The 141,203-nt window shown below is 43.8% G+C and overlaps 2 protein-coding genes and 1 long non-coding RNA gene across 6 annotated transcripts; 2 read left to right on the forward strand and 1 right to left on the reverse strand.

Moving 5' to 3' along the window:
• Positions 1 to 26,470: 26,470 nt before the first annotated feature.
• On the forward strand, positions 26,471 to 100,775 carry LOC140208022 (uncharacterized). The gene is made up of 6 exons (XM_072276552.1): positions 26,471 to 26,636; positions 28,330 to 28,410; positions 45,211 to 45,357; positions 45,955 to 46,110; positions 67,592 to 68,190; positions 97,505 to 100,775. Exons 1-6 carry the CDS (start codon positions 26,471 to 26,473, stop codon positions 98,534 to 98,536), a joined length of 2,181 nt encoding a protein of 726 aa, XP_072132653.1. The 3' UTR covers positions 98,537 to 100,775.
• LOC140207057 (uncharacterized) lies at positions 68,536 to 80,995 on the reverse strand. Of its 3 annotated transcripts, none has more exons than XR_011888478.1 (4): positions 80,869 to 80,995; positions 77,693 to 77,860; positions 71,968 to 72,095; positions 68,536 to 69,301 (listed from the first exon to the last, which is right to left on the reverse strand). It is a non-coding gene; the product is annotated as an uncharacterized lncRNA (long non-coding RNA). The 3 variants fall into 3 exon arrangements; XR_011888477.1 differs by having other exon boundaries at positions 68,536 to 69,304; XR_011888476.1 differs by lacking the exon at positions 68,536 to 69,301 and having other exon boundaries at positions 69,326 to 72,095.
• A 6,324-nt stretch (positions 100,776 to 107,099) lies between the features above and the next one.
• LOC140207714 (uncharacterized) lies at positions 107,100 to 115,056 on the forward strand. Of its 2 annotated transcripts, none has more exons than XM_072276269.1 (2): positions 107,100 to 107,201; positions 110,532 to 115,056. In XM_072276269.1, the coding sequence occupies exon 2, from the start codon at positions 110,916 to 110,918 to the stop codon at positions 112,194 to 112,196; it is 1,281 nt and encodes a 426-aa protein (XP_072132370.1). In that variant the 5' UTR covers positions 107,100 to 107,201; positions 110,532 to 110,915; the 3' UTR covers positions 112,197 to 115,056. The 2 variants fall into 2 exon arrangements, with proteins under 2 accessions (XP_072132370.1, XP_072132369.1); XM_072276268.1 differs by having other exon boundaries at positions 107,107 to 107,201; positions 110,079 to 115,056.
• Positions 115,057 to 141,203: the final 26,147 nt, after the last annotated feature.

Below are 141,203 nucleotides of genomic sequence, written 5' to 3' on the forward strand. Positions count from 1 at the left end.
TGAGATACATGCATGTCATTATGTCCCATTAAAAACACACTCTGATGAGGGCACAGAAACAGCAAAAACTTTAAAAAACGAGAATAGCAAGTGCCTTAGCCAGAGAAAATAGAAACTAAACTGGTAGACAGTAGGAACAGATTCTTGCGCCAATGGTATCTGTACTAAAATCCGCACAAAATTGCACACACCATATCTACCAGCATGTTTACAGTCAAACCAGCCGCATCATGTTCCTGATCCCATCTGAAAGTCTACGGAACGCAGCTATCGTATCTGCTTCTAGCGGTAGCTTTAGCAACTTGTTAGACGTACCTCTCTTTGTTAATTAAACAGCTTCCCCTGCACATTCACTGTAAACGTGTCTTCCTTTCAGCCTAAAGTTTAGCTGCTGTGGTTTTGTTCTTTTTAATATGGGCGTTCGTGATGGTGGTCTTGTCATGGCTTTGTACAAGGCGGAGAGGGAGAGGGAGACACTGTGACTGTGTGGCGCGCCACTCCTCACACAGACATCTTCGCAGTATTTTCCCTTTATTTTAAGAGGTTAACCTTGCATGTACGCGGGAGCGGAGCCGACTGGTTTCTAACCCGGGAAGCTCCGCTCCCGGGTCCGGCGCCGATGTCATTGCGCCACCAGCCGACCCGAGATGCCCTTTTCCACAAAGAAACCATACCGGTTTGCCACTCCCATCCTATGTGTACTGCAGACTGTAATTAATCCTAGCCCTTACAATCCACTCACAAAGTTCAGATCATTGATCAGAGTCTCATTTGTCTCTTCGATTTCTCAGTCAAGGGATAAACATTGTGCTCCAGTTCACTGGCAGCTTAGCTGTCTGGACAGTAAGTACAGCAATCTTCGTCTATTCCCCAGCAATCTGCCCACGTTTATCTCCTAAAGGTAGGATAAATCCTATCAGGTCATGGGAATTCAGCCATCTCACCACCATCTCTCCTTTCAGCCTAAAGTTAAGCTGCCTTGTCTCTCATCTTTCTAACAAGCAACACATTTCTGTTTCGGGATACTAGTGTCTTCCCTCGGTACACTACCTCAGATTTTTCCTGGTTGAACCATATTTAAAATCCCTTCAGCCATCACTCTTAATGATATTCTATTGAATGTTTTGACGATCTTTCTCATTTTTCAGACATTCGCCATTTTGTATCATCTACAAATTTAACCACAATCTTTATGTTATTTCAAAGGAACGAACAGCCTAACATAACCCCTTGCAGAACACCTCTAGGCACGGTCTTCAAGCCAGAATTTCACGCTGCAACCTCCATAGTCTGTTGAGTTCTATACCCAAACTTCCAAGTGGCTCGGCATCCTGTGTATCTAAATCTTCATCTTCAACCCACCATAGAAAGCATTAACAGATGGAACGCCAATCACCATGCCGAAGTCCTCCAAGACGAATCCATTAAATCACTGAACTCGCTTTCTACAGTTCTAAATTCACTTTTTTTTTCTGCGATGACATCTTCCACACAAAACAAACATGCTGGTTTCCACTCCTACCCTATGTTGTTTTTTTTTTCTGTAATCAATCTTATCCTTGGCAATCTACTCCACTAATTTCACAACACTCATTGGGGACTCAATTGTCTGTTCGCATTTGTAGTCATGGGAGCAACATTGAGATCCAATCCACTGGTAGCTTGGCTGAATGGACAGTAAGTACAGAAATCTTCATCGATTCCACAACATTCTTCCCACGTGTATCTCCATAAGGTAGGATAAGTCCTATCAGACCATGGGAATGTATCCATCTTAATGTCCTTCAAAGCATTTAATAACATCGACCTCTTTGCTTCACAATTCAGCAGCTTATTCTGTTAGCACACTCTGATCTCACTTTCCCTGTATCCTTCTCCTTCGTGAATATAAATGCAGAAAACTGATTTAGTACTGTGCCGACATCCTCTGACTTCTGATACAAATTAGCTCCATGCTCCTTCAGCAGTAATACCCCCTCCATAGTCTGTCTCTTGTTCTGAAACTGCAACATATGTAGTTAGGATTCTTCTTGAGCAAGTTGTTAAGATCGTTCTGAAACCTTTGGAGTTTCTCTTCCTTGATAAAGTTCTCTATATTTCTCGAAATACCTTGTCCGATTTCATGAGCTATGTTTTTCTTTTTCTCCCTTTAGTGACTAGAACTATAACTTCTTCTGTCGCTTAAGACCCCTTACTTTACCATCTTTATCTTTCAATCTCACTAAACGTATCTTATCTGACCTCTGGACTAAGTCAGTGAACTGGGGCATATGAGAAACTTGAATCGGGTGAGTGACTGATTGAGCGAGACCATATCCGCGAAATAAACTACCGGGAAATAAAACACTTTGCAAAAAAAGAGGGAATGTCAGGGGACTGACAATCATTTTAAGACGTGAAAAAAAAACATAAGTTCTGGAGTGCGTTCTAATATTCCTGGAGATTTATGAATTCCTGGAGAGATATCTTTCAGATAATTCCATGTATCATCAGAGAATGGTATACAGCACTCTTTTGTTATTTCTCTGCTGATTTTGCGCGGAAATAACATAAAATATTCTGCCTGAAATCGAGAGACATAGATGGACAAATTGACGACAGCATGAAGTATTTTTGTATTGCAACCTCCTACCCCCATTTCCGCACCGAAAGCTGATCAGCAAGGAACATGAATTAAAGGAGCATTCAACAGGCGCGATGCTGTCATGCTACTAATGATAGTGTGAGTCGGGACAGGATCGCTGAGCAAATTATCAATGAGCCGAACAGCATGGTGTTGGGAAAATGGGAGTTGAGTAATCTGGTCTCAGAGAAAGCTCACCAGATCTTAAACAAAGTTACAGGATAGGATATGTTTCGATGCACACATCGGGTCGGTGATTCATGGCCTTTCCAGTTTCTCACCGCTCATTGGTTTCTCACAGCCAATGAGAGAAGATGGCCCCATCATGACCATTAAAGGACAAAATGTATCTCATTGGTGCGTTTCAGTGTATTGCGGTTCACAACTCAATATGTGAAATTTGACAGTTCAGAGAGAAATATTGAGCACTCGGGGGAAAAAAATGTTCAGATCAAGTGGAGCGTGAGAAGGTTTTGGAGAGATTCTTGGCTATCTGCAGTACTGGCTCCTTTAACATTCCTGAGAAACCTTCCTAAATGAACAGCGCTATAATGCTGCACACTGTCGTGGCACTGACGATGATGCATATCTGGACCAGTGAGTATATTAAGAATATGGAAATTATTGGGCAGCGAAAAGAAATTATTAATAACCTGTTCGCTTCCGCACGTTTATTGCAATCTCGCTGAATATTACGATCTTACTGGAAAGAAGTACACAGAAATTACATTATGATTACGCAATATTGAAACATATATTTCCCCTACGAATTTCCCGTGTAAAGGAAAGCTTAATTTGTTTGTATGATTAGAGTATACTGGCTGAATGGATCAGGAATCAGGCAGATTTGTTCGCAATTCATGACGATGAAAATAGAACACTGAGATTTGTTTACTTTGCAGTTTCATTGAAAATGGTTTTTTTTATTGCATTGTTTAAGCAAGTTCTCGTTTGAATCGCTGACGTTAGAGAACTGTCTCCATTAATTACATGGACTTACACGTTTGAACCTCCTATTGAGGTCTTTGTGAAACGGTTCACTCTGAAATTGCACCTACACTAAGGGAGATGAGACTCAGAAATTATCCCTCCGCAAACCAGCGGCTGTTGTCAAATGATATTCCAAACAGATTATAAATTGGAATTGACTAGAACTGGAGATAAATTGATGTTAGGAATCTACGCATCGGCGTCCAGAATGAATAACTCAGTGAATGTTCGTAGCTCCCAAAGCTGCAGTTGCTCCTGGCTGATGGCTTGTGCACAACTTTCTTGCTGTTATTTATTAGTTACAGCTCTGTCTGCCACCATGTGGCATATTCAACTGAAGGAATTTGAAAAATGTACTTAGACTTAGATTTTGGAAACGTTTTACATCTTTGAAATCACTCTGCAATACTGTGAATATTTACTAATAATTTTGGTTTTATTCTTCAATCATCCGAAGATTTTTAGTTTTAATCCACCATACAGTGATGGAATGAGATTCGTTATCTATGATCTTATATTACATTATATATCTAATTTTACATTTAACTTTCCCTTTTATTGCACGTCAGGAGAAATGCAACTAAACATTTTGTTTTGCAGTCCATATTCCTGTGTTCCAGTGCATGGATGCGACGAATCACAGTTAGTTACATGTTGAAATTTATATTCTTATTCCCTGTCTTGTTTTAAATTATGATTTAGATTCTAATGGAAAATGGGACGATTTTTTTTTATCTCCTTTCAAGTATCTGGATAAAATGTTTAATACTTGACTGCCGTATGAAATGGAAACATCCAGGGAATCAGGGACACCAAAGAAATGGGAAATTCACTTAACATTTAGGCAGAATGCGCAATATCTATGAAAATAAATAAAAACAAGAAATACAAATAGCTCTCGTCCGCAGATACAGCTTAATCCGTCTTGCGTTTTTGACTTTATTTCTCTTCTGTTGAATATCCCGCCTAACATCCTATGACCACACAGCCTAATACCACTACTTCACAAACAAATCTAATTCTGCATTTCTCATTTCAGGTCGCTTCGGGGATTGTCAGCCAGAACCGTCAGGTAACTTTGTTAACTTTTCACTGCGCGGTGGACTGGGCAATTACAACTAATTGCTATTGAAACTCCAGCTGATAGGTGACTGCACCATTAGACTTAAGAGCAGAATTAGTTAATTTAACCTATCGAGCCTGCTCTGCCGTTCCATCATACCTGATTCTAGATGACACTCGACACCATACACCTGCCTTCTCGCTGTAACCTTTGATGCCCTGACCATTCAGGAAACTATCGGCTTCCGCTTCAAATATACCCATGAATATCCTCTGCCAAAGTCTGTGGCAGAGCATCGCAGAGATCTACTACTGTCTGACTAAAAAGATCCCCCTTACCTCTCTTTTAAAACGTCACCTTTCAATTTTGAGGCTGTGCGCTCTAGTTCCGGAAAGCCCACTCCAGCAACCAACCACTCCTCGTCCACCTCAGTCCATTCAACGTTCGATAGGAGTCAAAGAGATTCTGCCCCTCCGCATTCCTCTCAATTCCAGTCAGCACAGACAGAAACCTACCAAACGCTCCTCATATGTTAACCCCATCATTCGTGGGGAATCACTCTCGTGAACCTCATCTGAACTCTCCCTAATGACAACACGTATTTTCCGAGATATGCGGCCCAAACTGTTGACAATACCACAAGCGCAGTATGATTAATGTCTTGTAAAAACTTAGTATTATCTCATTGTTTTTTTTTATTCTAATCCCCGTGAAATAAAGGCCTATTTGCATTCTATACCGCAGACTGGATGTGTAAATTAACCTTCTGGGAATCTTGCACAAGTCTTGAAAAAAACACTGAGTTTTGAGTTATCTCACCATTTTGATAATAATTTGCACCATTGTTCATTTTACAAAAATGCATTTTCATACAATTCCGAACATAATGTCCCATCAGCCATTTTTTTTTTTTTTTTGCCCGATTTTCCAATTTGTCTGCGTTCTTCTGCAATCGCATTGCTTTCTCGGCACTAACTGCTCCTCATACTATTTTCGTATCATCGGCAGACTTTGCCGCAAAGTCATAAGTTCTATTATCTAATTATTTGCCAAACAATGTGAAAGGTAGCGGCCCCAATACCGACCGATGAGGATCACCAATGGTCACTGGCAGCCAAAAGGAAAGGCATCTTTTATTCCAAGACACTGCCTCCTGCCTGTCAGCCATTCTTCTGCCCATGCCAGTATCTTTTCTGTAAGAAAATAGGATTTTATTTCAACTTGGAACGATAATCAGTCATCTTCAGGAAGGACGGATAGCAGAGAAAGTACATTCCCTGACCTTAGTTTACTCCAAGCTTAAGTAAGCTTTCATTGTTAAACTCATCCTCTTACTGCTGATGCTGACGACACGTGAAGGCTCAGTTCGACTCTTTCCAACAAATTTTGGTTTCGATATCCCAATGAATGAGGACTGTTTGCAGTAGGACAATGACAGAATGGCAGATCTGCCGCTCTCCGAAGAATGCATATGACCTTATCTTCTGGGGAGCTACCCAATTCTTCTCCTGGGTCGACAGGCTTCCTCCAGCTCTCAGTCGTCAACTAGTTTCTTGTCTTTTTGTCACGTTAAGCAGCTCAAAAGGTGTTTCACTATCCTGACCTCCCGCTTGATCAAACGTTTTGCGTGAAGAATTTTGAACTTTCAGGCGTCGTTCAGTAGCGTACGCGATGCGCCGAGCACTAATGGCCTCCAGCTTAAACCGCTGTTTACCGTGGATCGTTATTTTCTGTTATTTTCCAGAAAGCGTGAAGTTGAGGTTGGTGAATGGCGGCAGTCGATGCGACGGGAGATTGGAGATTCAGTACAAAGGAAACTGGGGGACTGTGAATGGTCGTTCTTGGGATAGGCCGGACGCGAATGTGGTGTGTCGGCAGCTGGGCTGCGGCGCTGCACTGAGAGCCTATGCTGGTAGCTATGGGGAAGGATCCGGACCTGTTTTCACGACGAATGTTCAGTGCGGTGGGAGCGAGGCCTCTCTTCAGGAGTGTAAATCAGAGCCATGGGGTGGCACTGACTATTCACACAGTCAGGATGCTGGCGTTGTTTGTAAAGGTAAAAGTTAGGTTTTTATATCTGCGGTGCCGCGAGTTTGATGTCCTCCTGCATATCACTAATGCCAATACTCGAATAGAACGCCCCCAGTGTCAAACTAAATCCAATTTGTGTCGGGATTATTTTCGTCATGTTGGAATTACTATTCATGTTATTGTATCTTGTACTGATGATAACCAGCGTAAAAATACTTGTCAGTCCGCACAAATACGATCATATGACCAGGTCGAACAGCATCTGTGGTGGGAGAGAGATTCTCCGTAAGACCATGAGACATGGGAGCAGAATTAGACTATTTGATCCAATAAGTCTGCTACGCTTTCAGTCACGCCTGATCATTTCCCCCTTCCTCAACTCCACCCCCCGGACTTCCCTCTGTAAATTTTCTTGCCGTGCCCATCAAGAGCTTATCAAGGTCTTTGTTAAATATCCCCAACGACCTGGCTTTCAGCGGAGTCTTTCGTAATAAATTCACAAATTTAACTCACTCTGGCAAAAGAAATTTCTCAGCATCACTTTTCTATATGCACGTCCCTCTTTCGTGAGGCTGTTCCCTCCTGTCCAAGAATCCTCCTACACGGGAACATCCTTTTCACATGTTTTCTGACTAGGCTTTCAACATTCGAAATTTTCACTGAGATCCCCTCCCCATCCTTCTAAATAACAGAGCGAACAGATCCGTGGTATTAAACTTTCTTCTGTGACAATCCTTTCATTCGTGGACTCATCGTTGTAACTTCCTCTGAACCTTTCTTAATACCAGCGAATGTTTTTTTTTCTTAGAATGGGAGCACAAAACTTTTAACAATGCTCAAGGTGAAACCTCGCTAGTGGCGTATAAATCCTCAACATCATTTTTTTTTCTAGTCGTCTGAAAATGAAAATGCTAGAGCATAATAATGCGTTTGCCTTACTCACCACCGACTCAGTCTGCAAGTTAACCATTTCGGGTGTTTTGCACCAGGACTCCCAGGTCCCTTTGCAGCTCAGATTTTGTTTTGAATGTCTCCCCGTTTAGAAAATAGTCCGTACCTTTATTTCTATTACCAAAGTTTATGATCATAAATTTTCCATCATTATATTTCATTTGCCACTTTGTTCCCTATTCTCCCAACATGTCTACGTCCTTTTACAGCCTGCCAGTTTCCTCAACACTGCCTGTCCTTACTCCAATCTTCATATCATCTGCACACCTGACAACAAAGCCGTCTATTTTATCATCTAAACCATTGACATACGGCATAAAAAGAAGCAATCCCGAAACCGAACCCTCCGAAACACCACTAGACTCTGGGAGCCAACTGAAATGACTTTTCCCACTCGCTGCTTCCTAGCAATCAGCCAATGATCTCACCGTTTTTCTGTAAGACCATGGCTTCTACCTTGTTAAGCAGCATTATATGTGGCACCTTGTGAAAGCTCTTCTGAGAGAACAAATATGCGACATCCTCAGCATCCCCTTTATCAATCCTACTTGTAATCTCAAAAAGGAATATCTGCAGATTCGCTAGGCAAGATTTTCCGTTATGGAGTCCAAGCTGAGTTTGGCCTGCCGTGTCCAGTGTCACCAAGTATTCCATTACTTCATCGTTAGCGATTGCATCAAACATGTTTCTAACCACTGAAGTCACGCTGGCTGGTTCATAATTTCCTTTCTGCTGCCTTCCTTCTTCCTTAAAGAGTGGAGTGAGTTCTGAAATTTACCATTCATCTGGCACCATGCCAGAATCCAATGTATTATGGAAGATTATTAATAATGCCTGTGCAATATCTACCGCTACCTCTTTCAGAACCCTAGGATGCTGTTCGTTTGGACCGGATGACTGATGTACCCTTCGCTGTTTCAGATTTTTGAACACCATACTCCCTTGTAATAGTAACTGCACTCACTTTTCTCCCTCACTCCCTTTAATACCTGGCACACTTCTATTGCCTTCAACATTGAAGACTGATGCAAGGAACTCATTTAGCTCGTCTGTCATCTCCTTGTGCCCCGTTATTATTTCTCCGCCTCATTTTATATCGATCCTATATCCACTTCCATCCTGATTTTATTGTTTACGTACTTGAAAAAGATTTTACTATTGACTTTGAACTTGTTGGCTAGCTTGCTTTCATCTTTTCACCTTTTTCCTCCAAATGATCTTTGAGTTCCTCTCTGTAGATTTCGAAACGCTTCCCAATCCTCCAGCCTCCAGATAATTTCTGCGGTGTTGTCTGCCGTTCCTTTTCCTTTAACTTTCACTTGCCTTGTCAGACACGGCTGTACTGTTTTGCCTGTTGAGTATTTCTTCGTTTTTTTCAAATACATCTCGTCTTCACTTTCCTCATTTTTTTGCCCCCAGAAACGCACGCTCTTGCGGCCCTGCTCTCAACCCTGCCAGCAGCTCGTTCCAATTTACTTTGGTCAACTCCTTTCTCACGCTGGTGCAATACATTTACTCCACTAAAATATTTCTGCGTCAGATTTTACTTTTTTTCCTGTAGAATTTTACGTTGAACTCAATCATATTGTGATTACTGCATGCAGTCCATTTACCTCATGCTCCCTGATCACCTCCGTTTCATTATGAAACACCCAATCCAGTATAGTTGGTCCCCTAGTAGACTCAACGACAAATTGCTCGAGAAAGCCATCTCGCACCATTCAATAAACTCACTGCCTTGAGACTAATAACTAATCCGATTTCCCAGTCACACTGCATGTTGAAGTATTCCATGATTATAATACATTTGCCCTTTGGTCACGCCTTTTCTATGTCCCGCTGGTTCACATCTGAACTCCTGTTGGGAGGCCTGTATATAACTGCAACTAGGGTCTTTTCCCTTGCAGTTCCTGAAATCAACCAACATGGATTCAACAACTTCCGTTTCTATGTCACATATTTCTGAAGATTTGATGTCATTCTTTACTAGCCTACCCTGCCACCCTCTCTGCAGCCATTCTTATCGCTCCAATGTAACGTGTACCCTCAGACATTCAGCTGCCAACTACAGCTATCCTGCAGCCATGATTCGCTGATGGCCACAACATCATACCTGATAATCTCCAATGGTGTAGCAAGAACATCCACCATATTTCCTGTACCCCGTGCACTGTTAAAACACTTTGAGTACTGTATTAGCTCCCCTTTATTGATTCTGCATCCCTAATTTTATCCTGTCATCTACCTTACCTTCGTGACAGTCTTACTGTACGCTATATTTGGTTTAATACCATCCGTCTTATTCTGAGCCCCTTCACTCTGGTTTTCACCCGCTGCCAACAGTTTAAACACTGCACAGCCGCTCTAACAAACCCAACCGCGAGGATATGGGCACCCTTCGGGTTCAGGTGCAACCCGTCGCTCTGGTACATGTCATATTTCTCCCAGTAGTGATCCCAATGACCCAAGAACCTGAAGCCCGATCCCCTGCACTAGCGGCTCAGCCGTGCATTAACTTGTCGACGTCCGGACTGTACAGACTCGAACCAGAAATGTCTGGAATTTGATGATCAAAGTCAAAATCAATGTGAAGCAGATGATGATTGCTTTCTTATTTCGTCCACATTTCTTTTTCAGTGCTCCAAATTCCACAATTTGCAGCCATTGATTGTAGTGTCATTCAGCACCGCAACGGTTCTTTTCCCCTAACCTATACAAGAGACCAACATGATAATCTGATCCGATTTGACACACGGTGTCCCATATCTCTGCGAACATGTTCCATCTTTATATCTGTCGAAGTGGATTTAAAGTTACGTTTCTTTAACTGTTTCAACTACTTTCACTCTTAGTTCCCTGGTACACCTGCCACCATGTGGTTTAAGAGGTTGGCCCTCAGCTGCTTTTGAGTATTTTTTCTCTCTCATGATACACCTGTGCTTTCAATTATTGATCCATTTTCCTTACAAAAGCATTGTGTGCAACAAATAAACAAATAAATGATAATAAATAATGGTGACAGCATGAAACAAGGGAATAAGCAAGTAAATAAACAAGTAATCATAGAGCTGCCGCGAAATGGGCAGATAGATAGACAGAGAGAAACATAGAAACGTAGAAAGCTTTCAGCACAATACAGGCGCTTCGGCCCACAAAGTTGTGCCGAACATGTCCCAACCTTAGAAATTACTAGGCTTACCTATAGCCCTCATTTTTTCTAAACTCCATGTACCTGTCCAAAAGTCTCTTAAAAAACTCGTATCCGCCTCCGCCACCGCTGTTTCCGGCAGCCCATTGGACGCACTCACCACTCCCTGCGTAAAAAACGTGTCTCTGAAATCTCCTCTGTACTTACTCCCCAGCACCTTAAAACTGTGTCCTGTTGTGGCAACCATTTCCGTCCTGGAAAATAGCTTCTGACTGCCCACACGATCAATGCCTCTCATCATGTTATACATCTCTATCAGGTCACCTCTCAGACTCGGTCGCTCCAAGGAGAAAAAGGCCGAGTTCACTCAAACTGTTTTCAGATATACTAACATACCAATGAATATGCATATAAAATACTAATTTATCAATTTAACTGCTTATTTGTTTGTTTGTTTATTTAATTAATAAATATATATATAGTATCTGAATAAAACATATATGGAAATCAACAAACAATCGATGCTTCGGGCTGAGGCTATTCCTCACCGTGAATAATCAATGTTCGTATTTTGGGTGCTTTGCTCCTCTCGATGGATGCTGACTGATGTGTAAAGATCCGTCAACATTTTGTGTCTGTTGCTCAAAATTCCTAGCCTGCGCAACAACTGTTGTGTTAACGTTCAATCCTTTTTTATTCCAGAAAGTTTGAAGGTAAGACTGGAAAAAGGAGGCACTCCATGCGCCGGGAGAGTGGAAGCGAACCTCATGGGATACTGGAGACCTGTCTATGCTTCCAGCTGGGATTTGCAGGATGCAACTGTGGTGTGCAGAGAGCTGAGCTGCGGCTCCGCGCTGAAAGCCCCACACGAATATCACTTTGGAAAGGTTTTTGACTACGTTATAACGCGTAATGTTAAATGCATCGGGACCGAGGCTGCTCTGCGAGAATGTCAATCAGACGACTGGAATTTCTACACACACTCTGAACCCAACTATGCCGGCGTTATCTGCGCAGGTAAACTGAGCCCCATTTCTCTGAGTACACCCTGTCTTTATTGATCTGGGCTGTCCTCGAATTAGAATAACACAAACTTACCGCTCGCTGCGAGAGATCTGGTACTAAATCTACCTGTTTAGGGATTACTACTGCCATGTTGAGATAGCATCCTGATTTCAAACACCTACATAAAAACGTAAATATGTGACAGCCGGCACAGCCACCAGAACGATTGAACGGATCAAACGACATCTGTGGGTAAGAAAATGCAGAATGTTGTCGTCAGGACTAGTATAGACCAAACTCGATATTTTAGCAACTTCTCTTGCACCACAGCTGTTGCTGGTTCCCCTGGGTTCCGCCTTATTTCGAAGTTGTCAGTAAACGTCAGCTAATTGCGAAGTATGAATAAAATGTGATGAGTCCTGTCGGAAGTAAGGGATTAGGAAACTGACCTTACATCTCTCAAGGATATACGGTGTACCGGAAAGATGGGATAGTAGGCAGAGCAGGTGGTGTCCTCCTGTGTATATGAAATAATATTAAATCATTAGAAATGGGTGATATAGGATCGGAAGGTGTAGAGTCTCTCTGAGGTGAGTTAAGAAATGGTAAGTTTAAAATGAACTTACTGGCAGTTTCATAAAGACTTCCAAACAGTATCCAGAATGTGGATTACAAATTGCAGCAGGAGATAGAAAAGGCGGTGTCTGAAGGGTAATGACATGAAATTGGTTGGGGACTTTAACGTGAAAGTGGATTGGGAAAACCAGGTCAGTACCGGACCTCAAGAGAGAGAGAATTTGTGGAATGTCTAAAGGATAGCTTTTCAGAACAGCTTGTTGACGAGCGCACTGTGGGATCGGCTGTGCTGAATTGGGTGTTGCACAATGATCTGGAGGTGATAAGAGAGCTCATGGTTAAGGGATCCTTTGGGAAAAGTGATCAGAATATGATGGAGTTCACTTTGCAACTTGATAAAGAGGAACTAAATCCCAATGTGTTGGTATTTGAGTGGAGTAAATGAAATTACAATGGCATGAGAAAGGAACAGAACAAGGTGGTTGGAAGGGGACACTAGCAGGAAGGACAGCAGAACGGAAATGGCTGGAGTTACTGCGAAAAATGAGAGAAGTGCAATGCAGATCTATTGCCAAAAAAGAAGAAATGTCCGAATGGAAGAAGGACACCACCGTGGCTGACAAGTGAAGTAGGAGCCAAAGTAAAAACAAAAGAGAGGGCGTACAAAGAGATCAAAGCTACACGAAGATCAAGATCGCAGAAAGAAACAAAAAAGGTCATTAGGAACGAAAAGATGTATTATGGAAGGTCGCTGGCGACCAATATCAAAAATAAAACTAAAAGCGTTATTAAGTATAGAAAAGTATGGAGAGTTGATGGTAGATATTGAACCAATAGAAACTGACGCTAGAAGTGTTCTGAAAAAAAAAATAGTTGACGAGATCGTGAAGCCTTTAACGATGATCTTTCAAGAGTCGAAAGATTCAGGCACTGTACGGCATGTCTGGAAAATTACAAATGTTACGTTACAATTTAAGAAGGGTGAGTGGCAGCAGAAAGAAAATCAGAGACTAGTTAGCTGATATCAGTAGTTGGGAAATTTTTGGAATCGATTGATAGGGATGAGAATACGGAATACCTGGAGGCACGTGACAATATAGGCCAAAGCCAGCATGGTTTCCTGAAAGACAAAAAATCCTGCATGGCTAAACTATTGCAATTATTTGAGGAACTTACAAGCAGCGTAGACAAAGGAGATCTAGTAAAAATGGTGTACTTGGATTATCAGAGGCCTTTGACAAGGTGCCACACATGAGGTTGCTTCGGTAGATAAGAGCCATCGAATTACATGGGAATTACTAGCATGGGTGGAGCATTGGCTGTTCGGCAGAAAACAGATCTTATTCTGGCTGTCTGCCGATTACCAGCGGAGTTCCATGGGAGTCGGTGTTGGGACCGCCGCATTTTACGATGTATATCAATGATATGGACTGTGGAATTAATGGACTTGTGGCTAAATTTGCCGATGATACAAAGATAGGTGGAAGAGCGTGTAGTGTTTAGAGACTTAGATAGATTAGGAGAATGGGCAAATACGTGACAAATGAAATTCAATGTTGGAAAGTGCATGGGAAAGAAATAAACGGGCAGACTATTATTTAGATGTGGAGGGAATTCAAAATGCATAGATGCGAAGGGACTTGAGAGTCCTTGAACTGGATACCATGAGGTTACCCTTCAAGCGGAGATGGTGCTGAAGACGGCAAATGCATTGTTGGCATTCGTTTCTAGAGGTAAAGAATGTAAGAGCTTGGATGTGATGTTGAGGCTCTGTAAGGTAGTTGCAGACCGCACGGTGTCTTGTGTGCCGTCTTAGCCTCCTTATTTTAGAAGCGATATACTGACATTGGAGAGGGTTCGGAGAAGATTCACGAGAATGATTCCAGGAATGGAGGGGCAGCCCCTGGACTGTGCTCCCTGCAGTTCCAGAGAATGAGGGAGGTTCTTATAGAAACATTCGAAATATTAAAAATACTGAACATATTAGATACGGCAAAGATGTTTCCCATGGATGGGAAGTCTTTGACAAGAGGGCATGACTTCAGAATTGAAGGGCGACCTTTTCGAGCAGAGATACGGATACACTATTTTCGTCAGAGGGTGGAAAATCTGTGGAATTTGTTGCCCCGAGCGGCTGTGGAAACCAAGTCATTGAATGCATTTAAGGCAGAGGTAAATAGGTTCTTGATTAGTCAGGACATCATAGGGTTTGGGGGGAAGGCAGGGGAGTGGGGATGACTGGAAAAATTGGATCAGCCATGACTGAATGGCGGAGCAGACTGGATGGACCGAATGGCCTACTTCTGCTCTCATAACTTATGTTCTTATGGTCACACTCATGGCATTGTGAATGCCAATATCCCTCCGGATTAGATTCCATATTCATTCCGTGAGGAAATATGAACATGATTTCAGACCATCGCTAATGCTTGGTACCATTACATAGAATCGATTGCATTTTTAGTGATAACGGACTAACTTCGACCTCAGAACGTGCATGTACTACCCTTTGCATTGATAATGCGGTCTATGTGCCTCTGTGTTCTTTTCTATTTGATTCAGATTTTTGTTAACTGCAGCGTTGCATTTTAAGTATCAAATCCAAGCAAATGTTGCCGTTGTATAGCTGCCATTGTCTCGCAGAACCAGTAATTGAACCTACGGTGTATGAAAACAATCTGGAAAAAAAATAAGGTTAATGCAATTCCGAAATTACTGTTCCATATAAAATTATTTCAAGACATTGTCACACTTTAGAGGATCAAATGCTATCGGGACTGCAGGAAACTTGAATAAAATTAAACCGCTGGATGAACTGAAATAATCACCAGTCCTGTATAGAGAAAATATGAACAACACCGTTCCATTCCGGGACAATGTTGTAGATTGCCTGAACAGGAAACAGAGAGCAAGGGATTCAGAGTGAGTTCTCTACCCCATAAAACTGGAGACACGGCCGAAAGGGGTTTCTACTAACAGTGGAAAAGAGAAGTGCACCGTAGTACATGCTGCCGTTTCTAGAGAGGCTACTGCTTCGGCCATCGGGTTTCCGGACTCAGAATCGGAATTAATATTACCGACATTTGGCGTGAAGTGTGTTAACATTGTAGCAGCCGTATAATGCAATACGGGAAAATATAGAAAAATTGTGAAGTGCATTAGGTATCTATATATATATATATATGTACACACACGCATACAGACACACACACACACACACACACACACACACACACACACACACACACACAGATGCATATATATATGACATGACATGTGTGTGTGTGTGTGAAATAGCTAATTTAAATAAAGGCTGCAAAAACAGAAAAAAAAAGAATAGTGGGGCCCTGATCATGGGCTCAATGACCATTCAGAAATCGGATGGCAGATGGAAAGAAACTGTTCTTGAATCGATGAGTGAGTGCTTTCAGGCTTCTGTGCCCCCTTCTTGATGTTACCGATGAGAATTGGCATGTCCTTGTTGGAGGGAGTCTCTTTAATGATTGAGACCGCCTCTTTGAGGCGCCGCTCCTTGACGGTGTCCTGGATATTACAGAGACCAGTTCTCATAACGGGACCGACAACATTTACAACTTTTTTCAGCTTACGAGATCCTTGCAGTTGTCTCGCTGTAGCAAAAGCGAAAGTTACTCAAATCAAGTCTTCATGACTGCGGTCAAGCAATTCTCTCTCCGTCAAATCTCATGAAGCAAATTCGGTTTACACAGTAGCAATTTATACAACTGAGCCGTACTATGGTTTACATATTCGGGTTTAGCTGTGATTTCTCTGCGTTTGACGCGGAGAATCTGTTCTCATAAAATACAGACAGCATACCTAGTATATATTAATATACCGCCCAGCGATAACATTTTTAATCTGATTCTTCGATTTTACTAACCTCTATTTAGTTAAATTTAACAGTCCTTAACAATTAAATAACTTTTACTAAAACAGGTTATTGTATTGGCTTGCTGGGATTCTATCGTCTGGAACCATTTCTGACTTTTCTTAACGTCATCAACTGACAGGAACTCCACAGGACGAGATCTGTATTCACTAGGAGGAAAAAAAAAGAATGCTGGAAAGGCAGGGTCTGATTCTGCACAGTCTGCATAACGTTGTGATGGGGTAACCTCGTGTTTCTAATAAACTTGATTAATTGTTCCAGTAATTGCAAATATTCTTCATGGCACAGCAGTGCACATTAAAAACATTTTGCACAAGATTTCGCAAAGATGAGGCACACGGGTTGCAAGGCAGGCTGAATAATTTTGAAATTACGCTGCACTGCAGGAGATAGAATCCAAAGATAGAACAATGCTTGTCTTATTGTTAATCTGTGACCAATTTTGCATCCAAAGGGCGATGCTTGAACTTCTGTTGTGTACGATGTGTATCAATAACAAGGAAATAAATGCTTGTCGTATCATTATCAATTATATAGATGAAACGAAATTGATAGATACCTAATATATCTCCAGCCTCCCGCCTCGCCTCACCTTAAGTCTCCAGCCTCCAGCCTCGCCTCGCCTCAAGTCTCCTATCTCCTGTCTCCAGCCTTACCTCGCCTCAAGTCTCCTGTCTCCAGCCTCGCCTCGTTTCGTCTCCAGTCTTCAGCCTCGCCTCAAGCCTGAAGACTCCGGCCTCTAGCCTCTAGCCTCTTGCCAAGCCAAGCCATGTCTCTAGTCTCTAGCCTCTTGCCAAGTCAAGCCAAGTCTCTAGCCTCTAGCCTCGAGCTTCAAGCCTGTAGATTTCCGCCTCGTCCTGCCTGCCAGCCAAGCCTTGTCCTTTTCTAGTTCTGGGGTCCGAGGCAGAGGCAAGACCCAGGTACTGGGTTCTTGTCCAGTCTCTGGCTCGGAGTCCAAGCCCGGGCTCCTAGCTCTTTTGTCCAGTCCTGTTCCAGGTTCCTGGTTTTCCTGTCCATGTCCTTGTCCTGTCCCTAGTACTTCAGTGTCTGTGTCTTGCACTTGGGTCCGTTCACAGCCACAGCCCTTATGACAGTTTTTGCCTCAATCCATTTAACATGTGTATCGACGACTACCAATGGTTCGTGTCCGCCCAATGGACTGGCGAGTCAAAGTTAAACGTCTCCAAGTTTTGGTCGTCCACTGCCATGGGACGGGAGCGTTTACAGTTCAAGACTGTTGGCAGGGGTCGCGTGCACCAACTATGTGCTCGATGTCTGCATCAAGTCTCGGATACCAAACGGAATTCCGCCATTTCATCGTGTTGGATCCATTTTTCTTCGCCCCAATCTTCTCCCTTCTCCAGTTCAGCCCTGATTAATCAATAATTCATTGACATCTACCTTAAATATACATAGAAACGGCCTCCGCAACAGCCTGCGCAAAGAATTCCACAGATACACCACTCTCTGATTAATGAGATTCCGGCTCATCTCCGTTGGTTATTCCCCGTTATCTGTAGTTATAAGCCAAACATCGCAGCTACAGAAAAGAACCATTACCTCAGCAGTTAGTATTACAGAGAAGCCATTTTATCGGCATGAGAAGTTAGCATAGTTAACATTACAGAGAACCCACTTACACTCTCTCCCCACCAAATTTATTATTGCCCTCATGACATTAAGATAATTCTCCAACCCTTCCTGCAAAACCCAGAGGCCAATCCAAATACAGAAAGCAATGACAAAACTCCCCAGAACAGTAGAGATCACATCCTGTTGCCCGGGCGCTACATAGGCCAACCTATCCGGGGTGTTCCTAATTCTCTGAGTCCTTCGTACCTCCTCTAGTGCCTTTTCCGGCTCAGACGCTACTGGAGACTCTCAGGGCCACATGACGAAACCTCCCGCGATCTATCACTCAAGCCCCTCGGAAACCCGGAACCCCAGTTTCGTGTTCAAGCCCCACCTCCTCTCCTTCACAGTCCTGCTGTACCCCAGGCTGCCCACCAATAGCACCCCCTCCGCCTCGCCTGACTCAGTGGGAGAAGCACCAGGAGTCTCTTCCTCCTTCACGTGTCATGGTCCGGATCGGGGTTCCTTTAAATTTAGCTTATTTATGTTACGATCCGGACCGTTGATTCCCTGTTTTCCCGTGTCCCTCGACTTTGGTGATTAGAGACAATTAACACTCGGCTTAACTGGTAGTTTATAGTCTCTGGCTTTCAGCCCTTCGGGTCGGGAGCGGCTACAAAGTCTCCAAAGTCACGGCGTGCCAATGTCATCTGGCCGGAGCAAGCCTGGCCTCCGCCCGAAGCGAGTGCCGGTAATTCGCCCTTCCTCACCGGAGCAACCCTGCCCAGTTACCTCGCCGAAGCGAGCCTGCAAAGTTTCCTCAGCGAGCTGGGTCCGTCAGTGAACCCGCCGGAGAGAATCAAGAGGTGCTGTCTACTGTTCCCGAGCCGAGTCTAGAGCTTGGCACTACCCGGAGGTTCCAAGCACAACGTCCTGACTCTGGCGGCATACAAGCACCAAGTCCACGTCCTGGCTCCGGCCTCATCCAAGTACCACATCAACGTCCTGGCTCCGGCAGCATCGAGCTACCACGTCCACGTCCTGGCCCTGGCGGCGATCAAGTACCATGTCAAGTCCTGTCCCTGGCGGCTTCCGAGTTCTGAGTCTATTCCTGGCCCTGGGGAGTCATGGCTTGTCTTGTCTTGTCCTCGCCTCCGTGGGTAAGTCTGGCCGTCTTGCCGTTGCCTCGCGGGGAGTCACGTCTTGTCTTGTCTTGTCTTGCCCTCGCCTCCACGCGGTAAGTCAGGCCGTCTTGCCGTTACCCCGCGGAGGGTCATGAGTCCCGGCCCTATGTCCTGTACCCAAGGAGGGGTCCCGACTCTGTGTTCTGTGTATGTGTCCATAGTTACGTGTATCTGCTCTCCCGAGGCCAAGACTCTGTTTTCCATGTTACTCCCCTCCCTAGCCCATGTCATGTCCGTGCCTGGTTCTGGGGTCCGAGCCCGAGGCAAGACCCAGGTACTGGGTTCTTCCCCAGTCTCGGACTCGGAGTCCATACCCGAGCCTCTTCATGTCTCCTCTAGTTCTGGGACCCGATTCCGAGTCCAAGCCCAGACCCTTGGTCCCAGCCTACTGGTAGTCCTGAGTCCTTATCCTGTTCGCAATTCCTGCTTCTGTCTTGCTCTCCTGGTATCGGAAAATAAACTAAATCTAAGTAACCTCACAAGATGTGTCTGGCATTTGGGTCCACCCTACCTCCCAAAGTCCCCGCCATTGTGACATCACGGGGGAGTTAGTGAACGGCAGCATTTACCACAAATCGGAATTATCATCCTCCGAATCAGTATGCCTCTTTTTAAACCGCGTAGCAAATAGTGCCAACGCCCGGGTCATCTCGCTGAGCAATTGTCACTTCCTCAGAGCTCAATTCGGGCAACTGTTTGGTCTCCAGAGCAGTCAGATTGTAATAAACAGTGGGCAGAGCGTCATCAGAAACACCCCATTGATCCACTGCTCGATCCGGTCTCACCTTGTCCTCGGCCTTCGCGGCGATCGCAAACTGACATATGGCCTTCACCCCAGGGGCAGGAACGCTCTCCAACTCCCCGTCCTTGTCCAGTCCCTCATGCATCCGTCGGGACAAAGCATCCACATCGATGTTGCGACTCCCCAACCGGTACTTCAGGCTGAAATCATGTGCAGACAACGCATATGAGTGGTGGGAGAGCGTATGGACATCTGATTGTCGGCTGGGGTAATATACTGCGTCCGATGCTCCCGATGCGGCCTATCTATATATTGGCGAGACCAGACGCAGGCTGGGAGACCGTTTCGCTGAACGCCTACACTCTGTTTGCCAGAGAAAGCAGGATCTCCCAGTGGCCACACATTTTAATTCCACGTCCCATTCCCATTCTGACATGTCTATCCACGGCCTCCTCTACTGTAAATATGAAGCCACACTCAGGTTGGAGGAACAAGATCTTATATTCCATCTGGGTCGCCTGCAACATGATGGCATGGCATGAACATTGATTTCTCGAACTTCCGTTAATGCCCCTCCTCCCCTTCTTACCCCATCCCTTATTTATTTATTTATTATCCCCCTTCTTTCCTCTCTCTTTTCTCTCTCTATCCTTCTCACAATCACTTCTTGCCTGCCCTCCAGCTTCCTCTGGGTCCCCCTCCCCCTTTCTTTCTCACTGGACCTCCCGTTCCATGATCCTCCTCTTTCTCCAGCTCTGTATCCCTTTTGTCAATCAACTTTCATGCTCTTAGCCTTATCCATCCCCATCCTGTCTTCTCCTATCATTTGGGATATCCCTCTCCCCCTCCAACTTTCAAATCTCTCACTGTTTCTTCTTCTTCTTCTTCTTCTTCTTCTTCTTCTTCTTCTTCTTCTTCTTCTTCTTCTTCTTCTTCTTCTTCTTCTTCTTCTTCTTCTTCTTCTTCTTCTTCTTCTTCTTCTTCTTCTTCTTCTTCTTCTTCTTCTTCTTCTTCTTCTTCTTCTTCTTCTTCTTCTTCTTCTTCTTCTTCTTCTTCTTCTTCTTCTTCTTCTTCTTCTTCTTCTTCTTCTTCTCCTTCTCCTTCTCCTTCTCCTTCTCCTTCTCCTTCTCCTTCTCCTTCTCCTTCTCCTTCTCCTTCTCCTTCTCCCTTCCCCCTTCTCCCTTCCCCCTTCTCCCTTCTCCCTTCTCCCTTCTCCCTTCTCCCTTCTCCCTTCTCCCTTCTCCCTTCTCCCTTCTCCCTTCTCCCTTCTCCCTTCTCCCTTCTCCCTTCTCCCTTCTCCCTTCTCCCTTCTCCCTTCTCCCTTCTCCTTCTTCTTCTTTTTTCTTCTTCTTCTATCGTAATGAGACCCGGTGCATGAGCGTGAAGGGAGATTCAGACACAACATAACGTTTACGGTTCGCAGCTCGCGGTTGTCCAAACACATCTATCAGGGCAATGCTCAAAGCTGTCAAAATACAAATATCAACAAGGCTCATTGTTTAAAACACAGAATAATGCAGAAAGATGGCTGCAAAGTTAGTCATCTGAGCAGTCTCGCTAAAATTCACCAGGGGGTCAAGTTTTTTTTGGTGGGGTGTCGTGGGGCGAAGGGGGTATCGTGTGGGCAGAAAGGCTCCAGGTATATCAGGTTATTTTTGCTCGCACTTTACCAGTGCCGAGGGTGAACCTCCTTACGCGACAGAGGAAACAAGACAAGATACGCTGCTGGCATGTTACCTTTATCTTCTGTCACCAGTTAGAGTAGCTTCCAAAATAAAGCTTCGGATACAAAGGAGCTGAAGTAAAAAAAAAAAAAAACAGTTAGGACACGTGGAGATGAGATCTGGACAAGGAAGAGCACCTGGCCAGCGTAGGCTGCTTCCCAGGTTTTACATTCTTTGGCTGTTCATTGGTGAGGTGGGGGTGGTGTCTGGGAAATTACTACGTGTTCACTCAGGTTTTCCGTTGTGTAAATTCACTTGTGCTTCAGTAAATACAATAAGTACAGAATTTGCCTGTGCCTAACTGATCATTTTCACTAAGGGGGCAATCCTTCACTCAGCATAAAGTGGTGTTAACTTCGGCAAAACATCGTGCACCAAATTCCATTCAAAACGATGTGTATAATGGCCTCCGTTCAATTAAACCGTCACAACATCCGCAACTTTAAAAAAAAACACGGTGCACTAGCTAGTGTGTTACAATGATCAACAGACTACTGGACGATTGTTGCCATGACGATTCAGGTTGCATTGAAAGATTTGTACTGTGACAGGAAATTTCTTCGTAGGTATGAAGAACATTATCTACTTAGCAACTTCAATTTTGGAATTATTGTGTAGACTGTTGGTTTCATTTCATGACCCCTGACAACTGGAACTTCCACCATACTGGCAGTGTCACAGTGAAAATTGACGAAGAATACTTTTTTAGTACGTCCGCCATTCAATTCTATCCTATGCTACCTCTTGATCATCGCTTTCCAGCAGTCCAATATCCACTCTTGCCTCTCTTATACACTCTGTGTATCTGAATAAACATTTGTTAGCTTCTATAATTTTATCGGCTTCCAAAATTTCGTTAACTTCGTAATGACTTATTTGTCGCCTTCCCTTGGCATTGGAAAATCATCTAGCTTCCCAGTAATTCTTGCTGTATTGCAAACCTACTCTAAGGCTATTATGTTGGCTTTGAGTTCTCTTGTTCTCCACAGTTGTACCATCTTTCCTTTAGAAGACATCTCCTCTTTCGGAAGCATATATCCTGTGTCTTCCAGATTCCTTCCGGAAATTACAGCCATTGATGCCGTGCTGTTCATTGCTACCAGTATCCTTTTCCAGAACAATTCTGGCCAGCTGCTCTCTCATGCGTCTTTAATTCCATTTACTCCACTGTAATTCTGATGCGTCCCACTTCAGCTCTTTTTTTCTCAAATTTCAGGGTGGATTAGATCATATTGTCATCACTTTCTCCAAAGCGTTCTTTGATGAATCTCTCCAATTAATTCCGGCTCATGACAGAGTACCCAATCCAGAATAGCTGATACCGTAGTGGGCTTAACTTCGAGCTGCTCTGAAAAAACATCACGTCGACATTGTTGAAATTCTCACTGTTGGAATCCAGCACCAACATGATTTTCCCAGTCTTGCTGAATATTTAAATCCCTCATGACGGTTGTTATATTACCCTTAAGGCATGGAGTTCTATCTCCCGTTGGAATTCGTATACCACATACCTACTCTTGTCTGTGAGGTCTCTCTAAAAATCACAAAAATATCTTTACAGTTCATTAGCTCTATCGACAATGATACAACGCCTTACGACCCTGTAACACCTCTTTCCAATGACTTGATTTCATTTTTAACCAACACAGCAACACCAACCCTTCCACGGTCTTTCCTGCTCTTTTGCTACAATGTGCATCACTCACATTAAGCTCCCATCTATAATCTTCTTTCTATGATTCAGTTGTTCTTTCCACAGCTTACACACGTATTCCAATATGTAGCTCTGCTATTAGTATTTCTACAATATCCAATAAACAACGCGCATTCAAATATAACACCTTTAGTCCAGTATTCACCCATTTCAATTTCGCCCGCCTTTTTAACTTGCAAATAATCTTCTTCACAGCAATTGTGATCCATCATCAGCCTTTCCTTTCTAACGGTCTCGTTACACATTGCCTCTGTTTCTCAAACAACTGCCGCATCTTCAGGACTACCACGCCGGTTCCCTGCCCCATGCCAAATTAAGACAAACTGACCAGACAAACTCGAGCCAACTTGCCCGCTAGGACATTAGACCCCATGGGTTCAGGTGTAACTTGTCCCTTTGGTACAGATCGTACCTCTCCCAGAATAAAAAACGGCAACATAAAAAAAAATCGCCCCCGTGTTCGAGGACTCCAGGGGTAATCAGCACTCTTCAAAGATTGCCTGTCTGGGGTCAATGGTCGCGTAACCAGGACCTGTGATATACGGCATCTGTTCGTAGGACCATCCTCCGCCTACTCCCACATCTACACTGATCCTGATCGGTGGGGGAGGGGGAGTAGTGGGCTAAGCAATTTGACTAACCATACTCAAGAGTGACCTGCAGGCTGGCGGAGGAAAGGGGCGACTTACATATCTTTTATTTGATCTATCTGCACAAAAAATAATTCCTGACATTGTTCAGTGAAGAAGTGGATAAAGAACCGAAAGTATGAGAGGAGCTGCAGCTTGTATTCAGAGGTGCAGATAATGGAACACACGAGGAAATATGATAATATCGAGTCTACGTCAGTTACAGCTTTATACAGCAGCTTCTTGTTCTGATCTCGCATATTGGTAATGACATAGCAAATACAATTGTTGAAATATCATGCATGCATATAAACACACATTTAACATATTTAAACAGTTAGAAGTATTGTGAAGAATGTTCCTAATAAATGATCAAGTTTGTTTTGCTTCAACGTTGCTGTGTACAATAACAAAGAGAATTAATGCACATCACAAATCAGGTTAATTGCAGTCAGAAGTAGCTGTAGTTAACCCGTTGCAGTTCGGCACATCCAGAATTATGGAATACGCCATATGTTTGTATTAAAAAAAAAACACGCTATTCTTCAAGATCTTGTAATGATTTGTAAATATTGCTCTAAAAGAAGAAAAGTAAAAGTTCTTGGTAAATGGGGACGGATGAGAAGCACAGCCTTGATGAATCTGTCCAAAGTCTCAGCCGCTGACACTCAAACTCATCTCTCCGACCTCATGGACAGCCACTCCCTGGATTGGAAATGCAGAACAGCGGATACGAAACAGACACATTGAGTGTAAAGCTGGAAATTTAGAAAGACTACGGGCTGTTGCCTGTAATAAACAGAGTGCTCTACACTTTCAAAGTTGGTCAATGCTCACGCTGATGTTGTCATTGCTTCTCCGGATCTCAGCTCACTGAGCTGAGATGATGATCTCACTGCAGACCAAGCTGCTGACGTCATTATTATTCAACGCCCGCAGTTGACCATGATGATAATGTTGTCTCTTGAGCCATAACAGTGACCACAGTGATAATGTTACAGCGTGTCCTGGTCATTCACTGAAATGTATTCCTAAGACACCCATATTTTAAATTCTTCTTCTCTGCATAGAATTCAACTGGAAATGTATCCATCTCCCCGGGAGTTCCCTTCTGTCAGCTGATCGCGATTACCTAGATCAAAGGCACCATAAATGCAGCATTATATTTTGTACGTTACTGCCCCATATGACAGCGTAACGAGCAAAACAGGTGGGCAATTTTTCCAGGTGCTACTGTCCTGCTGCTTCACCGCTAACCTCAAATACAGGATCACCGCCAAACCTATATATCGGCTTTTACCTTAAAAGTGTGTCGGTATTCTAATGCAATACAGTAGATTGCAATTTGTCAACATGCATCTGGTATGGTTTCCATATAGTTAATCCTATGCACAGCAGATTGGAAATTATATGAAATGATCACCAACAGAAATAACTCGTTTTATAGTTCGGATGTCGGAGTGAAGGGATTGAACAACGCAATAATCTAATGCGTTGGAGCTCACGCCTCCGAATCCATCCATAACGTCCTTCCGAGACTCCGGCCACCATCCGAACCGCCGAGGCCCGGTATCTGCTGCACTGGAACCGCTGTCCGTTCCCCACACGTCCGTCCTCTCCGCTCGACTCCCGAAAAAGCCCGCGAGCCTCAGCTCAGAACACACATACAAGATAGCATAACATAGCTTCCATTGGTTAGTTCCTCCGTTATCTATAACTATAACCTAAACGTTTCAGCTACAGAGACAATTACCTCATAGTGAGCATTACAAAGAAGACATTTCATTATAACACTTCAGGGAAGCCATTTTATAATAAGCAGTTAACAGTTAACAGTCCAGTTAATATTACTGAAAACCCTGCATTCTCTCCCCTCCTCCAACGATTTAAGTCATGCCCTCATGACGTTCAGATAATTCGTCATCACTTCCTGCAAAACACACAGCCCAATCCACGTGCAGAAAGCAGTGTCATAACTCCCCAAAACAGTAGAGATCATACCCTGTTCCCCGGGTGCTGCATAGACCAACCTCTCTGGAGGGTTCCGATTTCAATGAGCCCTACGTACCCCATCTTCTAACTCTTCCGCTTCGGAAAAGTTCCGCTCATCTGGATCTGGTAATATCCACTCCTCAAATCCAACACTTCGCCCCAGTCAGACAGGCCAGCGCGCCTTCTACCCGGGGGACCGTGTACTGATCAGAGACCGTGCGCCTGTTCATTGTTCTATAGTCCACACACATACGAACCTTCCCATTCTTCTTCCGGGCCACTACGATAGGACACGCGTAAGGGCTTTGGGACTCCGTGATGATGCCAGACTCCTTCAACTTACACAAATGATGTCGCATGTCTTGCACATCTGCAGGGTCCAGGCGCCGTGACCGTTCTCTGAACGATCACCTATACAGTGTGGCGAGTGCTCCTGGAACAACCCACATCAAACTCGTCAAGGGGGAAAAGAAACATCTGTCATTGTCGACATCTTCTCCACCAGCTTTTGCTTCCAACCCTCCGGCACAGATCATGCCCCAAAGTTAAAAGCTTCAGCGGTGAACTTAGTCCCTTTTCCCAACAGCTCTCCCTGAACTGGCCGCACGGGGGCGCTATGCATCACCGTCACCGGGAACAAATGCGCCGGAGGCATCCCTCGTTTAAAGGTGACCTCCCGCGTCGTAGTGTTTCTGATGATTACCACCAGCCTGCGTGCCTGTACCACCGAGGACTTCCTCACCAGCACGAGACTCCCCCTCGAAATCTTCCGGGGTGTCCACGTAAAGGGCTCCACCCTCAGGCACTCCCAAGTATCTGGGGATCCCCATCACTCCTGCTACTTCTCCGGGCCTTTACAACCCTGGGCTTCGACTAGGCACACCACACAATGCCTCGTTCACCTGTGGCGCCCAGCCAAGTCGACCCAACCCTTCCTTAGAAGCAGCTCGGAACACTGAGTGCACTGACAAGGTCTCCAGAAATTCTTCACCCCCCTTCTCCTTACAGGCTACCAGGAGTCTCCGCACAATAGGAGTGCTGGTCCCCACCAGAATTGACACACCCCCCGCCTCACCGGTGTCGGGGCAAACCAGTACCAGGGTCTCATGAGCCTCAGAGACCCTCACCTCAGCTTCCAGGAACTCCAGTTTCACAGACAAATAGCCATCGTACGGGTAATCACCAGCACTGATACCCCACATTTCCAGTGCACTGAAAGGAGTCAAGGGTAAATGAGCCAGATACTGATCGTATTGTGACCTGAGACCCGGTGTCGAGTATGGTTTTTACATCTATCACCTCTATCTGTATCGACACGCCGGATCGGGGTCCCACCAATCCTTCTGGGATAGGGACTTTTCCTCTCCAGGGTCCCGCCACACATTGTTGGGAACGTATTTTCCCAGAGGCTCCAGTCCGTTCCCTCACTGAGTCTCTTCTAAGTTTCCCGACCCCCCTTCCTGCTGGGGCACCTGTGGGCTCTCCCTCCGAGGGTCTTCCTGCCGTTCACATTCTCGCCTGAAGTGCTCCTGTTCCCTGCGGTTATAGCACACGCCTCGCCTCCCAGGACGCCGGCCTCCGCCTGACCTCAGTGCAGTCCGCCCTTTCAGGGAGGGACCTTCTCCGCTAGGACCCTCCCGCGGAAGGACCCAGCTGCCCTGACACCTTTTACTATCTCCCGCGTGGAATTGGCCCCGGTCATTTCACCACCAGGAGCTACTACCGAGAACTGCACCGTATTATCGGAGCCCTCTTCCGCTTCTAATGCATCCTCCTCCTCCCTTACCTCTCTGAGCATCTGAACAAAAGACGGAGGTGGGGGGTGGGGGTGGGGGTGGAACACGCTCTACGGGACTGCTGGAGGCTCTCAGCGATCATATCATGTCTCTGAGCGCCCCTGGCTACCTGGCCGATCCTTATCCGATCTACCTCTTTCCCTGAAATGATCCCCCGGCGTCTCAAGCAATTTAGCCTTCGCTATAACCGGAAACGATACATGAAAGTCTTTCCCCTTTTTCCTGACTCAGATTCCGAATCCCCCCAAGAAGTTCCACCCTGCCCCAGTCAGCTCAAATGGCTTCCCTGATGCTTCTAGACACTCCAGCCAAGAAACCAAGTGTTGGTTAACTTTCACGGCTTTTACCACCTCAACTGCCGCCCCTCTCAAACTTTCTCCCAATCTTTGCCGCTTCTCCTCCTCAGGAGACTGCCGCTCACCGAGCAGCTGAGAGGTATGTTCCATCCAGGTCTCATCATCACCTTTCCCTTCGGGAATGGGAGTGCTCCCTGAGAAATTTCTTAACTTCTGATATGGACCCATTGCCCTGTTCACCAGGGAGTTAATGGCTGAGGCCAACTCAGAGCCTTCCCCCTTCCGTGGGGAATGAGAACAAGTTACATTCCCGAAATCTGTCCACTCCCTTCCTTCATCCTTCAAAAACGATTGGACCCACTCTCTAATATCTCCGCCCCCAGCTTCGGGCAACTCCTCTGGTGTCCCTTCAGATCCTTCCTCCGTGACAGCGTGCTCGCCCCAACTGAGTCCCGATGCCGAGGGTGATTAGCCGTTGACCCCGCCAAAAAGTGCAAATACTTTGCTGCGGATACGGTGTGAGGCCCCGAAATATCAGCCACGACACAAGTATCAAACAATATACAAAGTGCTAGTAAAGAAATATACTTTACAGTAATTCTTCGTGATGGGTTACTAGAAACAACTAATCGAAAAGGCGCCACACAGGTAAACCTATCTGTCTTCTGCACATAATATTTTAATAAGTTGGAGTTCCACAACGTCCTTCGGAGACTTCGGTCACCATGCGGACAGTCGAGGCCCGGTATCTGCCGCCTTGGAACCGCTGTCCCCGCACGTCCGTCCTCTCCGCTCGCCTCCTGAAAAAGCCCGCGAACTCCAGCTCAGCACACACATACAAGATAGCATAACGTAGAGCACTTTCCTTGCTTAGCTCCAGTTAGCAGTCCAGTTAATATTATTGAGAACCCTACGCTCATCTATGAATTCAGTTAAATTCGTGAAGCACATTGAAAACTACCAGGCTTGTCCAGAAGAGATAATAAGACGTAGGCTTCTGGATTATGCTTTCAGTGCTTATGAGGATTGTTTATTGTCTATTCTGTCTATAACTAATGAGTTCTTCTTACGATGTCCTCTGGTAGAATAGGCATAACATAGCCACAGCAAAAATAAGTTATACCAACAGGTGGAAAGAGCGTCCTTTGGAAAGTTACAATATTGTAATTAGGTGCGTGACTTCAAAATTGCAGATAGGAGGACGAGACTTGCCTCATCCAGCAGGAAACAGAGTAATGAAGGGGAGCTTCAAGTTCCAACGCACTTACACACTAATACAGCCGATATTTCTGGGACAAGATTCTACCAGAGTTGCCACCGATTACTTTTTTGATTGCAGGCTGGACACGAGTTGTGGAGGAGGCAAAGGAGATAATCCATCAGTGGACTAAGCACATTAAAATAATTAATTTTAATTAATTATTAATACGTACATATCAAGAACATGAGTTTTGGGGTCTTCTCATGTGAGTTCATTGTTAATATAGGGGATATTATCGTTACAGATGAAAATATACTCCAAGATCAGGCCTTCTTGTCAGAACCGGGAAGCAGGGGTAACAGATTCACCACAAGCTTCAATTTAATCGTGTTGTGTTTACAGTGTTTGCAATGTTTCTTTTTACAGTGTATACATAAAATGCTTCTGGATTCCCGTAATACTCTTCACTCTAGTAATTTCCTCGTCAATATTCACTCTCCCGATTCACAGTTTGACTTGCTTGTTGACTTCTCACATTACTCCGAGACCCAGTACAATTTTAGCATCCCAAACTTCACATTGTCCTCTCTCTCTCTCTCTGAAGTAAAGACAATGGCATTTTGTTGTCATATGTAAAACAGTTACAATTGTGCTACTGGAAGATAGTTCATGACGTCAGAGATAAAGAGAACCCATAGGTTCAGAAAGAAGAGAAAACGAGGGTGAATGAAAGGCCGGGTTATCACGGGATCAGGAGTGGTTGTTACTGACTAAAGTATACCCCATGATCAGGCAGTTCTGTTAGAACCGGGAAACAGGGACAACAGATTCGCCACAAAGTTCAATGTAATCGGGGCGTGAGGTAAGGTCAAAGTGGATTTCTCTGAGACGCTGAGGTCAGTGATGCCGTCGGAAAAAGCTGTAAACAACTGGTTTATTACCCTGAGGCAACACACACAAAATGTTAAAGAAACTCAGTAGACCGGACAGAAAATATATAAAAGAGTAAATTCTGATAGTGTGTGTTGTTTTCTATTTCGAGCATCAGCAGATGTTCTCCCGTTTTAGTTCTATAACTCTGTTCATCATATTGTTTCCATTTATACACAAGTGGGTTTACAGAGTAGGGATCATGAAGGCAGCTTGATTGTAATAATTTACAGTATTTATTTCTAACGTTTAGTGAGGTTCAAAATCCTATTCATTGGGTATTTCAGCATATTCTTGATTTCTTCTCGGAATTTGTTCTGGGTCAGGGCGTAAATAAAAGTGTTGGTGCAGGAACTGAGAATCTGCAGCATTCCCGATATTTCCCCGGTGAGGTAGTGGGGATCTGTTACAGAATAATAAACAAAACTCATTGAAATCCGTTGATAGATATAAAATGCCTGCCGTGTTACCGAGCACAGTATGAAACTACCGGTTATGCTGAAGAGCAAAACGATGGATTTGCGTCGGTTCTCCATCTCCCGGTCCTTGTCATTCTCTCCATTCCTTCGTCCCCGGAGCCCCCGGCGGGAACGGCTGGCTGCTAGAATCTTCCTAACTGTTCGAATATTGAGCAGCAAAATCAGAAAGAATGGGACACAAGGGGTTAAAATGCGGTGAAACATTGCAAATGCCGCCCATGAGGGAGAACTTTTGTAGCTCGATGTATGAACACAATACCAGGGAACACCATCCATTATTACCAGAGGCTCGTATACAAAGCCCCAGGGGACACTCTCCAAACAGGCCAGCACACTCACTGTCCCGATAACCACAGCGGCCGTCCTCTCGGTGCAATATTTTGCTTTCAGCTTCTCGCAGCAAATAGCCACAAATCGATCGAAGGTGAAAGCGACAGTCAACCAGACTGAGGTCGCAGCGCTCGCAAAAATTAACCATCCACAAAATCTGCACCCAGGAGTGATGAACAGAAATGATCGGGGAAAATAAATCCAAGCAGTCCACATCAGCAGCGGATAGGAGATAACCAGCAAGAGATCGGCGGCGGCCATTCCCACCATGTAACGATTGACGCATTTGGACAGACCGCACTTTCCCCGGGACAAAATCACAATGGCCAGCAGGTTCGCTGAAAGAGAGACAGGGAACAGCAAGTTGAAAAAAAAAGATACTGAGCAGAGGCTAGTGCAGCAATGTGAGCAGATACCGTAATACTTCCATGTCATTGACGCGTTTAGTGAAGGAAGATTCCAAAGAGGGCGCAGCTGGACAAAGAAGGACGTTACACAGTAAAATAAAAGCAATATAATTTGTGTACGGATTCCTTACTGGTGACCGAAATGTGAAGTGGCAGCGGAAAGTGAAAACTGGGGAATTACCTCCTCAGAGTCCTACTGGATGGAACAGTTTCTACTGGCGCCTCTGCATTTCGTGTCATGAAATGAATACATCCGCACCTTAATTGCGGTATAGTTTCAATAGACAATCATCAGCTTCTATGGTGCTCCCTGTCAGGACAACCGAAGGACGGTACAAAAGAACGGAATATTCTGGAAACACGCATCCAGACAAAAGAGAATTTGTGGAAAAAAAAACAGTTAAAGTGTCTCTTCTCATAATGTACTCAGGGAAGTCCCTGACAAACCTGTTAAGATTTCTTTTTTTCCATTCAAACCGATTGGAATTTAGTGTTTAAAGTATTTCCCATGTTTGCTTCCTAATCCAGCTTCTGCCATCAGTGACTTTACAACAGAGCATTGACTGTTACCACCATTAAAACGCAATCTGACACAACGTGAGAGAGAGATATGGATATAACACGTCCCAATGAAACCATCACAGGGAAGCAGGGAAGAGGAATTCATCGTCCAGTAGCCAACTCAGTGTCTCTTTTAGATAACTGAATCAGTGTCAGATGTAGATATAATATATAATACATTTTATAGTGTTGATAACACATCTGTTGTGATAATTGGCTCAACAACGACTTCATTGAATTGTCCATCAGCTGCTTCACATTCAGTCACAGCGCACATATTTATTAAAAATCCTCGAGTTTCCTCACATTTACGAAAGAGTTAATACCAGTCAATGGTTTGATTATTGCACCTCACACGACGGCTCACATACAAATGCAGACAATCCATCGGTATAAACATGGGGAGCAGCACGGACTATTTGCGATTTCAGTACAGCCACTACCGGACCAAAAGCAGGTAATCCCGAACATCACATTATTCAGCAGAAGCAGCTGGGAGAACTCTGCCTGACCCGTTGAATTCCAGAATCGCTGAAGTCCAGCATCGGTTTGTTTTTAGATTCAGATCCTGAAATCCACATTCCCGATGTTTCCATTCCATTTCTGAAATGCGGCAGACTGGGACTGGACATGTGGCAGTGGAATCCAGCGACAGAAACAATTACAACAATGGATTTCAACTTCAGTTCCCACCTACAGCAGCCGATACGGAGGCTTACCAGGAATTCCAAAGGCTGAAATAAAAGGATAGTACACTCTCCCTATTCTCAGGATGACTGGATAACCCATTTCAGTGACAATTTGATTTCTGTTGCTTTTCAATTCACAGCGCCGGCAGAAACTCTGAGCTGGTGCTTTCAAAACGTCCCTGATTTATACAAAAGGAGTATTCTCGAGAGATACAGTTATACCCCGACTAACATCATTAGTTACAATTACTTGAGCAAAAAAACATATTCAACACCATTGTCTCTGATGTAAATATTGAGCATATTGAAGAGAAATATATCAAATTTATTTGGCATTACGTCAGCAGGCAAAAATATGACAAAATCTGAGCTTTCTGTTGGAGCAACCATATTTACGGGGTTCATGTTTTTGTTGACTAATTATTAATATAACCATATAACCATATAAAATTACAGCACGGAAACAGGCCATCTCAGCCATTCTAGTCCATGCCAAACTCTTACTCTCGCCTAGTCCCGCCGACTTGCACTCAGCCCATAACCGTCCATTCTTTTCCTGTCCATATAGCTGTCCAGTTAAACTTTAAACGACAACATCGAACCTGCCTCAACCACTTCTGCTGGAAGTTCGTATCACACAGCCACCACTGTCTGAGTAAAGAAGTTCCCCCTCATGTTACCCCCAAAACTTTTTCCCTTTAACTCTCAACTCATGTCCTCTTTTTTGAATCTCCCCCACTCTCAATGACAAAAGCCGCTCCACGTCAACTCTGTTTATCCCCCTCATAACTTTAAATACATCTATCAAGTTCCCCCTCAATCTTATACGTTCCAAAGAATAAAGACCCAACTTGTTCAACCTTTCTCTGTAACTTAGGTGATGAAACCCTGGCAACATTCTAGTAAACCTTCTCTGTGCTATCTCTATTTTGTTGACATCTGTCCTGTAACTTGTAAGCAGATTTCACCGACACCGTACGACCCCTAATTTCTGTCCCTGCGGTTTCCGATTTTCAGTGTTTCAACTCCCTCCTGGCCCCCCACACACACGACAAACAAACACACACACACACGCACACACACAGAAACGCAGATACGAATAGATCCCGGGAATGATAGTGAACACACACTAAGTGTTGGAAGAACTTCGCTGAGTTCCTCAAGCATTTTGATATGTTGCTGGAGAGGTAGGCTTTCATAAGCCGTCCACTTCATAAAACCGTCTAAGTTTTGCCTGTCTCAGACTGACCAATTTCCTTCTTCTTCCCTCAGGGAAAGACTACAATATTACTGTCGATACACAAAGTAAAGAGAATCTCTCACATCAAAGGTGTGTTTCAGAGAACAGGGATACTGACAGCTCATCAGTTCCACAGTCTCAGACGGAAGCCATTCAGTCCCACACTGAGCCCAAGCCGGATACACATTCCACTGTTACACTGAAACATACATGTTCATTGTTTTCATTGTATTCTGTACCACAGTGTCCTACAGGTAGAGAGACATACCCAGATCCAAAATGCCCACACACGGTGCTGGGAGGGCTGCAGCAGTAGGGTTGGCAGAGTCAGTGTGGGTTCAGGACATTACAAACAGTTGAAACATTACGAACTGATGAATGTGGTGTTGGTGGAATTTTACAAAGTTTCTGATCAGCAAATAAGGTTCTGGTGTGCTTGTGTAGACTTAGAATTCGTCAGCAGTTCAAAGACAGAGAGAGAGGGAATAAATGGGCCATTTTCGATTTGGGAAGCTGTGACGAGTAGGGGGAATCAGGGATTGGAGCTGAGACTCCAGCTGTTCACAGTCTCCATGACTGATTTGGATGTGCGATGATATCATTGTCTGCTGGAGTTACAGAGCTTGGCGGCAGGATCGGTATTGAGAAGGATACAGAGTGGGTCCGGGGACGCAGGTAGAAGTGAATGAGTGAGGACCTGGCAGATGTACAAAGTGCGGGGTGACTTGAGGCCAACCATTCCGAGAGAACAAGGTAGGAAAACCCATTTTTACATGGGGACGGAGGATTTTGAACAATTCACTGAGAGTTAACACTCAGGCACAACAGATATTAAGTGAAACAAGCTTCTTTATGTCCTATGAAGCAGAATGACTGGGGAAGAGGAGGTGTCTAATTGGGCTCTGGTGAGAATGCATCTTGAATATTATTTACTTGTCCCGTCGCATTTCCTCAGTAAACTCATCCCTGTAGCACTGAGAGTGCAGGGATTATTCCTCACACTGTCTGCACTGGCTCCAGGGATGGCAGGGTGTCGTGTGAGGAGAAATTGAGTGAGCCGGGCCTGTATTCTCTGGAATTTATGAGGAGAATTTATCGATTCTTTGAATTATTCAGACCGATTGGAGTGATGATTCCCCAGAAATAGGATTCTGTTACCATGGGTCATAGCTTCATCAAGAAACAATAAAAATTCAGGAATGAGAGGGAAAGAAAATGTCCTTATTCGGTGATTGTTCATCTAGTTGGGATCCATAACATTGCCAGACAGGAAGGCACCCTTTGGTCTGTGATGTTCGGCTGACGTAATTGAGCCAGTGATGCCTAATTAAATTAATCCATCTCCCTGCATGTTGTCTATATTGCTTCGTTCTCTGTGTGTTTCTTTGCCTAAGAGCCTCATAAATGCCACTGTTTCACCTACTTCCAGCTCCGCCCAGAACTCCATTCCAGAACCCCACAACTCTTTGTTTTCTTTTCTTCTAATTGCTTCCTGCACATGTCCTTTGAATATTTTCCCCTCTCACCTTAACTGGATGCCCTCTGGTATTCGGCATTTGATGCTCTGAGAAAGATACCCGGTATCTACTTTATTTACGACTCGGATAAACATTTCAGTCTCCGTTTCGCTTCTGGCACTCTGCGAAGAACAATTCAAAATTGTGCAACTCCTGCTTTTAGACCTCCTCCTAAACTCCTCCTGTTGAAAGTCTTCTATGCCTTTTCCAAAGGCTCGGCATCCTTCCTACAATTGGGCGACTGAAACGAGATGCAATATCCCAGGTGCAACCAGACCAAACTTTTATAAAGCTGAAACATTACCTCCTGGCTCATGAACTGAAACGTTTATTAATAAAGGCAAATATGTCACGGACCAGGAGCAGTGGAGGAAAGTGACTCATCAGTATGATGCTGCAGACCTGGAAATGAGGCCAAAGAAAAGATAACGAGGGGAAAGGAGATGGCAGATGCACTAAATGACTATTTTGCACAAGGCTTCACTGCGGAAAGTACAAGCATTGCGCCGGATGTTAGAGGCTGTGAGTGGGGGACATGATTGCAGTTACTATAACAAGGGAGAGTGCTCACAAAAAGCTGGAAGATCTCATAGTGTATAATCCCCCGGACCATGTGAACTGCGCTCTCGGGTTATAAAACAAGTAGCGCTCAAGACTGTGTAGGCATTAGTAAAGATCTTTCCAAAATTAAGTGGACTCTGGCAGAGGACTGGAAAATTGCAATTGTCACTCTGCTCTATAAGAAAGCAGGACGGCAGCAGTAAGAAAATTGTAGATCAGTTAGCTGGACAGCAGTGGCTGCTAAAATTTTGGAGTCATTTGTTAAGGATGAGGTTATGAAGTCCTAGGACACACAAAACAAGATAGGGAAAATGAGGCTGCTTACCAGGTTAAGGGCCGATTATATTATAGGAAAGTTTCTGGCATGTTTGAACAATAAGTGATTTGTAGGAGGCAGCGAGTGGGAATGAAAGGATGATTTTCCGTTTGCCTGCAAGTGTGTGTTCCACAGGAGCTTGGGTTGGGACCGTTGCTTTTTTATGTTGTATCTCAATGACTGAGACGGTAGATGATGCAGAGATTGGTGGAGGGAAGGGTGGTGTTCAGGAAACAAGTAGGCTGCAGAGGGACTCAGACAGATTAGGAGGATGGGCACTCGCTGTCTTCTACAAATTCATTGTGTCACCTTTAGGTACCGAATGTTTAATATCCTCAACAAAATCCAACAGGTTCGACAGGCATGATTTTCCCTTTAGGAAACGATGCCGACTTTGTCCTACCTTGTACTGTGTGTCTAAGTACTCCATAATCTCATTTTAACAATTGACACCGAGATCTTCCCAACCACCAATGAAGGCTAACTGATCTATAAGATACTTTCTGCTGATCATTACTAATGCCTGCACAGTCTCCAGCGCTTCCTCTTTCTGAACCCTGGGGCGGAGTTCATCTGGTCCAGCAGAGTTGTGTGTCCTTACGTCTTTCAGCTTGTTGTGCGCACTGTCCCACGTCATAGTGACTGTACTCTCTTCCGTCACTTCCCTCCTTTAACATCCGGCGCACTGCTAGTGTTTTTAACAGTGAAGGATAGTGCAAAATGCTCATTTAGTTCATCTGCCATCTCCTCGCCCGTCGTCATTTTATCTACGGCCTCATTTTCCTGCGTTCCTACATCCAAAATCATCTCTATTTTATTTTCTTACATACTTGAAAAAAAAACATTTACTATCCACATTGATACAGTTTGCAGCCTGCATCTTTTCCCACCTTTTTATTTATTTATTTATTTATTAACTTTCTCTCTCTAGGGTTTTAAAAGCTTCCCACTCATCATTCCTCGTAATAACTGGAGCTTTGTTTTGTCCCTCGCTTTTACATTTGCTTAATTTGATTTCTTGACTCTTACCACTCTGAGTCCCGAACAATGAAGGAAAACTTCCCACAGATGCGCTTTAATATTGTGTCTAATTGTCTTACAACTTTGGTCCGTTGATCACTCTGTACATCAATGCTGAAGGACAAAGAAGGACGTTACAGAGTAAAATAAAATCAATATAATTTGTGTACGGATTCCTTACTGGTGACCGAAATGTGCAATGGCAGCGGGAAGTGAAAACTGGGTAATTACCTCCTCAGGACCCATACTGGAATCAACATTTTCCACTGGCGCCTCCGCATTTCGTGTCATAAAATGAATACATCCGCACCCTGATTGCGGTATAGTTCCAATAGACAATCATCAGCTTCTATGGCGCTCCCTGTCAGGACAACCGAAGGACGGTACAAAAGAACGGAATATGCTGGAAACACGCATCCAGACAAGAGTTTTTGTGGAAAAAAGCTGTTAAAGTGTCTCTTCTCATAAATGGTCTCAGAGAGGTCCGTGACAAACCTGTTAACATTTCTCTTTCCATTCAAACCGATTGGGGTTTAGTGTTTAAAGCACTTCCCATGTTTGCTTCCTAATCCATCATCTGCCATCAGTAACTTTACAACAGAACATTGACTGATACCACAACTAAAACGCAATCTGACACAACGTGAGATAGCGATATGACACCTCCTATTGAAACCATCACAGGGAAGCAGGGAGAGAAATTCATCGTCCAGTAGCCAACTCGGTGTCTCTTTTAGATAACTGGATCGGTGTCAGATGTAGATATAATATAATACGTTTCATAGTGTTGATAACTCTGAAGCCACACGTCTGTTGTGATAATTGGCTCAACAACGACTTCATTGAATTGTCCATCAACTGCTTCACAGTCAGTCACAGCGCACACATTTACTAAAAATCCTCGAGTTTAATGCTGCAACATGGAATTCCTCATATTTGCTAAGGAGTTACTACCAGTCGACGGTTTGATTATTGCACCTCACACGACCGCTCACATACAAATGCAGACAGTCCATATAAGCACGGTGAGCTGCAGAGACAAAATGTGTGTGATTTCAGTATAGCCACTCCACGACCAAAAGCAGATAATCACGAACATCACATTATTCAACAGAAGCCACTGGGAGAACTCTGCCTGACCCGTTGAACTCCAGAATCGCTGAATTCCATCATCGGTTTGTTTTTAGATCCAGATCCCCAAATCCACATTCCTGAGCTTTCCATTCCCTTCATGAAATGCGGCAGACTGGGACTGGACATAAGGCAGTGGAATCCAGCGACAGAAACAATTACAACAAGGGATTCCAACTGCACTTCCCACCTACAGCAGCTGATACGGCGGCTTACCAGGAATTCCTAAGGCTGAAATAAAAGGATAGTAAACTTCCCCTATTCTCAGGATGACTGGATAACCCATTTCAGTGAGAATTTCATTCCTGTTGCTTTTGAATTCACAGCGCTGGCAGAAACTCTGATCTGGTGCTTCCAAAACGTCCCTGATTTATACAAAGGAGCAGTCTCGAGAGATACGGTTATACCCCTGTCTAACATCATTAGTTACAATTACTTCAGCAGACACATTTATTCAACACCATTGACTCTGATGTAAATATTGGGCAGATTAAATAGAAATATATCAACATTATTGGGTGTTACGGCAGCAGTGGAAATTATGACAAAATCTGAGGTTTCTGTCGCAGCAGCCATATTTACAGGGTTCATCTTTTTGTAGGCTAATTATTAATCTGTAAACAGATTTCACCGACGCCGTACTAATTTCTGACACTGCGTTTTCCCATTTTCAGTGTTTCACCTCCCTCCTGGCCACACACACAGGAAACAAACACACACACACACACACACACACAGACACACACACACACACACACACACACACAGGAAACACACACACACACACATACACACACACATAACACACACACACAGAACTACATGCACACACACACACACACACACACACACACACACACACAGGCACACGCACACAGACACACAGATAAAACACACACACACACACACACACACACAGACACACACACAGACACACACACACACACACACACACACACACACACACACACACAGATAAAACACACACATACACACACACACACACACACACACACACACACAAACACAGATCCTGGAAATGAAAGTGAGTACACACTAAGTGCTAGAGAAACTTCGCTGAGTCCGTCAAACATTTTGATATGTTGCTGGAAAGGTTGGCTTTCATAAGCCGCCCACTTCATAGAACCGTCTATGTCTTGACTCTGTCCCACTGACCCAGTTTCCTTCTTCTTCCCGCAGGGAAAGACTACAATGTTCCTTCCTGTCGATACCCAAGTTAACTCAGACCGAAGGCGTTCAGTCCCACACTGAGTCCAAACCGGATACGCATTCTACTATTACACTGAACCACACATGTTCATTGTTTTGATTGCATTCTGTACCACAGTGTCCGAGAGGTAGAGAGACTGACCCTGATCATTAATGTCCACACACGGTGCTGGGAGGGCTGCAGCAGTAGGGTTGGCAGAGTCAATGTGGGTTCAGGATACGACAAACAGCTGGAACATTACTAACTGATAAATGTGGTGTTGTTGGAATTTTAGAAAGTTTCTAATCAGCAAATAAGGTTCTGGTGTTCTTGTGTAGACTTAGAATTAGTCAGCAGCTCAAAGACAGAGAGATGGAATAAATTGGCCACTTTCGATCTGGGAAGCTGTGACGAGTAGGGTGAATCAGGAATTGGAGCTGAGACCCCAGCTGTTCACAATGTGCATCACTGATTTGGATGTGCTATGTTATCAATGTCTGCTGGTGTTACAGAGCTGGGTGACAGGATCAGTAGTGAGAAGGATACAGAGTGGGTCCGGGGACGCAGGCAGAAGTGAATGAGTGAGGACCTGGCAGATGTACAAAGTGCGGGGTGACTTGAGGCCAACCATTCCGAGAGAACAAGGTAGGAAAAGCCACTTTTACATGGGGACGGAGGTCATCTTTCAGCGGGACGTGAGGAGCATTTTGAACAATTCACTGAGAGTTAACATTCAGGTACAACAAATATTAAGGGAAACAAACTTCACTTTGTCCTATGAAGCAGAATGACTGGGGAAGAGGAGGTGTCTAATTGGGTTCTGGTGAGAATGCATCTTGAATATTGTAACCATATAACCATATATAAGCATATAACAATTACAGCACGGAAACAGGCCATCTCGGCCCTTCTAGTCCGTGCAGAACTCTTACTCTCATATAGTCCCACCGATCTGCGCTCGGTGAATTTCTAACAAAAGAGTCACTGCTGACGTAATGCCCAAGGAATTTGAAACATTGCTCTTCAATCAGTCCCATATTTACACCAGAGTCAATGGTGTTGAATAAAAGTGTTTGTTCAAGTAATTGTAACTTATGAAGTTGGTCAGGGATATGACGTTATCTCTGGAGACTGATCATTTGTATATATCAGAGATGTTTTGCATACATCAGCTCAGAGTGTTCTGCTGCGGCTGTGAATTCAGAAGCAATAGAACATTTTACTGAAATGGGGTATCCAGTCATCTTGAGAATAGGGGAAGTTTACTATCCTTTAATTTCAGCCTTTGGAATTCCCGGTAAGCCGCCGTATCAGCTGCTGTAGATAGGAACTGAAGTTGAGTTCCAATGTTGTAATTGTTTTTGTCGCTGGATAGCACTGCCACGTCCAGTCCCAGTCTGCCGCATTTCAGCAATGGAATGGAAACACTGGAAGTGTGTTTTTTGAGATTTGAGTCAAAAACAATCCAATGTTGGAATTCAGCGATTCTGGAGTTCGACGCTTCTCTAAGCTGCTTGCGTTCGATGGTTTGATGTTCGGGTTTCTCTGCTTTTGGACCAGTCGCGGCTGCACTAATATTGCATATATTTTCTTTAAGCTTCTCCCGGTGTTTATACCGATTGATTGTTTGCATTGGCATGTGAGCGGACGTGTTATGTACAATAATCAAACTATCGACTCATGGAGGAGTTCCATGTTGCAGCATGAAACTTGTGGATTTTTAATAAACGGGGAAGTTTGCTAGTACTGCTTCGGGAGGCTCAAACTAGCTTAGCAGTGGGAGTGGAATCAGAGTGTTAGAGCAGATAGTCAGGTAGAGGAGGATAAAGGTCATGCGAGAACTGCAAGTATAGACATAAATCGCAGGTTTGTATGAGATAGAAATGTTCTCAGGTGCACCTGTTTCAATAGAAGAGAATTTTAGGTAAGGCAGGTGAGCTCAGGTCATGGATTAGCACGTGGGATTACGACAGTATTGCTATTACTCAGACTTGGTTGCAGGAGAGGCAGGACTGGCATCTTAATGTTCCGGGGTTCCGTTGTTTCAGATGTGACAGAGTGAGAGGGATGAAAGGGGGAGGAGTGGCATTACAAGTCAGGGAGAATATCTCAGCTGTGCGTAGACAGGACAGCCCGGAGGGCTGGTCTACAGAGGTCATATGGGTGGAGCTGAGGAACGGGAATGTTGCGACCACACTAATAGGGTTGTATTATAGACCGCCCAATGGTCCGAAAGAATTGGAGGAGCAAATCTGTAGAGAGATAGCAGACCGATGTAAGAAACAGAAAACTGTAATAGTAGGGGATTTTAACTTTCCACATATTGACGGGGACTCCCACATTGTGAAAGGGCTGGATGGCTTGGAATTTGTCAAATGTGTTCAGGAAAGTTTTCCAAATCAATATATAGAGGCACCAACGAGAGAGGATGCAACACTTGATCTCCTATTATGAACCAGACAGGTTAGGTGTCAGAAGTATGTGTAGGCAAAAATGTCGGGTCCAGTGACCATATTGTCATTAGTTTCAAGTTAATTATGGATAAAGAGAGGTCTGGTCCTCGAGTTGAAGTTCTAAATTGGAGAAGAGCCAATTTTGTGGAGATGCGAAAGGACCAAGGAAGAGTGGATTGGGATAAATTGTTTTCTGGCTAGGATGTGTTCAGTAAGGGGAAGGACTTCAAAGGAGATTTTTGAAGTGCAGAGTTTGCATATTCCTACCAGGATTAAAGGCAAAGTTAACAGGCATAGGGAACATTGGTTTTCAAGGGATATTGGTGATCTGTTTAAGAAAAAGAGAGATGTGTATGGCAGGTATAGGCAACTAGGAACAAATGAGGTACTTGAAGAGTGTAGAAAATGTAAGAAAATACTGAAGAAAGAAAACGGGAAGGGAAAATGAAGACATGAGGTTGATTTGGCAGGTAATGCGAAGGTAAACCCGAAGGGTTTCTACAAGTATATTAAGAGTAAAAGGATAGAAAGGAACTAAATTAGTCGCCTAGAATATCAGAGTGGCCGTCCATGTGTGGATCCTCAGGAGATGGCGGAGACCTTAAACAGTTATTTTTATTTCATCAGTATTTATTCAGGAAACTGGCAGAGTGTATATGGAAGGAAGGGAAACAAGCAGTAGTGTCATGGAACATATAGAAATTAAAGAGGAGGAGCTGCTTGCTGCCTTACAGCGAATGAAGGTAGATAAATCCGCCGGGCCTGACAGGATATTTCCTCGGCATCGAGAGAGTCCAGCGTAGAAATTGCAGGGACCCTAGCTGAAATATTTAAAATGTCCTTAGCCACCGGTGCGGTGCCAGAGGACTGGAGGGAGGCTCATGTTTTTCCGTTGTTTGAAAAGGGCTCTAAAAGTAAACCAGGCAACTACAGACCGGTGATCCTGACATCAGTGGTAGATAAATTATTGGAAGGTGCTCTGAGAGATCGGATATGCAAGTACTTGGACAGCCAAGGGTTGATTAAGGATAGTCAGTAAGGCTTTGTGCGTTGTAGATCGTGTTTAACAAATATTCAGGAGCTCTTTGAGGAGATTACCAAGAAGGTAGATGAGGGAAAGGCCGTGGATGTTGTCTACATGGACTTTAGTAAGGCCTTTGACAAGGTCCCATATGGGAGGTTAGTTCAGAAGGTTGAGACACTAGGTATCCATGGAGAGGTTGTAAACCGGATTCGAAATCGGCTGTGGGGGAGAAGACAGAGAGTGGTAGTGGATAATTGCTTCTCAGACTGGAGGCCTGTGACTAGTGGAGTGCCTCAGGGATCTGCGCTGGGACCATTATTGTTTGTTGTCTATATCAATGATCTAGATGATAATGTTGAAAATTGGATTAGCAAAATTGCTGATGACACTAAGATTGGAGGCGTTGTGGATGGCAAGGAAGGCTTTCAAAGCTTGCAGAGGGATCTGGACCGAGTGGAAAAAATGAGCTAGAAACTGGCAGATGGAAGTTAATGCAGACTAGTGTGAGGTGTTGCATTTTGGAAGGACAAATCAAGGTAAGACGTACATAGTAAATGGTAGGGTACTGAGGGGTGCGGAGGAACGAAGGATTCTATGAGTTCAGATACATAATTCCTTGAAAGTGGCGTCACATGAGGACAGGGTGGTAAAGAAGGCTTTTGGCATCCAGGCATTCATAAATCAAAGCACTAAGTATTGCAGTTGGGATGTTTTGGAGAGGTATAAGACGTTTGGAAATTGGAATATTGTGTGCAGTTCTGGTCACCCAACGAAAAGAAGGATATCAGTGAGATTGAAAGTGTGCACAGAAGATTTTCTAGGATGTTGCTGGGTCTTCAGGAGTTGAGTTGCAGGAAAAGATTGAACAGTTTACCACTGTATTCCTTGGAGCGTAGAAGGAAGAGGGGAGACTTGATAAAGGTTTACAAAATTGTGAGGAGTATAGACAGAATAAATGCGAGTAGGCTCCTTCCACTTAGATTAGGAGGGATAAATACGAGAGGACATGACTTTGGGGTGAAAGGGGAAAAAAAAAATAAGGGTAACATTAGGGGGAACTTCTTCGCTCAGAGAGTAATGAGAGTGAGGAACAAGCTGCCATCTGACGTGGTAAATGTGGCTCACTCTTACGTTTGTAGAATAAATTGGATAGATACATGGATGGAAGAGGTCTGGAAGGTTATTGACTGGGTGCGGGTCAATGGGACTGGTGGAATAAAGTTTCGGCACAGACTAGACGGGCCGAATGGCTTGTTTTCTGTGCTGTAGTGTTCTATGGTCTATGCTGTGTGCTGTGACTGACTATAAAACAGTTGATGGACAACACAACTCAATTGTTGCTGAGCCAATTACCACAACCGAAGTGTTACTTCATAGTTATCAATACTGTGAAATATATTATGTTATATTTACATCCGACACCTTTACAGATATCTGAATGCGACACCGTGTTTGCTGCCAGGCAATGAATTTCTCCTCTCTGCTTCCCTCTGCTGGTTTCAATGGCAGACTTCATACCTGTCTTTCACGTTGTGTCATACTGCGCTGTAACTGCGGTATTAGTCAATCTTCTTTTCTAAAGTCAGTGAAGTGGTAGATTCTGGAACAGGAGACACACATGTGGAATACTGGAAACACTAAACCCCAATCAGCTAGAATGGAAAGAGAAATTTTAAAAGGGATGTCAGCGGCCTGTCTGAGAACATTTATGAGAAGAGAAAATTTAAAAGTTTTTCCACATATTTTGTTTCGTCTGGATGCGTGTTTCCAGCATTTCCCCTCTCTTTTTTTTAAACGTCCTTCGGCTTTCGTGGCAGGGAGTGCTATAGAAGCTGCTGAATTTCCAATGGAAGTATCCTGCAATCAGGGTGCGGATTTATTCACTTTACGAACACGAAACGCGGGGGCGCCGTTAGAAAATGTTCCATCCAGTATGGACTCTGAGGAGGTAGTTACCCAGTTTTAGCTTTCACCTGCCACTCTACATTTCGGTCATCAGTAAGAATCCGTATGCAAATCGTACTGATTTTATTGCACTGTGTCTTTCTTTGTCTCCTCCAGATCTGCCCACTCTTTGCACACTTGCACCACTAAACGCAACAATATCATGGAGTGTTAGAGTATCCCCTCCAACTACTCCATTAGCCTCCGCTCAGAATTTTTTTTCAACTTGCTGTTCCCGGTCTCTCTTTCAGCAAACCTGCTCGCGATTGTGATCCTCTCCTGGAGAAAGTGCGGTCTATCCAAATGCATTAATCGCTACCTGGTTGGAATGGCCGCGGCCGATCTCCTGATCGTTATCTCCTATCCGCTGCTGACGTGGACTGCTTGGATTTACTTCCGTCGGTCTTTCCTTTTCATCACTCCCGCGTGCAGACTCGGTGCATGGTTAATTTCTGCGAGCACGGTGACCTCTGTCTGGCTGACTGTCGCTTTCACCGTCGATAGGTTTGTGGCTATTTGCTGTGAGAAGCTGAAAACAAAATATTGCACCGAGAGAACGGCGGCTGTGGTTATCGGGACAGTGAGTGTGCTGGCCTGTCTGGAATGTGTCCCCTGGGGCTTTGTATACGAGCTTTTGGTAATGATTGATGGAGTTCCCTGGTATTGCATTTACACACGAAACTACAAAAGATCTCCCTCATGGGCGGCATTTGCAATGTTTCACCGCATTTTAACCCCTTGTGTTCCATTCTTGCTGATATTGCTGTTCAATATTCGAACCGTTAGGAAGATTCTTGCAGCCAGCCGAGCCCGCCGGGGGCTCCGGGGACGAAGGAATGGAGAGAATGACAAGGACCGGGAGATGGAGAACCGACGCAAATCCATCGTTTTGCTCTTCAGCATAACTGGTAGTTTCATACTGTGCTGGATAACACGGCAGGTATCTTATATCTATCAACGGATTTCAATGACTTTTGTTTACTATTCTGTGACAGATACCCGTTACATCACCGAAGAGTTATCGGGAATGCTGCAGATTCTCAATTCCTGCACCAACACTTTTATATACGCCCTGACCCAGAGGAAATTCCGAGAGGAGCTCAGGAATATGCTGAAATACCCATTGAATGGGATTTTGAAACTCGTTAAACGTTAGAAATAAATGTTGCTAAGTATTATAATCAAGCTTTCTTCATAATCCCTATTCTGTACAGCAACCTTCTGGCAAATTACAACAACGTGATGCACAGAGAGATGAAACTACAACACAAGAAAATCCGCAGATGCTCTCCACCTGCAGGTTCTCCTCTACCATCAAGAACTATCTTCAAATGGCATATTTTAATCCTTTTAAAGTGAAGACAAAGTACCTTTATTTTACTTGTAGCTGTTGCGAGAGAGAAGGAGATGGGGTGGGAGGGGGAGAGATGTTGTGTACAGCAGAGATAGATGGAGTCATTGGAGTCAATATCGGTTTTGGAAGCTGAAATTGGACTGGGTCTTGGAGGAACATCAGGGGCCAGCAAGCAATCACACAGTGAATCAAGAGAATGAATAGTGACCAGGAAATATATTCACTGAGGAGAATTAATGGGACTGAAAACAACAGAATACTGGCAAGAGCACAGGACCACTCAGTGACAAAGAAGGGAGATTGTGTCTGGAGCTGGAGTTAGCATGTGAGGGACAAGATCATTACGTTGCATTCACTGGTGTTCATTAAGGGGAAGGGCATGGAGTAAAGCGAGATCAAGAAGTGTGTAAAGTAATATTCTCAGTGTTGCTATCAAGGGGGAAGTTGCTTTGGGCCAAAGAACATAAGGTGTAAATTGTCATCATGATCAACACACACACACACACACACACACACACACACACACACGCGGTGAGGAGAGGTAACTGTTCCTGTGCTGTACCCTGCTGTTTACTCATCAATGATTTGATGCCCAGTGGGCCAAGATCCAAGGAGCAAGTGATGAAACTCGTATTTCTATGCTGACTCTGATATCATCCGGGACTCACTGCATTTAGGGGTGATACGAAAGAGAAAATGGAGAGATCCCACATTGGAATTAATCTGCTGAGCTACGGGGAACGGGACAATGAGAATGTTGTAAAAGGACAGTTTGCGTAATAAGGACACACTTGTGTAAAACACTGGCATTGTTTCCAAGCGCACTGAACAGCCATTGCAAAGCATCGACCGGTAAGGACACAGACCAGTGTAAGACTCTAATACAAGGACAGAGAATGATCAACACATAACTCTGATGAACCAGAGTCGGATAATCCCTGTCTTTTTTTTACTGTAATAAACATCGTCTGCACTATACTGTAAGGGCACAGCCCTTTATAACATCAAGCGCATACTGAAAGGACACAGATCTTTATAACGGCTGACCAGACGAAGGACAGAGATCATTGCAATAGTCGGCAGCATACTCTAAGGACAATCGATGTTTACAACAGCTGAGTTCGTTCTGCAAGGCCACTGATCCTTCGAACAGCCGGCACCGTACTGTAGGGATACAGACCAGTACTGCAGAGCGTACCACAACAGCAAGTGCAATCAGCTTCACAGCAGTTATCACTGTGGTTTCAGGACGCAGGTTCTTACAACTGTTGGCAGTATGATGTAATGAGACACGTCTTTACAAGCGTTGGGCATACAAATACCTGAGATAAAACTGCGTACGAGCATACGAGCCTGTAGAACAACAGTCAGCAGTTGACTAGAGGGACAATGACCTTTACAATATCTATACCTTCACTACCAGGACACAGACTTATAAAACTTCAAACACTGTGCAGTGAGCACACAGCCCTGTACACACCCAGTACTGAACTCCACCGGGAAACACTAGTACAATCGCAGAACGGTAGGGACAGAGACCTGGGCACTGCCAACACTGGACTGCAATTCATCGGCACTGTCAATCACCTCCCTCCCAATGGGCACCTTTCAACGTGTAACGGAGAGTTGATAAAGGGGAGCATTGAGATGTTGCGTGCTTCAATCACTAACGTTTTTTGAAGCTGCAACTGGAGGGACATGCACAGAAATGTAGGCAGGTTATTAAAGTCGTAAGATCAACAGAGTAGTGTGTGAATGATATCCCCGATATTGACTGGGATTCTTAGCGTAGAGGCTCAGAGGAGAACCCTAACCTGGAAAGACTTAGCAATATTTACAGTCTGTACAAGTCATAATCAGAGTCATACTTTATTGATCCCGGGGGAAATTGGTTTTCGTTACAATTGCACCATAAATAATAAATAGTAATAAAACCATAAATAGTTAAATAGTAATATGTAAATTATGATAGGAAATAAGTCCAGGACCAGCCTATTGGCTCAGGGTGTCTGACCCTCCAGGAGAGGAGTTGTAAAGTTTGATGGCCACAGGCAGGAATGACTTCCTATGACACTCTGTGCTGCATCTCGGTGGAATGAGTCTCTAGCTGAATGTACTCCTGTGCCCAACCAGTACATTATATAGTGGATGGGAGACATTGTCCAAGATAGCATGCAACTTGGACAGCATCCTCTTTTCAGACACCACCGTCAGAGAGTCCAGTTCCATTCCCACAACATCACTGGCCTTAGGAATGAGTTTGTTTATTCTGTTGGTGTCAGTTTGTGCAGATTTAGAATGTCGTCTGAACCAGACAGATTTTTAGAGTGGTATAGTGGAGAGTACCCTGATTGGTTGCATCATTGTCTGGTTTTAGAAACACAAAGTTCCTTAAGCAGAATAAACAATGAAAAGTTGTGGATGCAAACAGCCCATCAGATGTGTATCTCTACCCACCGCTGAAAACATCGACAAGGAGTGAAATCACCGGAAAGCAGCATTCATCATCAGGGACGCCTGTCACCCAGGTGATGCTCACTTCTCCATGCTGCTGTCCGGAAGGAGTGACTGGAGCGTCAGGTCCCATAGCAACAGGTTCAGCAATACTTCTACTCGTAAATGATCAGGATCCTCCAGTACAGGGGATAACTTAACTTACCCCAACAATCAACTCACATGAGAGGACTCCACAACTCATGTTCATGATAGTTACTCAATTAATAATTAATTAAAATCAATAATTTTAGTGTGCTTAGTCCATTGATAGATTATCTCCTCCACCTCCTACACAACTCGAGTCGAGTCTGCAATCAAAAGCTTAATCGTTGGCAACTCAGCAAGAAGCTGGTCCCATAAATATCGACCGTCGGAACTTAAAGCTACCCCTTCATTACTCTGTTTCCTGCTGGATGAGGCAATTCTCGCCCTCCTATCTCAAAAATGTTCTCAATTACAATATTGTAACTTTCTGAAGGACACTCTTTACTGTTTTTACTGTGGCTATAATATGCCTGTCCCACGAAAGCACATTGTAAGAAGTACTCATTAGTTATCGGCAGAGTAGACAATGAAAAACTCTCATAAGCACTGAAAGCGCAATCCATGTATCTATGTTTTCTTATCTCTTCCGGACAAGCTAATCGTTTTACCCATTTTATGACATCTGGATGAATCTATTCCGTACACATTTGTTAAAAATCCACAAGTTTCACGCTACAACGTGGAACTCCTCACATTTACGAAAGTGTTACTACCAGTCGAAGCTTTGATTATTGCACCTCACACGACCGCTCACGTACACTGCAGACAATCAATTGGCATAAACACTGGATGCAGTGTAAACACAATATTTGCGATTTCAGTGCAGCTACTACCGGACTAAAAGCAGAGAAGCTCGAACATCACACTGTTGAACAGAAGCAGCTGGGAGAACTCTGTCTGATCCGTTGAATTCCAGTATCGCTGAATTCCAGCATCGGTTGTTTTTTAGATCCAGATCCCCAAATCCACATTCCCGGTGTTCATTACATTCCTAAAATGTGGAAGACTGGGAAAAGACATGTAGCAGTGGAATCCAGCGACAGAAACAATCACAACATTGGAATTCAACTTCAGTTCCCACCTACAGAGGCTGAAACGGCGGCTTACCGGGAATTCCAACGGCTGAAATAAAAGGATAGTAAACTTCCCCTATTCTCAAGATGACTGGATACCCCATTTCAGTGAGAACCTGACCTGTCGCTCCTGAATTCACAGCTCCAGCAGAAACTCTGCGCTGATGTATTCAAGACGTTCCTGATTTATACAAAGGATCAGTCTCCAGAGATACCTCTGACTAACTTCATTAGTTAAAATTACTTGAACAAACACTTTAAATCAACACCATTGACTCTGATGTAAATATTGGGCAGTTTGAAGAGAAATATATCAAAATTCTTGGGTGTTACGTCAGCTGTGACTCATTCGGTGGAAATAATGTCGATGTCTGAGTTTTCTCTCAGAGCAGCCAATTTACAGCGCTCATGCTTTTGTTCATCAGCAAACAGATTTCTCCGACACTGTGCTTCTGTCCCTTCGATTTCCCATTTTCAACTGTCCTATTGTGCTTCAATTCCCTCCTGCTCCTACCCCACCCCACACACACACACAGACACACACACACACAGACACAGACACACACACACACACACACACACACACACACACACACACACACACACACACACCCATACACACACAGACACACACACACACACACACACACACACACACACAGACACACACACACACAGGGATACCGACAGCTCATCAGTTCCACTGTCTCGGACAGAAGTCATTCAGTTTCACACTGAGCAAAAGCCAATTACATATTCCACTGTTACACTGAACCACACACGTTCATTATTTTCATTGCATTCTGTACCACTGTGTCGTTCAGGTAGAGAGACTGAACCAGATCCCACATCCCCACAAACTAATCCATCCACCTGCATGTTGTCTATATCCCTTCGTTCCCTGTGTGTTTCTTTGCCGGTCTAAGAGCCTCATGAACGCCACTGTTTCACCCACCTCCAGCACCACCCCAGAAATGCATTTCAGACACACATAACTCTTTGTTTGCTTTCTTTTAACGACGTGTGCTTTGAACGTTTTCCCCTCTCACCGAACTGCATGCCTCCTGGTATTCGGTATTTTGATGCTGTGAGAATGATACCTGCTTCCTACTCTATTTACGAATGGTATAAACATTTCTGTCTCCGTTTCTCTTCTGGCACTCTGCGAAGAACAATACAAAATTCTCCTTCCTATAATGGGGCGACCGAAACTAAATGCAATATTACAGATGTAACCTGACCAATGTTTTATAATGCTGCAGCATTGCTTCCTGACTCTTGAACTGAAACCCTTTATTAAAAAGGCAAAAATGTCACACACCTGGGGAATGAAGGAGAGTGACATATCGGTGTTATGCTGCAGAACTGGAAATGAGGAAAGAGAAAAAATAACGAGGGGCATGGAGATGGCAGATGAACCAAGTGAATATTTTGCACAAGACTTCACTGTGGAAAGCCGGATGTTAAAGGCTGTGAGGGAACAGACGTGAGTGCAGTGACTATAACAAGGAGAGTGTGCAGTAAAAGCTGAAAGACCTGAGGGTGCATATGTCAGCCGGACCAGATACTTTATACTTTATACTTCATTGTCGCCAAACTAATGATACCGGAACATACAATCATCACAGCGACATCTGATTCTGCGCTTCCCGCTCCCTGGAGTACAAATCGATAGTAAATATTAAAAATTTAAATTATAAACCATAAATAGAAAATAGAAAATGGAAAGTAAGGTAGTGCAAAAAAAAAGAAAAAAAAAACAAGAGGCAGGTCCGGATATTTGGAGGGTACGGCCCAGATCCGGGTCAGGATCCGTTCAGCAGTCTTATCACAGTTGAAAAGAAGCTGTTCCCAAATCGGGCCGGACGAGTCTTCAAGCTCCTGAGCCTTCTCCCGGACGGAAGAGCGACGAAAAGTGTGTTGGCTGGGTGGATCGTGTCCTTGATTATCCTGACAGCACTGCTCTAACAACGCACAGTGTAAAGTGAGTACAAGGACGGAAGATTGGTTTGTGTGATGTACTGCGCTGTGTTCACGATCTTCTGCAGCTTCTTTCGCTCTTGGACAAGACAACTTCCATACCAGGTTGTGATGCACCCTAGAAGAATACTTTCTGCGATCATCAAAAAAATTAGTGAAGATTTTAGGGGACAGGCCAAATTTCTTTATTTTTTTTCAGGAAGTAATGGCGCTGGTGGGGCTCCTTGCCAGTGGACTCTGCTTGTTTGGACCAAGTCAGGTCACTTGTGATATTGACCCCGAGGAACTTAAAGCTTTTGACCTGTTCCACTTGCGCACCACCAATGTAAATGGGGTCGTGCGGTCCACTGCTCTTTCTGAAGTCAACAACCAATTCCTTCGTCTTTCTGACGTTGTGGGATAGGTTATTGTCTCCACACCATGCCACCAGATTCTTCATTTCCTCTCTGTACTCAAACTCATCATTACCCGAGATACGGCCTATAATTGTTCTCTGATCAGCAAACTTATATATTGAGTTCGATGGAAACCTGGCGACACAATCATGGGTGTACAGTGAGTACAGCAGGGGTCTGAGTACACAGCCTTGTGGGGCACCGGTGCTCGGAATGATTGTAGAGGAGAGCTTGTGCCCTAGTTTTACCGCCTGGGTTCTGTCTGTGAGGAAGTTGAACATCCAGCTGCAGATCTGAGTGCTAAGGCCCTGGTTCCGGAGCTTAGGAATCAGATAATTTGGAATGATTGGATTAAAGGCAGAGCTGTAGTCAATGATAAGGCGCCTTACATATGCGTCTTTATTCTAGGGAGGAATGTAGAGCCAGAGAGATGGCATCTGCCGTTGACCTGTTGCTCCGGTAGGCGAATTGCAAAGCGTCGTGGTTGACTGGTAGGCTGTGGTTGATCTGTGCCAAAACCAATCGCTCGATGCACTTCATAGCAATTGATGTCAGAGCCACACTAAGGTTCTGAAGCAAGTAGCGCTCAAGATTGTGTAGGCATTCGTAATGATCTTTCAAACATTAATCAGGCAGAGGACTGAAAATTGCAAATGTCTCTCTACTCTTTAAGAAAGCAGGAAGACAGCAGAAAATAAATTATAGATCAATTAGCCTGACAACAGTGATTGCCAAGGTTTTGGAGTCAATTGTCAACGAAGAGGTTGTGAAGCACCTGGACACACAGTACAAGACAGGACAAAGTCGGCATGGTTTCCTAAAGGGAAAATCCTATCTGACGAACCTGTTGGGACTTCTTGAGGAAATTAAACATTCGATACTAAAGGGGACATGGACGTGGATACTTAGACATTCAGAGGGCCTTTGACAAGGTGCCACACATGAGGCTGCTTACCAAGTTAAGGCGCCATGGTATTACAGGAAAGGACAAGGTGGGTGATCTTAAAGGGAGACTCACCTACTGCAAGGAGATGCAGAACTGCTGTGTATTCTGTTTCACCGACACCTGGCTCTCCCCTGCCACCCCCGACTGTGCCATCCGACCGGAAGGATTTTCGATCCATCGGATGGACCACGCGGCGTCTTCGGGCAAGACGAGGGGAGGTGGTGTCTGCCTACTGATCAACACTGCGTGGTGCTCGGACACAGTGGCACTGACAAGCTCCTGAAGCCCGGACCTGGAACACCTGTCGGTGAAGTGTCGTCCCTACTATCTGCCACGGGAATTCACCTCTGTCATACTGACAACGGTCTACGTTTCCCCCAGGCGGACGTGAAGTGTGCTCTGAACATACTGTATGCCAACATCAGTGAACTTGAGTCCAGGTATCCGGAAGCCTTGCTCATTACAGCCGGCGACTTTAACCAGGCCAACCTCAGAAAGGCGCTGCCAAAGTTACACCAACATGTCTCCTGCCCCACTAGAGGCCCGAATATACTTGACCACTGCTACACAGCAGTCAAGGATGCCTACCGTTCCGTCCCACGACCTCACTTCGGAAAATCGGACCATCAGGCCGTACTCCTCCTCCTGGCTTACAAACAGAAACTGAAGCGGGAGGAAACGGTGTCAAAAGTAGTGTCGCGTTGGACGGAGGAAACAGATGAGGTCCTCCGTGACTGCTTTGAATCGGTGGACTGGTTATTATTCAAGGACTCGGCAGCTAACCTCGATGAGTATACCTCAGCTGTCACGGACTTTATTTGGAAATGCACGGAGGACTGTGTGTCTCGCAAGACGATCCGGGTATTCCCTAACCGGAACCCTTGGATGAATTATGAGCTCAAGTCCCTTTTAAAGGCCAGAGCTGCTGCTTTTAGGTCCGGGGATACCAGTCACTACACGGAATCCAGGCGTAAACTCCGGAAAGCCATTAAGGGCGCCAAGAGGCAATATCGAGCCAAGTTGGAAGCCCAGGATAACCAAAGGGATGCAGGGTCTAAATGAGATCACTGGGCGCAAAGAAAAGGTTGGGAATATCAATAACTGTGGCGCTTCTCTTCCTGACGAACTTAACGTATTCTACGCAAGATTCGAACAGAAGAGGAGCGTCCCGCTCCCTCCGGATGATCCGGACTTGGTGGCATCGAGATTCATCGTCGCCGAGGAGGACGATAAAAGGGCCTTCATGAAGATAAATCCAAGGAAGGCGACGAGCCCAGATGGCGTCCCAGGACGGGTTCTCCGGGGCTGTGCAAGCGAGCTAGCTGGAGTGTTTGCTGACATCTTCAACTGCTCCTTGCTTCAGTCTAAGATCCCCTCGTGTTTTAAGAAGGTAACGATAATCCCAGTGCCGAAGAAGAGCAAGGTGGCATGCCTGAATGACTATCGACCTGTGGCTCTGACATCAGTTGCTATGAAGTGCTTAGAGAGATTGGTTATGGCACACGTCAACCACAGCCTACCAGCCAACCTCGACGCTTTGCAATTCGCCTACCGGAGCAACAGGTCTACGTCAGATGCCATCTCTCTGGCCCTACATTCCTCCTTAGGACACCTGAAGAATAAAGACGCATACATAAGGCTCCTTTTCATTGACTACAGCTCTGCCTTTAATACCATCATTCCAAATAAACTGATTCCTACGCTCCGGAACCTGGGCCTTAGCGCTCAGATCTGCAGCTGGATCTTCAACTTCCTCACAGACAGGACCCAGGCTGTAAAAATAGGGGACAAGCTCTCCTCTACAATCACTCTGAGCACCGGTGCCCCACAAGGCTGTGTACTCAGCCCCCTGCTGTACTCATTGTACACCCATGATTGCGTAGCCAAGTTTCCATCAAACTCAATATATAAGTTTGCTGATGATACAACAATTGTAGGCCGTATCTCGGGTAATGATGAGTTTGAGTACAGAGAGGAAATTAAGAACCTGGTGGCATGGTGCGAAGACAATAATCTATCCCTCAACGTCAGCAAGACGAAGGAATTGGTTGTTGACTTTAGAAGGAGTAGCGGACCGCACAACCCAATTTATATCGGTGGTGCGCAAGTGGAACAGTCAAAAGCTTTAAGTTCCTCGGGGTCAATATCACAAATGACCTGACTTGATCCAGCCAAGCAAAGTTCACTGCCAAAAAGACCGACCAGCGCCTTTAATTCCTGAGAAAACTAAAGAAATTTGGCCTGTCCCCTAAAACCCTCAGTAATTTTTATCGATTCACTGTAGAAAGCATTCTTCTACGGTGCATCACAACCTAGTATGGAAGTTGTCCTGTCCAAGACCGAAAGAAGCTGCAGAAGATCATGAGCACGGCTCAGCACATCACACAAACCAATCTTCCGTCCGTGGACTCACCTTACACCTGATGCTGTCGGAGCAGTGCTGCCAGGATAACCAAGGACACGACCCACCCAGCCAATACACTTTTCGTCCCTCTTCCTGCGGGAGAAGGCTCAGGAGCTTGAAGACTCGTCCGGCCCGATTTGGGAACAGCTTCTTTCCAACTGTGTTAAGACTGCTGAACGGATCCTGACCTGGATCTGGGCCGTACCCTCCAAATATCCGGACACACCTCTCGTTTTCTTAGCACTACTTTACTTTCCATTTTTCTAATTTATATTTATGATTTATAATTTAAATTTTTAATGTTTACTAATTTTACTATTTTTAATATTCAATATTTGTAATCCAGGGAATGGGAAGCGCAGAATCAGATATCGCTGTGATGATTATACATTCTGTTATCAATTGTTTGGCGACAATAAAGTATAAACTATAAGTACTATTCATACAGTATCTGTGTATTGCTGGAGGACCATCAGTGATTGTCCGTGATCCCTTCTCCCACCTGGTTCCATATGCTCATTTCTGCCCATCTTGTTCAAACTCTGTCCAGTCTGCTCATCCCACCTTCCTCCACCCCCCCCCCCACCCCGCTTCAGTGATATACATCAACCTCGGTCCACCCTGCATCCCACCTCCTCAGCAGTCTTTCTTCTAACCTTTGTCTTCATTGTGAACTGTTCTTTTGCACCTTTTGCCTCGCTGATTTATTTCCAAAATCGTTTTTTGGAATGCCTGAGGGTCATCAGGTACCAGTTCTGTTGTACATTGGTGTGGAGGAGCTAGTTTTTAACTGTGACTGGCTGACACACTGTAGAATTTTACTGGCAGCAAAGAGTACTGGGGGAGTTGGTGCTTGGGCTATAATCGTGTGATCTACATTCCAGGCATAATGGACTGTCGGTGTTTTGGCTTTGACTTTGGTTAGTGCTTCTACAGATGGGGCTGGATGGTTGTCCTTCTGCAGTGAAGCAGAAATTTCGAGCAGCTGGACATTGGTTGTGGGGAAATCCCGGATTGCACTACCCAGTGTGAGACGTGGGGACAATGTGTGAGACTCTCAAGGTCGGTGAGTGGCAGATTCAGCTGTGTGACTCTGTGAGGTTGGGTCCTGGGATATCACTGTTTTTGATCCAGGTAAAATGGACCCAGGGATCGAGCTGTTTGGGCTCATGAGGTGTTGAGCGAGTATTTCTGGTCTGGGATCAGATGTTTGTTTCTGGAGTTCCTTTGGAAGCAATGACTGCTAATCTGAGGAGAGGATGAGCTGCTACTCCATTCTCACAGGGAGAGGCTATGAGTAAATAGGCTGTTCTATAGACCCTTGAGTTTGGCGTTCAAACTATGTTTGGAAATCCACCACGTTCACTGTCACTTGTCTGTCACTCCGTGGAAATCAAGCAGAATCTCAAGCTGATGGAGATCTGCACGAAAAAGTGAACATGTTTGAGTCTGTTATGTACTCCTAGGAGGTGGACTGTCACTTTAAGATGCCGAGAGAAATGGTCTGACTTTTGGGACACTTTTGGATTTCTACTGTCTGCAGAATTGCTCGGTTGCTATGGAGAGCAGCTCATGTTATGGTTTCTCTGCAGCGTGTTTGCTTTTTTCAAGGGCACTTACAGACACGGAGAAACAGATGCTCAGAGTCAAGTTGGATTCGGTCAATGAAGGACACCAGTGAGTGAGGTCCTGGTTTAAACTTTCAGTAACCCAAAGGGGTGAGTTGAGATCGATCCGGAGTATTGATAATTGACTCCCACAAGTGCTGCAAATGGAAGTTTGCAGAATAGAGAGGAGAGGAACGTTTGAAACAGAAGAAACCGAGTGACAAAGACGTTACTGTTTGGACTCTCTCTCCAAGTAGCTCGTAAGGGGTGAGTTTGAGTTCAATTCGAATGTGAAGGTGTGACTGTCACGTATTTAATCCACAGGAGTGGGTTCTCTGGTGAGGGGAAACCTGCGACGTGTGTGTTACCCTTGTCTGGGTGTGGTAGTTCACTGAAGAAAGGCACCCCTGTGGAAAATCACTGTTGGAGGTATTTCGTAATTCACGGAAATGGATAAGTGGCTATCACGTTGTGGGTAACCTTGTGGAATCCACCGGTGTGTCGACCCTTGCCTGGGTGGTGGTTCCCTAGAACAGAGTTCCCTTTGTGATAAGCTACTGTTGGTGATAATCCATACGTGGATTCTGTTTGAGTATCCTGTGACCACCACTTTGGGATGACCCGTAGCTGAATTCTGGTGTGGTACCACTTGTGTTGAAAGGATATTCGTTGAAGATCACTGTCGGTGATACTTCGTGTGTGGGGTGGAACAACTTCGGAGATAAAACCTACTCTGCTGTTGTTATCTTGTATTGTTATTGTGGGATCTGTGGAATGTCGACGTAATTGCCTTCTCACAACATTCGCCTTTTGGGTCACAAATATCTCTCATTAATTAACCTGAGCATTGAACTGAACTGTCTTACCTTCCATCGTAAGACTGTACCTTTTACCACCTAAGTTTGAAGAAGTTTGGGTTTTATATTTACACACCTGTATATATGCAGAAACTGTGCTAACCTGTTGGCTTTATCTCGGTTTTATATCACTGTATTGCGTCGTTACTAATAAAAATTAGAGTGTTTTCACAGCAGAACCAGACTCCAGGTGTGTTCCATTCCTGCTGGTTCCTTAAACTCATTACGGGATACGTAAAAAGTTATTATGGCAAAACGTTATTAACCTGAATTGTAAAGTTTATTCCTTTCCCCACAGCTGTTCCTTACCTGCTGAGAGTTTGTGGTAATTCCAGATTCGTTTTTATTACATTCACCCTGCAATGGTTTATATTTCCTGAAATGGACCTCATTTAACCTGGAAATGGAAATAGCTTGTTCTGTGATAGTCGAACAGTAAAGAAAGCACAAATTTTCCCTGTAAATTGTCTTGGTACCAATTTGTTATTCCTGGAACTGTTGCTAACAAGGTTTACAAGAATAATCTCAGGAATGATCGGCATTATGTATGAGGAGCATTTGATGGTTCTGGACCTGTGCTTGATGGAATTCGGAGGGACGGTGGTGTGGTGGAGGGATGTATGATTAAGAAAATCTACTGAAAACTGAAAAGCCTGGACACAGTGGACATGGAGAGGATGTTTCCATTAGACGGAGAGCCTGTGATCTGACAGCACAGTCTCAGAATAAAGGTGCTTCCCTTTAAAACTGAGATAAGAAAATTTTTGGCTAAGAGATATCTGATCGGCGGAATTTGTTGCCATTTGGGTATATTTGTGACAGAGATTAATATATTCATGATTGCTAAGTAGCTTTAGGGTTACAGGAGGAAGGCAGGAATATGGTGTTGGAATAAAACTCAGCCATGGTTGAGTGGTGGGGCAGACCAGATGGATCGAAACACCTAATTCTGTTCCTGTGTCTTATGTCTTACCATGACTGAATGATGGCTCCTTCTTATCCCATATCGTTTTGTGACGTGTGAGGGACAATAAAAGATTGCTCACTGAGATCATTATATTTGCCTTCAACGTTTAAATTTCAGTGAGTTTTGTTCTTAGCAACATTAAGCAGAAATGTTTGGTTCTCCTTTCTATTGTTAATGTGCTTGGTTATCTTTCATGTTAAAGTTAGACCTGCGGTGAGAGATTTATTGGAAGAAAAACCCCAACTGGAAGCAAAGCACAACTGAAGACGAGAGAACAGCAATAAGTGAACCAGCCCGAGGATTGAGAGCCTCAACTAGAGAGAACCCATCTGACTTGGAAATTCCAGTGATTCAGTCAGGAGAAAGTTTGGTGAGTCTCATTTACTCAAACACTGGTCCTGTAGACATTACATACCTGTACAAAGGAAGGTAGGAATGTCCCCAAAAGAAGCAGCTATACCTCTGGCAGATCAAGTTGCAATCACTCCAGGTCTGGTAATGTGCTTCCAGCAGCTCAGCCCTTTAAAACCACTCCCATTCTGTGGAAGTCGAATCCAAATAATGTCACTCAGAGACCGTATAAGTACAAACTCTTTATTCGAAGCACCCAGGACTTACTCAGTTAGTCACTCAAACAGGAACAGTCTATGATTGTTCCCGCCCAATCCACTAAATGACGAAAAATTCCCCTTACACCTCAGATATATCTGTCCAGATAACACCCCCCCCGCCCCCCGCCACAGCAAGACAGGCTGGAGCCAAAGTAATTTACTACATGACAGACCCTAAAGACAAATTACAAAATATTCATCATGGCTTAAACACAGAGAACAGACTGAAGCTGTCCTATCTCTACTCAGGAGTGCACATGGAGATAAGCATCCTGAAACCCTAGCTAGCGACCCTCAAGAAGAAATATGGCTCAGCATGGCTTTGCACATCTATTGATCCTCAGCAGTTTCATTCAGAAGAACAGGCTGCTATTGTTTAACGAAGTGTTAACCCTTTTACATACTTTATCATTCCCTCATTTTGATCATTACATGATCAACAAAGCAGTAACTTATTTACAGAAAAAAGCAACCGAGTACAGCATTGGTTTATCAGTGGTTAAAAACAGCGTACAACAGTAATGATAACAATGATATGTACAACTATTAGGCCATAATGCAATATCTCGCCCCACATATTACCGAACAGGCCTTCGAAGACCACCATTTCGACCCTTCGGTGAACCCGTGTAAATCCTGCTCTACTTTCTTGATGTTGTCAGTCTCCTTGGCAGTGTGCTCGGAGAGGGATGTAATGTTAGTAGAGTCATCAGGGATATAGATGCAGCATTCTGTGTCAATAATAGCACAGGTTCCCCCTTTTCTCAGTCAGGATAAAATCTAAAGCCTTACGATTCTGTGGGACTGTTTGCCGGATTGCAATCATTTCAGTGGATATTTCTGTTACTTGGGCCTGTGTTTCTGTCAGGGCCCCTGCAGTATTGTGGCCAGCTCCTCAAGTGTTGTAGCCAAATTGATTATCTCTCGAGAATTCCTGGCTACTCCATCGGAGAGAAAAGTGATCATCCAAAATCGCTCAGTCTCAGCTTCTCCGCTGCTGGGCACCTGCAAGTATGGCCAGGATGCATGTTTCCCAGTACAGGAAGTTCTGTTTGGTGGGGGCCTGAGATACCATCCCTCAAAACACTGACAGCCACAGTCATCTCTGACTGGACCACAGTTCCTCACCTCACTTCCCCGGGTGTTATTTGAGAAAGCCCAGGCTGAGAGTTCCTCACTCTGGTTGAGTGGGATTACTGACATTGGAATCATAGTTTTACCATGCTGGGGAATTTCACCACAAACCCAGCAGGCCCCTAGTTCTATCTGTTTGGCGTAGGTGTGACAGAGAGACAGAAAGGTGTTAACATGGGGGCCCCCGGATTCTGGGGTGAGCCCTCTCAAAGACATAAACACGTACACCAATACATTTTCCTTTAGTCCGAGAGAGTCCATCCACAATGTTCCTTCAGTAACACGTTTGTTGTCTGTTTGATGTATTCACCGAGATTCCCCCTTCAGTTTCACAGCCGTGGGAGTGGTCAGTAACACCTGATATGGTCCTCTCCACCGAGGTCCGAGTTTCCCTCGATCCCAGTTCTTGATCAGGACAAAATTCTCAGGTTCTATGGTAGGATAGTCACCCCTCTCTGCGGGGTAGTTCTCTTCCTTGTAAGCCTGTCGTACCTGTGAATGTAATGCTTGGAGTATTTTGGTTAGTTGGCATATATATTTCCCCATCTCTTCCCCTAGTGTATGTATATCCAATTCTGCTGGTAGACTTTCCGGGAACAAGGGTACACAAGGTCTTGGTCCTCAGAGTGTCCTCATGGGCCGTCCATGAAAGATTTCAGCTGGTGACAACCCTGTTTTCCCCGGTGGGGTAACCCTCATGTGGAATAGGACTAGTGGGGCCTTCAACCAAGTGAGTCCAGTCTCCACCGTTAGAGTGCTGGTTTTTCTTTTCTATCTGGGGCCTGATTCATGATCATTATCATTTCCTGAGGCTTCCAGGGTGCATACACAGAAATCACTGAGGGCTCTCCCCCCTCCTGCTCGTGGATTGGGCAGCATTCGGTTGGGCAATAGTCTTTGTGGAACCATTAACTCTGGGGTTTTATTGGATTCTTCCCTCCCTGTCTTGGAATAATCCTCCGTATTTCCTTTCTGGATCTCAGGGCACATAGAGCCTCCCCTTCCCTGCTGCTGCTGTTTCACCCGAGCAGCCACCATATCTGAGTACCCCGAGGATTGGGGTTCACGGGCACTGGGTGCACTTGGCCCCTGGTAAGGTGGGGGTGTATGATGGGTGCCCACTCCTCATCACAGTGACTGCCCTCAAACAGGGTCAGTATGCCAGACATGGGTTCGGGATCCCTTGTTTCCCTATCAGTTCGAACTTTAGACTGACGTTCCTGCCCTTCTCTCCTATCATGGCCAGCCTTGGTTTGCTTACATTGTTTTTCCTGCTCTCGTTTCCGGTGCCATCCACCCATTTACACTCCGCTTTTTAGTGTCTCCCAACCTTTGGCGTTCCTTCTGCAGTACATACCTCTATCCCTTTGTCACATGCATTATTCCTCCAACTTGCTAATAATATACTGTTCCTCTTTACATCTGCCTTTTCCTTCCATTCCCTTTTTAACAATTTCCACTTCTTTCCACAGTTCTTTTTCCATATCGAATTTACTGCTTGTTCTCATGAGATAATATCCCACCACAGTCTGCTTGGCACTCCCGATATTGGGATCCTGTTCTTGACTCCAAATGTTAAAGTCGAATCTGAATAAAACTCGGGAGACCAGATCATCACCACAGTTTATTGCACGTTCTCCTGCAGGAGTTTGAGACCCAGTTGTCAAAGGGAAGGCACGTAAGCTCTGTCACCAACTGACAAGTGGAATGACTTAGTCAGGTTACAGCCATGTATTTATACATAGTAGCCCCATACATTACTATTCGAAGATGTTATTTAAACTGGTACGCCCACAAAGTCTGTTGGTGCGAAACTTAATTAACTAGATAAGAGCGTTCGCTAAATCAAGGTTTTAATTACAGATAGATGTACTGTCCAGTCTGTATCAGTCATTCCCTTTGCAAGGCCCTGATTTACTTACAGACAAATGTTCATTCCTGTTTTTATCGGCGAGTCCTCCTCCCTTTACTCAAACGAGCGTACAATACATAATGCTATCATCTAATGAGAATACAATGTATAATGTTATCAGCTCTCAGTCTGTCTCTCTGCAAGCTGCAGAGAACTGGTAATGAGCATGTCTTAGCTAACCGCTGAAGACAGAGTTTACTTCAGTTCAAACATTCCAATTCAGTCCCTAATATTCTTTTACCCAGAGGTTACATAGATTCAAAATGATTTTTTTATATATATCCTCAATTCCTCAGGAGGATTCAGGGGAAATATTTATGTCCAATATAGAAACTGCTGTTACCTGTGTGTATTGTGGCGATGCAAAAGTTTCTGGAGAATCTACAAGTGGGAAGAAGTGGAGTGATATTTGGAAATCTGACTATTTGAAGCTTAACTTAGCAGGCAAACTTCATACGGACAGTGTGCAAAAGCTCTGGTGAGAAGATCATTCATTACCCGTTTCAGGCCTGCTACATAGGTTGTGTGAGAGTGCAGATTAACTCCATCGAACCCAGAGGAGATCAAAGTTCTTTTCGACAGTGATTTGCCAGCTGTTAAAATGAATACCACCTTATATAAAATTCACTGTGCACATTATGTCACGGCGTAAAAAATACACAGTACAAGATATATGTCCACACTGGTCATTACAAATTAAAGGGGACATTGGTGGGAAGGTGGGGAGACTCCAGTGTCCCTGATGCCCTCACCTACAAGATATGCATCCAGCTGCAGCTTGTAACCCTGTACTTTAAGGAGTTAGAACTTGAAATGGATGAATTCCAGATCATCCAGGAGTTGGAGGGGGTGATAGATATGACATGAAGAGAGGTGAGTTACACCCAAGGTGCAGGACACAGGAAACTAGGTGAGAGTCAGGAAGGGGAATGAGTTTAAACAGCCATCGCAGAGTACTCTTGTTGCTATCCCGCAAAACATCAGGTGAAACACTTTAGAAACTGTTGGAGGGGATTACTGACAGAGGAAAGTCAAAGGGGTGAAATGGGATTTGTTAGTTAGCGGAACAGAACAAGAGGAGACTAATATCCCAGTGGTAAGGTTTGCTGGTGCTAGTGTGGGGGGAGGGGTGGTGATGTGGTTAAAATAAGTTCTTTGGGGAATGGGAGCCAGAATGACAGAACAGATAATGGACAGGGTGAATTGAATTGACTTTATTACAGACATCCTTCATATACACGAGGAGTAGAAATCTTCACGTTACGACTCCATCTAAATGAGCAATGTGGAACTTACATTAATTTATAATAGATAGTTTGTACAAAGAGCAGTGAATATAACATAGAAATCAATTAAACAGTCTGATGTCCTGGTGGAAGATGATGTCCCGAAGCCTGTTTGTCCTTTTGCTGTGGTACCGTTTCCCGGATGGTAGCAGTAGGAACAGTTTGTGGTTGTGGTGATTCAGGTCTCCAATGATCCCTCCGGCACGTTTTTACATACCTGTCTCTGAAAATGTCCTGAATAGTGGGATGTTCATATCTGCAGATGCGCTGGGCTGTCTGCACCACTCTCTGCAGGTTCCTGTGATTATGGGAAGTACAGTTTCCATACCAGGCAGTAATGCAGTCAGTCAGGATGCTCTCAATTGTGTCCCTGTAGGAAGTTCTTAGGATTTGGGACCCCATCCCAAACTTCTTCAATCATCTGAGGTGAAAGAGGTGCTGCTGTGCTCCTTTCACAGCACAGACGGTATGCACAGACCATGTGAGATCCTTGGTGATGTTTATGCTGAGGAACTTAAAGCTGTTCACCCTCTCAACTTCAGATCCCTCGATGCCAATAGGGGTTAGACTGTCTCCATTCCTCCTGTCGTCCACAATCAGCTCCTTTGTTTTTGTGACAATGAGGGAGGGGTTGGTTTCTTGACACCAGTCAGATGTTGTTCAGACCTCAGACAGAGTCAGCAATCGAATGGCTGAGCATGGTGCGATGAATGTGCTGAGCTGAGTATATCACAATGCAAGAAGCATCGTAGGAAAGCCAGATGAGCCCAGGGCATGGAATTATGATATTGTAGCCATTATTGGGACTTGGTTGCACCCAACAGTCTGAGAGATTTAGAGGAACAAATTTGTAGAGAGATTGCAGACCATGCCAAGAAGCAAAGCCTGATTCAGTAACTGATTTTGACTTTCCATATATTGACTGGGACTCCATACTGTAAAAGGACTAGATGGGGTAGAGTTTGTCAAATGTGCCCTTAAACAGTACGTAGAAGTCCTGACGTAAAAGTGTCCAATAATCTGTTAGGAAATGATCCAGGGCTGGTGACAGAAATTAGTGATCATAATGCCATGAAATTCAAAGTAAATTTGGAAAAAGAGAGGTCTGGACCACGGGTTGAGATTCTAAATTGGAGAAAGGTCAATTTTGATGGTATTAGAAAGGATCTGACAAATGTGCTTTGGGACAGGCTGTTTTCTGGCAAAGGAGTACTTGGTAAGTGGGAGGCCTTCAGAAGTGAAGTTTCGAGGGTGTAGAGTTTGTATGTGCCTGTCAAAATAAAAGTGGAAAGGTAACTGATGCAGGGAACCTTGGTTTTCCAGAAATATTGAGGACCTGGGTACTTTGTTCCTCTAAATACCTCAGAATTTTGAGTGCTACCAAGACTCATTAATGACTACAATATCATAATTCCACCCCCTGAGCTCAACTGACTTTGTTTTAGTCGTCTTCTGTTGGTTTCTAACAGCTTCCCAATAGTTTTTGCTCATTATTTTCCCTCTCTTTGGCTTTTATATTGGATTTGGCTTCTCATTTCAGCCACGGTTGTGTCCTCCTGCCTATCCAATGCTTCCACTTCTTTGGGATGTATCGATCACTCAGCTTCTGAATTGCTCCCAGAAACTCCAGCCATTGCTGCTCCATTGTCACTCCTACCTTTTCTCTTCCAAACAAGTCTGGCAGGCTTTTCTGTCATAGAAACATGGAGAAGTTCAGTACGGAAACAGGCTATTTGGCCCATCTAGTCAATGCCGAAAAAGCATTTAAGCTGTTTAATGCAACGACCTGCACCGGGACCATTGCCCTCCGTACCCCCACCATCCAGGATCCCATCCAACCTTCTTTTAAATTTTTCAACTGAGCTCACATTCACCACTTGTGCTGGCATTTCATTCCACGCTCTCATGACCATTTCAGTAAAGAGCTTTTCCAAATGTTCCCGTTAAATTTTCAACTTCCCCACTTACCCATGAATCGGGTTGTCATCCCACCCAACCGCAGTGGAAAAAGCTGCTTGCATTTACCCTATCTATACCTGCATAATTTTGTATACTTCTAACAAATCCTCAAAGCTATGTATAATTTCCTCATTTATGTTTAGAGCCTTTTTTTGGTGTATAAGATGTTGAGGAGCATTGTTCGTGTGGACAGCCAGAAGTTTTTTTTTCACAGGGCTGAAATGGCTAACACGAGGGGCATAATTTTTAGTTGCTTGGAAATAGATACTGAGGGGATGTCAGGGGTAACTTTTTTAGACAGAGAGTGGTGGGTGTGTGGAATTCACTGCTGGCTGTTCGTGTGAGAGTGTTTCAGTTACTGTGGGGCCAGGCACCCATGCCGTTCAGTGGGAACAGGGAATAATACCAATGGAGAGAGTCAAACTGAGCCAGGTCACAGATTGGAGATGGCAGAAATGCCCCATTCTCATAGAGAGAGGAAGAGCATCAGAGAGTTTGATGGCCATTCCAGAAACCAGCACTGTGCCCAGTTAGAAGATGATATCTCTCTCCAACTTGGGTTAAACTTCACTGTAACAATGTGATGCCAGATCAGACCTTGGCAACTCAAGTGATCGCATCTGAAATATTGTCCTACAACCATTGATGGATTTTGTAAATCTTTTTACAGGTTAAAAATGACAAGGAATTTATCTACGGGAACCTCGAACAAAACACACCAGTTTTGCTGTCTCTGTCCAGATATTTAAGAAGTGGAGCAAGGGATTCACTCGATCATCCTTCCTGCTCAGACTGTGCGGAGGGATTACTCAATTATCTGACCGACTGGCATGCCTGTCATTTGACACAGCGGGGAACTCATTCATCTGTTCAGACATTGGGAATAGATTCAATCAGCAAGTTCACTCTGGGACAAGGCCATTCACCTGCTCTGTGTGTGAGAAGGGATTCAGTCAGTCTTCCCACCTATGGACGCACCAGTCAGTTCACGGTGGGTAGAGGCTGGTTGTCTGCTGAATTTGTGGTGAAGGATTCACTTGGTCATCTGACCTAATGGCTCACCAGCGAGTTCACACTGGACAGAGGCCATTCACCTGCTCAGACTGTGGGAAGGGATTCACTTCGTCACCTCAGTTACTGAGACACCAGTCAGTTCACACCGGAGAGAGGCTGTTCACCTGCTCAGACTGTGGGAAGGGATTCACTCAGTCATCTCAGTTACTGAGACACCAGTCAGTTCACACCGGAGAGAGGCCATTCACCTGCTCAGACTGTGGGAAGGGATTCACTTGCTCAACCAAACTGAAGTTACATCAGCGAATTCACACTGGAGAGAGGCCATTCTCCTGCTCATTGTGTGGGAAGGGATTCACACAGTTAGCTAGCCTACAAGCACACCAGTCAGTTCACACTGGGGACAGGCCGTTCACCTGCTCAGACTGTGGGAAGGGATTCACTTTGTCATCTCAGTTACTGAGACACCAGTCAGTTCACACTGGGGACAGGCCGTTCACCTGCTCAGACTGTGGGAAGGGATTCAATCGGTCATCTCAACTGAAGGTACATCAGCGAGTTCACACTGGAGAGAGGCCATTCTCCTGCCCAGACTGTGGGAAGGGATTTGCACAGTTATCTGGCCTACAAGTACACCAGTCAGTTCACACTGGGGAGAGGCCGTTCATCTGCTCAGACTGTGCGAAAGGATTCACTTGGTCATCTCAACTGAAGGTACATCAGCGAGTTCACACAGGAGAGAGGCCGTTCACCTGCTCAGTCTGTAGGAAGGGATTTATTAGGTCATTTAATCTGAAGCTGCATCAACGAGTTCACACTGGAGAGAGGCCGTTCACCTGCTCAGACTGTGGGAAGGGATTCACTTCATCATCTCAACTGAAGGTACATCAGCGAGTTCACACAGGGGAGAGGCCGTTCACCTGCTCAGTCTGTAGGAAGGGATTTATTAGGTCATTTAATCTGAAGCTGCATCAACGAGTTCACACTGGAGAGAGGCCATTCACCTGCTCAGACTGTGGTAAGGGATTCACTCAGTCATCTCAACTGATGGTACATCAGCGAGTTCACACAGGGGAGAGGCCGTTCGCCTGCTCATTCTGTGGGAAGGGATTCATTAGGTCATTTAATCTGAAGCTACATCATCGAGTTCACACTGGTGAAAAGCCTTTCACCTGCTCAGTCTGCGGGAAAGCATTCACTCAGTCATCTCATCTACTGAGACACCAGAGAATTCACACTGGAGAGAGGCCGATCACCTGCTCAGACATTGGGAAGAGATTCTCTCAACCAAATCAACCAAATGTGCATCATTAAGTTCACACTGAGGAGAGGCCGTTCACCTGCTGTGAATGTGGGAAGGGATTCATTCAGTTATCTATCGGTTGGCTAGCAGGTTAATATAGGGGGTAATTGCCCCCCAGCCCAGCCAAACTTAAGAAATCTCGTTTGGGTGTATGCTGCGCTATGTGTCCCCTGTTACAAATCAGTACCCCGAAATAACAAACAGTACACAATATGTGATTAAATGATTGAGCCTTATAATTCTTACTTTGACTATAGGGTTAGTAAAGAAAATAAAACAAAAAAAAAGCAAAAGGGTCCATTCTCTCTGTTCGCATCTTTTTATCTACCCCTGGCAAAAGACCGAACTCCAAAACCCTGTTATCTCTAGTCATAACCTAAGCATTGCTGCTACAGAGAAACCATTATCTCAGCAGTGAAACATTGCTGAGAGGCCGTTACTTTAACAGTGAAACCCTACTACGTGTTACACTTGTGACACACTACCGGGTTCACACCGGGGAGAAAGTTTCAATAAGCTGCATGCTGGATATTTGTCCATCACCGTTGCTGAATGCAATTTCGAGAGTGACTGTTGGAGCTGAGCTCTGCAATTATTGCTGCTGCTCCCCACACCCAGTTCTGCACCCTGGTCACTGGGTATGGGAGGAGTTTCTTCTGCTGCATATTCACCTTTAATGGGACTGGAGTTTAATATTCTGGATCTGAGACAAACAAATCAGTTCTATTTTAAACACTGTCTTTGGTACTAGTGAATTTATAACACACCTAGTGTACAATAGAGAGTCAACTCAGGACGGCTGGACCCTGCCAGTGATTCTGTTCCACAACGGTCCTTTTAAATCCTCCCCTGCTGTTCCCCTCTCACTCTCCCTGTGGTGATGAGTTCCAAACAGTCACCACTCTGTGGGTGAAGAGGTTTCCCTTGAATTTTCTGCAGACTGAAGAAGTCAATCTGACTGCAGTTCTGTCTGAGATGTTCTTCGTCCCTCTAATCTCTCTGCTGAGGAAGAATAACATTGGTAGTTAACCTCCTTAATCATGGCTCATTTCCACATCATGGGTCATTTTCCCTGCTTCTAAAGGGTTGTTAGAAAACACCACTGTCCTCTAAAGTTTGAAAGCAGAATGGGAAACCATTGGTTGGATGTTCAACAAAGCAGGGTCAGAAACCAGAGGCGGGTCTGCACAGGGCAGAGTTTGGGGCTCTAGACGATGGTCGGGGTAAGAACGTATGATGAGGAGAAGGGAATTAGCAGCGGGGCGTGGCAACGTATGTCAGAGGAGCAACATTTGGAAGCTGATTGACAGATAAAACAATTTGGTTGTCTGACTGATGACACAAGCAATGCCTGTTGTGAGGTGCTCCTTTGTTCGAGGAACATGTGTGTGTTGGGATGGTTATATCTATTGAGGGAGTTGTTCCTGCTTGTTTATCCTGTAATATTATATCCGGGTGGTTATTATGGATTGTCCTATATGTAACAATGTATTTATTATCATAAAATTTGTAAGATTTTGACTCTAAAGCTGAACCAGGCTTGAATTTATGGTGCCTTAATGAAGTTTAGGTGGTCATTCATGAGTTTGTATTTTAAAGCAAGACTTTGGTGAATGATGTTTGCCACTTGATTTTACCTTTGTAAGTAATCAGATTGAGTTAAACTGCTGCAGGATTCTGGAATGTGTCGGATTGTGTCTGGTTTCTCTTGGCATTTTCTGCATTTATTGCCTTGTCTGTTTGTCTTTTATGTAGTTTTGATATATATGTGGTATATGGCATGGTGGTTAAGGCATCGGTCTAGTGATCTGAAGGTGGCTAGTTCGAGCCTCATATGGGCAGCGTGTTGTGTCCTTGAGCAAGGCACTTAACCACACATTGCTCTGCGGCGACACTGGTGCCAAGCTGTATGAGTCCTAGTGCCCTTCCCTCAGACAACATCAGGGGCGTGGAGAGGGGAGACTTGCAGCATGGGCAACTGCCGGTCTTCCATACAACCTTGCCCATGCAGCAGTCATCATCGAAAATTAATGGACAGCCGAAGATTTTTTTTTAATGTTTGAGAATGTTAACCACCTTGACCTGTATTTCCCCAAGGAAACCCTGTTTCTGGGAAGAGGTCTCCAACTCTGAGTCGGGCTCTCTATACTTCCTTGTCACCAGCTAATCTGCTGAGATCATTGAGATGCCTCCCATGGAGGGTCATACTCATTCCACCGGTTAACGTGCTCTTCCATAGTGATGATTCATTTTTCTGAGTTGGCCTCTCATTTAAGTTTTCTGGTCTGTATTTCTTCTCAGAATTGCATATACCTGCATGGAGTGCTGAATCCTTTTTATTTTGTATGAAAATATATACTTTAGAAATATTATCAGGTAGTTGGTTGATTTTTTTAAATGTCTGTTACAGCTCTTCCTCCTTCTGATCTACTACTGTACAGAGTCTTGTCATCTTCAGAAGTTTTCGGATGACTCTGCCATAGTTGGATGCAACAGCAAGGGAGATGAGGCTGAGTACAGGGCTACGGTAGAAAGATTTGTCACACGGTGTGAGCAGAATTATCTGCAGCTTAATGTGAAAAAGACTAAGGAGCTGGTGGTAGACCTGAGGAGAGCTAAGGCACCGGTGACCCCTGTTTCCATCCAGGGGGTCAGTGTGGACATGGTGGAGGATTACAAATACCTGGGGATATGAATTGACAATAAACTGGACTGGTCAAAGAACACTGAGGCTGTCTACAAGAAGGGTCAGAGCCGCCTCTATTTCCTGAGGAGACTGAGGTCCTTTAACATCTGCCGGACGATGCTGAGGATGTTCTACGAGTCTGTGGTGGCCAGTGCTAACATGTTTGCTGTTGTGTGCTGGGGCAGCAGGCTGAGGGTAGCAGACACCAACAGAATCAACAAACTCATCCGTAAGGCCAGTGATGTTGTGGGGATGGAACTGGACTCTCTCACGGTGGTGTCTGAAAGGAGGATGCTGTGCAAGTTGCATTTCATCTTGGTCAATGTCTCCCATCCAGTACATAATGGACTGGGTGGGCACAGGAGTGCATTCAGCCAGAGACTCATTCCACCGAGATGCAACACAGAGCTCCATAGGAAGTCATTCCTGCCTGTGGTCATCAAACTTCACAACTCCTCCCTTGGAGGGTCAGACACCCTGAGCCAATTGGCTGGTCCTGGACTTATTTCCTGGTATAATTTAAATATTACTATTTAATTATTTACGGTTTTATATTGCTGTATTTATACTCTATTCTTGGTTGGGGCAACTGTAACGAAAATCAATTTCCCTCAGGATCAATAAAGTATGACTATGACTATGACTATGATCTCAGTGGTATTAATCTAAATGTGTTTGAGTGTGAATAGTCTTTTCTAAATATGTCATTTAAGTTCTTATTTTTATTTGTGAAGTTTCCAGATTGGAATGGGACCAAGATATTTTGCTGAAAGAGAACGCTAATAATGGGTATAACAATGGTGTATATTGCCTTTGTTATATTTGCTGTGCCATGGAGATCAGCTTGGGAAATCTTATTAAGCCCTGAAGTTAATTTTGTCTTTTTTTCGTTTTCGCGGTATTTTCTGTTTTCTTTGCCTGTTTATATTACAGATGCCTGGGCCAAAACGTTGATTCCCATCGATAGATGCTGCCTGACCTGCTGAGCTCCTCCAGCACATTGTGAGTATGGCTTAAGACTTCCAGCATCTGCAGTATCTCTTGTGTCCCATATTCTTGTATGTTTCCAAAAAGGACATGCAGGTAGGCAGAGAGGGTGCTGTGGCTCTGTTGGTAAAAAAGTTAAATCAAATCATCAGAAAGTTGACATGGTGTTGGAATGTGTTGAGTCAACGTGGATAGAACTAAGGAATAGCAAGAGTGAAAAGATCTTGATTTTTTTGGAGACCCCCAAACAGTAGTAAGTATATTGTCTGCAACTTAGAACGGGAGAAAGAAAGTGCATGCCAAAAAAGCAATGTTATAAGAGTCATGGGGATAGTCATGCAGATATATTGGGAAAATCAGGTCGGCGCAGGATCCCAAGAGGGGGTTCCCTAGAATGCCCACAAGATGGCTTTTTAGAGCAGCTCCTGGTTGAGCCCAGCTGGGGATCAGCTATTCTCAACTGGGTGATGTGCAATGAACAAGAATTAATTAGCATACTTAAGGTGAAGAACCACAGGGGCAAGTGATCCTAAAATATGGGAATTCATCCTGAAATGTGAGAAGGAGAAGCTAAAGTGAGATGTGTCAGAATAACCGTAGAATAAAGAGAATTACAGAGAGAAGAATTGTCCTTTTTTTTTTTAGAAAAGAACACTGGCAGGGATGATGACAGAATGGCTGGAATTTCTGGAAGCAATCCGGAAGGCACAGGATAAACCATATGTACCAAAGAGGAAGAAGTATTCTAAAGACAAAATGATACAATTGTGGCCAAAGAGAAGGCAAAGCTAACATAAGAGCCAAAAAGAAGGCATATAACAGACCAAGCAATAGTGGGAAGTTAGTTACCGCACCCCATTTCTGTAAACCCCCCGACCTCTACAGCACTCACCATCTCTGCAAAACCCTCCACCATCCACCCGGGTGCATTCAGGCGACAGCTGACCCGAGAAAGACACTGCCCGCGGCGGATGGCAGGGCTCATAAAACACCCTCACGTTTTTTGTTTATAAACCTACCGATTTGCACGGATATCTTGACTAAACCTCCTTCCACCTTGACACCTGTAAAAAAGCTATTTCTTTTCCTCAGTTCCTTCGTCTCCGCCACATTTGTTGACAGGATGAGGTTTTCCTTTCCAGGTCGTCAGAGATGTCCTCCTTCTTCAAAGAATACAGTTTCCCTTCCACCACCATTGATGCCGATCTCACACCCAATTGCTCTATTTCCTGAAAATCCGCCTTCACTCCATATTCCAGTCACCTCCACAATTTTTCTTATCTTCAATCATCAAACACATCTTTTCCTACACCCCGCCACAACTCTCTGCCTTCCTTGTCCATTCGTCTCCCCCCACTAATCTATTTCCTGGAATGTATGCTTGCAAAGCGAGGGAAGTGCTACACGTTCCTAGTTACCTCTTCCTTCAGCACCATTCAGGATCACCAACAGTCTGTCCAGGTGAGGAACACTTCGCCTGTGGGTCTGCCAGGTTCATCTACTGTATCCAGCACTCCCAGTGCAGCCTTCTGTACCTCAGTGGAAAACCTCCTTGTCAAGCACATTCATTCCGTCCACAATAAAACGTATTTCCCGGTGGTTAGTCCACTCTCCCTTCCCATTCCAACATGCCAGATCATTGTTGGACTGACGCGATGATAGCATTCCCAGGTTGGAGGAGCAGCACCTCATAATACATCTGTGTAGCTTCCAAGCTGACGGCATGAACATCGATATCTTTAACTTCTACCTCCACTTTTACTTCCACCCACACCCTGCCCTCTCGGTTCTGTCTCCCCTCTTACTTCCTCTCTTGCCCACTGCCGATCATCTCCCTATGATTCCTCCTTTCCATCCTTTTCTCCCATGGTCCGCTCTCGCCTCCTCTCAGATGCGCATCTTGTAGGTGAGGGCATCAGGGACACTGGAGGTCTCCCCACCTTCTCAGCAATGTCCCCTTTAATTTGTAATGACCAGTGTGCACATAAATCTTGTACTATGCATTTTTTTTAACCAGTGACATGTGTACAGTGAATTTTATATAGAGAGACATTCATTTTAACAGCTAGCAAATCACTGTCGATAGGAACTTTGATCTCGTCTGGGTTCCATCGAGTTCATCTGCACTCTCACACATCCTATGTAGCAGGCTTGTAACCTGTAATGAAGGATTTTCTCACCAGAGCTTTTGCACATTGTCCATCTGTGGTTTTCTTGCTAAATTACACTTTAAAAAAGTCAGATTTCCAAATATCATTCCACTTCTTCCCACTTGCGAATTCTCCAGCAACTTTTGTATCACCACAATACACACAGGTAACACTGGTTTCTGTATTGGACATAAATATTTTCCCTGAATCCTCCTGGGGAATTGAGGATATACTAAAAAATCATTTTGAACCTAGGTAACCTCTGGCTAAAAGAATAATTGGGACTGAACAGGAATGTTGAACTGAAGTAAACTCTGTCATCAGCAGTTAGCTAAGACAGGCTCATTACCAGTTCTCTGCAGCTTGCAGAGAGACAGACTGAGAGCTGATAACATTATACATTGTACCCTCATTAGTTGATAACATTATACATTGTACCGTCGTTTGAGTAAAGGGAGTAAAGGGAGGAGGGCTCACTGATAAGGACAGGAATGAACATCTGTCTGTAACTAAGTCAGAGCCTTGCAAAGGGAACAACGGATAAGGACTGGATGGTACATCCATCTGTAACTAAAACCTTGATTTAATGAACTCTCTTATCTAATTAGTTAAGTTTTGCACCAACAGACATGGTGGCTGTACCAGTTCAAATAACATCTACCAACAGTAATGTATGGGGCTTACTATGTATAAATACATGGCTGTAACCTGACTAACTCATTCCTCTTGTCAGATGGTGGCAGTGCTTACGTGCCTTCCCTTTGACAACTGGGTCTCAAACTCCTGCAGGAGAATGCACAATAAACTGTGGTGACGATAAGAAGCTGGTCTCTCAAGTTTTACTCAGATTTAACTTCAACATTTGGCGTCACAAATAGGATCCCAGTATAGGTACTGCCAAGCAGACTGTGGTGGGATATTACCTCACGAGAACAAGCAGTAAATTTGATATGGAAAAAGAACTGTGGAAAGAAGTGGAAATTGTTGAAAAGGGAATGGAAGGAAAAGGCAGATGTAAAGAGGAACAGTTTATTATTAGCAAGTTGGAGGAATAATGCATGTGAGAAAAGGATAGAGATATGTACTGCAGAAGGAACGCCAAAGGTTGGGAGACGCTAAAACCGGAGTGTGAATGGTGGATGGGCGCTGAAAACGAGAGCAGGAAAAACAACGTAAGCAAACCAAGGCTGGCCTACATAGGAGAGAAGGGCAGGAACGTCAGTCTAAAGTTCGAACTGACAGGGAAACAAGGGATCCCGGACCCATGTCTGGCATTCCGACCCGATTTGAGGACAGTGACCGTGATGAGGAGTGGGCACCCATCATACACCCCCACCTTACCAGGGGCCAAGTGCACCCAGTGCCCCTGAACCCCAATCCTCGGGGTACTCAGATACAGTGGCCACTCGGGTAAGACAGCGGCGACAGGGGAGGGGAGGTCTCTATAGCCTGAGATCCAGAAAGGGAATACAAAGGATTATTCCAAGACAGGGAGGGAAGAATCCAATAAAACCCCAGAGTTAATGGCTCCACAAAGACAATTTCCCACCCAAATGCTGCCCAATCCACGAGCAGGAGTGATTCAGTGATTCCTGTGTACGCACCCTGGAAGCTTTAAGAAATGATAATGATCATGAATCAGGCCCCACATAGGAAAGAAAGACCAGCACAGTTTGCTCAGTATGTCCGCAGTACTCTACAGGTGTTTAATGCGACCCCGCAAGATTTATTCGGTCTCTGCTGCATGATTCTGTCAGCTGATGAGGGGTGGAAATGGAAGGCAGAATTGAGATACCAAACCTATCAGGAGTTTCAGGCAGGAAACCATAATGAGAATGAACAGACAGACCAGATTATTCAAGCTTTGGAAAGGGCTCTCCAGCAACTCGTAAACATCACTAAAGTACAAGAATGGAAACCTCAGCCTGGGGAATCGGGACCAGACTATTGGGAGTGATTTGTGGCCTGCTAAGGCACTTTCACAGGAGACCAAGCCTTTAATGTGGGAATCCGTCCGCCCAGTTTAACGCCTTACTGCTCCAATGCTTACCAACTAAGTCAGCCAACATGATTAAAACCAATAATATGGATTGGCCTGACAATGACCGAAATCGAATGCGACGAGCTTTGACATATTATTGGGACCCGGCTTCCGAACCCAATCAACCCCGAAGGGAACTAATATTAAGGGTGATTACGTTCAGTGGGAAGCAGGACGCGAGTGGTCTTTATCTGGAGATCAGAAATGGGAACAAAAACCTACCAAGGGACAGGTGGGGACAACAACCCGTTTAGAAATTGACAAGCAAGGATGCTTCCAACCGTGAGTACCACCCCTCTGGAAGAGCACAATGTGATAGTGACGGACGGTGAGATGGTTGTGCAGGCCTCTTTTGAAGCAGCTGCCTCCGCCCAGAAGGCTGAGCTCATTGCTCTGACTCTGACTCGTGCCTGTATCCCAGCAACAGACTAATGTGCAAAAGTTCACACAGACTCCCATTATGCATTTGGAATTGTACATAACTACGGGCCAACTGGCCAAAATTCTCCAAGCATTACATTCACAGTATATTAAATTACATTATATTCACAGAACCTGTGCTATTATTGAAACAGAATGCTGCACCTATATCCCTGAAAAGTCTAAAATTACATCCCTCTCCGAGCACACTGCCAAGGAAACTGACAGCACCAAGAGAGTAGGGCAGGATTTACACGGGTTCACCGAAGGGTCGAAATGGTGGTCTTTGAAGGCCTGTTCGGTAATATGTGGGGCATGATATTGCATTATGGCCTAATAGTTGTACATATCATTGTTATAGTTACTGATGTACACTGCTTTTACCCACTGATAAGTCTGTGCTGTACTCAGTTGTGTTCTCTGTAAAGAATTACTATTTTGTTTATCATGTAATGATCAAATGGAGGGAGTGATAAAGTATGTAAAAGGGTTAACACTTTGTTAAGAAAGAAACTGCTGATGATCAACAGATGTGCTGAGCCATGCTGAGCCATATTTCTTCCTGAGGGTCGCTAGCTGGGGTTTCAGGATGCTTATCTCCTTCTGCACTCATGCATAGAGATAGGACAGCTTCAGTCTGTTCTGTGTGTGTAAGCCATTATGACTATTTTGTAATTTGTCTTTAGGGGCTGTCATGTAGTAAATAACTTTGGCTCCAGCCTGTCTCATGTGGGGGGTATCTGGACGGATATACCTGTGGTGTAAGGGGAATTGTTAGTCAGTTAATGGATAGGGCAGGACAGTCATAGACTGTTCCTGTTTGAGTGACTAACTGAGTAAGCCCTGGGTACTTGGAATAAAGAGTTTGTACTTATACGGTCTTTGAGTGACTTTATCAGGATTCAACTTCCACAGAATTGGAGTGGTTTTAAAGGGCTGGGCTGGGCTGCTGGAAACACATTACCAGACCTGGAATGATTGTAACAGGGTCTGACAGAGGCATAACTTCTTCTGGGCACATTCAGTCTCACTCCAACTGTTTCCTATCTTCCTTTGTACAGTTATGTAATGTCTAAAGGACCAGTGTTTGAGTAAATGAGACTCACCAAACTTTCTCCTGACTGAATCACTGGAATCTCCGAGTCAGATGGGTTCTCTCCAGTTGATGCTCTCAATCCTCGAGCTGGTTCACTTGTTGCTGTTTCCTCGTCTTCACAAGCGGTTTGCTTCCAGTTGGGGTTTTTCTTCCAATAAATCTCTCACTGCAGATCTGACTTTAACATGAAAGATAATGAAGCACATTAACAATAAAATTGAGAACCAAACATTTCTGCTTCATGTTTCTAAGAACAAAACTCGCTGAAATTTAAACATTGAAAGTAAATATAATGATCTCAGTGAGCAATCTTTTATTGTCTCTCACACGTCACAAAACGCTGTGGGATAAGAACGAGCCATCATTCTGTCATGGTAAGACATAAGATACAGGAACAGAATTAGGTGATTCGATCCATCTGGTCTGCCCCGACACTCAACCATGGTTGAGTAGTGTCATTCCAACACCATATTCCTGCCTCCCTCCTGTAACAATGAAGTTACTCATCCTTTACTCAGATTAGCAGTCATTGCTTCCAAAGGAACTCCAGAAACAAACATCTGATCCCAGACCAGAAATACTCGCTCAACACCTCATAAACCTGGCCATCTCGATCCCCAGGTCCAATTTACCCGGGTCAAAAACTGTGATATCCCAGGACCCCACTCACAGAGTCACACAGCTGAACCTGCCACTCACTGATCCTGACAGACTCACACATCGTTCCCACATCTCACACTGGGTAGTGCAATCCGGGATTTCCCCACAACCAATGTCCAGCTGCTCGAAACTTCTGCTTCATTGCAGAAGGACGACCATCCAGCCCCATCTGCAGGAGTACTAACCAAAGTCAAAACCAAAACACCAACAGTTCCATATCCCTGGAAAGCTGATCACAGGATTACAGTCCAAGCACCAACTCTCCCAGTACTCTTTGCTGCCAATAAAATGCTGCAGTGTGTCAGCCAGTCACAATTCAAAAACTAGCACTCCCACACCGATGCACAACAGAACCGGTACCTGATGACTCTCTGGCATTCCAGCTAACAAAAAACAATTCTGGAAATAACTCAGTGAGGCCGAAGGTGCAAAAGAACACTTCACAATGAACAGAAAGGTTAGAAGAAAGATTGGTGATATATAACATTGAGGTGGTGGGATACAGGATGGACTGAGGTTGACCCAGGTTGTTGATATACACCATTGAAGCAGGAGTGGGGGGTGGGGGGTTTGGAGACTGGACAGAGGGTGAACAAGATGGGCAGAGATGAGCAGATGGAACCAGCTGGGAGAAGGGATCAAGGACAATCACTGATGGTCCTCCAGCAATACAGAGATACTGAATGAATAGCACATACCACTGCGTAAAATATCCTAAAATAACTAAGTTAGAACGAACGACAAGAACTTTGGCATATGCCCTTTGACCCTCACCAAATTTTTATCAACACAACACAGAAAGTTTCCCATCCAGACACTTCACGCTTTGCATGGTAACTACTCTGCCCGTGACTGCGAGAAATGGCAGAGAAATTTGGATAAGGGGTAGGCCATTTAGAACAGAGTTGAGGAAAAACATTTTCACCCAGAGAGTGGTGGATATATGGAATGCTCTGCCCCAGAAGGCTGTGGAGGCCAAGTCTCTGGATGCTTTCAAGAAAGAGATGGATTGAGCTCTTAAAGATAGTGGAATCAAAGGTTGTGGGGATAAGGCAGGAACTGGATACTGATTGTGGATGATCAGCCATGATCACAGTGAATGGCGGTGCTGGCTCGAAAGGCTGAATGGCCTACTCCTGCACCTATTGTCTATTGGATACAGATCCGCACATCACAGAAACCATTCCCCGCACCCCCCCCCTCAAGACTTCCCAGACCCTTGGTAAAGCAGGCAGTGAAATCAAAGATCCCCACAACCTGGGATGTTCTCCTTTTTCATTCACCCAAATCAGGGAGAAAACACAACAGCCATAAACTCAGAGGACAAATGCGAGGAGCCTCAGGAAGCGAGGCAAGTTGGAGGAAGTTAACGGGACTCAGTGGCCAACTTCTGATTCCCCAAAACATGGAGGAAGCATCACCACCAACCACACACCACGTGATCTTGCGTCACAATGCAGAGGGCGGGGCAGAGCTGCCGTAAACAACCTCACGTGATCTGTTGGCGGGAGTTCCATTTCAATTCTTCAGAAATAGACAGCCTGGGCTCCTGGTTTGGATCGTTCAATGCAGATTCAGTGAAGTCGACACATTATTGACAAGCCCAGATAACTGGGTACTAAGTGAGTAATTGATAGATAGATATACTTTATTAATCCCGAGGGAAATTTGGTTTCGTTACAGCCGCACCAACCAAGAATAGCGCGTAAATATAGCAATACATAAAACCTAACAATCAAACAACAAAATGCAAACTATGCCAGATGGAAAATAAGTCCAGGACCAGTCTATTTGGCTCAGGGTGTCTGACTCTCTACGGGAGGAGCTGCATGTTCGATGGCCCCAGGCAGGAACGACCTCCCGTGCCGCCAAGTGCTGTATCACGGTGGAATGTGGCCGAAGTTCAACAGTAAAAAGTCCAATATCCAGTCTGCAAACACGTTCCTCAATCGTACTATGCCCCGGATTGCACCATCCGTTGTTAGCCACAACAGTAAACACCCAACTCCTTCACGCTTACCGCTCTCAGTGCACTTCCAGTCAACCGGAACGGTATTACCCACCGAAATCCTCGACTCCAAAAGTCTCTGTTGTCTCGACCCGGTCCTCTTTCCTCGGCTTTGTGATCCCCCTCTGCATCCTCTGTGTGTTTTCCTCCGGATTTCAGCAGGGGTGACCGCCGCTCTGTTCGCTCAGCCGGCCGGGGTTTGCTGGTCCGTGGAATACACAATGCGACCTTGCTTCTGTCCCGCGTGTCGGGATGTAACCATTTCCAGCGCTAAAGAAAACCCAAATAAAACTCTCTCTACCAGCATGTTAGAGAGGGTGCAGCTTCGACATGTTACCGTGAGAAAAAAATACAAAAATAACGTAAATTAAAAAGTAAGAAGAAGAAAGAAAAAGAATACTTCAGAGCGGCTGTACCAGGCTGCATGCACGACCGGCGCATGCGCACTAATTGGTGCTCAGTTCGGGGCTCACGGACAACATCAGATCTCCCCGCTCGGGATCGGTCTCAATACTCACCGATGGGAAAGTGATATGTTCGGCCCGCGGACAGTGATTCCGACCCAGGAGGCGAGGATCCCTCTCCAGAACCCGCCAATGAGCGGCTTCACCACAGAACGGAAAGGAAGCCCACCCGGCCACTGTGAGCTTGCGCGAAGTGAGTATTATATCATCTGGAGGGCGGGGCCTCGGAAACAGTCGCGCAGATGCTGCCCATCTGCGGTTAAACGGGGGGGGTGTAAACAGGATCATGTGACTTGTTCGGTCTACCACCCCAGACCGGGACTCCAGCTACCAACTACTCACCTTAAATCCTTAAATGTATTCGACACTTTATCATCTGTCAACTCTACCAGTCCTCTCGTAATCTTATAAACGTCCATCAAGTCTCACCCCAGCCTGCGCCGCTCTGGAAAAAACAACCCAAGTTTGTCCAACCTCCCGTTATAGTTTATGCTCTCTAATCCAGGCAGTATCCTGGCAAACCTCTTCCGCGCCTTCTCCAAAGCCCCGACATCCTTCCGAGAATGGGGATGACCAGAACTGTATGAAACACTACAGATGTGGTCTAACTACTTTTATAGAGCTGTGCTACGAACTGTAACGTTTTAGCAATGAACCAGCAGCAATAGAGTTCACACTGGAGTCTGGTTTTGATCTTAAAACCACTATCCTTACTAGTATCTACTTATAATGTAGTAACTTAACGAAATAAATGAAAGTTAACAGTGTTATGTGTATATATGTGTAAATATAACTCCCAAACTATCGAGCCTGAGGGAACAAACCTTTGAGTCTTGAGACGGTAAAGTAGGAAAGTTCAGTAATCCACGGAATAAATGATGGGAGAGAGATATTTGTAATCCAGGGTGAAACGTAGAGAAAAGACCATTACATCAAAATAACCGTCGTCGAAGTTCTTATCCGTTGAATCCGTACATATACAAGTTATCAGCGAAAGTGACCTGTCACAGGAATACCGTTTTCCAGGGGTTACCACACAACATACCCAGGCACGGGTTAACACAAGCGGTCCCTCAAGATATTCTAAAATCCACTCCAATGGATATTATGAAGTGACAGCCACACACATTCGTTGTGGTTCCGTGTACCGATGATCAACCCACTCTTGTGGGCATAGGAGAGTTCCAAGCCTCAGCTGTGACAAACTGAAGCTATCAGCTTTTCCAGTGTCTGTCTCTGTCTCTCTCTCTCTCTCTCTCTCTCTCTCTCTCTCTCTCTCTCTCTCTCTGTCTCTCTCTCTCTCTCTCTCTCTCTCTCTCTCTCTTTCTCTCTTTCTCTCTTTCTCTCTTTCTCTCTCTCATGGTTAAATCCACAGTTAGCGCCGTCAGCCTGTGACTGACGTCATAGTCCCGCCTCCTCACTGCGGCGCTCTTAAAGACACAGTCACAGTCCGACCGCAGGCTCGCAACATCCGCAACACAACTTCCCGACTTTTCAACTCAGTGCTTCAACTAATAAAGACAACCACGCCATTTGCCTTCATAACCACCCGATCAATCTGTGCAGTCTCTTTCAGGGAGCATTGAAATTGGAGTTTAAGATCCCTCTGATCATCAACACTGTTCAGGGTTTTGCATTTAACAGTGTACCGTCTCATACATTCGACCTACCGAGCTGCCAAGATGATCATCACTAATCAAATCTCACTGAGATTTCTCAGGTCCTGTTGAATTTATTGCCAAGTGCACAAGTACGGGAAGGTACAGGTACAGAGAAACACTGACTTGTGGCAGCATCGCAGGCAAGTACATTCAGATAACACACGGAACACAAATTATACGGTTGTCTGCCAGGAACAATCTATAAATATGTTTAATGTTATTAACAATATATAAAATACAATGTGTTACAATCAATATTAAAATGTGCATTTTGTGTCAATAACAGACTTCGAAATGTTGAATTTTGGTCCCTATCTCCAGTCCACAACCAGCTCCTTTGTTTTTGTCACCATGAGGGAGAGGTTGTTTTCTTGACACCACTGAGTCGGGGTGATGATTTCTTCTCTGTAGGCTGCCTCGTTATTATTTGAGATTAGGCCAATCAGTGTAGTGTCATCAGCAAATGTAATTAGCAGATTGGAGCTGTGGGTGGGGACACAAATCATGGGTGCACAGAGAGTAAAGGAGGGAGCCAAGGAGACAACCCTGTGGGGTATGAGTGCTGGGGGTCAGAGATACAGAGGTGAGGGAGCCCACTCTTACCACCTGCCGGCGATCTGACAGGAAGTCCAGGATCCAGCTACACAAGGCAGGGTGAAGGCCGAGGTCTCTGAGCTTCTTGTCGATACTTCACGCCTTCGTATGGCTACTGCTCTGCCCATGACTGCAAGGAACTGCAGAGAACTTTGGAGAGCAGAGAACATCAGAGAAACAGGCCTCCCCTCCATGGACTCTTCCTACACTTCCCCTGCATCGGAAAAGCAGGTCGTGTACACAAAGATCCTCACAACCCGGACATTCTTGCTGCAAACCCGCTCCCCCATCGGGGAAGGGATACAAAAGCCTTAAAGCGCGTATCACCAGGCTTAAGGACGGCCTCCTGTCTGCGGTTATAAGCCGAATGAATGATAAAATGGACTCGACCGTACAATGTTACTCGACGTGACCCTACACCATATGTCTATCTGCACTGCACTTTCTCTGCAGCCATAATGCTTTGTTACAGTTATTGTTTTGTCGCATATCAGGTCACTGTACTGTTGCAACGTATAGATCTGGTGACTGAAGGCAGCTGCAGGTTCATGAGGGACTGTTACTGTCAGATTCTGCAGTTCTTGCGGCTGCTCATCGCACCCAGGACTGAACCCTGGTCACTTGAGCATTGGAGGAGTCTGTTCGGCTGATGTTAGCCTTAAACTGGACTGGTGTTTAATATTGTGGATCTGTGAAAGATCAATCAGTTCTGTATCAGATCTCGTGTCTCAGGTACTTCCTGTCTCTACCACACTCACAATGTACACTAGAGAGGCCACTCAGCCCATCTGGTCCCTGCCCATATTTCTATTCCATATCAGTATATCAAAATCTATCCCTGCCGCTCACCTCTCACTCTTCCTGTGATGACAGGTTGCAGCTAGTCACCACTCCGTGGGACAGGAGATTTCCCTTGAATTTCATAGAATCATAGAAATCTACAGCACGTTACAGGCCCTTCGGCCCACAGTGTTGTGACGACCATGTAACTTGCTCTAGAAACTGTCTAGAATTACCCTACCGCATAACCCTCTATTTTCCTAATCTCCATGTACCTATCTAAGAGTCTCTTAAAAGACCCTATTGTATCCACCTCTACCACCATCGCTGGCTGTGCTTTCCACACACACACCACTCTTTGTGTAAAAACTTAGCTCTGACATCTCCTCTGTACCGACTACCAAGGAGCTTCAACCTATGCACCCTCGTGTTAGGCGTTTCAGCCCTGGGGAAAAGCCTCTCCACACGAGCAATGCCTCTCATCATCCTGTACACCTGCATGAATTTCCTGCAGGCGATGACCGCCCCTGTCTGCAAATGGAGCAGCAGTAATTTTGTGCTGCTCTTAGTTTTCTTTCTCTCTCCCTAGTTTAAACTTTGAATTTAAAATTTTTTATTTGCTGATTCTTGAGGGGGAAACAATATGTCTATGTCTACAAGAAGTGGGAAGAATTTACCTGAACCTAGTGATAAAGGTAATGGGAAAGGAAAGGTGCAAAAGCAAAGATCTGATGAAATGCCATCGTGGGCTGAAGATATCGTTCGGACACTGAATTCAATTAAGAATCAGAATGGATCATTTAAAGACCAGCTGGAAAAGAATAGTAATGAAATGAAGCCATTTCTGGGAAATCTTAAAGACCTGGAAACTCAAGTTATTACACATGAAGAGGAATTGAAGATAACTAAGCAAAAGTTGCCTGAAGCTACAACTCGTTTGGAAAGATATCAAAATAAGATTATAGACCTGGAAACTAGGGCTCGCCGAAAGAATATACGAACTGTTGGGCTGCAGGAAGGAGCTGAAGATGGAGATTTACGACTTACTTTGGTAAGCTTTTCCACACTTTATTTCCTACCATTCTAACAAAGCCGCCTGCTATAGAAAGGGCACACAAGGCATTTACTTCGAAATTGAAGGATTCTCATAAACCAAGATCTGTTCTGGTTTGCTTTCATCACTTTAAAATTAAAGATCAAATAATGCGACAGGCAAGAAAACAGAGAGTTTTTAGATTTATGGAAACTGATCTCCGCTTTTACGAAGATTACCCAAGAGAGATAATGGAGCAAAGATCAAAATTTGCACTGGTAATGAAGCAGACATATGATAAAAAAAAACTCTTTCCCTCTCTGAGGTATCAGACAAGAATTAAAGTTTTTCCTGCTAATTCTCCTCCTCGTACTTTTTTTGATCCAAAAGCTGCACGGGACTTTGTTCAGGCTATACCCGCCGCAGTTACTGACGCCGCTGCTGAATGAACTATCTGAAAAGCTGTTTGGCTATCTGTATATTATTCGCATTTTGGAAAGAAGATTTATGAAGTTCATTTGTATATTTTGTTGCGAGACAAATTAAAGAAGACAAGGAGAGTTGTTCATTATTGCATATTGTTGGTTTTCCTTTGGAAAGAAGATTTACGGCTCAAGTATGACTGTCTAAATGATCATCTGAGCATTTGACTGTGAGAAGAGGATAAGGGGATTTGTTCCTTTAATGTAATATTTGGTTTGTTTCTTTTTTTAATCAGCTAATCGGTAGTTTTATTTCCTACTAATAAGGCTTTATATATATTTGGGAGGGTTTAATTACTTATGATATTATTAATCAGTCTTTTTTTAAAATTCAGCTGGGTAAAATACACTATTAATTTTCCTTCTGTTTTATTATAACATTTTACAATTGAATTGAAAGCTTTTTTAGGGAATTAATATTAAACTTAAAGATGGTGCTGTTTTTTCTCGCTAAGAGATAACATTATTTTGGTTCTTTCTTGTTTATTAGTTGATGGAATGTAAAAACCTTTCTTTGCTGAGACTTTATTGTTTTTTTTACAAAGTCACTCTACTTTTTTACTAACTGGGGGGAGGGAAAGAAAACACAGACAGAGTGGTCAGTAGCTTTGAACGGTATTGCAGATCGCTTGCCTTTTTCGGGCTTCTGGGTGTGAGTGGGTGGGTTTAGAGTTAGTAGTTTTTTCCCATTGGGCGGTTCCAGAGCATGCGTGTTTTTTATGTGGTTGTATTTTTCATCACCGCCATTTTTGATCATCCAGTATTGGTGTGTGCTCTGCGCATGTACAAAGTAGAATAAAATTATAGCATGGTATTTAAACGGATTAATATATTAAGTTGGAATGTACGTGGTTGGAATCATCCTATTAAACGAAAAAAGACAGTTAAAATTACTAACCGATTCCAACCTGATAAAATTTTTGCTCAAGAGACACATATCAGGGCGGGAGTTCAAAATAGATTTTTTGGATGGTGGAATGGTTTGCAATTCCACTCTACTTCTCAGAGAAAAACAAAAGGCGTGTCTATTTTCATGAAACCTAATGTATTTATTCAAGAGGATGTTGAATCAGATTCTAATGGTAGATTTTTAATTGTTAAAGGAACGATCTGTAACAGAAAAGTTGTTTTGGTTAATTTGTATGGTCTTAACTTAGATGATCCTTTTTTTAAAAAGGTATTAGCTTTACTGCCTGATTCAAATGAATACATGCTGATAATGGGTGGAGATTTTAACTGCTGCTCCTATGATTGATAAGAGCTAAAACATCAGCGACTTCCAAATCTATCCGCTTCATTTATTAATTTCTTTTTGATTGATTTTGGGTTGATTGCATTGCGGAGGTATCTCCATTCCGATAACAGAAAATATTCTTTCTACTCAATTGTTCATAAAAAATAAACACTATCTTCTTGCCTAGTGTTAAAACTTGCGAATATGACGCTATTGCTATATCTGATCATGCGCCTCTGAGTTTGTCTTTTGAATTTGATGATGTCACTCTTGCCCGCCCACCCTGGCGCACGTCTCAGACATTATTGCAAAACTCCGACTTTGTCAGTTTCATTGAAACCCAGATAAAATATTTTTTTTTCTTTTTAATGATATGGGGGTATGTCTAAATTAATTATATGGGATACATTTAAAGCATTTTTACGAGGTCAGATCATTTCTTATTCAGCTAAACATAAAAAAAACAGATGAAAACAGAATTAGATAGAATTTCAAAACAAATTAAAGATTTAAATAATATCTAAGCAATTTCCCCCAATACTGATTTATTTAAACAAAGGTTGGAACTTCAATCACAATATAACCTGTTATTAACTCATCCCATTGAAGGATATTTGCTTAAGTTAAAGAGCCAATGTGATATGTTTGGAGATAAAAATAATAAACTGCTTGCATCTCAATTAAAAATGGCTGCAGCCAAAAGGCAAATCATGAAAATTCGTAGGAAAGATGGTACCTTGGCTCAGAAATATGAAGAAATTAATAAGATTTTTCAAGATTTTTATGCTGAACTTTATAAATGTCAATGTCCGGTAGATACCTCTGAAATGAATGTTTTTTTTTTTTACAAAAGATTGTTTTTTCCTAAATTCTCGGCTGAGGATCAAAAAATTCTTGATGCTCAAATCACCGAAGCCGGAATTCATAAAGCTATTTTTTCAATGCAGTCTGGTAAGTCCCCGGGACTTGATGGCTATCCTGTAGAACCTTATAAAAAATTGGGAAAGTTGCTTTCTCCGTATATGTTGGAAATGTTTAAGGATTCTTTTGTGAAAGGTGACTTACCCTCTACTTTTTATGAGGCTTCTATTTCTTTAATTCTTAAAAAAGATAAAGATCCCACTGACTGTGCTTTATATAGACCTATTTCATTACTAAATGTCGATGCTAAGATTTTGTCAAAGACAATGGCCAATCGGTTGGAGAATATTTTGAGTAAAATTATTTTTAAAGATCAAATAGGCTTTATAAAGGATCGCTATTCTTTTTCAGATGTTCCGAGACTAATTAACATTATATATTCATCCTCTTTTAAAACTCCACAGTGCGTTGTATCTTTGGATGCTGAAAAAGCGTTCGACCGAGTCGAGTGGAAATATTTATTCAATATTTTAGAGAAATTTAGTTTTGGTGCTAATTTTAATAATTAGATTATATGATATATAAAGCCCCTATTACTACTGTTGTCACTAACAATTGTAGGTCTCCTTTTTTTCAGCTTTCACGGGGGACAAGGCAGGACTGTTCATTAAGTCCTTTGTTGTTTAATTTAATATTAGAACTCCTTGCTATTGCTCTTCGTGAGGCTAAAAATATCCATGGATTTTTTGTGAATGAGACCATGCATAAGGTCTCTCTTTACGTTGATGCTTTACAGGTTTATATATCTAATCCTAACGAATCTATTCCTGCCTTGCTAAAATTATTTAATGAATTTGGAGGTTTTTGAGGATATAAAATAAATTTTAGTAAAAGTGAATTGTTTCCTTTAAATGATTCTGTCTCTATATATGATAATACTCCGTTTAAAATCTCAGATTCTTTTAGATATTTAGGTATTATAATTATTAAAAAATATAAGGATCTTTATAAAGCCAATTTTGTTCCTTTAGTAGACTCTATGAAGTATTTATTTAGTAGATGGAGTCCACTTACATTTTCACTTGTTTGTCATATTCATATAGTTAAAATGAAGATTTTACAAAAATTTTTATATTTATTTCAGAATATTCCTTTTTTTTGACTAGGAAGTTTTTTGATCGGATTAATTCTATTATTTTATCTTTTATTTGGAATAATAAAAGACCAAGAATTAGTAAGTGTCACTTACAGAAATTGAAAAAGGATGGAGGTCTTGCTTTGCCTAATCTAAGAATGTATTATTGGGCTGTTAATGTGTGATACATGTCTTTTTGGTTATATTGGGTTGATAAGAGGTAGACCTGGAAATGAAAGTTGTAAAACAGTTTTATTTAACCTCGTTATTGGGAGCTGCTTTACCTATGCAATTAGCTAAAGTTGTTCATTTAAAACTATATCCTGTGATTAAGTATTCTTTATGAATCTGGCTCCAGTTCTGCAATTTTTTTAATCTTAAAAAAAAATAAACTTTGTAATTTAATTTATCGAAATTACTTTTTTAAGCCTTCTTTGAGTGATCCATTTTTTTTTACTTTGGGAAAATAAAAGTATTAATTCTTTTTTGGATTTATTTAAAGAAGATATATTGATGTCTTTTGAACAATTAATTGATAAATATACTCTTTTATCCTCACACTTTCTGCAATACCTTCAAGTTAGACATTTTTTACAAAAATATTTAAGTAATTTTCCTTAAATATTGGAGGCTGATCTGTTAGGTACTATTATGAGTATGAATCCTTCGATCAAGAGTTCTATAATTTATTATTACAATGGGATAAGCGTCCTTTATCTAATATTAAACAGGATTGGGAAAAGAGACTCAATTTGGCTTTTACGACGGAAGATTGGATGCGGATTTTGAAGTTGGTTAACACTTCTTCAATTTGTGCTAGCCATTCATTGATTCAATTTAAAATTGTACATCGTTATCATTTGACGAAGGAGAGACTTTCTAAAATATTTTCTAATGTTGATAGTCATTGAAATAGATGTAAAACTGAGATAGCTACACTGGCACATATGATTTGGTCTTGTTCTATGTTGGAACAGTTCTGGAAATCGTTTTTTTCAACAATTTCTAAAGCACTTAAAATCAATCTACAGCCTAATAAATTAACTGTGCTTTCTGGAATAATTCCTCAAAATATTCATTATATTTCTGTGTCTGACCAACATGTCATTGCATTTGTTACATTGATAGCTAGGAGGGCCATTTTGTTGAAGTGGAAGGATACATCAGCTCCCACTTTATCACAATGGTTCTCTCAAGTGATGCTATGTCTTAGTTTGGAGAAAATTAGAAGTCGAACCTTTGAACCTTTATTTGATTTTGAGAAAAGGTGGGGCTCGTTTGTTTGTTATTATCATTTGAGCTAATTGATAGATTTTTTTTCCACGATCTAATTGTAATTTTTTTAGTATATTTTCTTTTCTTGCTGGCGGTTTGATGTTTATTTTTAGGAGCTTTTTGTATGACACATGACCCGGGGTTGTACACCTAATGGGTTCTTATTTTTTCTCAATTCTTCTGCTTAGAAGGTTTTTTATGTTTATCACAATTTTTTTCAATCTTTAAAATAATGTCTTTTTTGAGACATTGTAAGTGTTGTTACTTCAATGTGCTCATGTTATTTCTTTTGCATAATATAACAATAAAAAGATTTGAAAAGAAAGAACTTCTTGCAGGCATCTCTCCAGGTTGAATAAAACGATGAGTTCACTGTGGTTTTAACATTCTTCAGGGCTCTGGTCTAAGGTGGTTAAGCTCCTTCTTCCCTGCCCTTTTCAACGTTTTGTGTCATTTTCACTCATTCAAAGGACTGTGCCTCAGACAGCTGCATTGCGTCTCTAAAGTCTGACAGCAGACGAGCAAGTGAATCTTCAATGCTGTAGAGTCAGAAACCAAAGAGTTACCAGCTTGAATCGGGGCTTTGGGGCTCCAGAAAGGGATGGGAACTAGAGTTTACAAGGAGGAGGAGGAAAAGGAATCAGACCAGCAGGATGTGGCTAAAATGAAAGATCAGAAACATTCTGTAACTGTTTGATTGAAAAAAAAAAGTGGCTAATTTCTGCAAAATACTGGAGGAAATCAACAGATCAGGCTGCAATTGTGGAGAGGAATAAATAGACAATGTTTAGGCCGAGCCCCTCCAGCATGCCTAGACGGTGTACTCCTCTGCTTATTTGCTGCTTGAACTGCAGAGTTCTTCCAGCATTTTGTGTGCATGTGTCTACATTTCCAGAAACTGCAGAATCTCTTGTGCTATATATCTACAATTGTAACAAGGTTCATAGTCATACTTTATTGATCCTGGGGGAAACTGGTTTTCCTTACAGTTGCACCATAAATAATAAATAGTAATAGAACCATAAATAGTTAGATAGTAATATGTAAATTATGCCAGTAAATTATGAAATAAGTCCAGGACCAGTCTATTGGCTCAGGGTGTCTGACCCTCCAAGGGAGGAGTTGTAAAGTTTGATGGCCACAGGCAGGAATAACTTCCTATGACGCTCTGTGCTGCATCTCGGTGGAATGAGTCTCTGGCTGAATGTACTCCTGTGCCCACCCAGTACATTATGTAGTGGATGGGAGACATTGTCCAAGATGGCATGCAACTTAGACAGCATCCTCTTTTCAGACACCACCGTGAGAGAGTCCAGTTCCATCCCCACAACATCACTGGCCTTTCGGATGAGCTTGTTGATTTTGTTGGTGTCTGCTACCCTCACCCTGCTGCCCCAGCACACAACAGCAAATAGGATAGTTCTACTTTGGCATTAGACACGCGGAAAGTTTGCTGATATTGAGTGCATCGTTTATGGGAGCTGCTTTCTGCATTAAAAGAGCTGCTGAGTTTTCTACACAAAAAAAAAACCTGAGGTATGGACATGGAACCGGTGCTTGCAGAAACTTTTAATGGCTCCGTGATTACCCGGAAAGCTCTGCGCAGCAATGTTCGCTGAAGCACCGATCGAATGCGCAGGCGTCAGGGTTGCGGCTGTTCCCGAATATCGCGCATGCGCGCAGTACATAAAAGGCCTCTCGCGAAATCAGCTCCAGGTAAGAGATATTCCCCGGCTGCGGGTAGGAATTTTCAACACCGAATTCGGGACAGTTGCTGTGAGCTCCGGACACCGTGACCCGTAATCCCGGGGTAGTCCTGCTCTCTTCCCTCTCTCTCAGCCCCACGATCCGTGCACGGACCCAGGGGAGCTTCCGGCTGATGAGGGAATGGGAACCGATGGATCTCTCAGACAGAGCTGAGCTCCAGCTGTCTAAATGCAAGGATTGGGAACTCAGAGAAACGGAACAAGATCTTTTACATCACCAGCTGAGAAAATCACCTTTGTTCTGTGAAATTCTCTGCCACAGGAAACAGTTAAGGCCAGTTCATTGGCTGTATTTAAGAGGGAGTTAGATATGGCCCTTGTGGCTACGGGGGTCAGGGGGTATGGAGGGAAGGCTGGGGAGGGGTTCTCAGTTGGATGATCAGCCATGATCATACTGAATGGCGGTGCAGGCTCGAAGGGCCGAATGGCCTACTCCTGCACCTATTTTCTATGTTTCTACCTCCAATCACAAACAAGAGATAACCTGCAGATGTTGAAAATCCAAGCAACACACACAAAATGCTGGAGGAACTCAGCATTAGTACTCTTTTCCATAATGCTGTCTGGCCTGCTGAGTTCCTCCAGCATTTTGTGTGTGTTGCTTGTTCTACTCCCTCTTGTTCTGGACCTTTCTACCCGTGGGGACATGTTTTGACCCATTCCCTCTGGGTACATAATGATATCAAACACCTTTGTCCTGGGCAACAAGTGCCAGACTGCAATGAGACAGACCACTGCCCTTCCCTTCATATTCATTGGCCGTCAGTCACCTGGGGGAGGGTTCAGGGGAAATATTTATGTACAATACAGAAACTGGTGTTACCTGTGTGTATTGTGACGATGCAAAAGTTGCTGGAGAATTTACAAGTGGGAAGAAGTGGAGTGATATTTGGAAATCTGACTTTTTAAAGTGTCATTTAGCAAGCAAATCAGATATGGACAGTGTGCAAAAGCTGGTGTGAGAAAATCCCTCATAACCCTCTACAGGTCTGCAACACAGATTGTGTGAGAATGCAGATTAACTTGATGAAACCCAGAGGATATCAAAGTTCTTATTAATAGTGATTTGCTAGCTGTTAAAATAAATCCCTCTCTATTTAAAGTTCAGTGTGCACATGTTGTTGTCACTGGGTAAAAATTGCACAGCACAAGATTTTTTGGCACACTGGTCATTACAAATTAGAGAGGACATTGGTGGGAAGGTGGGGAGACCTCCAGTGTCCCTGATGCCCTCACCTGCAAGATGTGCATCCAGCTGCAGCTTCGACATACCCACCCCACAGAATCCACAGCCTCCCGTAACTTCCTGTCGTCTATCACGCAGGTCTTAGACGACGGCAAGCAGGAGAGTCTGGATCGGCCACTGACCCTGGACGAGCTGACAGGCTCCATCCGTTCCTTTGGGTCGGGTAAGACTCCCGGAAGCGACGGCTTACCGCCTGAGTTGTACTCGGCTCTGTGGAACTGGATGGGCCCAGACCTGCTGGAAGTGTACAACGCTATGCTTCTGGCCGGCAGTATGTCTGAGTCCATGAGGAAGGGCATCATCACCCTCATCTGCAAGCAGAACGGGGAAAGGGAGGACATTAGAAATTGGAGACCCATCTCTCTCCTGAATGTGGGCTACAAGATCCTGTCCAAGGCTATTGCCAACAGGGTCGAGTCTGCTCTAGGACAGGTGATTCACCCGGACCAAACCTGTGCTGTACTGGGCAGGAAAATCTCAGACAACCTCGCACTGCTGAGGGACACCATCACCTACGTGCAGGACAGGGGGGTGGACACCTGCCTGGTCAACTTGGACCAGGAGAAAGCCTTCAACAGGATATCACACACATACATGGCGGTCGTGCTTTCCAAAATGGGATTTGGGGAGGGAATCCGGAATTGGATTAGACTGCTCTACACAGACATCCGTAGTGCAGTCCAGGTCAACGGGTGGGAAACAAACAGCTTCCCCATCAGGTCGGGAGTCAGGCAGGGCTGTCCCCTTTCCCCTGTCTTGTTTGTCTGCTGCATAGAACCCTTTGCGGAAGCCATCAGGAGGGATGAGGGCATAAGAGGGGTGACGCTGCCAGGCAGTGGAGGGACCCAAGTGAAAACCTCCCTGTCCATGGACGATGTCACCGTCTTCTGCTCTGATCCGAGGTCAGTTCACAGGTTGATTGGCACCTGCGAACAGTTCGAGCTAGCGTCGGGGGCCAGGGTCAACCGCACGAAGAGCAAAGCCATGCTCTTCGGCAACTGGCCCGACCGATCCAGCGTCCCCTTCACCATCAGGTCTGACCACGTGAAGGTGTTGGGGATCTGGTTCGGAGGGGCTGAGGCGTGCAACAAGAACTGGCAGGAGCGGACTGCCAAGGTGAAACAGAAACTGGGACAGTGGGGAGGGCGCTCCCTGTCAATAACGGGCAAGAACCGGGTCATCAGGTGTGAGGTGCTCTCAGGGCTGCTGCACTGGGCGCAGGTGCGGCCCGTCCCCCGCTCCAACAGCTCGGAAATCACCCGAGCTGTCTTCAGATTCGTCTGGGGATCCAAGATGGAGCGGGTGAGACGGACTGTCATGCACAAGTCCCTGGACAATGGGGGCAAGAACGTCCCCAATGTCGCCCTCACCCTAATGGCCAGCTTCGTATGTGGCTGCATCAGGTTGTGTGTAGAACCCAGGTATGTGGGCACCAAGTACCACTATGTGCCCAGGCTCTACCTGTCGCCCTGGCTACGAAGGATGGGTCTGGCCCCACTCCCGCGCAATGCCCCAGTCAGCTGGTCGTTGCTGGCATACCTGTCCTACGTAGCAAAGTTCTTCCAGGAGAACGCCTTTGACCACGGGGCCATCAGGCAGTGGTCGGCACGTAATGTCCTGCAGGCACTGCAGGAGAAGGACGTGATGGACACAGTGGTGTGGTTCCCTGAGCAGACCGTCCAGTTCATCTGGCAAAATGCCTCATCGCCAGATCTCACCAACAGGCACCAAGATCTCGCCTGGCTGGCGGTGAGAGGGACCCTCCCAGTCAGAGCCCTCCTATATGCCCGGAACGTCGTCTCCGCACCCCACTGCCCACGGGAGGACTGCAGTGAGGAGGAGTCTGTGACAGTTCGCAGAGAGGGTGTGGAGGAGGATGGATGGGCTAGTGTCACGTTTCATCCCCAGCAGCTGTGTGACAGAGGACTCTCTGATCTACGGGCTGTTCCCGGGGACGCACACGGAGACCAACATCTGGTGCTGCTGGCAGATCATCAACTCGGTGAAAGACGCTCTTTGGTAGGCCCGAAACTTGATGATCTACCAGCACATGGAGATGTCCGTGGGAGAATGCTGCCGACTGGCACATTCTCGGCTGCAGGAGTACGTGCTGAGGGACGCACTGAAACTCGGTGCAGCCACCGCAAGGGCCCGGTGGGGAAGGGCCACAGTATAGAGTTCTTCTCCCGTGGGAGTGGGAGGGGCCGGGTGGCGGGGAGTATACCCCTCAACAGTGATGTGGTAAGGTGAAGAACTGGAGTGCCACGTGGGTGGCCATAAATATGGATATGTACAGACTATAATGGAAACGTATGTAAAGGATGGGAAGTTATTGAATGGTTTATTGTATATATTTATTTTTGAATATAGTATATTTTGAAACATAAAAAAAACCCTGCACTTTCAGGCATTGGATCTGGTGTTTTATAAGGAATAGGATGGGAGGTAGAAAATAGCATTACTGGTCAGGGATAGTATCATGGCTGTAGAAAGGGAGGATGCTGCAGAGGGAGTGTCCACTGAGTCAGTGTGGGTGGAAGTCAGAAATAGGAAGGGATCAATCACTGTGCTGGGAGTAGTCTATAGGCCCCCAAATAGCCCTCGGGACACCGAGGAGCAGATAAGCAGACAGAGTTTAGAATGGTGCAGATTTGTAGTTATGGGTGATTTCCACTTCCCTCGTATTGACTGGCACCTCCTGACTGCAAGGGGGAGAGGTGGGGTTGAATTTGTCAGGTGCATTCAAGAAGGATTCCTGACACAGTATGTGGACTGGCCGATGAGAGGAGAGGCCATACTAGATCTAGTTCTGGGTAATGAACCTGTTCAGGTGGTAGACCTCTTGGTGGGGGAGCATTTTGGTGAGAGTGACCACAACTCCCTTAGCTTCAGCATAGCTATGGAAAAGGATAAAAACAGACAAAATGGGAAAGTGCTTAACTGGGGAAGGGCTAACTATGAAGGGATGAGGCAGGAACTAGCGAGAGTAAATTGGAAACAGATGTTCAAGGGTGAAAGCACAGAAGTAATGTGGAGGAAATTTAGGGACCACTTGTGCTGGGTTCAGGATAGGTTTTGTCCCTCTGAGACAAGGGAAAAATGGTAGGAAAAGGGAATCATGGCTGACGAAACACGTGAGGCAACTCGTCAAGAGGAAGAAGGAAGCATATGTTAGATATAAGAAGCAGGAAGCAGGAGGGGCTTATGAGAAATATAGGGTAGCCAGGAAGGAGCTTAAGAAAGGACTTAGGAGAGCTCGAAGGGGGCATGAGAAGGCCTTGGCATGTAGGATTAAGGAGAACCCCAAGGCATTCTATGTGAATGTGAAGAACAGAAGGATGGCAAGAATGAAGGTGGGGCTGCTCAAGGATGAAGAAGACAACATGTGCCTGGAGGTGGGGGAGGTTGGGGAGGTCCTAAGTGAATACTTTGCTTCAGTATTTAAAATTGAAAAGGATCTTGATCAGGGTGAGGTCAAGTTAGAACAGGCCTGTGTGCTGGACAATGTGGAGTTTAAGGAAGAGGGAGTGTTGGATCTTCTTAAAAACATCAGTAAAGAGCTTTTCCAAATGTTCCCGTTAAATTTTCACTTCCCCACTTATCCATGACCTCTGGTTGTCATCCCACCCAACCTCAGTGGAAAAAGCTGCTTGTATTTACCCTATCTATACCCTTATAATTTTGTATACTTCTCACAAATCCTCAATGCAGTGTATAATTTCCTTGTTTATGTTTAAAGCCATTTTTAGGTGTATAAGATGATGAGGGACATTGATCGTGTGGATAGCCAGAGGTTTCTTCCCAGGGCTGAAGTGGCTAACACGAGGGGGCAGAGTTTTAAGGAGCTTGGAAATAGATACTGAGGGGAAGTCAGGGGTAAGTTTTTTACACAGAGAGTGCTGGGTGCGTGGAATGCACTGCCAGCTATTTGTGTGAGAGTGTTTCAGTTACTGTGGGGCCAGGAACCCACACAGCTCAGTGGGAAGAGGGAATAATACCAATGGAGAGAGTCAAACTGAGCCAGGTCACAGATTGGAGATGGCAGAAGTGCCCCATTCTTATAGAGACAGGAAGAGCATCAGAATTTGATGGTCATTCCAGATACCAGCACAGTGCCCAGTTAGAAGATGATTTCTCTCTCCAGCTTGGGTTGAACTTCACTGTAACAGTGTGATGACAGATCACACCTTGGCAACTAAAGTGATCTCATCTGAAATGTTGTCCTACACCCATTGATGGATTTTGTAAATCTTTTTACAGGTTAAAAATGACGAGGAATTTGTCTACAGAAATCTAGAATACAACACACCAGTTTTGCTGTCTCTGTCCAGATATTTAAGAAGTGGAGCAAGGGATTCACTCGATCATCCTTCCTGCTCAGACAGTGGGAATCGATTCAGTCGGTCATTTCAACTGAAGGTACATCAGCAAGTTCACACTGGGAAAGGCCATTCGTCTATTCTGTGTGTGAGAAGGGATTCAGTCAGTCTTCCCACCTGTGGACACCAGAGGCTGGTCATCTGCTGAATTTGTGGGGTAGGATTCACTTGGTCATCTGACCTAATGGCTCACCAGCGAATTCACACCGGGGAGCGGCTGTTCACCTGCTCAGACTGTGGGAAGGGATTCTCTCGGTCATCTTACCTAATGGTACACCAGCGAATTCACACTGGAGAGTGGCCGTTCTCCTGCTCGGATTGTGGGAAGGGATTCACTTGGTCATCTCAACTGAAGGTACATCAGCGACTTCACACTGGCGAGAGGCCGTTCACCTGCTCAGACTGTGGGAAGGGATTCACTTCGTCATCTCAACTGAAGGTACATCAGCGAGTTCACACTGGAGAGAGGCCGTTCACCTGCTCAGACTGTGGGAAGGGATTCACTCAGTCATCTGACCTAATGGCTCACCAGCGAGTTCACACTGGGGAGAGGCCATTCACCTGCTCGGACTGTGGGAAGGGATTCACTTGCTCATCTCACCTGAAAGTACATCAGCGAGTTCACACTGGGGAGCGGCCATTCACCTGCTCAGACTGCGGGAAGAGATTCACTATGTCATCTGATCTACTAAAACACCAGTCAGTTCACACCAGAGAGAGGCCATTCACCTGCTCAGACTGTGGGAAGGGATTCACTCGGTCATCTTACCTAATAGTACACCAGCGAATTCACACTGGAGAGTGGCCGTTCTCCTGCTCGGATTGTGGGAAGGGATTCACTTGGTCATCTCAACTGAAGGTACATCAGCGACTTCACACTGGCGAGAGGCCGTTCGCCTGCTCAGACTGTGGGAAGGGATTCACTCTGTCATCTCATCTGAAGGAACATCAGCGAGTTCATACTGGAGAGAGGCCATTCACCTGCTCAGACTGTGGGAAGGGATTTGCTTCGTCATCTCCACTGAAGGTACATCAGCGACTTCACACTGGCGAGAGGCCATTCACCTGCTCAGTGTGTGGGAAGAGATTCACTTTGTCAACTGATCTACTGAGACACCAGTCAGTTCACACCAGAGAGTGGCCATTCGCCTGCTCAGACTGTGGGAAGGGATTCACTTTGTTATCTAAACTGAAGGTTCACCAGCGAGTTCACACTGGGGAGAGGCATTTTTATGCTCAGACTATGAGAATGGATTCACATCGTCATCTAAAGTGAAGGTACATCAGAGAGTTCACACTGGGGAGAGGCCGTTCACCTGCTCAGACTTTGATAAGAGATTCTCTCAGCCAAATCAACCAAATGTGCATCATTGAGTTCACACTGGGGAGAGGCCGTTCCCCTGCTGTGAATGTGGGAAAGGATTCACTCAGTCATCTAACCTTATGTAAATCCCGTTTTGGCTAGCAGCTTAATATAGGGGGTGATAGCCCCCCAGCCTGGGAAAACTTAAGAAATCTCATTTGGTTGAATGCTGTGTGATGTGTCCCCTGTTACAAATCAGTACCCCGAAATAACAAAAACAGTACAGAGTATGTGATTATACGATTGAGCTTTATAATTCTTACTTTGACTATAGGGTCAGGAAAGAAAACCAAAAAAAGAAAAGGGGCCCACTCACTCCATTCCTGTCTTCTCATTTCTCCCCGGCAAAAGACTGGGAAAATCTCTCTTCCAGACTCACATGAAAGAACAACATTTCTCTCACTGGATAGCCCCGCATTCCAAAATCCTGTTATCTCTAGTCGTAACCTAAAGATTGCTGCTACAGAGAAACCATTACCTCAGCAGTGAAACATTACAGAGAGGCCATTACATTAGCAGTGAAACTTACAGCATATTACACTTGTGACACACTACCGGGTTCACACTGGGGAGAAAGTTTCAATCGGCTACATGCTGGATATTTGTCCATCACCATTGCTGAATGCAATTTCGAGGGTGACTGTTGGTGCTGAACTCTGTAATTATTGCTGCTGGTCACCACACCCAGTTCTGCACACTGGTCACTGGGTACGGGGGGACTTTCTTCTGCTGCATATTCACCTTTAATGGGACTGGAGTTTAATATTCTAGATCTGAGACATATAAATCAGTTCTATTTTAAACTCTGTCTCCGGTACTTAGTGAATTTATGACACACCTAGTGTACAGTAGAGAGTCAACTCAGGCCGGCTGGACGCTGCCAGTGATTCTGTTCCATGACAGTCCTTTTAAATCCACCCTTGTCGTTCATCTCTCGCTCTCCCTGTGGGATGGGGTCCAAACAGTCACCACTCTGTGGGTGAAGAGGTTTTGCTTGAATTTTCTGCAGACTGAACAAGTCGAGCTGACTGCAGTTCTGTCTGAGATGTTCTTCGCCCCTCAAATCTCTGGGCTGAGGAAGAACGTCATTGGGAGTTAACCTCTTTATTCAGGGCTCATTCCCACATTATGGGTCATTTTCTCTGCTTCTGAAGGGTTGTAAGGAAATACCACTGTCCTCTAAAGACTGAAATCAGAATGGGAAACCATCAGTTGGATGCTCAACAGAACAGGGTCAGAAACCAGAGGCGGGTCTGCACAGGGCAGAGTTTGGGGCTCTGGACGATGGTCGGGGTAAGAACGTATGATGAGGAGAAGGGAATCAGCAGCGGGGCATGGCAACGAATGACAGAGTAAAAACATTTGGAAGCTGATTGACAGAGAAAATAATTTGTTTGTCTGACTGGTGACACAAACAATGCCCGTGGTGAGGTGCTCCACTGATCAAGGAACGTGTGTGTTGGGAATGGTTTTTATCTATTGAGGGAGTTGTTCCTGCTTGTTTATCCTGTAACATTATATCCGGATGGTTATTATGGGTTGTTCTATCTGTAATAATGTATTGATTATCATATAATTTGTAAGATTTGGACTATAAAACTGGATCGGGCTTGAATTTATGATGCCTTAATGAAGTTATGAAGGGCATTCATGAGTAGGTACTTTAAAGCAAGAATTTGGTGAGTGATATTTGCCACTTGATTGTACCTTTGTAAGTAATCAGATTGAGCTAAACTGCTGCAGGATCCTGAAATGTGTTGGATTGTGTCTGGTTTCTCTTGGCATTTTCTGCACTTGCTGCCTTGTTTGTTTATATTTCATGTATTTTTGATTTTTTTTCCCCCTTTTGTTAACCAGCTTGTCCTGTATTTCTGCATGGAACACCTCCGTTTCTGGGAAGAGGTCTCCAACTCTCAGTCAGGTGCTCGATGCTTCCTTGTCACCATCCCGTCTGCTCAGATCGTTGGGATGTCTCCCAAGGAGGGTCATACTTATTCCACTGGTTAATGTTTTCTTCCATAGTGATGATTCATTTTTCTGAGCTGGCCTCTCATTTAAGTTTTCCGGTCTGTATTTCTTATCGTGATTGCATAGACACACCTGGAGTGCTGAATTCTGTTCATTTTTGATGAAAATATATACTTACAAGTTTTATCTGACTGTTGTGTTTTTTTTCATGTGTGTTATTTCTCTTCCTCCTTCTGTCCAAGGTAGTGGTAATCTAAATGGGTTTGAGTGTAAATAGTCTTTTCTAAAGTTGTTATTTATCTTTGTAAATTTTACTGATTGAAATGGGACCAAGGTATTTTTATATTAAAAAAAGTTAATGTCGGTTTTGATGAAAGTATTTATTGCCTTTGTTGTATTTGTTAACAATTGAGCTCTGGTTGGCAGGTTTTTTTAAGCTTTGAACTAAATTTTGTCAAAGGTTTTCCCTATTTTGCACTACTTTCTATTTTCCTTGTTGATATTCCAGATATGTGGGTATCAAGATTCCAGATGAAGGGTCTTGGCCCGAAATGATGATTCCCATCCATAGATGCTGCCTGACATGCTGAGCTCCTCCAGCACTTTGTGTGTAGTTCTCTAGATTTCTAGCATCTGCAGATCCACTTGTTTCCCAGATACGTTTCTTGAAAGAACAAGCTGGTATTGGGGTTGTGTGGGTCTGTTTGTAAAATATTAAATAACATCATTAGAAAGAGGTGGCATAGGGTTGGAAGGTGTAGAACCTGTGGGTAGAATTAAGGAACAGCAAATGTAAAAAAAATCCCTGATGGGAATTGTATAGAGACTCCCAAACAGTAGTGAGTATGTGGTCCACAAGTTACAATGGGAGATAGAAAATGTGTGCCAAAAGGGCAATGTTACAATAGTCATGGGGGATTGTCATGCAGGTGATTAGGAAAGTTAGGATAGTGCTGATCTCAAGAGGAGGAATTCCTAGAATGCCTACAAGATGCTTTTTTAGAGCAGCTCGTGATTGAGCCCACTTGGGGATCAGCTATTCTGGATTGGGTGTTGTAATGAACCAGAATTAATTAGGTCTCTTAAGTTCAAAGAACCCTTAGGGGCAAGTGATCTTAATATGATCAAATTCACCCTGACATTAGAGAAGGAGAAGCTAAAGTCAGGTGTGGAATAAAGAGAATTAGAGAGGCATGACAGCAGAATTGGTCAAACTGGTTTGAGAAGAATACGGGCAGGGATGAAACAGAGCAGCAATGGTTGGAATTTCTGGAAGCAATTCGGAAAGCACAGGATAGACACATCACAGAGAGGAAGTAATATTCTGAAGGTAAGGTAACAAAACTGTGACTGATATGAGAAACCAAAAAACAACATAAAAACCAAAGAGAGGGCATGGAGCAAAAATTACTGGGAAGTTAGAGGATTGGGAAGCTTTTAAAAACCAATAGAATGCAACTGAAGTAATTAAGTAGGAAAAGATGGAATACATAGGTGAGCGAGCCAGTAATATTAAAGAGGATGCCAATTTTTTCTTCAGGTACATATGGTGTAAAAGAGAGGTGGAAACCACTGGGAAATGATGCTGGAGAGGTAGTAATGGGGTGGGGGTGCAAGGTGATGGCAGATGAACTGAATAAGTATTGTACATCACTCTTATCTGTCGGAGACACTGGCAGGAATATGAAAGTCCCAGATGTCAGTGGTCAGAATGTGTAAAGTTACGTTACTCGGGAGAAGTTTCTTGGGAAACAGAGATGGTCTGAAGGTAAATAGATCACCTGGACCAGATGGTGAACACGGCAGAGATCTGAAAGAAGTGGCTGAAGGGATGTGGAGCCATTAGCAATCATCTTTCGAGATCTTACCCCCACTACCCGAAATCTCCTCTCCTCACCCACCCTCCCAACTCCAGTCCTGGCCCCGCTTGCAGGGCAACAGTCTGCCGGTGTTTGCCCCCAATGTGGTGAATCGCCACCACCGTGGGCTCAGACATTTCCACAGATGAGCCCCTCCTGTCCCCACCGGGACAAACATCCTGTCCGCCCCCTCTCTCACCGTCTTCATCCTCTCCCTCCCCGGGGAACCGGCATCAAACCGACGGGCCGAGCGGTCTCCTCCTACCTCTCAGCGATACATCAGACTCCGGCCGCAGGAGACGCTTCACAAACGCCCCAACTTCCCTCGGAGGGAAATGGAAATAAATCAGAAAGCGGACATTTACTTTGGGATTTGTTCCTCTTTGAGAAGAGATGTCAGCGGGGTAACGCCCTCTCGGCTGGTCCGCCTTCATATTGGGCGTAAACAGTGATTGACATCGCCTCGGGCCAATGACTACAGTGCAGCGGAGGAGAGGGGTGGAGGGGTCTCGTGGTCGGTAGCTCAGCCGTTAAACCGCCTCAGCACGAGCAGAGCAGCGCGTGTGTGACTTCAGGTACGCGCGGGGGGGAACCATGTGTGACGTCATCTGTGGGGGAGCGCTTGTAATTAAAAACACCTGAATGGACATTTCTTATGATTTCAGTGGGACAACAACATTAATCACGGGTTTCATCACTGAATCCAGTGTTGTGAGATGTAAAGTCCCCTGTTATGTGTCCGGCTGTGCCGTGTTGTTGGTGGAGTGGGCAGCGTGGTGTTTGTCTCGATTCGGGTCACAACACCAGAATTGCCAGCGGGGTCCACACACAGTGTATTAGTGACCAGAAAACCTCCCGTCCCTGCAGTCTTTGTCTCCTGGTAAACTCAACACCCCGACAATGTGGATCATAGATACCCCTTCCTCTCAGAGTCAGGGAATCATTCAGACAGTGATCAAAGAGAGGAATTATATTTATTGGTCATTAAAGTTCGCCCAGACTCGTTTGGACGGATTTGATGTGGAGTTCGGGGGTCACAGTGAAAGGGCCGGACGGCCGAACTCTCCCCGTTATCCAAACATCCTTCCGGGTGAGGCGACCCTTCACCTGTGAATCTTCCGGGGTCGCCCGTTGTGTCCGCTGCTCCCGATGCGGCTCCTCTGCACCGGTGACACCGGCTCCTCCGCAGTTGTGCGGGGTCGGGTTGTTTTTTCGGGGGGATCGATGTTATTTTTCCCTTTTGTGGGAGGGGTGGGTTTTGGGGGTTGACGATCGGGATGCCGTTCCTTTTTATACGGAGTTGGGGTGGGAGTTTGATTTTTTTCGCTCTGAAAGCCTTTCTTTCCTTGTTTCGTGACTCTCTGGAGGAGAAAAAAACTCAGAGTTATTTATGGATACCTACTTTGATAATAAATTAACCTTTGAACTATCCGTGCCGAGCGGGACTTCCCGGTGTCCAAACATTTCATTCCGACAAACTGAAGCTATCAGCTTTTCCAGTCTCTCTCTCTCTAGACTGGCCGACTGCCTGTCTGCAGATCGCTCTCTCTCTCTTATGGTTAAATCCACAGTCAGCGCCGTCAGCCTGTGACTGACGTCATAGTCCCGCCTCCTCACTCCGGCGCTCTTAAAGACACAGTCACAGTCCGACCGCAGGCTCGCAACAGCCGCAACACAACTTCCCGACTTTTCAACTCAGTGCTTCAACTAATAAAGACAACCGCGTCATTTGCCTTCTTAACCACCCGATCAATCTGTGCAGTCTCTTTCAGGGAGCGATGAACCTGGAGTCTAAATTCCTCTAATCATCAACACTGTTCAGGGTTTTGCATTTAACAGTGTACTGTCTCATACATTCGACCAACCGAGCTGCCAAGTTCACAAGTACGGGAAGGTACAGGGACAGAGAAACACTGACTTGTGGCAGCATCACAGGCAAGTACATTCAGATAACACACGGAACACAAATTATACGATTCTCTGTCAGTAACAATCTATAAATACGTTTTATGTTATTAACAATATGTAAAATACATTGTGTCGTGATCAATATTAAAATGTGCATTTTGTGTCAATAACAGACTTGGAAATGTTGAATTTGGTCCCTGTCTCCATTCCTCCTGGAGTCCACAACCAGCTCCTTTGTTTCTGTGACATTGAGGGAGAGGTTGTTTTCTTGATACCACTGTGTCGGGGTGATGACTTCTTCTCTGTAGGCTGCCTCGTTATTATTTGAGATTATGCCAATCAGTGTAGTGTCGTCAGCGAATTTAATTAGCAGATTGGATCTGTGGGTGACGACGCAAATCATGGGAATACAGAGAGTAAAGGAGGGCGCCAAGGAGACAACCCTGTGGGGTATGTGTGCTAAGGGTCAGAGAGACAGAGGTGAGGGAGCCCACTCTTACCACCTGCCGGCGATCTGACAGGATGTCCAGGATCCAGCTACAGAAGGCAGGGTGAAGGCCGAGGTCTCTGAGCTTCTTGTCGATACTTCACGCCTTCTTATGGCTACTGCTCTGCCCATGACTGCAAGGAAAAACAGGCCATGTACTCAAAGATCCTCATAACCGGCACATTCTTGCTGCATTCCTCCCCATTTTAATTGTGTGGAAATATTAGACAGACTGAGCTTCTGTTTTGAAACCGCAGAAGGAAACTTATCTGAACTATTGTCATTTCTGAGGAATGCAGGTAAGTAGAAAAGGCTTCAATCTCGCATTACAATCTGCGGTAACTGGGATCAGGTGACCGGTGGGGGGTCTCCCATATCAATATCAGAATCAGGTTTAATAGCACCGGCAAATGTCATGACATTCGTTGTCTCTGCGGCAGCAGTAGAACCTAATTCATAGCAATAGATTTTAACAATTGTGAATTACTATAATATACATATTAAATAGCTAAATTACGTAAGTGGTGCAAAACTAAAAATAAAAAAAATGTAATAAACTTTTAATTGTGTGGTAATTCTGGAGCAAAGCTTAACTAAACTGTACACATTTATGAGAAGCTCAGAAAAATAGAAATATCTAAATTCTCAAATGCATGGTTTTGTGTTAAATGTTTCACCAATATGGTGACTGAAGGCAGCTGCAGGTTCATGAGGGACTGTTACTGTCAGGTTCTGCAGTTCTTGCGGCTGCTCATCGCACCCAGGACTGAACCCTGGTCACTGAGCATTGGAGGAGTCTGTTCTGCTGATGTTAGCCTTAAACTAGACTGATGTTTAATATTGTGGATCTGTGAAAGATAAATCAGTTCTATATCAAATCCCGTGTCTCAGGTACTTACTGTCTCTACCCCACTCACAATGTACACTAGAGAGTCCTCTCGGCCCATCTGGTCCCTGTCCATGTTTCTGTTCCATATCAGTATATCAAAATCTATCCCTGCTGTTCCCCTCTCACTCTCCCTGTGATGACAGGTTGCACCTAGTCACCACTCCGTGGGATAGGAGATTTTCCATGAATTTCAGAGAATCATAGAAATCTATAGCACATGACATATCCTTTGGCTCTAAATGATGTCACGACCATGTAACTTACTCTGGAACCTGCCTAGAATTACCCTACCGCATAGGCCTCTATTTTCTTAATCTCCATGTACCTATTTAAGAGTCTCTTAAAAGACCTTGTTGTATCCGCCTCTATCACCGTCGCAGGCAGTGCATTCCACACACACACCACACTTTGTTTAAAAAACGTAGCTCTGACATCTCCTCTGTACCTACCTCCAAACACCTTAAGCCTATGCCCCCTTGTGTTAGCCGTTTCAGCCCTGGGAAAAGCCTCTGACTATCCACACAACCAATGCCTCTCATCATCCTATACACCTGCATGAATTTCCTGCATGCTTCTGTCCAGGCTGAATAACACAATGAGCTCACTGTGGTTTTAACGTTCTTCAGGGCTCTGGTCTAAGGCGGTTAAACTCCTTCTTCCCTGCTCTTTTCAAAGTTTTGTGTCATTTTCACTCATTTCAAAGGTCTGTGCCTCAGACAGCTGGTTTGCTTAAATGCGCCTCTAAAGTCTGACAGCAGATGAGCAAATGAATCTTCGATTGTGTGGAGTCAGAAACCAAAGAGTTACCAGCTTGAATCAGTGTGTTGGGGCTCCAGAAAGAGATGGGAATTAAGAGTTTACAAGGACGAGGAGGAAGAGGAATCCAACCAGCAGAATATGGCTACAAATGAAAGATCAGAAACATTTTGAAACTGTTTGATTGAAAAAAAAGGTGGTTAATTTCAGCAAAATACTGGAGGAAATCAACAGATCAGGCTGCAAATGTGGAGAGGAGTAAATAGGCAACGTTTAGGCCGAGTCCCTTCAGCATGCCTAGATTGTGTACTCCTCTGCTTAGTTGGTGCCTGAACTGCGGAGTTCTTCCAGCATTATGTGTGTGTGTGTGTTTACATTTCCAGCAACAGTAGAATCTCTTGTGTTTCATATCTGCATTTGTAACAAGGTTCTACTTTGGCATTAGACACGCGGAAAGTTTGCTGATAGTTTATGCATTGCTTATGGGAGCTGCTTTCCGCATTAAAAGAGCTGCTGAGTTTTCTACACACAAAAAAACCTGAGGTATGGACATGGAACCTGTGCTTGCAGAAACTTTTAATGGCTCCGTGATGACCCAGAAAGCTCTGCGCAACAATCTTCACTGTCGCTGAAACACCGATTGAATTGCAGTCTGTTCCTGAAAATTGCGCATGCGCGCAGTACTCAAAGGCCTCGAGAAATCGGCTCCAGGTAAGAGATATTCCCCGGCTGCGGGTGGGGGTTTTCAACACCGAATTCGGGACAATTGCTGTGAGCTCCGGACACCGTGAACCATAATCCCGGGACAGTCCTGTTCTCTTCCCTCTCTCTCAGCCCCACGATCCGTACATGGGCCCCGGGGAGCTTCCGGCTGATGAGGGAATGGGAACCGATGGATCTCTCAGACAGAGCTGAGCTCCAGCTGTCTAAATGCAAGGATTGGGAACTCGGAGAAAGGGAACAAAATCTTTTACATCACCAGCTGAGAAAAAAACACCTCTGTTCTGCCTTCAATCACAAACGAGAAAACCTGCAGATATTGGAAATCCAAGCAACACACACAAAATGCTGGAGGAATTCAGCACTAGTACTGTTTTCCATAATGCTGTCTGTCCTGCTGAGCTCCTCCAGCATTTTGTGTGTGTTGCTTGTTCTACCTCCTCTTGTTCTGGACCTTTGTACCCGTGGGAACATGTTTTGACCCATTCTCTCTGGGTACATAATGATATCAAACGCCTTTGTCCTGATCAACAAGTAGCTTTCACACACAAATGTGCCATTCTCCAATGAGACCTGCCCTTCCGTTCATATTCATTGGTCATCAGTCCCCTGGGGGAGGGTTCAGGGGAAATATTTATGTACAATATAGAAACCGGTGTTACCTGTGTGTGTTGTGGCAATGCAAAAGTTGCTGGAGAATTTGCAAGTGCGAGGAAGTGGAGTGATTTTAGAAATCTGACTTTTTAAAGCATCATTTAGCGAGCAAATCAGATATGGACGGTGTGCAAAAGGTCTGGCGAGAAAATCCTTCGTAACCCTCTACAGGCCTGCTGTATAGGTTGTGTGAGAGTGCAGATGAACTCAATCAAACCCAGAGGGCATCAGAGTTCTCATTTGCTAGCTGTTAAAATAAATACCTCTCTATTTAAAGCTCAGTTTGCACATGTTGTTGTCAATGGGTAAAAATTGCACAGGCAAGATTTTTTGGCACACCGGTCATTACAAATTAGACGGGACATTGGTGGGAAGCTGGAGAGACTTCCAGTGTCCTTGACACCCTCACCTATAAGATGTGCATCCAGCTGCAGCTTGTAACCCTGCACGTTCGGGAGTTGGAGCTGGAAATGGATGAATTCCAGATCATCCAGGAGTTGAAGGGAGTGATAGATATGTCATGAAGAGAGGTGCATTGCACCCAAGGTGCAGGACACACGAAACTGTGTGAGAGTTAGAAAGGACCCTGTACAGATTACAGATGTGGAGGTGTTTGTTGTCTTAAGGCAAATTACCATGGATAAATCCCCAGGGCCTGACAAGTTGTTCCCTGGGACGCTGCGGAAGACAAGTGCAAAAATTGTTGGGGCCCAAGCACAAATATTTAAATCATCCTTAGTGACAGGTGAGGTACTGGAGGATTGGAGGACAGCCAGTGTTGTTCTGCTGTTCAAGAAAGGCTCTAAAGGTAAACAAGAAAATTTTATGTTAGTGAGCTTGACATCAGTAGTGGGAGAGTTATTGGAACATATGTGCAGCAACTGGATATATAAGTATTTGGATAGATGTGCTCTGATTAGAGATAGGCAGCATGGTTTTGTGCATGGTAGGTCATGTCTAACCAATCTTATAGAGTCTCTCGAGGATGATATCAGGCAAGTGGATGAAGGCAAGGCAGTGGATGTTGTCCACATGGACTTTAGCAAGGCACTTGACAAAGTCTCATCTGGGAGGTTGGTCAAGAAGGTTCAGTCACTCAGCATTCAAGATGGGATAGTAAATTGGATGATACACTGTCTTTGGGAGAAGCCAGACTGTGGTAGCAGATGGCTGCCTCTCTGACCGGAGGCCTGTGACTAGTGGTGTGCCACAGGGATCAGTGTTGGATCTGTTGTTGTTTGTCATCTATATCAGTAATCTGCATGATAGTGTGGTTAACTGGATCAGCAAATTTGTGGATGACACCAAGATCGGTGGTGTAGTGGACAGCGAGGAAGATTATCATGGCTTGCAGTGTGATCTAGACCAGCTGGGAAAATGGGTTGAGAAACAGAAAATGGAATTTAATGCTCACAAGTGTGAAGTGTTGCACCTTAGTAGGACCTAGAATTGCACAGTGACTGGTAGGGCACTGAGAAGTGTTGTAGAAGAAAGGGGTCTGGGAATACAGGTCTATATTTCACTGATAGTGGTGTCACAGTTTGATAGGGATAGAAAGAAAGATTTTGGCACATTGGCCTTCATAAACCAAAGTACTGAGTACAGGAGATGGATGTTATGTTGATGTTGTACAAGACATTGGTGAGGACTAACTTGGAGTATTGTGTGCAGTTTGGTCAGCAACCTACAGGAAGATGTAAAAGAGGTTGAAAGAGTTCAGAGAAAATTCGCAAGTATGTTGCCAGGTCTGGAGGACTTGGGTTATGAGGAGAGATTGAACAGGTCTGGGCTTTATTCCTTGGAATGTAGAAGATTGAGGCGAGATTTGATGGAAGTGTATCAAAATTGTGAGGGTTATAGATGGGGTAAGCGCAAGCTGGCTTTTTCCACTGAGATGGTGTGGGACTCCAAACAGAGGCCATGGGTTGAGGGTGAAAGGTGAAATATTAAGGGGAACATGCAGGTAAACGTCTTCACACAGGCAGTCATCCAGGTGTGGAATGAGCAGACAGCCCAACTGGTGCATGTGAGCACAATTTCAACATTTAAGAGGTTTGTATTGGTATCTGGATGGTAGGGGTATGGGTGTAGATAGGTTAAATAGTTCAACACAAACTAGATGGGCCAAAGTGCCTGTTTCTGTGTTGTACTTTTCTGTGACTCTGTGACAAGCACAAGAAATAATACTAATGTTCATTTAATTCCTTTTAACAGCTGTGAAGACCAGCCATTCATCTGGGCAGGAAATGTTTACATGGCGTTAAAACTGCGGCACTTTACATTGACAGTAGATAAAAGAAAATCCCTGCTGCACGTCCGTCAACAAAGGCTATTTGTGTGAGAGTGTTTCAGTTACTGTGGGGCCAGGCACCCATGCAGCTCAGTGGGAACAGGGAATAATACCAATGGAGAGAGTCAAACTGAGCCAGGTCACAGATTGGAGATGGCAGAAATGCCCCATTCCTATAGAGACAGGAAGAGCATCAGAGAGTTTGATGGTCATTCCAGATACCAGCACTGTGCCCAGATAGAAGATGATTTCTCTCTCCAACTTGGGTTGAATCTCACAGAAACAGTGTGATGGCAGATCACACCTTGGTGACTAAAGTGATCTCATCTGAAATGTTGTCCTTCACCCACTGATGGATGTTATAAATCTTTTTTCAGGTTAAAAACGACAAGGAATTTATCTATGAGGATCTCGAACACAACACGCCAGTTTTGCTGTCTCTGTCCACGCTTATAAGAAGTGGAGCAAGGGATTCACTTGATCATCCTTCCTGCTCAAACTGTGGTGAGGGATTCACTCGATCATCTGACCGACTGGCAGGCCTGTCAGTTTACACAGGGGAGTGGCCGTTCACCTTTTTGAACTGTGGGGATTCAAGGTCATCTCATGAAGGTACATCAGCAAGTTCACACTGGGACAAGGCCATTCACCTGTTCTGTGGTGGGTCTTCTCACCTGTGGACACACCAGTCAGTTCACACTGGGCAGAGGCTGGTCATCTGCTGAATTTGTGGGGAAGGATTCACTTGGTCATCTGACCAAATGGCTCACCAGCGGGTTCACACGGGCGAGTGGCCATTCACCTGCCCGGAAGGTGGGAAGGGATTTACTTGCTCTTCTAAACTGAAGGTACATCAGAGAGTTCACACTGGAGAGAGGCCATTCATCTGCTTGGACTGTGGGAAGGGATTCAATTCTTCATCTAATCTACAGAGACACCAGCGAGTTCACACTGGAGAGAGACCGTTCACCTGCTTCGACTGTGGGAAGGGATTCACTGAGTCGACTAGCCTACAAGCACACCAGTCAGTTCACACTGGAGAGAGGCCATTCACCTGCTCAGTGTGTGGGAAGGGATTCACTCGATCAGCTCAGCTGAAGGAACATCAGAGAGTTCACACTGGAGAGAGGCCATTCACCTGCTCAGGCTGTGGGAAGGGATTCATTCGGTCATCTGACCTAATGGCACACCAGCGAGTTCACACCAGGGAGCGGCCGTTCGTTTGCTCGGACTGTGGGAAGGGATTCACTTGGTTATCTAATCTGAAGGTACACCAGAGAGTTCACACTGGGGAGAGGCCGTTCACATGCTCAGTCTGTGGGAAGGGATTCAGTCAGGCATCAAACCTGCAAGAGCACCAGAGAATTCACACTGGGGAGCGGCCGTTCACCTGCTCAGACTGTGGGAAGGGATTCACTTGCTCATCCCAACTGAAGGTACATCACAGAGTTCACACTGGGGAGAGGCCATTCACCTGCTCAGACTGTGGGAAAGGATTCAATTCATCATCCCAACTGAAGGTACATCAGAGAGTTCACACTGGGGAGAGGCCGTTCACCTGTTCAGACTGTGGGAAGGGATTCATGCAGTCATCCGAACTAAAGGTACATCAGCGAGTACATACCGGAGAGAGGCCGTTCACCTGCTCAGACTGTGGGAAGGGATTCACTTTGTCATCTAAACTGAAGGTACATGAGCGAGTTCACAACGGAGAGAGGCCATTCACCTGCTCAGACTGTGGGAAGGGATTCACTTTGTCTTCTCACTTACTGAAACACCAGTCACTTCACACCGGGGAGTGGCCATTCACCTGCTCAGTCTGTGGGAAGGGATTCACTGAATCATCCTCCCTACTGAGACACCAGTCAGTTCACATCAGGGAGTGTCCGTGGCCATTCACCTGCTCAGTCTGTGGGCAGGGATTCTCTGAATCATCCTCCCTACAGAGACATCAGTCAGTTCACACTGGGGAGAGGCTGTTCACCTGCTCAGACTTTGGGAAGAGATTCTCTCAGCCAAATCAACCCTATGTGCATCATTGAGTTGATTGAGCTGGAATGAGGCTGTTCACCTGCTCTGAATGTGGGAAGCAATTCACTCAGTTATCTGAACATATGTAACTCTCGCTTAGGCTAGCAGCTTAATATAGGTGGTGATAGCCTCCCAGCCCAATCTTATCTAATTCTACTTTAGTCTGTTTTTTAAGCTTAGCTGAATAAGAAATGATCTGGCCATGCAAAAATGCTTTAAATGTATCCCATATAATTCATTTGGACGTACCCACTATATCATTAAAATGAAAGAATTCTTTTATCTGGGTTTCAATAAAACCAATAAAGTCAGAGTTTTGCAATAATGTCTGAGACATGTGCCATGTGCTATGTTGAGCGGGCAAGAATGACATAAATTCAAAACACAAACTCAAAGGTGCATGATCAGATATAGCAATAGCGTCATTTTCACAATTTTTAACACTAGGCAGGAAGCGGGGATTGATTATAATATAATCAATCCTCGAATATTTTTTGTAAACATGTGAAAAGAAAGAATATTCTCTGTTACCGGGGTGCAGATATCTCCATAATTCGATCAATCCAAAATTGATCAAAAAGGAGTTAATAAGTGACACAGAGTGAGTTGGAAGTCGCTGATTGGTTGAGCTCTTGTCAATCATAGGATTTAAACAACAGTTAAAATCCCCACGCATTATCACATATATTCATTTGAATCAGGCAGTAAAGCAAATATCTTTTCTAAAAAAAGAAGGATCATCTAAGTTAGGACCATACAGATTGACCAAAACAATTTTTCTGTTACAGATCACTCCTTTGACAATTAAAAATCTACCATTCGAATCTGACTCAATATCCTCTTGAATAAATATATTAGATTTAATAAAGATGGACATGCCTTTAGTTTTACTCTGAGAAGTAGAGTGGAACTGCAAACCTCTCCACCATCCAAAAAAAATCTATTTAGATCTCCTGCCCTGATATGTGTCTCTTGAGCAAAAATTATATCAGTTTGGAATCAGTTAATAGTTTTGTCTATTTTTCATTTAATAGGATGATTCCAACCACAAACATTCCAACTTATTACATTAATCCGTTTAAATACCATATTATAATTTTATTATACTTTATACCTGCACAGAGCACATACCAATACGGGATGATCAAAAATGGTGGTGATGAAGAATACAACCACATAGAAAACACCCATGCTCCAGAACCACCCAAGAGGAAAAAAAAACTCCTAATTCTAACCCCACCCACCTCCCTGAAAGCCCCCCAAAAAAAAGGCAAGCAACCTATGATAGCATACGAAGCCAGGGACCGCTCTGTCTGTACAGACTCTTGATGCCCAAATTACTGAAGCCGAAATTCACAAAGCTATTTTTTCAATGCAATCTGGTAAGGCCCCTGGACTTGATGGGTCCTGTAGAATTTTATAAAAAAATTGGAAAATTGCTTTTTCCGGATATATGTTGGAAATGTCTAAGGATTCTGTTTTGAAAGGTGATTTACCCTCTACTTTCTATGAGGCTTCTATTTCTTTAATTCTTAAAAAGGATAAAGATCCTACTGACCGTACTTCATATAGACCTATTTCATTATTGAAAGTCGATGCTAACATTCTGTCAAAGATAATGGCCAATTGGTTAGATAATATTTTGGGTAAAATTATTTTTAAAGATCAAATAGGCTTTATAAAGGGTCGTTTTTCCTTTTCAAATGTTCGGAGACTACTTAACATTATATATTTATCCTCTTTTAAAACTCCACAATGCATCATCTTTTTGGATGCTGAAAAAGCATTTGATCGAGTTGAAATATTTCTTTAATGTTTCAGAGAAATTTGGCTTTGGTGTTAATTTTAATAATTGGTTTGGAACGATATATAAAGCTCCTATTGCTACTGTTGTCAATAACAACTGTAGGTCTCCTTTTTTTCAGATTTCACAGGGGACAAGACAAGGTTGTCCATCAAGTCCTTTGTTATTTACTTTAATATTAGAACCCCTTGGTATTGCTCTTCGTGAAGCTAAAAATATTCATGGGATTTTTGTGAATGAGACCATTCATAAGATTTCTCTTTACGCTGACTATTTATTGGTTTATGTATCTAATCCCAAAGAATCTATTCCTGCCTTGCTAAAATTATTCAATAAATTTGGAGATTTTTCAGGATATAAAATAAATGTTAGTAAAAGTGAATAGTTTCCTTTAAATGAACCTGCCTCTATAAATGATAATATTCCTTTCAAAGTCACAGATTCTTTCAGATATTTAGGTGTTATAATCACTAAAAAATATAAGGATCTTTATAAAGCCAATTTTGTTCCTTTGGTAGACTCTATGAAGTATTGATTTAATAGATGGAGTCCACTTACCTTTTCACTTGTCAGTCGTATCCATATAGTTAAAATGATGATTTTCCCCAAATTTTTATATTTATTTCAGAATATCCCTGTTTTATTGACTAAGAAGTTTCTTTGATCAGATTGATTCTATTATTTTAACTTTTATTTGGAATAATAAAAGACCAAGAATTAGTAAATGTCACTTACAAAAGTTGAAAAGGGATGGAGGTCTCACTTTGCCTAATTTAAGAATGTATTACTGGGCTGTTAATGTGTGATACATGTCCTTTTGGTTATATTGGGTTGATAAGAATGATTGGCCAATTTGGGTAGACCTGGAATTGAAAGCTGTGAAACAGTTTTACTGAACCTCATTATTAGGAGTTGCTTTACCTATACAATTCGCTAAAGTTGTTAATTTAATTCCATACCCTGTGATTAAGCATTCATTACACACTTGGCTCCAGTTTTGCAATTTTTGAAAATTTTAATCTTAAAAAATTTAAACTTTGTAGTTTAATTTATCAAAATTACTTTTTTAAGCCTTCTTTGAGTGATCCAATTTTTTTACTTTGGAAAAATAAAGGTTTTTTTTTGTTTTTTTAAAGAAGATAGATTGGTGTCTTCTGAACGATTAGTTGATAAATATTATCTTTCATACTCACACTTTTTACAATACCTTCAAGTTAGACATTTCTTACAAAGATATTTAAATAATTTTCCTTGCGTATTGGAGGCTGACCTGTTAGATATTATTATGAGTATGAACCCTTTGACGAAGGGTTTATTGGAAGAAATTATATTTTTTTTATTACAATGGGATAAGTGTTCTTTATTTAAGATTAAACAAGATTGGGAGAAGGAACTCAATTTATCTCTTATGACGAAGGATTGGACACGGATTCTGAAGCTGAACTCTTCTTCAATATACGCTCGTCATTCACTATTCAATTTAAAATTGTACATCGTTACCCTTTGACGAAGGAGAGACTGTCTAAAATATTTCCTAATGTTGATAGTTATTGTGATAGATGTAAAACCGAGACAGCTATGCTGACACACATGTTTTGGTCTTGTTCTATACAGGAACAGTTCTGGAAGTCAGTTTTTTCGACAATTTCTAAAGCACTTAAAATTAATTTACAACTTAACAAATTAACTGTGCTTTTTGGAATAATTCCTCAAAATATCCGTGGTCTCTCTATATCTGACCAACATGTTATTGCATTTGTTACTTTGATAGCTGGGAGGGCCATTTTGTTGAAGTGGAAGGATACATCAGCTCCCACTTTGTCACAATGGTTCTCTCAAGTGATGCTATGTCTTAGTTTGGAGAAAATTTGAAGTCGAACCTTTGAACCTTTATTTGATTTTGAGAAAAGATGGGATTCATTTGCTCGTTATTATCATTTGAGTTAATTGGTAGATTTCCTCCACGATCTAATTGTAAATTTTGGTATATATTTTTTTTTCTTGCTGGCGGATTGCTGTTTATTTTTAGAAGCTTTTTGTATGACGCATGGCTCCGGGTTGTACACCTAATGGGGTTTCCCCCCACTTTTTCCTGCTGAGTAGGGTTTCTATTTAATATCAACAAAATTTTTCAATCTAGAAAATAATGTTTTTTTCCTTGAGACATTGTAAGTATCGCTTACTTTGATGTACTCGTGTTATTTTTGAATAATATAATAATAAAAAGATTTGAAAAGAAAGAAAGAAACTGCCGAGATACAGTCGGCTAAGAGCCAAGTGCTGATAAATGGGACCCGTGTAGAATTGATGAAGTTCCTGTCTCTTTCTCCATTAATGTTTCCTCCTTACGGCAAAACTAACCCTCTCACTGTGTCAGAATCAGTGATTAAATCCGGCCCCAAACACTGTGCTTTCATCCCTGCACATTATAACTTGAACCATCTCACTGAGGGTCTGATGGAGACACAACCCCTGCCCTCTGCACATGTGATCACATCTCCCCTGCTTCTGACATTTCAAATACCCTCAGAATGGTTTTCTGATTCAGTCTGAAGGTTATGGTACATTCAGCTCATCATCAGACCTGACAAACCATGTCTTCCCACAGCTGGTTCCACCTGTTGGTGTGTCCTCTTTCCTCCACCTCCAGAGAAGCTGCATCTCCACACAAACTCCTCACTTGAGATGAATGTCTGTACCCGTGACACAGGAAATCACATCACTGTCACTCTCCTGATACCATCCGGGAAGCGGTACCGCAACATAAAAGCCATGACCAACAGGCTCCGGGACAGCTTCTTCCACCAGGCCGTCAGACTGATGAACTCACGCTGATTTGAGTGTGCTCTATATTACATTGTCTGTTTTATTTATTGTAAACTATTATAAATTACTATGATTGCACGTTGCACATTTAGGTGGAGACGTAATGTGAAGATTTTTACCCCTGATGGATATAAGAAATAAAGTCAATTCAATTCAATTCCTGATTCCGTATCTGAGCTGCTCGCCTCCGGGTATCCTCCGTCAACAAGCTTCTTCCTCAGTCACCATCTGTCAGATTATAAAAAACAATTAAAACGATCTATCAGACAGCTCCTGTACCCCTCCACCCCTGTTAAAACTCTCTGCTCAGCCCCTTCCCTATTCCCTTTCCCTTTCAGACTCTCGATGTGCCAGCAGATCCGAATTCACCGTGTGGACATTTCTACCCCACAGGAGGCTGTACAAACCCATGTCCTTCTCTGATGCACAGCTCAGTGACCCCAATCCCTGTCTGCACTCGCAGCCCATGACGGTGACAGCTGTCCTAGACTCTGTAACTCACAATCTTGTAACACATAATCTTGTTCATAGCAAGTTTAGACAGTTATTAATATGAAGAGAGAATTGTTGTTTCCTGAAAGGACAGGCGAGCGAAGCTGTCTGATCCAATTCACCAGATGGTCCGGTGTTTACAAGTTAATGTGTCCCGGGACCCACACCCACACCCACTCATAACCCCGACCCACACAGACAGACAGACAGACAGACAGACTGTCCCTTCGCCCCAAACCCCCTGCAGAACCACAAGGAATTGATCCACGGCCCGGGCTCGGTCGCAAAGTGAAAACCGGGGCTGAGGAGAGCCCGGAGACAAACACCCCGCTGCCCACTCCACCAACAACACGGCACAGCCGGACACATCTCACAACACCGGATCCGCTCCCGATGAAACCCGAATTTAATTTTGTTGTTCCAGATCGGACCCAACAAAAGGTGTTTTAAAACTGAAGCGCTCCCCCCTCACGTGACGTCACACAACAGCCCCTCCCACGCGCCTGACGTCACCCATGGTCTCCCCGTATCTGCATCTGCTGTCACGAGCACGGTGCCTTACGTGACACACGCGCTGCTGTGCTCGAGCTTTTTCGGTTTAACGGCTGAGCTACTCAGCACGAGCCACGCCCCCTCCCCGAACAGTCAACAGAGGAATTGAACTGATTGCAGAGCTGCGCTATTCCCATTGGTGCGAAGCGATGTCAATCACTGGTTACACCCAATAGTGGAGGCGGACCAGCCGAGAGGGCGTTACCCCGACTTCTGCTGCAGGAGCGAACTGCCCGTTAAAGTGGAAGAAAGCCGAAAGTAAATGTCCGCTTTCTGATTTATTTCCATTTCCCTCCGAGGGAAGTTGAGGCGTTTGTGAAGCGTCTCCTGCGGCCGGAGTCTGATGTATCGCTGAGAGGTAGGAGGAGACCGCTCGGCCCGTCGGTTTGATGCCGGTTCCCCGGGGAGGGAGAGGATGAAGACGGTGAGAGAGGGGGCGGACAGGATGTTTGTCCCGGTGGGGACAGGAGGGGCTCATCTGTGGAAATGTCTGAGCCCACGGTGGTGGCGATTCACCACATTGGGGGGCAAACACCGGCAGACTGTTGCCCTGCAAGCGGGGCCAATGGTCCGGGCAAAGTGGGGATGGGAGTCGCGTTGGGGGCCCGGGTGGACCGGTCCGAGGTTTTATTGAATGACAGGACGGTGTGGAGGGGCCGAGAGGCCTGCTCCTGTTCCTGGTCTCTGTGTGTTCAAATACAAGGAATAACCAGACCCTTCCCGGGCCTGCAGGATGTCCCAGTCGGTGTTGTAGGAACCGGTGCTCGGAGTCCAGTTGTTCCCAAACTGTGTCAGCCATTTGGCTGAGAGACCAAATCCAACATTTCCAAATCTGTTACTGACACAAAATGTATGTTCATAGAAACATAGAAAACCTACAGCACAATTCAGACCCTTCAGCCCACAAAGCTGTGCCGAACATGTCCTTACCTTAAAATTACCTAGGTTTACCCATAGCCCTCTAATTTGCTCAGCTCCCTGTACCTATTCAAAAGTCTCTTTAAAGACCCTTTCATATCCGCTTCCACCACCATTGCCGGCAGCCCATTCCACACACTCACCACTCTCTGAGTAAAATACTTACCCCTGACAATCTCCTCTGTCCCTACTCCCCAGCACCTTAAACCTGTGTACTCTTGTGATAGCAATTTCAGCCCTCGGAAAAGCCTCTGACAATCCACATGATCAATGCCTCTCATCATCTTGTACACCCCTATCAGGTCACCTCTCATCCTCCAGCTTGAACTCCATCTGTCACTTCTCAGCCAAGTTTTGCATCCTATCAAAGTCCCGCTGTAACCTCTCCTCCGTCGCTCCAAGGAGAAGAGGCCAAGTTCACTCAACCTATTCTCATACAGCATGCTCCCCAATCCAGGCAACATCCTTGTAAATCTCCTCTGCACCCTTTCTATGGTTTCCACATCCTTCCTGTAGTGAGGCAACCAGAACTGAGCTCAGTACTCCAAGTGGGGCCTAACCAGGGTCCTATATAGCTGCAGCATTACCTCTCAGCTCCTAAACTCAATTCCACGATTGATAAAGGCCAATGCACCATATGCCTTTTTAACCACAGAGTCAACGTGCGTAGCAGCTTTGCGTGTCCTATAGACTCGGACCCCAAGGTCCCTCTGATCCTCGACACTGCCAAGAGTGTTACCATTAATACTATATTCTGCCATAATATTTGACCTACCAAAATGTACATAGAAACACTTATCTGGGGTTAACTCCATCTGCCACTTTACAGCCCAGTTTTGCACCCTATCAATGTCCGATGTAACCTCTGACAGGCCTCCACACTATTCACAACACCCCCAACCTTTGTGTCATCAGCAAATTTACTAACCCATCGCTCCACTTCCTCATCCAGGTCATTTATAAAAAGAGTAGGGGTCACAGAACAGATCCCTGAGGCACAGCATGCCTCCTTACTTTCTCAGTGAGCCTATCATGGGGTACCTTGTTAAAGATCATCTGAAGATCCAAGCAAAACAACATTCACTGGCTCTGCTTTATCTATCCTGCCTGTTATTTCCTCAAAGTATTCCAAGACATTTGTCAGACATAATTTCCTCCAAAGGAGTCCTGCTGAGTTTGCCCTACTTCATCAGGCGTCCCCAACTACAGTACCCAAAAAACTCACCCATAATACACACTATCACCTTCCTGACCACTGTGGTCAGCCGAACTGTCCTATAACTCCTTTATTCTGCCTCCCTCTCTTAAAGAGTGGAGTGACATTTGTACTTTCTAGTCTACCAGAACCGTTCCCAAATCTAGTGATTCTTGATGCATTTTAAGAGAAAACTAAGGGGGAAATTATTCATTCAGAGGCAGGGACAGTGTGCAACGAGCTGCCAGAGCAAGTGGCAGGGATGATTTCAACCTTTAAGAGAAGTTTCCTTTGGTCCATGGATGAGAAGGATATGGAGGGCTATGGTCCAGGTGGAAGTTGTTGGAACTCGGCAGATTAATGCTTTGGCACAGACTAGATTGGCCGAATGGCATTTTCCTGTGTTGTGGTGTTCTATAACTCTAATAACTTCACAATCTCTTCAGCTATCTCTTTCTGAATCCCGGGGTGTTCACGTTCTTGTCCAGGAGCCTTATCTACCTTCAGGCCTTTCAGCTTCCGAAACACCTTCTCTCCTGGGTAAAAGCATGTAACCTCACTTCTGCCCCAGTTACTCCCAAATGGTTGGCATTTATGTAATAAATTTAATGACACAATTGTAGTGGGTTACTTCAATCTGTAGGACAATTGGGAAAGTCAGCTTTGTGTCAGATCGGAAGAGAGGGAATGTATCAAATTCCTACGAAAGGGCTTTTTAGAGCTGCTGATGGTTGAGCCTACTCGGGGAACTACAATCTTTGATTGGGTATTGTGTAATAACCCAGATCTTATTAGGAAGGTTAATGTAAAGGAACCATTAGAAGGCAGGGACAATAATATGATTCAATTCCTACTGCAATTTCTGAGGGAGAAGCATAGGTCACATGCGTAGTATTGCAATGGAACAAAGGGAATTACAGAGGCATGAGAGAGGTGATTCCCCAGGTGGATTGGAGAAGGATACTCGTGGGGATGATACCAGAGCAGAAATGGCTGACGTTTCTGAGAATAGTTCATAATGTACAGGATAGATGTGTCCCGATGAAGTAGCTCTCAAACAGCGGGGCTAGGCTACTGTGGCTGACAAAGGAAGTTAAGGACTGTATAAATGTGAAGGAAAGTGCATATAAGGTAGCAAAAGTGAGTAGGAAGTTAGATAATTGGGTAGCTTTTAAAATCCAAAACAGGCAACGAAAAATAGATAAGAATGCTAAAGGTAAAATATATGGGCAAACTAGACAATAATATAAACTAGTTATAAAAATGCGAAAGGGAGGCGAGAGTTGATATTGGACCGCTGGAAAGTGATGCTCATGAGGTAGACATGGGGAAGAGATGGTAGATGAACTTGATAGGGACTTTGCTTCCGTCTTCTCTGTGGAAGACACTAGCAGTGTGCCAGAGATCCGTGAGTGTCAGGGAGGAGGAGTGAGTGCCATTGCTATTACAAAGGAAAATGAGCTGGGCAAACTCAGGTTCTTAAAGTGGATAAGTCACCTGGACCAGATGGACTACATCCCAGAGTCCTGAGAGAGGTTGCTGAAGAGATAACAGATGCATTGGTCATGACCTGTCAAGAATCACTTGATCCTGGTCTGGTCCTGGAGGACAGGAAGATTGCAAATGTCAATCCACTCTTTGAAAACGGAGGAAGGCAAAAGAAAGCAAATTATAGTCCAGTTAGACTAACCTCGGTGGCTGGGAAAGTGTTGGAGTCTATTATAACAGATGAGGTTTTGGGCTACAAGTGGACTAATGATAAAATAAGTCAAAGCCAGCATAGCTTCTGTACAGGGAAATATTGCCTGATCAGTCAGGGCAGTACAGAATATATCAAGGAGGCAGGTGCATGGGGTTGAGTCTGAACAATGATCAGCCATGATAGAACGGCGGAGCAGACTCGATGGGGCTGAATGGCCTAACTCTGCTCCTATATTTTATCGTCTTATACTGCTTGTGTTTTACACAGTGAAGATTGACACAAAATACTTATTACATTTGGCTGCTATTTCTTTGCTCTATTACTAACTCGCCAGCATCATCTTCCAGCGGTTCAGTATCAGCTCTTGCCTCCCTTTTACTCTTTATGTATCTGAAAAAGAAATTTTGATGCTTGATATTATTGGCTCACTTACCTGAATTTTTCATCTTGTCTCTCCTGTGTGTTTTTTTCAGTAGTCTCCTGCTGGTTATTTAAAAGCTTTCCAATCCTCCAACTTCCCACTATTTTCTTGCTATTTTATATGACCCCACTTTTGTTTTTATCAAAACAGGAGAAAATCTGTGGATGCTGGAAATCCAGGCAACACATACACAAAATGCTGGAGGAACCTAGGAGGCCAGACAGCATATATGGGAAATAGTAAACAGTTGACGTTTAGGTCAGAGACCCTTCATCAGGACAGGGAAAAAAAGATGAGATGTCAGAGGAAGAAGTGTGGGGGTGAGAGGGGTGGAAGAAGTTGGAGGTGATAGGTGAAACTGGGAGAGGGAGAGTAGTGAAGGGAAAAACTTTCTAGGATATCATTTCCTTAACGATTCTCGAAAGATCATTTCCAATGCCTCCACATCTCTTCAGCCACCACTTTCATATCTCTGGGGTGTACACCATCTGGTCCAGGTGATTTATTTACCTTCAGACCATCTCTGTTTCCCAAGAACCTTCTCCCGAGTAACGTAACTTTACACATTCTGACCACTGACATCTGGGACTTTCATATTCCTGCCAGTGTCTCCGACAGATAAGAGTGATGTACAATACTTATTCAGTTCATCTGCCATCATCTTGCACCCCCACCCCATTACTAACTCTCCAGCATCATTTTTCAGTGGTCTGACATGCACTTCCGCCTGTCTTTTACACTATATGTAGCTGAAGAAAAATTTGGTATCCTTTTTAATACTACTGCCTAGCTCACCTATGTATTCCATCTTCCCCTTCTTATTTATTTTAGTTGCATTCTGTTGGTTTTTAAAAGCTTCCCAATCCTCTAACTTCCTGGTAATTTTTGCTCTCTGCACTCTCTTTGGTATTTATGTTGTCTTTGGTTTCTCTTATCAGCCACGGTTTTGTCACCTCACCTTTAGAATACTATTTCCTCTTTGTGATGTATATATCCTGTGCCTTCTGAATTGCTTCCAGAAATTCCAGCCATTGCTGCTCTGTTTTCATCCCTGCCCATGTGCTTTTCAAATCAATTTTGATCTTTTATTTTCTTATGCCTCTCTAATTCTCCTTATTGCACATCTGACATTGGCTTCTCCTTCTCTAATGTCAGGGTGAATTTGATCACATTAAGTTCACTTTCCCTTAAGGGTTCTTTGAACTGAAGTGACCTAATTAATTCAGGTTCATTACAACACCCAATCCAGAATAGCTGATCCCCAAGTGGGCTCAAACTCGAGCTGCTCTAAAAAAGCATCTTGTAGGCATTCCAGGAATTCCTCCTCTTGAGACCAACACCATCCTAATTTTCCTAATCACCTGCATGACAATCCCTCATGACGATTGTAACATTGCCCTTTTGGCACGCATTTTCTACCTCCCTGTGTAATCTGTGGACCGCATACTTACTACTGTTTGGAGGTCTCCATACAATTCCCATCAGGGACTTTTTTTTTTACATTTATTGTTCCTTAATTCTACCCACAGATTCTACACCTTCCAACTTTAATTTTACCAGAAGAGCCACACAACCCCACTACCAGCTTGTTCTTTCAAGAGGCATGTAAGTATCTGGGAAACAAGAGGACCTGCAGATGTTAGAAATCTAAAGAACTACACAAAGTGCTGGAGGAGCTCAGCATGTCAGGCAGCATCTATGGACAAAATTTAGTTCAAGGTTGAAAAAAAACCTGCCAAACAGAGCTTAATAGTTAACAAACACAACAAAGGCAAGAAGCACTACTGTAGCCTACTGACTCTCACAGCTATCTGGACTATTCCTCTTCTCACCCTGTCTCTTGAAAAAATGCCATCCCCTTCTCGCAATTCCTCCATCTCCGCTGTATCTGCTCTCAGGATGAGGCTTTTCATTCCAGGACGCGGGAGATGTCCTCCTTTTTTAAAGAAAGGGGCTTCCCTTCTTCCACTATCAACTCTGCTCTCAAACATATCTCTCCCAATTCACGCACATCTGGTCTCACTCTATCCTCCCGCCACCTCACTAGGAATAGGGTTCCCCTTGTCCCCACCTACCACCCCACCAGCTTCTGGGTCCAACATATAATTCTCCATAACTTCCGCCACCTCCAACGGGATTCCACCACTAAGCACATCTTTCCCTCCCCCCCCCGCTGCTTTCCGCAGGGATCATTCCCTACGTGACTCCCTTGTCCATTCATCCCCCCTATCCCTCCCCACTGATCTCCCTCCTGGCACTTATCCTTGTAAGCGGAACAAGTGCTACACATGCCCTTACACTTCCTCCCTCACCACCATTCAGGGCCCCAGACAGTCCTTCCAGGTGAGGCGACACTTCACCTGTGAGTCGGCTGGGGTGATATACTGCGTCCGGTGCTCCCGATGTGGCCTTTTATATATTGGCAAGACCCGACGCAGACTGGGAGATCATTTCGCTGAACACCTACGCTCTGTCCGCCAGAGAAAGCAGGATCTCCCGGTGGCCACGCATTTTATTCCACGTCCCATTCCCATTCTGATATGTCTATCCATGGCCTCCTCTACTGTAAAGATGAAGCCACACTCAGATTGAAGGAACAACACCTTATATTGTCTATTTTCTATTGTCTATTCCATCTGGGTAGCCTCCAACCTGATGGCATGCACATTGACTTCTCAAACTTCCACTAATGCTCCACTTCCCCCTCGTACCCCATCCGTTATTTATTTATATACACACATCTTTTTTTCTCTCTCCTTTTTTCCCTCTGTCCTTCTGACTATACCCCTTGCCCATCCTCTGGGCTCCTCCCCCCTTCTTTCTCCCTAGGCCTCCTGTCCCATGATCCGCTCATATCCCTTTTGCCAATCACCTGTCCAGCTCTTGGCTCCATCCCTCCCCCCTCCTGTCTTCTCCTATCATTTTGGATCTCCCCCTCCCCCTCCCACTTTCAAATCTCTTACTAGCTCTTCTTTCAGTTAGTCCTGACGAAGGGTCACGGCCCAAAACGTCGACTGTACCTCTTCCTAGAGATGCTGCCTGGCCTGCTGCGTTCACCAGCAACTTTGATGTGTGTTGTTTGAAATTCCAGCATCTGCAGATTTCCTCGTGTTTGCACGAAGAACTTGCATCAATACAGTACTGACATTGACTATTTTTTATCAAAATATCTTGGTCCCATTTCAATCAGTAAAATTTACAAAGATAAATAAGAACTTTAGAAAACTTTAGAAAAAACCATTTATACTCAAACTCACTTCGATTAACCAATTGCCCACTATTGAGAACATCTACCATAAACGCTGCCTGGGGAGGACGAAAAGCATTATCAGGAATGCATCTCACCCTAACCATGGACTTTTTACTCTCCTCCCATCCGGTAAGCGCTACAGGAGCCTCCGCTCCTGCACCAGCAGGCACAGGAAGAGCTTCTTCCCTGAGGCTGTGACACTGCTGAACTTCTCATCACAGTGCTAAGCAGTATTGCATCTGTATTGTACTGCCTCAGTACTTTTATATTTGTGTGCTGTAGCACTTTTTTTTATTAGCAGTTATTTTGTAAATAACGCTATTCTTTGCATTTCTGGTCAGATGCTAAATGCATTTCATTGGTTTTGTATCTGTACTCGGCACAGTGACAATAAAATTGGATCTGATCTAATCTAACCTAATCTACCTTGGACAGAAGGAGAATGAGGAATAACACACATGAAAAAAGAAATCACACAAAAGTCAGATAAAACTTCTAAGTATATATAATCTTTCATCAAAAATGAACAGGATTCAGCACTCCAGGTGTGTCTATGCCATCGTGATAAGAAATACAGACCAGAAAACTTCAATGAGAGGCCAACTCAGAAAAATGAATCATCACTATGGAAGAAGACGTTAACCAGTGGAATGAGTATGACCCTCGATGGGAGACATCCCAATGATCTGAGCAGTCAAGATGTTGACAAGGAAGCATTGAGCACCTGACTGAGAGTTGGAGACCTCTTCCCAGAAACAGAGGGGTTCCTTGCAGAAATACAAGGTGGTTAACAAAAGGAAAAAAAAATACATGAAATACAAACAATCAAGGCAGCAAGTGCAGAAAATGCCAAGAGAAACTAAACACAATATAACACATTCCAGGATCCTGCAGCAGTTTAACTCAATCTGATTACTTACAAAGTTACAGTCAAGTGGCAAATGTCATTCACCAAACTCTTGCTTTAAAATACAAACTCATGATTGACGCCCATAACTTCATTGAGGCACCATAAATTCAAGCTTACATAGAAACATAGAAAATAGGTGAAGGAGTAGGCCATTCGGCCCTTCGATCCTGCACCACCATTCAGTAGGATCATGGCTGATCATACAACTCAGAACCCTGTACCAGCCTTCCCTCCATATCCCCTGATCCCTTTAGCCACAAGGGCCATATCTAACTCCCTCTTAAATATAGCCAATGAACCGGCCTCAACTGTTTCCTGTGGCAGAGAATTCCACAGATTCACCACTCTCTGTGTGAAGAAGTTTTTCCTAACCTCGGTCCTAAAAGGCTTCCCCTCTATCCTCAAACTGTGACCCCTCGTTCTGGACTTCCCCAACATCGGGAACAATCTTCCTGCATCTAGCCTATCCAATCCCTTTAGGATTTTATATGTTTCAATCAGATTCCCCATCAATCTTCTAAATTCCGATGAGTATAAGCCTTGTCGACCCTGCCTTTCATCATATGAAAGTCCTGCCATCCCAGGAATCAATCTGGTGAACCTTCTTTGTACTCCCCCTATGGCAAGGATGTCTTTCCTCAGATTAGGGGACCAAAACTGCACACAATACTCCAGGTGTGGTCTCACCAAGGCCTTGTACAACTGCAGTAGTACCTCCCTGCTCCTGTACTCTAATCCTCTTGCTATAAATGCCAGCATACCATTCACCTTTTTCACCGCCTGCTGTATCTGCTTGATCCAGCCAGAGACAGAACCTCACAATTTATATCACAGTAAATACATTATTACAGATAGGATAATCTAAAATAACCATCTGGATAAAATATTACAGGATAAACAAGCAGGAACAACTCCCTCAATAGATATAACCATTCCCAACACACACGTGCCTCGACCAGTGGAGCATCTCACCACAGGCATTGTTTGTGTCATCGGTCAGGCAACCAAATTATTTTCTCTGCCAATTAGCTTCCAAATGTTGCTACTCTGTCACTCGTTGCCATACCCCGCTACTGATTTCCTTCTCCTCATCATACATTCTTACCCCGACCATCGTCCTGAGCCCCAATCTCTGCCCTGTGCAGACCTGCCTCTGGTTCCTGACCCTGCTCTGTTGAACATCCAACTAATGGTTTCCCATTCTGCTTTCAGTCTTTAGAGGACAGTGGTGTTTTCGAACAACCCTTTAAGAAGTAGGGAAAATGACACACAATGTGGAAATGAGCCCTGAATAAGGAGATGCCAATGGCATTCTTCCTCAGCCCTGAGACTTGAGGGGGGAAGAACATCTCAGACAGAACAACTTCTTCGGTCTGCAGTAAATTCAAGGGAAACCTCTTCACCCACAGAATGGTGACTGTTTGGAACCCATCACCACAGGGAGAGCAAGAGGGGAACAACAGGGGAGGATTTAAAAGGACTGTCATGGAACAGAATTACTGGCAGGGTCCAGATGGCCTGAGTCGACTCTCTACTGTAAACTAGGTGTGTTATAAATTCATTAAGTACTGGAGACAGAGTTTAAAATAGAACTGATTTATTTGTCACAGATGCAGAATATTAAACTCCAGTTCCATTAAAGGTGAATATGCAGCAGAAGAAACTCCTCCCATGCCCAGTGACCAGGGTGCAGAACTGGGTGTGGTGAGCAGCAGCAATAATTGCAGAGTTCAGCACCGACAGTCACTCTCGAAATTGAATCAGCAACAGTGATGGACAAATATCCAGCATGAAGCTTATTGAAACTTTCTCCCCAGTGTGAACCCGGTAGTGCGTCACAAGTGTAACACGATGTAAGTTTCACTGCTAATGTAATGGCCTCTCTGTAATGTTTCACTGCTGAGGTGATGGTTTCTCTGGAGCAGCAATGTGAAATGAAATGAAATATCTTCATTGTCATTGCATAGTACAATTTGACATGCACCAATACAGCGAAAAAGAGTTTGCAACTCTCATACTCAATGCTATAAAACAAATAAAATGAATAAACAATAAATAAAATCAAGTAACCAGCCAGTACAAGCAATGTCCAGCAGTACAAAAACACAACTCAGATGCATAACAGCCATAAAACCAGTATTAAAGTAGCAATATAACACATTTATGGATGATGCTTGGCCAAATTAGTTCAGAGCAATTATAGCTCTGGGGCAAAAGCTATTTTTCAGTCTGGAAGTGCGGGGCATAGAAAGTCTTATAATGTCTGCCAGATGGAAGAAGCTCAAACAGATGATTGCATGGGTGTGTATTGTCCTTACAGATGCTTGTAGCTTTCCTTAGGCAGCGAGAGCTGTAGGTGTTCTTCAGGGCTGGGAGCTGTGTCCCGATGATCTTCTGTGCACTAGAGATGACCCACGCAAGTGCTTTAGACCAGCTTTCTTCAGCTTCCTGAGGAAAAACAAGGGACTAGGTTACGAATAGAAATAACAGGGTTTTGGAGTTCAGGGCTATCCAATGACAGAAATGTTCTTCCTTGTGAGTCTGGAACAGAGATTTTCGTGGTCTTTTGTTGGGGAGAGATGAGACAATGCGAATGGAGAGAGTGGGCCCTTTTTCTTTCTTTTTGTTTACTTCACTCGCCATATAGTCAAAGTAAGAATTATAAAACTCAATCATTTATTCACATCTTGTGTACCATTTGTTATATCAGGTTACTAATTTGTAACGGGTACAAATCACGCAGCATCCACCCAAACAAGATTTCTTAAGTTTGGCCGGGCTGGGGGGCTATCACCCCCTATATTAAGCTGCTAGCCAAAGCGCGAGTTACATAAGGTTACATTACTGAGTGAATTGCTTACCACATTCACAGCAGGTGAACGGCCTCTCCCCAGTGTGAACTCAGTCATGCACATTTGGTTGATTTGGCTGAGAGTATCTCTCCCTTTCTTTATTAATCTTTTTATTGATTTAAAAAGCACATATATACAAACACAAGAATTATGTCAAATATAAATATCAATAGCAATACAAACAGACATTATCAAGATCATACATAGTATTAAACTAATTAGTATATAATAAAAAAGGAAAACAGCTAATTCTCTTATCAATTCATAAAGAGAGAAAAAATGTTTAATTTTTTAAAATGAAAAGCAAAAGAAAACACCCACAGCTCTATATAAAAAAAAGGTGGTGGGGGGGGGAGAAGGACTGGGCAGTCCATTCTGAGGACACGACCAATAAAAAGGAAAGAGTTCCTGATCAAATCTAAAACTTCGAAAATAAATAATTGGAAGAGTTATAAGTCAAATCAAATGAAAATATTGAATAAAAGGTCGCCAGATTTGCTCAAATTTAAAAGATGTATCAAGTGTCTGACTTCTTATTTTCTCTAAGCTTATACAGGACGTAATGGCGGAAAGCCAATAAAAGACAGTAGGTGGATTAGAATCCTTACACTTCAATAAAATGGCTCTCCTAGCCAATAAAGTTGAAAAGGCTATCATACATTGACTGGAAACAGGAATATTTCCTGCTTCTGATGGGATAATCCCAAAGATTGCCGTAGGTAAATTAGATTGTAGGTTCAGATCCAAGACTTTTGATAGCGTTTTAAAAATGTCTCTCCAAAAATTATCTAGCTTTATGCAAGACCAAAACATATGAGTTAAAGTGGCCGCCTCAGTATTACATCTCTCACAAATAGGATTGATGTTGGAAAAAATACATGCTAGTTTATCCTTTGACATATGGGCCCGATGCATTACCTTGAATTGTATCAAGGAATGGCGGGCACAAATAGATGAGTTATTAACAAAATGAAAAAATTTACTCCATTGATTATCTAAAAATGACTCTTGAAATTTCAATTCCCAAGCATGTTTAATTTTATCATTAGGTACCATTTGTGAATTCAATAACCGTTTATAAATTATAGCTAGCAACCCTTTTTGAAGTGGTTTAAGCTGAAAGAGAGCATCTGTCATATTAGTTGGATAAGTAGAAGGGTAATTTGTCAGCATACCATGTAAAAAAAAATCCTAATTTGTAAATATCTAAAAAAGTGTACATTAGATAAGTCATATTTATCCACTAACCGAGAAAAAGACACTAAACAATCCCCTAAAAACAAATCTGAAAAAGTTGTTATTTTCCTGGTGTTCCAAGTTAAAAAGGCCTTATCCAAAAGTTTAAAACAATAATTGAAATGGATATTACTAGAGAGAACAAAATTATTTAACTCAAAAAAATCTACGAAACCAAATCCAAATTCTTAATGTATGTTTAATAATGGGATTAAAGTCTTGTCTACTAATTTTAGAAAACAAAAAGGAAAGGGGAGCTCCCAGTAAAGAGGCCAAAGAGAACCCCTTTACTGAGTTTTCCTCCAAATCCAACCATGAAGGATATTCATGTATGTCTGAATAATGAATCCAAAAAGTAATATATTGAATATAATAATTCTAAAATTTGGCAAAGCCATACCACCATCCTTTTTTAATTTCTGCAATAAGGGTTTACTCAAGCTAGGATTTTTATTATTCCAAATATAAGATAAGATTATAGAGTCTATTCTGTCAAAAAACGTTTTAGGAACAAAGGAAGGAACAGCCTGAAATATATCTAAGAATTTCGGTAGAACTATCATTTTAATAGTATTAATTTGACCTATTAATGATAATGTCACAAGTGACCATTTAGAAAGCATTTGTTGAGTGTAATAAATTAATGGAAGAAAATTATATTTATACAGGTCCTTAAAATTTTTAGTAATTTTATTACCAAGTAAAGTAATTTTTTAGCAATACTAAAGGGTACTTGATGATATTGATCTGAGTAATTATTAATGGGAAATAACTCACTTTTACGTAAATTTAATTTATATCTAGAAAAACTACTGAATTCAGGAAATATAGATAACATAGAAGGAATAGATTTCCTAGGATCTAAAATATAAACTAACAGGTCATCTGCATACAACGAAGCCTTGTGTACTTTGTCCCCTCTCTTAATAACCTGAACAGTATTGGAATCTCTAACAGCAATAGCAAGGGGTTCTAAAGCCAAGTTAAATAATAAACCGCTAAGAGGACATCCCTGCTGAGTACCTCTGTTTAATCGAAAGTGAGGAGATTTTTGATTATTAGTTATAACCGCAGCCATAGGGACTTGATAGATCAATTTGATCCAGGAAATAAATCACAGTCCAGAATTAAATTTTCCAAAACCTCAAATAAGTAAGACCACTCCACCCTATCAAAGGCTTTCTCTGCATCAAGAGAAACAACACATTCAGATTCTTTAGATGGAGAAGAGTGAATAATGTTTAATAATCTTCAGATGTTAAAATGTGAATATCCATTTTTAATAAATCCAGTTTGATCATTGGAAACAACACTAGGTAAAATACTCTCAAGTCTATTAGTCAAGATCTTAGAAAGAATTTTAAAATCCACATTCAGTAGAGCTATTGGTCTGTAGGAAACACATTCAGATAAATCTTTTTCTTTTTTAGGAATTAATAAGATTGATGCTTCATAAAAAGTTTTCGGGAGATTCCCAGAGGATATAGAATCAGTGAAAATTTGACATAAATGAGGTGTAAGTATTTCAGTGAAAGTCTTATAAAATTCCACTGTGTATCCATCTGGTCCCAGAGCCGTACCTGGTTGGGAAGAGGACATAGCCCTTGCTATTTCCTCTTGTTTAATAGGTGCATCTAATGTATTCATATCTTGGATAGAAATTTTATGTATATTCAATTTTTGCAAAAAGTTATTCACAAAAGAAATATTGTCTGAAAATTCAGATTTATAAAGGTTAGAGTAGAAATCCATAAATACCTTATTAATTTCATAAGGAGCTACCATTTCAGTTCTATCAGGTCTTCGTATTTTCAGGATCTGTCTTCTAGCCATATTTGCTTTTAATTGACCAGCCAATAATTTGCCTGACCTGTCCCCATGTATATAAAATTGGCTTTTAGATTTAAGAAGTTGTTACTCAATGGGAAAGTCAAAAGCAAATCATGCTGTGTTTGGAGTTCCACCCTTTCCTTAAAGAGATCTTCACTAGGCATTACTGAATACACCTTATCTATTTCTTTAATCCTATTAGTAATCACTAAAAGTTCCGCCTTGGTTTTCCTTCTTAAACCTACTGAGTATGAAATCATCTGACCCTAAAAAAGATTTCATCGTATCCCAAATAACCAAATTTGACATTCCTTCAGTTGTATTTAATTCAAAAAATAGAGAAATTTGCTCTTTAATAAAATTTACAAAGGTTGAATCTTGTACCAATGCAACATTAAATCTCCACTGTGGTATCTTCAGAATATTATCAGAAAACATTGAAGTTAGTTTCATGGGGGCATGATCCGACAACGCAATAACATCATATGCACAATCAGCGACAGAGGGCACCAATCGCGTGTCCAGCAAAATATAATCAATTCTTGAGTAATTATGGTATACATGTGGAAAAAAAAGAAAAATCCTTATCTTTAGGATGCCTAAATCTCCAAATATCGACCAAACCGCATTCTAATAAATAAGTATTAATACAAGTCACAGATTTATTAGGAAGTGACGAATTGGTGGACGATTGAGACAGCCCATAATCAACTGATATTCCTTTAAATTTGGCAGCACAGAAGATAACTTCTTAAAAAATTCAGGGCCATCTATAATTAGGTGCATAAACACACACCAAACCCACTTCTGACCACATAACAGACCAGTAACAATTAAATATCTTCCAATTAAGTCAGTGACAGTATTAAAATGTACAAAATGGATTTTAGAATGAATACAAATAGATACCCCTCTTATTTTATTTACCGATAAAGAATGAAATAAGGTCCTTTCCAATACTTAAAAAAAACTATTTTCATCCTGCCTACGGATATGAGTCTCCTGCACAAAAACAATATCCTCTTAAAAATCTTTCTGTGCTTAATAGGTTGACTCATACCGTTCAGATTCCAAGATATTATACTAATTTTATTAAGATCCATATTTAAAGTGTAATTTAAAATTGTCTAAAGAAAGCTAATGCGCAGGCACAAACTAAATCTGAAGAAAGGACAAAGCATGACTTGATCAGAAAGAAAAGCAAGATAATTGACAAAAAAAAACTATCAGGATTGCCCAGTCCAAAAAAAAATTAATGTAATAGATCCACCCCCCTCCCCCGGAAACTGTCCACTAGGCAGACAGCATGCTACTCAAACCCTTGGCCCCCGTCTCCAATTAGCAGCCACTGCTTACAAAGTAATACGTTACCATCACCAAACAGACACAATAAAGGGTACATAAAAAAAAACAAGTTCCAAATCTTTTCATATTATGTCTACCAATAGATAACACCTAACTAAAACAGCCATCTTAAATTCATTTAAAATACTTAACCATGTATTCAAAAAAAGATAAATCCAACCAACTAATATACTACAACTAATGTTAAAGACTGACAATTAAGTAAATAATAAGTAAAAAATAAGTAAATAAATATATAAAATCCAAAACTATATTAACTATTAAAGCAAACAACAGAAGATCTAAGTCAACCAAGTCCATGTCTGGGCACTCATAAAACGAGGAGCAGACTTTCATTGAAGCCATTACAAACAGCTCCCAGATAAGGACTAACTTTTGAAATTGTTTATGAAATAAGCTTAAACTCCTTTAAAATTTTCCAACCGTCTTCTGGGCAGTCAATCTGTTTTGGACGAGTGTTAGGTGGAGTAATTATCAGACAAGCCAAATAGCGCAGAGAGGAATGACAGTTAAATCTTAAAAAGTTCAGCCATGACTTCCCAATATTTGATTCTATCAGCATAAATCTCTGTGGTGAAATCTTCAACTATATGAATCTTTATATCGTTATAAATTAGCTCATCCCTTTTCCTTGCATCCTGAAGAATAGCTTCTTTGGTTGTAAAATAATGGAAAAACTATCACAGGACGTGGTTTCATTTTGGCTGAAGGCTTAGGACGTCGAATTCGGTGGGCTCTATCCAGTATCAGACAGGCTTCAAGAATGTCACTAAAAAGTAAATATAACACGTTCAAAAAGAACTTTAATGGCTTCTCTTCCCAAAGTCTGAGCAGGCGATTGGCCTCTATCCAGTGTGAACTTACTGGTGTCTCTGCAGTTGAGATGACCGAATAAATCCCTTCCCACACACTGAGCAGGTGAACGGCCGCTCCTCGAAGTGAACTGACTGGTGTGCCATGAGGGATGATGACTGAGTGAATCCCTTACCACAGTCTGAGCAGGTGAATGGCCTCTCTCCAGTGTGAACTCGTTGATGTACCTTCAGATTAGATGATGAAATGAATCCCTTCCCACAGTCTGAGCAGGTGAACGGCCTCTCGCCAGTGTGAAGTCGCTGATGTACCTTCAGATTAGATGATGAAATGAATCCCTTCCCACAGTCTGAGCAGGTGAACGGCCTCTCCCCAGTGTGAACTCGCTGGTGTGCCATTAGTGTGAATGACTGAGTGAATCCATTCCCACAGTCCGAGCAGGTGAATGGCCTCTCTCCAGTGTGAACTGACTTGTGCAGCAGTAGGTCGGATGACCGAGTGAATCCCTTCCCGCAGTCTGAACAGGTGAACGGCCTCTCTCCGGTGTGAATTCACTGATGTACCTTCAGATTAGATGAGCAAGTGAATCCCTTCCCACAGTCTGAGCAGGTGAACGGCTGCTCACTGGTGTGAACTCGCTGGTTAGCCAATAGGTCAGATGACCGAGTGAATCCTTCTCCACAAATTCAGCAGATGACCAGCCTCTGTGCAGTGTGAACCGACTGGTGTGTCCACAGGTGGGAAGACCAACTGAATCCCTTCTCACACACAGAACAGATGAACAGCCTTGCCCAGTGTGAACTTGCTGATGTACCTTCAGTTGAAATGACCGACTGAATCCCTGCCCACAGTCTGAGCAGGAGGAATGATCGAGTGAATCCCTTGCTCCACTTTTTCAGTATCTGGACAGAGACAGCAAAACTGGTGTGTTGTGTTCGAGATTCCCGTAGACAAATTCTTTGTCATTTTTAACCTGTAAAAAGATGTACAAAATCCATCAATGAGTGCAGGACAACATTTCAAATGAGTTGCAAATGGCATCTGGCATGAAGTTCAACTCAAGTTGGAGAGAGAAATCATCTTCTAACTATGCACAGTGCTGGTCTAGGACCATAACTAAATCATTATGCATAATGAATAGACCATAAGACAAAGGAGCAGAAGTCAGCCATTTGGCCCATCGAGTCTGCTCCGCCATTTTATCATGAGCTGATCCATTCTCCCATTTAGTCCCACTCCCCCGCCTTCTCACCATAACCTTTGATGTCCTGGCTACTCAGATACCTATCAATCTCTGCCTTAAATACACCCAATGACTTGGCCTCCACTGCTGCCCATGGCAACAAATTCCAGATTCACCACCCTCTGACTAAAAAAAATTCTTCGCATCTCTGTTCTGAAAGGGCGCCCTTCAATCCTTAAGTCATGCCCTCTCGTACTAGACTCCCCCATCATGGGAAACAACTTTGCCACATCCACTCTGTCCATGCCTTTTAACATTCGAAATGTTTCTCTGAGGTCTCCCCTCATTCTTCTAAACTCTAAGGAATACAGTCCAAGAGCGGACAAACGTTCCTCATATGTTAACCCTCTCATTCCCTGAATCATTCCAGTGAATCTTCTCTGTACCCTCTCCAACATCAGCACATCCTTTCTTAAATAAGGAGACGAAAACTGCCCACAGTACTACAAGTGAGGTCTCACCAGCACCTTATGGAGCCTCAACATCACATCCCTGCTCCTATACTCTATTCCTCTAGAAATGAATGCCAACATTGCATTCACCTTCTTCACCACCGACTCAACCTGGAGGTTAACCTTAAGGGTAGCCTGTACAAGAACTCCCAAGTCCCGTTGTATCTCAGAACTTTGAATTCTCTCCCCGTTTAAATAATAGTCTGCCCGTTTATTTCTTCTGCCAAAGTGCATAACCATACACTTTCCAACATTGTACTTTATTTGCCACTTCTTTGCCCATTCTTCCAATCTATCCAAGTCTCTCTGCAGACTCTCCGTTGCCTCTGCACTACCGGCCCCTCCACCTATCTTTGTATCATCAGCAAACTTAGCCACAAAGCCCTCTATTCCATAATCCAAATTATTGATGTACAATGTAAAAAGAAGCGGCCCCAACACGGACCCCTGTGGAACACCACTGGTAACCGCAGCCAACCAGAATAGGATCCCTTTATTCCCACTCTGTTTCCTACCAATCAGCCAACACTCTATCCACGTATGTAACTTTCCCGTAATTCCATGGGCTCTTATCTTAAGTAGCCTCATGTGTGGCACCTTGTCAAAGGCTTTCTGAAAATCCAAATATACGACCTCCACTGCATCTCCCTTGTGTAGCCTACTTGTAATTTCCTCAAAAAATTGTTATAGGTTTGTCAGGCAGGATTTTCCTTTAAGGAAGCCATGCTGAGTTCTGCCTATCTTGTCATGTGCCTCCAGGTACTCTGTAACCTCATCCTTGACAACTGACTCCAACAACTCCCCAACCACCGATGTCAAACTAACAGGTGTATAATTTCCTTTTTGCTTCCTTGCCCCCTTCTTAAATAGCGGAGTGACATTTGCAATCTTCCAGTCCTCCGGAACCATGTCAGAATCTATCGACTTTTGAAAGATCATTGCTAATGCCTCCGCAATCTCCACAGCTACTTCCTTCAGAACACGCGGGTGCATTCCACCTGGTCCGGGAGATTTATATACCTTTAGACCATTCAGCTTCCTGAGTACTTTCTCTGTCGTAATTGTGACTGCGCACACTTCTCTTCCCTGCCACCCTTGAATGTCCAGTATACTGATGTCTTCCTCAGTGAAGACTGATGCAAAATACTCATTCGGTTCCTCCACCATCTCCTTATCTCCCATTACAATTTCTCCAGCATCATTTTCTATCGGTCCTATATCTACTATCACCTGTCTTTTACTCTTTATATACTTGAAAAAGCTTTCAGTATCGTCTTTGATATTATTTGTTAGCTTCCTTTCATAGTTAATCTTTTCCCTCTTAATGACCTTCTTAGTATCCTTTTGTAAGCTTATAAAAACTTTCCAATCCTCTGTCTTCCCACTAATTTTTACTTCCTTGTATGCCCCCTCCATTGCTTTAACTTTGGCTTTGACTTCTCTTGTCAACCATTGTTGCTTCCTCTTTCCATTCCAAAATTTCTTTTTTGGAATATACCTGTCTTGCACCTTCCTCATTTCTCGCATAAACTTCAGCCACTGCTGCTCTGCCATCTTTCCCGCCAGTGTCCCTTTCCAGTCAACTTTAGCCAGTTCCTCTCTCATGTCACTGTAATTTCCTTTACTCCACTGAAATACCGACATATCAGATTTCGGCTTCTTTTTCAAATTTCACAGTGAACTCAATCATGTTATGATAACTGCCTCCTAAGGGTTCCTTCACCTCAATCTCTCCAATCACCTCCGGTTCATTACACAATACCCAATCCAGTACATCCGATCCCCTAGTGGGCTCAACAACAAGCTGTTCTAAAAAGCCATCTCGCAGACATTCTACAAATTCTCTCTCTTGAGATCCAGTGCCGACCTGATTTTCCCTATCCACTCGCATGTTAAAATCCCCAACAATTATCATAACACCGCCCTTCTGACAAGCCTTTTCTATTTCCTGTTGTAATTTCTAGTCCACATCACTGTAGCTGTTTGGAGGCCTATAAATAACTGCCATCAGGGTCCTTTTACCCCTGCGATTTCTTAGCTCAACCCATAAAGATTCTGCACCTTCCAATCATATACCACCTCTTTCTAATGATTTAATATCATTTCTTACCAATAAAGGCACGCCTCCCCCTCTGCCTACCTTCCTATCCTTCTGATACACCGTGTATCCTTGGACGTTCAGCTCCCAGAGACATGCATCCTTTAGCCACATCTCTGTGATGGCCACAATATCATACCTGGTACTAGAATGACCAACAAATTCTCTGATGCTCCTCCTGTCTCTATAAGAATGGAGCATTTCTGTCATCTCCAGTCTGTGAACTGACTCAGTTTGATTCTCTCCATTGGTATTATTCCCTGTTTCCACTGAGCTGCATGGGTGCCTGGCCCCACAGTAACTGAAACACTCTCACACAAATAGCCGGCAGTGCATTCCATGCACCCAAGACTCGCTGTGTAAAAAAAAAACTTACCCCTGACATCCCCTTGGTATCTATTTCCAAGCACCTTAAAACTATGTCCCCTCGTTTTAGCAATTTCAGCCCTGGGAAAAAAACCTCTGGCTATCCACACGATCAATGCCCCTCATCATCTTATATACCTAAAAATGGCTCTAAAGATAAACAAGGAAATTATACATTGCTTTAAGGATTTGTTAGAAGTATACAAAATTATGAGGGTATAGATAGGGTAAATGCAAGCAGCTTTTTCCACTGAGGTTGGGTGGGATGACAACCAGAGGTCATGGGTAAGTGGGGAAGGTGAAAATTTAACGGGAATATTTGGAAAAGCTCTGTACTGAAATGGTCATAAGAATGTGGAATGAGATGCCAGCACAAGTGGTAAATATGAGCTCAGTTTCACCATTTAAAATACATTTGGACGGGAGCCTGGATGGTAGGGGTATGGAGGGCAATGGTCCTTGTGCAGGTAGTTGCATTAGACAGCTTAAATGTTTTTTCGGCATTGATTAGTTGGGCCAAATACCCTGTTTCCGTACTGAACTTCTCCATGTTTCTCTGGCAGACTTGTTTGGAAGGGAAAAGGTAGGAATGACAATGGAGCAGCAATGGCTGGGTTTTCTGGGAGCAATTTGAGAGCTGAGTGATTGATACATCCCAAAGAAGTGGAAGCATTGGAAAGGCAGGAAGACGCAACCGTGGCTGAAATGAGAAGCCAAAGTTAACGTAAAATCCAAAGAGAGGGCAAACAAAAGAACAAAAACTATTGGGAAGCTTTTAGAAATCAACAGACGATGATATAAAAAGAAAGTCAGATGAGCTCAGGGCATGGAATTATGATATTGTAGTCATTAATGAGTCTTGATAGGACCCAACAGACTGAGCCATTTGGAGGAACAAAATATAAGGGGCCTCAATATCTCTTGAAGACCAAGGTTCCCTACACCAGTTACCTTTCAATTTTTATTTTTGCAGGCTCAGACGAACTTTACACCCCAAAATTTCACTTCTGAATGCCTCCCACTTACCAAATACCATTTCAAGTTCCAACTCCTTAAAGTACAGGATTACAAGCTGCAGCTGGATGCACATCTTGTAGGTGAGGGCATCAGAGACACTGGAGGTCTCCCCACCTTCCCATCAATGTCCCCTCTAATTTGTAATGACCAGTGTGCACATAAATCTTGTACTGTGCATTTTTTACCCAGTGACAAATTGAATTTTATATAGCGAGGTAGTCATTTTAACAGCTAGCAAATACTGTCAAAAAGAACTTTGATCTCCTCTGGGTTCGATTGAATTCATCTGCACTCTCACACAACCTATGTAGCAGGCCTGTAATGGGTAATGAAGGATTTTCTCACCAGAGCTTTTGCACATTTTCCATACGTGATTTGCTTCCTAAATTATGCTTTAAAAAGGCAGATTTCCAAATATCACTCAGGTAACACCAGTTTCTGTATTGTACATAAATATTTCCCCTGAACCCTCCCCCAGGTGACTGACGGTGGTGAACTCATTGATGGCAATGCCAATGAATCTGAAGGGAAGGGCTGTATTCTGTCTCATTGGAGTCTGGCTCATTTGTGGTGTGAAAGCTACTTGTTGCCCAGGGCAAAGTTGTTTGATGTCATTATGTACGCACAGAGAATAGGTCAAAAACTGCTGGAGGAACTCAGCAGGCCAGGCAGCATCTATGGAAAAGAGTACTAATGCTGAATTCATCCAGCATTTTCTGCGCGTTGCTTGAATTTCCAGCATCTGCAGATTTTCTCTTGTTTGTGATTGGAAGTAGAACAAAGGTGATTTTCTCACCTGCTGATGTAAAAGATTTTGTCCCCTTTCTCCGAGTTCCTAATCCTTGCATTTAGAAAGCTGGAGCTCAGCTCTGTCTGAGAGATCCATCGGTTCCCGTTCCCTCATCAGCCGGAAGCTCCCCGGGGCCCGTGTACGGATCGTGGGGCTGAGAGAGAGGGACGAGAGCAGGATTGTGCCCGGATTGCTAGCCATGGAGTCCGCAGCTGACAGCAATTGACCCTCAGTAGGTGTTGGAAAACCGCCCGGAGAAATGCTCTTACCTGTAGTCGATTGTTTGAAGTCTTTTGTATACTGCGCGCATGCGCGATTTTCGGGATCATCCGCAACCCCGACGCCTCCGCATTTGATCGGTGCTTCAGCGACGGCGAATATTTAGAACACAGGGCTTTATGGGTAATCACGGTGCCATTAAAGATTACTGCCAGCCCTGGTTCCAAATCCATACCTCTGTTTTTTTTGTGTGTAGAGAAAAATCAGCAGCTGTTTTAACGTAGAAGCCGGTTCCCATAAAATACATGCATTCTGTGTATCGAATGCCAAAGTACAATCCTCTTGCAAATGCAGATATAAAACACAAGAGATTCTGCAGTTGCTGGAAATACAGGGACGCACACACATAAAATGCTGGAGGAACTCTGCAGTTCAGGCAGCAACGAAGCAGAGAAGTACACAGTCTGGGCATGCTGAAGGGGCTCGGTCTAAACGTTGTTTATTTATTCCTCTCCACATTTGCTGCCTGATCTGTTGATTACCACCAGTAATTTGCAGAAATTACCACATTTTTTCGAACAACCAGTTTCCAAATGTTTCTGATTTTTCATATGTAGGCAGATTATGCTGGTCTGATTCCTATTCTTCCTCCTTATAAACTCCAGAC

This window comes from Mobula birostris, chromosome 13 (assembly GCF_030028105.1).
Source record: "Mobula birostris isolate sMobBir1 chromosome 13, sMobBir1.hap1, whole genome shotgun sequence".
NCBI classification, from domain to species: domain Eukaryota; kingdom Metazoa; phylum Chordata; class Chondrichthyes; order Myliobatiformes; family Myliobatidae; genus Mobula; species Mobula birostris.

Bases quoted from the DNA above. Each gene is read 5' to 3' on its own strand.
- LOC140208022 (XM_072276552.1), top strand. From the start codon at position 26,471: ATGCATCACCGTCACCGGGAACAAATGCGCCGGAGGCATCCCTCGTTT. The intron at 28,411-45,210 runs GTGATTAGCCGT...TCTCTCTTTCAG, and splicing joins ACTGAGTCCCGATGCCGAGG to CAAACCTGCTCGCGATTGTG. The intron at 45,358-45,954 runs GTCGGTCTTTCC...ATTCTGTGACAG, and splicing joins GACTGCTTGGATTTACTTCC to ATACCCGTTACATCACCGAA.
- LOC140207714 (XM_072276269.1), top strand. From the start codon at position 110,916: ATGGCTCACCAGCGGGTTCACACGGGCGAGTGGCCATTCACCTGCCCG.